The sequence below is a fragment of the Procambarus clarkii genome, chromosome 40 (assembly GCF_040958095.1).
Source record: "Procambarus clarkii isolate CNS0578487 chromosome 40, FALCON_Pclarkii_2.0, whole genome shotgun sequence".
Lineage (NCBI taxonomy): Eukaryota > Metazoa > Arthropoda > Malacostraca > Decapoda > Cambaridae > Procambarus > Procambarus clarkii.
This window is the reverse complement of record NC_091189.1, coordinates 30,556,556-30,674,055: the sequence shown is the minus strand read 5'-3', so window position 1 is coordinate 30,674,055 and position 117,500 is coordinate 30,556,556. Positions and strand designations below refer to the sequence as shown.

The 117,500-nt window shown below is 45.3% G+C and overlaps 1 protein-coding gene across 3 annotated transcripts; it reads left to right on the top strand.

Annotated features, from left to right (window-relative positions):
* The first annotated feature begins 52,985 nt into the window (after positions 1–52,985).
* LOC123757992 (distal membrane-arm assembly complex protein 2) lies at positions 52,986–110,845 on the top strand. Of its 3 annotated transcripts, XM_045742076.2 has the most exons (7): positions 53,002–53,142; positions 59,043–59,165; positions 64,102–64,284; positions 64,561–64,731; positions 81,584–81,804; positions 95,934–96,108; positions 110,600–110,845. In XM_045742076.2, exons 3-7 carry the CDS (start codon positions 64,130–64,132, stop codon positions 110,739–110,741), a joined length of 864 nt encoding a protein of 287 aa, XP_045598032.1. In that variant the 5' UTR covers positions 53,002–53,142; positions 59,043–59,165; positions 64,102–64,129; the 3' UTR covers positions 110,742–110,845. The 3 variants fall into 3 exon arrangements, with proteins under 3 accessions (XP_069195038.1, XP_045598033.1, XP_045598032.1); XM_069338937.1 differs by lacking the exon at positions 59,043–59,165 and having other exon boundaries at positions 52,986–53,142; positions 95,943–96,108; XM_045742077.2 differs by lacking the exon at positions 59,043–59,165 and having other exon boundaries at positions 52,986–53,142.
* Positions 110,846–117,500: the final 6,655 nt, after the last annotated feature.

Sequence of the window (117,500 nt, the reverse complement as noted above, 5' to 3'; positions counted from 1 at the left end):
GGCTTAGCGTCCCCGCGGCCCGGTCCTTGACCAGGCCTCCTTTTTGTTACACATCCCCAGGAAGCAGCCCGTACCAGCTGTCTAACTCCCAGGTACCTATTTACTGCTAGGTTACAGGGGCATCAGGGTGAAAGAAACTGCCCATTTATTTCCGCCTCCACAGGAGATCGAACCCGGAACCTCGGGACTACGAATCCAAAGCGCTGTCCACTCAGCTGTCAGGCCTCCCGACAGCTCTTTACAGGGAGTAAATCATTTACCATCTCACACTGCACAATCGTGTAAAATTACCAAAACATTGTTTTGTAACAAATCCTGCCTAACTTGCTAACGTTTTTAAAATAGGTAACCAACTACACCAATGAAGGGCATCCAGTACATGTAGTGTACTCGAATTACTAAATAGTTTTGGACAAGGAACCACACTCAAAACTGGTACATAAAACTGAATGCACATGAAATAACCAAAACACTAGAATGGATAAAGCAATGGTTAAAACAAAGAGCAAAGGATCGTCCTAATGAAATGACACTTCCCAGTTGGAAATTAATCCAACTGGGAACATTCTGAGGGAGCACTGCAAGGTTGTCTGTTGGGGCCAATGTTGTGAGTAGAGTACCTCAAGGTGCCATCTTGGGACCAACCCTTTTTCTTAAATACATCAAACACGCGAGAAAATCACAAATCACAACAAATCTGTGGATAACAAAGAGCTAAGGAGTGTCAAGCAAAAAAGATAATGAAGAAAAATGCAAAATCTTGAATATAGGGCAGAACTATAAACATAAGTACCAAGGAGTTATTATCCACCAGTCATTTAAAGTTTCTCAGCAAGTAAAAGCTACAGTATAAAAAAAACACTAATCATACCTTGGGAGTAATCAAATGAACCTTTGACCTCGAGGAAAAGAAAGCGGGTATCCGCTATACAGGTATCTGGCGTGCCTTCATCTATACCACTGTATCTGAGCAAGACGACTTGGCCTTCAAAAAGATGTATCTACTTTAGAAAACGTGAATGAAGCGCGTCAAAAATCGCCCCAAAACTGGGACAACTCGTACTATGAAAGGTTGAGAGCTTCGGGACAAACACTACATACAAGACCAGGCTAATCTCATCGAGACCTTTAAAATGCAGAACAATCTGAAGATATTATAAACCCAGACCACTTTAAAAGGTCCAATGTAACTAGCACAAGGGGCAACAACTTCAAGCTCAATAATCCACAATGTAGGACAAAACGCAGATTTTTTTTCCAGTGGAACCACCTACCCGGCAAAGTCATAGATGGCGAGACACGATGGTCACGATACATCAGCTGCCGAGCTCTGTACGTGACAGCAGCAGCAGCACTTACACTCCTCGTCACAAATACTAGCTGCTTATGGGTAAAACTGAGAGCTACCATTTAAAAAGTTGGTTTTCACACCATGTATGCCTTTATACTTTTATAGTACAAAAAGGCTATGGCATACGGGTAACATGGAATAATGTGGAAATTAATATTAATGATATAAATGTGTTGGGGGGGGGGGGAGCATGGGAAAATGAGGAAAGTCTGGGTAGATTTTTTATAACAATTACGGAAACTACACAAGTCTTATTGGCCCCATACATGGCACCTATCGCATCCACCCAAACTCGTTCATGTATATAACCTACGCTCGAAATAATAAACTATTCCCATGTCTATCATATTATCCGCTAATCAACCAACCCGTCCTCTTAAAAAGAACGTCACTTTTGGCTGGTATGCGCGCTATGGCCATATTTGGACGTAATTTGAAATGAAATCGACTCACAAAAGTGACGTTCTGTTCCGTTTTCTATTTGAGTCGTCCGGCGTACGCGCAGAGGTTATAAGAGGACACTTTAAATTAACGTTTTTCATAACGTTTTGAAACTTTATGAGAATTTCCTGCCCACTTAACCTATCAGAGGACCCTTAACTTACTGTTGAACAAAAAAATCCCAAATTTATTTTCATTTTTTTTTCAATTACAAATTACGTCCAAATTCGGCCATACGGCCAAAAGCGACGTTCTTTTAAAGAGGCCAGGTTGAATCAACAACCCCGTTTCCAAACCATTATTTACCCAGGTTTTTCCTAAATCTAAACTTATCCAATTTACATCACTGTTTCGTGTTGATATATTTAATAACTTATATTTAATAACTTATATTTAATACCTTTTGAGAGGAATATTAATATCGATAAAATAAAATGCGAAACAATGGAAATAAATTGGACAAGTTTATATTTAGGAAACACCAGGGTTACTGGTTTACAAGTATTTGTGGAATAGTCAGTGGGGGAGGGGAAAGCCTAGGTGGAGGGGGGGGGGAGGGAATGTGGAAGGAAAGCCTGGGGAAAATCTTGTGAAGAGGGGTGTTGGTAGGGAAGGCGGAGAATGGTAGAGGCTGGTACAGCACAGTATGGATGCGTTCTTTAGCACACTGTACATGTGTTCGGCCTATTGGCCATAAATGGTAGACATGGCACGAACACATCCATTACCCTGTTAAGGTTGGCTTTGTTGTTGACGCTGTAACACGCAGATGTCATTCTCTTTACATCTTTGATGGTATATAATGAGGAAACATGGGAGGATTGACTGGTTCTCAAACATTAACAGCTAGCTCGTGTTGGCCCACCAGTAATTAGGGACCTGGTTCTTTACTAATATACTGGTCGTGTCCCAGGGAAACTAGTAGGGCAAGCTTACCATGAGATATGCGAACTACGTAAAAAGCGCTAACAAATATTAAAGGAAAAAGTATAATACTAACGCTCATACCATTGATCATGCTAGCTACCGTCTGCCCTCGCTCTATCCTCAAACTAAAAAAAAAAATCTTACTCTCCTCCTCTCCCCACTTGACCAATCACCTGAGGTAACTTTCCTCACCCAAGCCGGGAAATGAGCAATGGGAAAGGAAAGCTCTCATTTGATAACATGTGCTAGGAGTCGCTTACTCCCGTACTCTATCACTTGTGCAAGAGACCACTGGCCTATACAAGGCAGCTTCTATTTATATCTAATGCCCAAAAGTACGTGTGTGTAACCGTTAATATTGCAAGGAAGGCTCGAGGGACGTGGTGGACAGAGGACAAGTGGCCTGGGGCGGACAGCTGGGACTGACATGTACCCACCCTAGCTAGCACCGTTACCACCACCCGTGCTCCGCCACACACCACCACATTCCACACCCACCTGCACAATTCTCACCTGTTCACACCACAACCATGCCCATCTGAGTCACTACCACCACCAATACACCCACCTACCCCCCCCCCCCGACAATCCCAACCCCGAAGCCCTTGGCAGCTTCCAACCTACATCAACCGCCTATAACACTACCAACCATTCGCACCACCACCACGTAACTCCAGGGACTAATATAAACCATCACCATAAGAAAAAGGTGACCCGGTAAGCACAAAGTGAGGAATGACGTTATCCTTGACCTGCCGTCAGCAGCACTGGAGAAAAACAGGTACGCTTACTCAAGTGACATTAAGAACACATGCACGAGGAGGAGGTGCGGACCAACCTCCATCCACGCACCAAAATACATATCAAACACCGGCCTACCAGAAGAAACATAAAGGAGAAAGCGTTAAGAATTATAAGGAGAAAGTGTCAAGCCACTGTGATTATAACACATGGAAGAAATACGAGGACCGAGCTGGGATATGAGGACGGGATGATGAAAGGTCCCCAACTACTCCGGCCATTGGGGAATCCTACCTTATAAGATGCAAGGTACCAAACCGGAAAGACTATTTAGCACAGTCAAGCCTACCATAAAAGGCAACAGGAATGCTGCAAAACAAGATGATTTTTTTATAGGGGAGAAAACAATTGGTTAAGGTGTTGTAGGATGTGTGGGATCTGCCAGGTGTGCTCGGCGACACCTGGAGAGTAGGCTCTATGATGGAACAAATATAGAGCCTCTACGTCACTGCTACTCTATAAATAACACAAACCATACCGGCCACCACCATAACAAGATCATTTTGTGTTAAAAGTGTGCACGAGTGACGTCATTATTGCGTCATAATATTCAGACCGGTACAGGTATTATACCCTGCTGCATCCGGCTTGACTCTCCAGTAGAAAACCAATATTCGAAAGTGGTTGTAAATAAATTGCTCGCCTACAATCCCAGACAAAACTATTAATCCACTAAACAGGTTACTGGATTACGACTATCACCATGCATCAAACTACTATTACGTGACCGTGCTTGTTGATCTCGTATGACAAATTAAATGCCTCCATGGATAATACCACATTTCAACTCTTTTTATTAACATACAAAAGTGAGTTCTTCCATTTAGTCTCGCAAATCTCTCTACTTTCTCAAAATGTCTTTCACAGGTTGTGGATTCCAAGATGGTATTGCGTCTCTTAGAACTGATCCGACAAAGGTCCTATAAATTGTTTTGAAATATTCTATATTTAATGTGTAACTTGGATAAACTTAGATTTAGTTGTGACCTGGGTACATACCGGTTGGGAAACAGGCATGCTTGTAGAACAGATTACAGGGTAACATGAGACACGGAGATCATTGGAGTGTTTCAAGTGTAAGTTAGGTAAGTAGTATATGAATCAGTTTGGGTGGAAATTAATACTAGTTGGGTCGTATGGGCCAATGTAGCTTCTGTAGTTTGCTTCATTATTTCAAAGTTTGCCAGCTTCCCATACAGTATACAATGATGTTTTCGTGCTTTGCTTTCGTGCCTCTAATGTAATTAATTTACTATAATGTTATGAAAACTTAAATTATAAATTTACAACCATTCATGAATAAAGCCGTTTGGTTTGATTACACTACCCCCGCTATCCTCCATATGTGGGCTTCCCGTCTTTTGTTCTGTAATATGGCAAAACCCTCTCCAAATTTGTCTTCACACTTCCATAATCTCCTGGAGCAGTCTTTCAGGTCTCCCGCCTTTTTCCTATCTTCATTACCTTACACTTATTATAATAATTACAGAGATTGCACAAGACGAAGCTCAGACGCATTCACCAGTTTTAACAGTTATATTCAAATCAGGAATTTTATCAAATATAAATCAATATTATTATATATTACCATATTGTGCATATTCAGGCACAGGTTAGGTTAAGTGTTTAGGTTCTGCTGGCGATTATTTGTGGTACGCGGGTGAAGCATTTACAGCGTTGTGGTTCTAACAAGTCGTCAGCGAAGCACTTGTTCCAGAAGTGTTCGAAGGTAATCAGTTGTGAGTCGCGTGTAAGCCATTTTTCACTCAAGAGGGTTTGTAGGGTGCATGGAATGGACTTTGGGACTTTGGAAGACGGCCTGCGAAATATACATAAACCAAAATTCATTCATAAATATGCCTAACCTACGCTCGGAACACTCCAGCTATATCTGGACCATTATTTAGCCTGTTCTCAAGAACAAAAGCTAAATGCTTGTTAATCCAGTCACCAACCCCCTGGTTATGAACGAATGACTACTGCAACCTGTCATCGGGCCACGCTCGTTAAAGCGGCGGACACATCCCCCCATGGCGCATTCATGAATTTTAACACTATTACAAATTGGATTGTTCTCGTATATAATATTATATATTAAATTTCTATGTAAAGTTAGACGTAGCTTAGGTAAGTCGTGTGTTTAGGTTCTGTTGGCGATTATTTGTATTTGAAGTACCTGGGTGAAGAATTTAGAGTGTTGTGGTTGGAAGAGATGTGGTAAGCGAACCACTGGGCGAGAAGTGATCGGTACGTCATCGGTTGTCAGCCGTGTGTAAAAGATTCATTCATAAACCGGGGGTCTCATGGCTGGATTAAAGAGTATCTGGCCTTTGTTGAGGATGGGCTGCACAACCTATTACATTCAAACAGTTTTCGAACCTCGTGCTTCGTTGACGACCCATGATGGAATTGCAACACTATAAAAGCTTCACCCACGCACTTCAAATATAAATAATCGCCAACAGAACCAAAACACCAACGTCTAATTACGTTAAAATGAATGACTGCGTCATGGGTGCCGGCCGCAGCCTTAGCTAGCCTGGCCTGAGGAGGGATTTCTATTACGTCATCCGGAATGGTGTTCCATAGATCAGCCCCACACTCCGTTATTACCTGTCTCGGTGGTGTTATCTTGAGGTTATCTTGAGATGATTTCGGGGCTTTTTAGTGTCCCCGCGGCCCGGTCCTCGACTAGGCCTCCACCCCCAGAAAGCAGCCCGTGACAGCTAACTTACACCCAGGTACCTATTTTACAGATAGGTAACAGGGGCATAGGGTGAAAGAAACTCTGCCCATTGTTTTTCGCCGGCGCCCGGGATCGAACCCGGAACCACAGGATCACAAGCCCAGCGTGCTGTCCGCTCGGCCGACCGGCTCCCTAAACCCGGCTCCCGGATCTGCGTCGTCTGCACACCAGCACCTACTCTTCCTCACCGGTAGCCCGGATTATTCACACGTATTAGTCATAATAATACAGTAGCTCGGATTATTCATAATCAACCCGTATCTTCACCAAATATGTTGCATTTTGTACCGAATCTTCTACTCCGTAAAAAATACACCGTATTAATACCAACTAAGCACCGTAATATTGAAGTTTTCTATGCCTCGGCCTCGATAGTTATGGGAGTTGTTTGGGTTGGTGTTGACCAGACCACACACTAGAAGTTGAAGGGACGACGACGTTTCGGTCCGTCCTGGACCATTCTCAAGTATCGACTTGAGAATGGTCCAGGACGGACCGAAACGTCGTCGTCCCTTCAACTTCTAGTGTGTGGTCTGGTCAACATACTTCAGCCACGTTATTGTGACTCATCGCCTGCATTTGGATAGGCATGTTTCACATCATGCAGAACGGTTGCACTCTTTTCTGTGGCAAATCAAGAGAATGAAAGGTAAATAAGGAACAACAGACACTAATGCCACGAATACTCCGGTTTTGTACCTGTTCTATTATAACTGAACTGCCGTATTCTGATGTTCCAATTCTTTGTTGAATCTGGTCTTAAGAGCTGTGGATAAAGGTGGCCTCCACACTCACCGCATCCCCGTATTGTCATCCCGAATGATGACGACCCTCGTGAATAGTGCGTAACGTGGACAGTCCTATATATAGCCACCCCTGGCTTGGAGCTTGTCTTAATTACTACCTCATGTTCCTCTAGTCTTGCTCAATTCCACGTCTCGAAACAACAATCAACAACTGATGCAAACTGGAGGACTTTTGAGTCAGGAAAGACCTGGGTTAATACAGGTTTCGAGACACTGTTTTTAATTTGTGGTCAGATTATCGGGTAATATAATAGATGTGAAGATCGCTAGTGCGCTTCAAGCACAAGATATTATAGGATATTATATATAATGAATTAAGCCAACAGGAGTTGCCTCCTACTAGCCACACGCCGCCTGAAGTTTCCTTTAGTATGTTATCTTTAGTCCGTTTCTCTAAACTTTGCCTTACTAAACTAAAAAAGGTACCTGGGAGTTAAACAGTTTTTACGGGCTGCTTCCTGGGGGTGGGGAGGGGGGGAAGGGGGGAGGGGAGGAAGGGAGGCATTGGTGAAGGGAAGTTTAGAAGTGGGAAATACAGTGAGAGGTATGAAAGCAGGCGGGCTGTCCGCCTTGCTGACATGATGTGTGGGTGTTGGCAGCTAAGCTAAGCTTGCTCTCTCTCGTCAGGGAGCTGTGAGTGTGTGAGAGGTTCTTCACATGTGTTTCACCATATATGGATGTCCATAGATGAATACTGTGTAGCATTCATATATACACACCCCCTGATGTTTCCACACATGTTCTGTTTTAAGGCTATTTATTGTTTATTGATTTATACATACATACATATATATATATGTATATATATATATATATACATACATACATGTCGTACCTAGTAGCCAGAACGCACTTCTCAGCCTACTATGCAAGGCCCGATTTGCCTAATAAGCCAAGTTTTCATGAATTAATTGTTTTTCGACTACCTAACCTACCTAACCTAACTTTTTCGGCTACCTAACCTAACCTATAAAGATAGGTTAGGTTAGGTTAGGTAGGGTTGGTTAGGTTCGGTCAAATATCTACGTTAATTTTAACTCCAATAAAGAAAAATTGACCTCATACATAATGAAAAGGGTAGATTTATCATTTCATAAGAAAAAAATTAGAGAATATATATTAATTTATGAAAACTTGGCTTATTAGGCAAATCGGGCCTTGAATAGTAGGCCAAAAAGTGCGTTCTGGCTACTAGGTACGACATATATATATATTATATATATATATGTCGTACCTAATAGCCAGAACGCACTTCTCAGCCTACTATTCAAGGCCCGATTTGCCTAATAAGCCAAGTTTTCATGAATTAATGTTTTTTCGTCTACCTAACCTACCTAACCTAACCTAGCTTTTTTTGGCTACCTAACCTAACCTTACCTATAAATATAGGTTAGGTTAGGTTAGGTAGGGTTGGTTAGGTTCGGTCATATATCTACGTTAATTTTAACTCCAATAAAAAAAAATTGACCTCATACATAGAGAAAAGGGTTGCTTTATCATTTCATAAGAAAAAAATTATAGTAAATATATTAATTCAGGAAAACTTGGCTTATTAGGCAAATCGGGCCTTGAATAGTAGGCTGAGAAGTGAGTTCTGGCTACTAGGTACGACATATATATATATATATATATATATATATATATATATATATATATATATATATATATATATATATATATATATATATTACACACACATTCTATATATATATGCGAATAAGCCTGAATGGTCCTCAGGCATATATGCAACTGAAAACTCCACACCCCAGAAGTGACTCGAACCCATACTGCCAGGTGCTGCACTATGCAACTGGTGTACAGGAGATCTTAACCACTCGACCATCACGACCGTGCAAAAGATGGTGGTAGCCGAGGCTATTTGCCCATCATCCCGACGGCACTCTGATGGTAATCTCGGGCATAGTATTTTATCATAGTATTTTTATCAAATGTCAACTACCATTTTAAGCCGTCATTGCAATCAATCTTAGCTACCTATGTGCTTTAATATACTGTACCTACAATTTTCTCTCATCTTTTTTTTTCTCATTTCATGTAATCTGTTATCATTTTTTTGTCTATAAATTTTGCAAGTATTTACCTCCTTAAAATTTTTAGATTAAGGACCTGCCCGAAACGCTGCGCGTGCTAGTGGCTTTACAAGACTGTAATTACCATATTTGTATCCTCACATTCCTTATGTACATTCTTGTATATGCATAAATAAATAAAAATAAATAAATAAATAAATCCTCATTTTCTCGGGTCACGTGAGCAACACAAATGCAAACAACCCCGAATGGTCCCCCAGGCATATATGCCTGGGGATCATTCAAGCTTGTCTTTGCATGTTAGTTTTCTTTAAGATGTGTAGTGGTACTGGGGGATACTCTAGATGCGGCCAAACTAGAGCCTTATATAGGTGTATCTGAGTGTTCGTACCGAGGCTTCGGAATCTCCTCAGTTTCTCTAAGGCTCCTTTGGCTTTGTTTAGTCGGTCCCTTACGTGAATTTTTATCCCCGTTTTGTTGATCATGAGTCCCAGTATTCTGCCTACCTCCGCATATTGCATCTGGCGGTTGTCAAGGATGATGGGGTCTGGGTTTCTTTTTGCAATGTGTATTATCTGGAACTTTTGTATGTTTGTGCTGATTTTCCCGTTCCTCAAAGTTGTTTATGGATTCAATTGGCGCCTTGGTCTTGTCGGCTAGTAACACCAAGGAGTGTGGTAGTGACCCCCCCCCCTCCCCCTCCTCCAGAGTAAGGTGGTGGGGACCCTGACCTTGGCCTCAGGGCGCGACACTATTGTGCTTTACCACCCCTCCCACCCCTCCCTCCCTCCCTAAGTAACTCATCCCCTCAAATCCCCCTCACATAACATTCCCCTTCATACTACAATTAGAAAAAGTTACATATCTCCGAATATAAATTAATTGGTTTTCGTCGTATAGACCTATACGAATGCCGTGTAGTCCTATTTAGTATAGTTTAGGGCCTGTCACATAGGCCTATAACCAGTATTAGGATATTAGCACTAGGATATTTATAGTGGATATTACCATAATATTGGGTATTAAATTATACAAGCACAATAATGAATGACGTCACTTGTCAGCTTGTACACCTGACAAGCACACTTTCCCAGCTATTATTGCGTGACAATTTAACACTAAAAATAAGTTATTCTTATTCTAAAAGTAAGTTGATATAAGAGAAGATTATGGAAGAGCGCAGAACACTGTACGCGAGGTAGGCAGTGTAAACACGTGTGAATGAAGGGTGAGCACCTACCATAGTAAGCTGGGAGGTGTAGGGTGCTAGCAGTATTGAGAGTGAAGGCGTCACCTTAGTACTAGGGTCCTCCACACCATATGGATCACCCTCTCCTGCCTCCCCACACCTGTTGCTCGCCTCTCAACACAAGTTATCGTCTCCTACACACTTGGCCACACACTACACACTTATTAACAATCTACCCCTTTTTAAGGATTGTTCCACTTAAGTTTTCAATAATGGTCAACAGACTTCGGGGCAAAATTTACAAATTCGCCGAATACACTATTTTAGGCCCCCTTTGGGGAACATGTGCAACAGTGAGAGCGGGAGGTTCAGTTCTCTTCCCGATATTGTTCTCAAGCGGCCGGCTGGGTAATCCAAACAGTACTTCCATACATAATACAACGAAATCCAGAGGAAAAATGTGGCGTTAAGTAGATGACAAGCACTTGGTTGGTCTGTCAGCGCGTGGCGGTGCGTGTGTGCGTTCGTTCAACCCTTAGACGTCAGCAGGGCAGGATGCCGGGGAAAACGTGTCGTACAGCATCTAGACACACTCTTTCACCCACCTCTTACACCGCTACTAAGACATTAATCTCAAACATGCGTAGATACAAAATTATGAATCACTAGGTTATGGAAAACATTTAAATTGTGAGAGACAAGGATGAGCCACTGTAACAGGAGATTACAGTAACACGCACATGACACACACTGCACCCCATCCCCGGGACAGACCCTGACGTCACCAGCACAGTATTACCGGCCAAGACGTGCACAAAAGCCTCCTCACGGAAAAACATGACGCAAACATTTGACGTCACGATTTTGTTTAACAAGCGACTTAGCGTGACTAGTACAAAGTAGTGGAAGTACTGTATCAACAATTAGTCGTGACAGTAAATACAAATATGTAGATGGAAACACAGCGAGAGGATCTGGGCAACAAGGTCCACCCAGAAGTGACTCACTCGCTCAGTACCCTCAACACAGGAGACACCCGCCCAAATGCATGCATGCACCACCGCCAGAAAACTCATTGTACACCTCAATAATACGACGGAGCTATACAACCTCCCCCATCCGCCCACACGCCCTATCCATGCACACACGCGCACCCACCCACATTCACCTACGCACACCCACACAGGTCGATGCTTTTGTCATCTAAATTTAGCTTTATCTAGATGTAACAAGTTAGTGAAGGGCACTAAACGTTATATATGTGATGACCACAAGAGACAGATGTACAGATATTTCAGTGCAGCTACCAACAGAGCCACCAAGGCCCACCCCAAGAAAAAGGGGTTTCCATTACATTCAGTGCTATGGCTGTATAATATATATATTAATATATATATATTAATATATTATATATATATTAATATATATATATATTATATATATATATAAATTATATAATTATAAACACCTTGTTGCCATACAAGAGTCAACGTGACAAATTAAGAATGTCATTACATTCTTTGTACATCAACTCTCCAACGAACAAACGCACACATTCAAGGCTACACACCGGCTCGTTAAAACACACACACAAGCACGGGTGTATACCAACACTAAGTTCAACAGGAAAGTATGATTAAAACGTGTGTAAATATAGCGAGAGGCCACGATCGCCACCCTGACTAGTACACCCACATACACAAGGAGTCACGCCCGCACCTCACAACACCACTCTCATTCACTTTGAAATGTTTTCAGTTACTTTTCCTCAACTCTGGTTTACACAACCTCATAATTATTTGGCTGCGTGCAACTGTAAGCATGCCATCTTGAGGTATCTTGAGATGATTTCGGGGCTTAGCGTCCCTGCGGCCCAGTCCTCGACCAGGCCTCCTTTTTGTTACACACCCCTAGGAAGCAGCCCGTAGCAGCTGTCTAACTCCCAGGTACCTATTTACTGCTAGGTAACAGGGTCATCAGGGTGAAAAACATTTTGCCCATTTGTCTCCGCCTCCCCCGGGGATCGAACCCGGAACCTAAGGACTACGAACCCGAAGCGCTGACCACTCAGCTGTCAGGACATACATGCACTCTACGTATAAATCGTAAAAAAAAAAAATGCTCATTTTTTTTCCATTCGTTAACTAGTAAGGTTAACGCACAAACAATTCAACCTATCATCTCATCTAATAGGCCGCATTTTTAACGGAATCGACCATTCCGTTACAATGCGACACATTAGCCAAAATTAAAGCACCCTAATAACATTTTATATGCAGTGGCCTCTATATACGTGGGTTGCTTGGGTTCCTACTTTTGGGTTAGGCAAAAAGCTGTATTTTGTTAGAGTGGAGAATCAAGAGAGAGGAAATAGCCGGAGCAGAGCCCCCAAGGCTCGGCCAGGACCAAGAAGACACGAGACGTGCACCTGAAAAAGGTCACTAAAATGTATTCGTGCATGTAGGCGCAAGGGTGTGCGCATGCGTTCTTAAGAATGCAAAAGCCATGCAGGAAGGTGTTCTAGTATGATCTCGCTACCGCGTGGCCTAACCATGAGCAGGAAATTCGAACCATCTGCCACAACCTCCGGGAGAAAGCAAACTCTCTTTCGCACGGGGCGCTCACGCACGCATGCACGCCCACACACACAATTATTTTATGAAGGAGTATTTAACAAGGGAGATGCATGCACAAGGGGGGGGCAGGTGGAAACTGAGTACCCAAATGAGCAACAGACATTAGAAAGAACTCTTCAGTGTCAGTAGTTTGTAAATGGAATGCACTAGGAAGTGATGTGGTGGTGGCAGACTCCATACACAGTTTTAAATGTAGATATGATAGAGCTCGAGCTAAGGAATCTGTACACCAGTTGATTGACAGTTGAGAGGCGGGACCAAACGATCAGAGCTCAACCTCCGCAAGCACACCTGAGTACACACACACACACACACACACACACACACACACACACACACACACACACACACACACACACACACACACACACACACACACACACACACACACGACCAAACCACTCGTCAGAAAAGGAAAACTCCGACGTCTCTGACCGTCCTGGACCATCATCAGATCATATAAAGGTGAATTGAATTTGATAATGGTCCAGCTCGGACCAAAGAAGGGTTAAGGGTATCAGGGTAAAAGGCAGAGTCATTACGACTATATAGCACTTGGAAGGGGTCAGGATAAGGATATGGGATGGGACGGGGAAAAGGAATGGTGGCCAAACACGTTGACTGTCGGACTGAACACTGACCTGCAGGAAGCGAAACCGTCGCTCTACCGTTCAGTCCAAGAGGTTGGACAAGAGCGGACCGAAATGTCGTAGACTCCATTTTTTTTTTGATGTGTGGATTGGTCATCCTATTTTCAGCCACGTTATTGTGACTACACGCTTTTTTAATTCGTGCGAGTAATACTTGACAAACCCCGTGTCAAGCTCACCAACAGACAAACGAGGTTGAGAAAATGCCTTATAGGTCTTGCAGGAACACTGTCAAGCCTAATGTAGGGGGATATTACGACCCACTTCCACTGTGGCTGGTGGTCACTCCCTACTGGGGGGGGGGGGGGGTCCGCACTCCACTCACCATGACAATCTCACTCCACGACCACCCCAATAACGTTAATGAAGTACACGATAAAGTAGTTGTCACATCCGCAAGAAAAATGACAGGTTGGATAACACATTTAAACTATTGGGACTGACTAAAATGCCTAAATCTGTATTCCCTTGAGCGCAGGCGGGAGATACATAATAATTTATACGTGGAAAATACTAGAGAGGCTGGTCCAAACCTGCACACAGAAATAACATCACATGAGACCAGGAGGCATGGGAGGATGTGCAGAATACCCCCGTTGAAGAGCAGAGGTGCAACAGGTACTCTGAGAGAGAACTATCAACATCAGAGGCCCGAGACTGTTCAATACGCTTCCACTACACATAAGGGGCATAACTGGCCGACCCCTCAGTGTTCAAGAGAGAACTGGATACACACAGAAATCACAGTAGCGTGATAGATATAAAATGAATAAATCCACAAGAGCCGTGATGAGGGTTCGAACTTGATAAACACCTCCAAAGGATACCTGGTCAACCAGGCTGATTCATACGTCAGGCTGCGAGCAGCCGCGTCCAACAGCCTGGTTAACCAGGCCAGCAACGACGAGGCCTGGTTGAGGACCGGGCCGCGAGGTTTCCAAGGCCCGAAATCATCTCGAGGTAAGGTACCCCCGCCGCCACACCTCCAGCATCCTTCCCCCACCCCTCCCGTCATCACCAATCAAAAAGATACTAATTGGGGATTGGTCAACAAAAAGATACAACAATTATGAGTACAGTATTAAAACAGTGGTGATTATATACAAGTGTGAGCTGCCTGGCATGGGTCAATAGCCTTCTGCAGTTTCCTTGTCTTATGGTGTCCCGGCCCGTGCTGACAACCGCAGCGTAGTTCAAAGACAAGAACCACATAATCAAGGCAAAAGCTTTATACAGAAATGCTTGAACAGTCAACCGTGTGCTAACTGTGTAAATTATCCCATCACTAACTGACATTCCACCGACTTGTATACGGTGGAATGTAGTTAGTCCAGAATATCATACCAGGTTAACTAGTATGATATTCTGGACAATTCTCGGGTGAGGTGTGGCGCGGCGCAGGTAGGCCCGCCCACATGTTGGCGCCCCCCCCCCCTACCACCATCCTCCAGCGGCCGCTGCTCCTCCCCCTGCTCCCTCCCGCATGGCTGGGGATGCCCTCCCTACCACTGCAACCCGTTCTCGCACTTGCTTATGGTCAATATTGGCTTATTTAATAAGTGCATGTGACATACTAATTGATTGGGAATGTTTTAGTTTACCTTGAAAAGCTTCATAGAAAACACCGATCTCACCTAACCTTCTTAGTATGTTAAGATAAGCATCTTATTGCTTCTTAATTACAATTATTGCTTAACCTATACCGTTGATAGGTTAAGTAATAATTGTAAATAAGAAGCAATAAGATGTTTATCTTAACATACTAAGGTTAGGTGAGGTCGGTGTTTTCTATGAAGCTTTTCAAGGTAAACTAAAATATTCACAATCAATTAGTATGTCACATATGCACTTATTAAATAAGCTAATATTGACTGTAAGCAAGTGCGAGAACGGGTTGACCACACACACGGGCATACACGAACGCGCACACGCGTGGGCACAGTGTAGGTATAGTTCCATTGTAGAGTTCCACGCCAATTGTCTGTCATTCCTCCATTTGCGTAAGCGATTCCAGTGGTCGACCAGCAAGGGCTGTAGAGTTACGGTACATCACATTACGAGGCTCTCTTTCTGCTGGGCAGTGAGAGTCCGCCTCTCGTTTTTAAATTATATATATTTTTTAATATTTGTCTACGACCATCCACTTTGAGTGGTAGGTCGAGCACTATATGCTTCTCGTTGGCTGGGCGTTAGAGTCCTGATGGTACAAGGGTGATGGTTGAACACTGTTCCTTGATTCCAGCCTCACATGCCAGCTCTTTAAAATTTGCTTACGGATCAAAGGGTTTGCGAGGTGTGAGAAATTGGAGAAGACATGTCATGGCTGACATTTATTTATCCCCACTGTCACCACCAGTTGTGCTTCATTCACCTGCCTGGAGAACTACTGGGCTCTCATCCACCTCTCACATGTCAAATTCGACAAGGAATCCAAGCATTAGCATAGTTAAAAATATAATGCAAAAAGTACAAAGCTAGCAAGCTTTACTCGTATAGCTGGTACATAAAGAGCTATACCTCACTCCCCCCCCCCCTTGACACGTGATAAACAAGTACAAGGAAACCGTACGGATGTTCCTAACCACGCACGGTTCAACTGGCCTCACACCAAGATGATTCACAAGAACACTGCAGGAGGTGAAGCCCCGCAAGGTACACCACTGCCCCAGGTGTGGTGTTGGTAATGAAGCGGTGAGGCCAGTGTACCCACTACCCCTTCCCCAGCGGGCCACACCACTGCCCCAGGTGTGGTGTTGGTAATGAAGCGGTGAGGCCAGTGTACCCACTACCCCTTCCCCAGCGGGCCACACCACTGCCCCAGGTGTGGTGTTGGTAATGAAGCGGTGAGGCCAGTGTACCCACTACCCCTTCCCCAGCGGGCCACACCACTGCCCCAGGTGTGGTGTTGGTAATGAAGCGGTGAGGCCAGTGTACCCACTACCCCTTCCCCAGCGGGCCACACCACTGCCCCAGGTGTGGTGTTGGTAATGAAGCGGTGAGGCCAGTGTACCCACTACCCCTTCCCCAGCAGGCCACACCCGACCTTGACACTCGGCCACGCTCGGCCACCACACTTTCTCCACAACACATCCGCCTCTCACTAACTTTCCTCCTCAAATTATATAGTTGACAAAACAATTATTTGTTCACAGCTAGTTGCAAACGAACGCGTCAGTATTTACCGACTTAACAAAATACACAATATAATCTATAGTGTATTGTATAATGTAATGTGTAAACCCATTGTACGGGGTTTACAGCAAACGCACGGCTGTCACGCGCTTTAAGGTAAACACAAGGTTGTCTTGCTTCTTGGTTTATCTGTGGTCTTATTCGCAGACATGTGGGCCTTGCCAGACCCTTGCCAGAACACACAATATGTGGGCCATATTCGCAGACAACTCGCATGTCTATCTGTGGTCTTAAATATATATACTTATCTGTGGACAGATTATTAATAATGTGATGGGTAAACACGGGGTGACGTGAGGAGTCAAGCCAAGCAGCCAGTACTGTGGAGGTATGGTAGAACTGTCATATGCTGCATCTAAGCTTTTCTCCTCACTTGTACCTCTTCATCCACTATACCTCTCCCACGCCACAAAAATAAAAGCTGCACCATGGTATACTACTGCGTGTATTCACCATGATTGTTTTGCAGGACCGAGCGTAAGCGCTAAGCCCTGCCTTTCCAACAGTTCCTACTTCAATAAATGTTTTAGTCTTTTTCCTGATCATAGTACAGAGTACAGGTCCGCATATGCCTCACGACTAGCCGGTGACAGCTGACTGGTCAAACAGTGCACACTTGGTGTGTATTTAACCAAGCCTTTAATGTCATTCACTTGGACCATCATCTTGAGGTTATCTTGAGATGATTCCGGGCTTAACGTCCCCGCGGCTCGGTCCTCGACCAGACCTCCTTTTTGTTATACACACCCCAAGGAAGCAGCCCGTAGCAGCTGTAACTCTCGGGTACCTATTTACTGCTAGATGAACAAGTCATCAGGGTGATAGAATCTCTGCCCATTTGTTTCCGCCTCCACCGGGTATCGAACCTTAGGACTACGAATCCCGAGCTGTCCACTCGGCTGTCAGGTCCATTCTAGTATCATCTTTGATTCGAATTCGAGCCTCAAAAGTAAGAGACCTTAGATGCTTATATTAAGCATTCAATCGTTTCTGGAAATACATTAAAATTTACGTGTGCATACATAGATGCCGGCAGACCGTGTATGACTTTCAGGCGGACACACGGAGCCATGAAGCATAAGCATGAGACGCATGACTCGTTTGCTTCCCCGAAGACTTAGTGAGAGTCCACCCAGAATGGGAAAGTTCACCCCGAATAGGATAGTCCACACTGCCTACTATTGAAATTGAAATAAGTTTATTGAGGTAAAATACACACAAAGGGATGAGGTAGCCCAAGCTCTCACCTCGTTCAGTACATCGTGCTAATACTGTACATACATATACACACATCACAAACATTTTACCAAACATTCCGAGATAAACATATACATTTCCTATTGCCTACTACAACTTCCTGTAGGACGTGCCGAGACAACCAGGTTGTGGTGGACCTGCGGGCCGTTCAAGCAACAAAAAGTCTTTAAGACCAAGATGTCACAGATGACCCCCACAAGACTATAGTCATCCTTTCGGGAGTGGGTCCCGTTTGCGTATCTTTGGCCAATTTCTACTGACCCCTCCAAACGACAGACAGGCCAACAGCTTAATAATAATAACTATTACGAGTCAGAACTATAAACCAAATCTCAAGCAGCCGGCATTACCACAAGACTAGCCAGTGGGTCACAAAGAGCCAGACCTCACTTCCACACGGTCACAGACATAAGTACTGATAGGCAAAGAGCCAGGGGGGTGGGGGGGGGGGAGGTTTATGGTCAAACCGTTCACAAGACGATTAGATTAAGCTCATTTTCTGTTGGGTAAAATTGTATATGGAGTTAGCTTAGGTAAGGAAAAAAAAAGATTGCGACCCCATCAACTACCTGAACCCGGTATGTTTACCACAAGAAAACGGAAGGTCCATGACATCCTCTGTTGCCTTAGTGCAACATTTAAGCCTAAATCATAAACTATACAATACTGTCCACTAAGTTCAGTAAAAAAAAAAAAAAAAAAACATTAAACCGAAGAAATGCTCACAAAACTTCAACATGTACAAGAGATTCACTGTAAACAATTAGACGATAAAATAAGAGAAACTAATAAGATTGGCCACAACGGCACCCCTGCCACATGGACCGAGACCAGTCCCACAGTCCAGAGGAATGTCTGGACGCTGCAGCGCGCTCTCACCACGCCTCGCGGGAGGGCGAGAGCGCCCCGCGCGCTAGCACCACGCCTCGCGGGAGGGCGAGAGCGCCCCGCGCGCTAGCACCACGCCTCGCGGGAGGGCGAGAGCGCCCCGCGCGCTAGCACCACGCCTCGCGGGAGGGCGAGAGCGCCCCGCGCGCTAGCACCACGCCTCGCGGGAGGGCGAGAGCGCCCCGCGCGCTAGCACCACGCCTCGCGGGAGGGCGAGAGCGCCCCGCGCGCTAGCACCACGCCTCGCGGGAGGGCGAGAGCGCCCCGCGCGCTAGCACCACGCCTCGCGGGAGGGCGAGAGCGCCCCGCGCGCTAGCACCACGCCTCGCGGGAGGGCGAGAGCGCCCCGCGCGCTAGCACCACGCCTCGCGGGAGGGCGAGAGCGCCCCGCGCGCTAGCACCACGCCTCGCGGGAGGGCGAGAGCGCCCCGCGCGCTAGCACCACGCCTCGCGGGAGGGCGAGAGCGCCCCGCGCGCTAGCACCACGCCTCGCGGGAGGGCGAGAGCGCCCCGCGCGCTAGCACCACGCCTCGCGGGAGGGCGAGAGCGCCCCGCGCGCTAGCACCACGCCTCGCGGGAGGGCGAGAGCGCCCCGCGCGCTAGCACCACGCCTCGCGGGAGGGCGAGAGCGCCCCGCGCGCTAGCACCACGCCTCGCGGGAGGGCGAGAGCGCCCCGCGCGCTAGCACCACGCCTCGCGGGAGGGCGAGAGCGCCCCGCGCGCTAGCACCACGCCTCGCGGGAGGGCGAGAGCGCCCCGCGCGCTAGCACCACGCCTCGCGGGAGGGCGAGAGCGCCCCGCGCGCTAGCACCACGCCTCGCGGGAGGGCGAGAGCGCCCCGCGCGCTAGCACCACGCCTCGCGGGAGGGCGAGAGCGCCCCGCGCGCTAGCACCACGCCTCGCGGGAGGGCAGATACAATGTTAGGGATGGGTATAGTGCAGGGTGTTGTCCCGTTTTGAGTACTGCTCAGTACTCACTTCCCCCTTCAGAGCAGGAGAGATTGCTGAAATAGAAAGAATACAGAGAACATATACGGCACGCATAGACGCAATAAAGCACCTAAATTATTGGGATCGTCTCAAAGCCCTCCAAATGTACCCACTAGAAAGAAGACGAGAGAGATCAAATAATATACACTTGGAAGATACTGGAGGGCCAAGTACCAAATCTACACAGTAAAATAACAACGTACTGGAGTGAACGATATGGAAGAAAATGTAGAATAGAACCAGTGAAGAGCAGAGGTGCCATAGGCACAATCAGAGAACACTGTATAAACATCAGAGGTCCGCGGTTGTTCAACGTCCTCCCAGCAAGTATAAGAAATATTGCCGGAACAACCGTGGACATTTTCAAAAGGAAACTAGATTTATTCCTCCAAGGAGTACCGGACCAACCGGGCTGTGGTGGGTATGTGGGCCTGCTGGCCGCTCCAAGCAACAGCCTGGTGGACCAAACTCTCACAAGTCAAGCCTGGCCTCGGGCCGGGCTTGGGGAGTAGAAGAACTCCCAGAACCCCATCAACCAGGTATCAACCAGGGTAACAAGGTGATGAGGTGGGTGGAGGGTGGGTGGTGGGTAAGGTGAAGGATAGGGTGAGGGGTGGTGAGTAAGGTGAAGGATAGGGTGAGGGGTGGTGGGTAAGGTGAAGGATAGGGTGAGGGGGTGGTGAGTAAGGTGAAGGATAGGGTGAGGGGTGGTGAGTAAGGTGAAGGATAGGGTGAGGGGGGAGGGGGTACAGAATGACCACCTGGAGGTGCCTGGGGCGAGGATTCAGCCTACCGCTAAGACGCCCTCACCTCCCACCACCGCTCACTTCACCACCCACGTCAACATTTACATTCCATTATAACATAGGCATGAGGTTAAAGAGGAAGAGTCTACACGTCTACTCCACTCATGAACCTACAATTTCTGTAAAGTTCTTAATGGCCAACATTACTTACACCTGCATGAAAAATATGCAGACTTAACATAAAAATATGAAATTATAAAACAATTTGTCTTGGACAACTATTTACCAAGGCAATTTATACAACTACAGGTAAATGGCGATAACAATGACACTAACACAATAGCTCAACTACATGATTTTTCCATTATAAATATGCATACGAGCCAAGTAGCACTAATTGCCTACCAGAATATCAATATACGTTTCGTACTGTATACAAGCTGATTTCACAATAGCGTGATATATCAAATGAACAAATCCACAAGGGCCATGATAAGGGTTCGAACTTACGCCCGGGATGATCCCAGATGCTACCTTAGTCGACTGCACCACAACATGAACAAAAAAAATTGCAACCGGGAGTTCTACTGACCTCACTCGAATCCTGCAGCCTCTCCGAGACAGAAACCAGGGTTTAACACAATTCCCCCCCCCCCATGCACTCGGGCTCTATCGACAAACTGTTCTACCTCTTCGCCCTTACTTCAATACACACGTATTGATATATCATGCTATTGTGACTTCTGTGTGCATTAAAGGAAGGGCGAAGAGGTAGAACAGCTTGTTGATAGAGCCCGAGTGCATGGGGGGGGGGAATAGAGTAAAACCCTGGTTTCTGTCTCGGAGAGGCTGCAGGATTCGAGTGAGGTCAGTAGAACTCCTGGTTGCAATTCTTTTGACCATGCCGTGGCCTAGTCGACTAAGGCAGCGTCTGGGATCATCCCGGGCGTAAGTTCGAACACTCATCACGGCCCTTGTGGATTTGTTGTTTTGTACTGTACCTGAAGCATCAGCTGATTGCATCAGGACAAATCGTGAGGGGGCGGGGGAGTCTTTGACAAGCCACTGGCTTCCTATCCTCACCGAGGCCACTTGAGTGTTTAGTGGCCCTGGAGTCTTTGACAAGCCACTGGCTTCCTATCCTCACCGAGGCCACTTGAGTGTTTAGTGGCCCTTAAGTATATCCAAGCATTCAGCATTCTTTAAGGTAAATGCAGCTGCAACAAATGACCTTAATTTACTGTTGTTAGCACTCATGTACTGTATTATTGTCAGTTACAGCCCCACTCCCGTGCCAGTTAAGTCCACTACGGGCTCACCATAGCCCATGCTACTTGGACCTTTTTATTTAAGAGTAGTTGAATCTAAAACAAGTCATTACTGTTGCTTTCCATTTACTGTATCATAAAACTTACAGGACAGGTTCGGTTTGATTGAGGTGCAAGTTGAATGACACAATGTGCTTTCCTGCCACTATCCCCACTATACCTTAGGCTGGTTTGCACATTCATGCAAGTGGAGTGAAACTTTTTTTTTTTTTTTTTTTTGAAGCCTCAAAGGTTAAAGCATGCTTTTTAGCTGTAATTAAACCTGGCATTTCTTCTATAGCCCCCTGTGGCAAGTCAATAGTAGCATCAGGGTAGTCTGTTGCTCTGATCATATTCATTGGTCTCTGCAAACATTAACACGAAGCAATTAACTCCAATTCAACAACCTACGCTGGTCAAATTAGTTAATGGAAGCACATACATCGACTGGAGAAAATTTGGGCTCGTAGAATAATGCTAGTTACTGTATGTGCAAGTTGCCTTGGTACTGAATTACTTTCAACCTGTTGAAATTACTTTGTTCCCATTGATAGAGATAGGAATCCTTTAACACCAAGTTATTCAGAATATAAATAAACCTTATTTGTACTAACCTGTAGCCTACGGGAAGCCAGATATAATTGGAGTGTAGTTTACTAATGCACTTTGAATAGATTACACAGAAGACAGTAGGTCAAATTGATTGTAGTATTAAATATTCAAAATCTTTAAAACTACAGTACTGTATATGAACAATAAATTTTAACGTGTGAATATTTCCTTTACAAACCCATACCTTAAATTCCTTCATTGATTCTGTGTGTTTGTATATTTTAAAATTCTTAAATTTCATAAATAGTCAATGAAATTTAATCCAACTGTATAATAAATACAGTAATCTAGTATATACTTTAGTTTCCTACCCTGGAGAAGACAAGAAATAGTGGGCTTCCTAGTGAACTTTTTTTTTTTTTTAATATGTATGACATTAAAATCCTTTAAATTTGTCCCTCTTTCAAATGAGATGGCACAGTATATGTCCTTGGCTCACAACCAAGGACCTTTGGTTCAATCAGAAAGGCGAGACAAACAGCCGGACATTTTTCCTGTCATCTAATCCCTCTTTTCACCTAGCAGTAAATAGGTACCCTCGAGTTAGGCAACTTGTTAACTGAATTCTAGGGAAGGTTAGTATTTGACCTAAGAAGACTTTGATAAGCCTAAATATAAGTTTTTTTTATACCTGATAACAAGAATTATATTTTTGTGCAATGAATATATCCTGTGTACATAGTGTACACAAGATACAATACAGTGTACATAGAATCTATCACTAAAATTTTTATTTAATTAATATTTTAATTCTACCAATGTGGCTGAACGACACCACACAAGCTTAGATATGGCACTGGCTTACCTGGTTGATACCTGGTTGATGGGGTTCTGGGAGTTCTTCTCCCCAAGCCCGCTGAGCACTTTAATAGTACTCTACCAAGCTCAGATTTCATTATTTATGTTAAAACAATCTGAACTAGAAAGCAACAAATGCACCAATGTTGATTTTATTTAAAAGCCTTTCTTTGATGTCATAGCTTTCTGCCATAAAGCATATTACACATGCACACAGTGTAAACAATCCCACCTTATTGGGCTCCCTCATTCCATCCACTTTCAGACTCCAATTCTTAAAACAATATATCTGCTACCATTTCACTCACTATTTGTACGACTTTAGTTCTAAATGCCACAAAAAGTGTTCAGTACAATGTATTGACGGATTGTTTTATACTATTGCAAGCTCAGGATTTTAAATATAAAGCACCTATAGTGTACTAAGTACTGTACTAAAATAATAACATTCCATCGGATCTTTATGCAGAATTATTGAGTGGCTACTGCCCTGGAATAGTCATTTGTCCACTGTAATAAATGACTACTTCAGTAGCAGGTGACAGCTAAGAATAATTCCTAGAAAGATGATCAGAGTAAAAACATCATCTCACAAAGCCTTGCATTCTTTTCTTTAGTCACGCAATTTGTGTGTGACTGTTAAAGAAACGTTTATTTAAACCTACGCAGTACAGTAAAACATTTAATCACCCTAATCACCGTTTCCAGCTACAGTACAATGGATCCTTGGTTTACGAATTTAATTCGTTCCAAGAGATGGTTCGTACCCCGAAAACTCTGTAAACCGAAACAAATTTTCCCATAAGAAATAATGTAAATTGAATTTTCCCATAAGAAATAATGTAAATTGAATTACAGTGGAACCCTTGGCTGACGAATGCCCCTCTTTACAAATTTTTCGGTATACGAGGTCAATTTCCTCATAAAATTTGACTCGGTATTCAAGGTACGCCTCTGATTTCGAGTTTATTGATACATGTATAGGTCGACGAGCGTGTTGGTTCTGTTGGCCGTGGGGCGAGGCAACCTCAGTTTACCAGTGTATCCCACCTAGTGACGACCACGCTTGAATTCTTTGTGAAAAATTTGATGGTTTTCTGCTTTTTTGGTTTCTGAAAATCAAAGTTATTATATAATCATACCATGTGTCCCAAGAAAGTCAGTGGTAAAATTCAGCCTAAGAAAATAGTTGCGAGTAGAGGCAGTAGAGGATGTCCCTTCTTCATTAAAAAAAAGTGTGCATGCAGTATGGGAAGAACTGCAAAGTTTTGCGGAAAACACTCATCCAGATAAAGCTGTTGCAGGCCATTGCATTAGCCATTTTAATGACAATGTGATGTTTCACTACAGACAAGTGTCAAAATGTAGGGAAAACAAGTGTCTATAGACAGATTCTTAGTGTGACAAGCAAGCAGTGAGCCACAACCTGGTCCTAGCGATATGCCTGCAAAACGTAGGAGAGTGTGCACCCCAAAAATGTCATCAGCAATGCCTGATGTTATAATGGCAATGTATAGTGGTAGAATAAAGACTAACACCTCTTCTCCTCCTCCTCTTTACCGTCTTCCATATGCAAACAATACAATACCTTTATTGAGGACTCGTGTTGGCGTATGGAACACAGTGAGGAGAAGGGAAGGGGGAGGAGGAGAGGTGTTAGTGTTTGGAAGGATAGTTACTTCCATTATAACATCAGGCACTGATGACATTTCTGAGGTACTCACTCATTTTGCAGGCATACCACTAGGACCTGATTGTGGCTTACTGCTTGCTTGTCTTACTAAGAATCTGTCTAAAGACACTAGTTTTCTTTACGATTCACCACTTGTCAGTAGCGAGACATCACACTGTCATTAATTAAAAGGGTTAATGCAATAAACTGCTACAGCTTTATCTGGGGAAGTTTTTTTTTTCCACCAAATGTTGCTGTCCTTCCCAGCCTACACATTTTTTTTTAACGAGGAAGGGACATCCTCTACTACCTCTACTCACAACTATTTTCTTAGGTTGAACTTTACTACTTACTTTCTTGGGACCCATGGCATGATATATAATAAGAACTTTTAACCCTTAAGTTGCGCAACACATCATATGATGGGTTGAGTGACTTGCTATAAAATGAGCACCCCTTCATATGATGTATTGGAGTACTACGCAAGATTCATACGGCCCGCAGATACACAGGGTTCACCTCACCATCAGGGCACTTGTAAACAGACGCCATTTAAAAAAAAAAAATTGTGAGCCAAATTCCCGGGTGTGAGGGCCTCAATATTGAGCGAGCCACCAAGCCTGACGCACGCAGCATGAGCTCACAGCACTGCTGTTCAGCTTGTGACCACAGCATCGTCTAAAAATGCCACAATATACATGTTCATGCTATTATTTAGCGATATTATTACAGAAGACCTCTGACTGTGATAAAAATGACCAGGATTCTGATAATAGCAGGATTGTTGTGATAATTAGTGCTGTAGTGGGAGGAGTAATCTTGGTGGGGAGGGAGGTAGCATTGTCTGCTGACTGTGTGTGACCACCTTTTACTGTCTGGACTCACTATACCAGCTTAGTTGTTCGCTATGGTAAACAAAACATGCAGATACTTATATATAATGTTTGTATATACAATAAAAGCAAAAACAGTATGGTGGGAGGAGAATGGTGGCGAGTCAGGTGAGGTGAGGGAGGGAGCGAGTGGCAGCCATTGGCTGTTACTGCTATTCAGCATACCAACTTAGTGGTTCGTTATGGTGAACACGAATGTAGATACTTATATATAACGTCTGTATATAGTGAATAAAAGCAAAAACAGTATGGTGGGAGGAGAATGTGGGCAAGTGAGGTGTTGAGGGAGTGAGTGGCAGCGAGTGGCTGGCTGGTGTGTGGCGGTCACTCCTCGTTGCTTTTTGACTCATAATACCAACTTAGTGGTTCGATATGGTGAACAAAACACACATACTTATATATAACCTGTGTATATAGTGTAATAACCGGCGAAGTATTTGTTCACTGTTTGATGAACATAATTGAATCAACAATATGCACATCATATTTTTGAGTACAGTGATGATTCACTCATTTTATTACATATCACACTACACACTATTGAATAATATTACAGCAAAAAAACTAAAAAAAAAAAAAAATCAATTGGAGACATTGAAATAATTAGGTAATTATCTGTTTGTGGCCACTCCTCCCTGACAGCTTGGAGCAACAGACCGTCTGGGACGCACGCTGAGTCAGCGCCTGTTTTTTTTGCCAGACTTCCCCGCCCTATAGCGGGCAATATATGCCACTTACGATTTTTTGTATTATTTTTCCCATGATCAGAGAACACAAATTAACAGGTTTAGAAGAATTTTTTTTGGGTATGTGCCTGTGGGTGACAAATGCTAATTAGCCCTGAGCAACACAAGGGTTAAGTTCAGAAACCAAAAAAGCAGAAAAACAATTAAATTCTTCACAAAGAATTCATGCGTGATCGTCACTAGGCAGGATACACTGGTAAAGTGAGGGTGCCTTGCCCCGTGCCCAGCAGAACCCACGCACTCATCGATCTAAACATGTATCGACAAACTCGAAATCCAAGGCAAACCTCGTACACCGAGTCAAATTTTACGAGGAAATTGACCTCGCATACCAAAAAAATTGTAAAGAGGCAATCATAAACCAAGATTCCACTGTATCTCCTTTAAGCTTATTTGATAATGGGCTACTAACATAAATATCCATATACTCAAGTCTTGTGAGGCACTGATGGAGGAAAGATCACCCATTGGGCCATTATATTTGTAAAACAAAATCTGAAGTGGTTTTTGAATAGGCATGTTAAGCATGACTGAGAGCAAAGACAGGGAATGACCTGTCAACTGTTAGTTAAATCTAGTTCTCACCAGAAAGGATAAAGAATATTTATTACCTTTCCCAAACAAGATAGTGTTCATGGTCCATAGAAGATTAAATACATCATTCAAAACGATAAGGAGACTAGCCAGGAAAATAAGGCCGAAACTTAAAAATACCAGCATTGAATATCATGAAATACCTCTTTCTGGTGGGTCTTTGGTCACTCCTTGGTGCTTGCTACCTGGCAAGCTCTACCCAATTCAATCCATATGAAGCCCGTGAGTCACATTAGCCTACCAGGACCAGAGGTCAAAATCTGCCCCCATTGAAGGAGCACAAAGAGGGAGGGTGGGAGGAAAGGAATTATCAGAGCAAAGCACCAAGCTATTATGACTATACTGTATACCACTTGGAAGGTGTCGGCACAGTGGAACCTTGAGTGACAAGTGCCTCAATCTACGAGCATTTCGAATAATGAGTGCGCCACTCGGCAAAAATTTGTCTCGACTGACGAGCTTTCGTTTGATTAACGAGAAAAGCACATGGTGCTTCCTAACGTTCCCGCTGGTTCTCGCAAATTCTTGGACACCTCCGACGATGCAAATAACTTTTTGTTGTTTTAATGATGCTAATGATGATGGGATGTAAAGGGGGTGACTACTGTAATGTTGCAAAGCATTGATATTTGTTATTTAGAAAAATTAGGAAAAAAATTGAAAACATTTGAAAAAAGAACAAATGTCAAAAATGTTCGTTCAGTTAATGTCAGGTAGGCTGCTCCATTTGGAGAAAAAAAAAAAAAATGAAAGAATTTGAAAGACAAATGTCAAAGGATCGTTCAGTGTATTTCAGGTAGCCTGCTCCATTATTTAAAATATCGAATATCATATTGATGTTTTTCAGTGGTAGAATGGATTAATTTTCTTTCCATTATTTTAAATGGGGAAATTCGTTTTGAAAGACGAGCGTTTCACATGACGAGCTAGGTGCCGGAACGGATTAAATTCGTTAATCGAGGTTCCAATGTATAAGGATTTGTGATGGGACAGGGGAAAAGGAATGGTGCCCAACCATTTGGACTGTCGGGTATTGAACGCCATCCTGCACGAAGCGAGATAGTCGCTCTACAGTTCAGCCCAAGTGGTTGGATGGTAGGAGGAGATTGTAGCCTAAGGAGCAGGAGCTTGCAGCTTCCCCTAACCAAGAAAAGAACACCAGAAAGGTGGGCAAAACAAAACAAAACATACAAACAGCATGGTAAACAATGCATAGGAAACACAAGTGAAGAACCCCCCACCCCGAGACACATGACCCACCTGGTTATGAACCAGTTCTCTCAATAGTTCCTCCAGCATACCACTAGGGAAAAGTACACCATCCTCCTCTCTAGCCTTCATACCTCAGTCATTTAGTCAGGAAGACAGAAAAACCAAAGCACCTGAATAGGGAAGAAAGCATTACAAGAAGCCAACAAGGACTTGCCAAAAATGAAGCACTTCATTACAGTCAACAATGGTTTTCTGGAAGGGCTCCTATTAGCAGCTCCTTGCTATGTTACCAACAAGAAATACAATACAGGAACACCCCAGGGGCGGAGAGCAACAGACAGTATTCCTCAGGAGAGGGGGAGTAAGTTATGAGTACACTGCCCAAAGCCACAAGACCAGACCAAACTAAGCAGAACATCCCCCCCCACATATGCACCTCTTGTGGCACAGAAGTAATGGTGAACAGTCACAACCTGCCTTAAGTGATGCATCCCCAGCCAAACAAACCAACCATCAATTACTAAAGGGCGCCACCAGAAACCAGCCATCTCATTCTTAGCCAGAAAGAAAGAAGGGGGCCGAAAGCAAAGAAACAACTCCCCATAATCAAAAGAACAAAGCCCCATGCTTCCAAAGAGCATGAAGCTCTTCAACCCAACAACTGAAAGCAAGAAAACCGAGGAAGAGAAACCAAAACCGTATTCAAAGACCAAGAAGGACCAAACTGTCAATGATCAGGAAGTGAAAAAATGGCCGAGCTAACTTGTAAAACAAAGCCAATGACGAGACGCTGAACGCCAACAATAATGGCTCTGCCAAAGTCGAACAATAAAAGGCGAGTGTTTAATATGAGACGCCTACCAATAAAGAACACAAAATGGAAGGATCAAAGGAACAGAAACCAAGGACAAGTAATGAAGAGAAAGACAAAAAAGAAAAAAAATTGAAGGGACAACAAGAAACTTCATTGTTACAGCAACGAAAACTGCAGGCGAGACTCCAAAAGGTTGGCCACCTGCAAAGAGTGGTATACAAGTCAAAAACTCTAAACATGTAGATCAGCAGGGAGTCCTAAACCACTGAGGGTTATCTCCTGAAAGAGGCAAAGCTGCAGAAAACAACCCGATTTGGACAGCAGTTCCAAAGGGTTGGAAACCATGGTTAGGCCAGCCAAAAGGGACCCAACATAAGAATCCTGCTGGAGGACAGTTATTATTATGGAGAATTATTATTGACAAAATAATTTTCCTGGAATATTTAACATAATATTGTGTGTACAAACAAAATTTAACAATTAGACAGCTTAATATGATGTAATGTACATCCAGTTGCAACACCCCATAGTAGGAAAACAGCATGTCAAGAATTTGGGAATAATGATGTCCGATGTTCTAACGTTTAGGGAGCATAACCAAGCAAATATTGCGTCTGCCAGAAAAATGATAGGATGGATTTCGAGAACCTTCAAATCCAGGGACCCCATCACAATGGTTGTACTCTTCAAGTCACTTGCACTGTCCCGTCTCGAGTACTGCTCAGTACTCGCTTCCCCCTTCAGAGCAGGAGAGAGATATAAAGCACCTAAATTATTGGGATCACCTCAAAGCTCTCCAAATGTACTCACTAGAAAAGAGATGAGAGAGATACCAAATAATATACACACGGAAAATACTGGAGGGCCAGGTCCCAAATCTACACAGTAAAATAACAACGTACTGGAGTGAACGATATAGAAGAAAATGCAGAATAGAACCAGTGAAGAGCAGAGGTGCCAAAGGCACAATCAGAAAACACTGTATAAACATCAGAGGTCTGCAGTTGTTCAACGTCCTCCCAGCGACTATAAGAAATATTGCCGGAACAACCGTGGACATCTTCAAGAGAAAACTAGACTGTTTTCTAAAAAGTTCCAGACCAACTGGGCTGTGGTGGATATGTGGGCCACTCCAAGCAACAGCCTGGTGGACCAAACTCACAAGTCAAGCCTGGCCTCTGTCCAGGCTTGGCGAGTAGAACTCCCAGAACTCCATCAAGCAACTATCAAGCAGATAACAATATAATGTCGGTGTTATCACAATACTATACATAACAATCACCTCCACCCTCCCTATATGCACACACATTCTACTCAATACCCTCCCTTTCTATTATAAAAGCCTACTGTATATGTATATATTTGTGCAAATCTTACACAATATAGAGTAGGTTGTGGCAAATTTTTCCGAGAAGTAAATTACAAATATGTACAGTACTGGGTATATACATACTAGTAAAATAGTAGAAAAAAACAACTGAACCTGATTGACAATATACAGTTTAACAACACTCACTCATTGACTATGTACTTAACTCAAGACTACATTCTTTATTTTGCTTTTATTTTTACAATGCTAATAGCTTTTAGGACAATTTCCCTCCTCCCCCCCAAACAGAAATATCTGTATACATAAAACTACTAAATTACTTTATGAAACCACACCATTTTTCTACTTAAAATCTTTGATGCTCTCATTCAATTCATAGTCATAATGTTAATTGCCTCAATACCTGTGTAAGTACTGAGGTAATTAACAAGGGATGCAAGAAATGGGCAACAAACAGAGCTCCAATCACAACAGGGAAAGCTAAAAAAAAATTATGCACAACCGCCACAGGACAGCACAGACCTCTATCTGGGAGATCAAAGACCTCTCCGAGACAACACGGGAAAGGCAAATACAACTACCTTTGCAAAATGGCAGGGATAATGTAATTGAATAGGCAGCAACCAGAGAAGAAAGGCTAGGAAGAAGAAACAAAAATGGCCCATTAATGCAATGCACCTCAAAGGATGCCAATTCTAAAAGATGCCTGCTACCCTACTGACATGTGGTAAAGAATCTTCATGCATGAAAATCTTAAAAAAATGTCACTAGTAGCATTCCATAAAGCTTGGCACTACTTCTAGTAATGTTCATTGTCCACATAAATAATCTATCTGAGGGTTACACAACTATATGAAAATGTTTATGGATGATGCTAAAAAAACAAAAAAAACAAACTTAGATAACTCTTCAAAATAACCTAGACAAAACATGCACACGAGGCATCGATAGCAATTGTTATTTCAATGTATAAAAATGCAACAGACTAATGGACTTCTGAATTAGTGAAAACAGTCACATTCATCCTTATACCATATGATAAAAACTATTGCAAAAGTTAGAATCTAGGGGGTGGTTCCGAATAGTAAACTGCCACCAGTGGCCCACATCAAGGCATAGTAAGAGGAGTTTACACGGGAAGTGCCAATTTAAAAAAAAATAAAATCCACAACATGCATGTGATGTAATTAGAATAAAGTATGCATTAGGTCTGAGTGACATCCATATCTCAAAATACTACAACTAAATTTGACTGTGCAAAAACGTGCAACAAAATTGGTCCGGACTTGAAACAAGAGTTATGAAGAAAGGCTGGAGGCATTAAATATGGTTTGATTTCCCATACTCTGGGACAGGATGCCTGTCAGGCTTGGCTTATTGAGGTCCCCCTAGACCTTCCCCAGGATGCAACCCACAACAGTTGTTTAACTCCTGGGAATCTATTTACTGCTAAGTGAACAGTAACATCAGATGAAAGGAAATGTGTCACACTGTCTCTTTCCAGCCCAGGATCAAACCTAGGCTGCTTTGTTAAGAGCTAAGAATAGTACAGTACACACAAGATAGCCTGTCCTCCAAACAAAAACCCAAAGTCCATTTCATGCACCCGTCAAACCCCATTTGTGAATGAAAACTGCTTACACACGACTCAACTGATGAAGCCCGAACACTTTCGTAACAAGTGCTTTGCTGACGATTTTTGTTCGAACCACAAGGCTGTAAATGCTTCACCCATGTACTACATATACAAATAATCGCCAACAGAACCTAAACACTTAACCTAACTAGTGCCTAAATATGCACAATATGCTAATACAGTATATAATATTATTAATTTATATTTGAGAAAAGTTCTGTTTTGAATGAACAGAATGTTAAAATTGATGAATGTGTCTTTGGAGTCGACCGGTGGATAGAATGGACTTGGTCCAAGGACAGGTTGCATAAGAAAAGAGGCAGTATGATCACTACACACACACAATCTTGACAAGAATCAACAAAACTGACAATAATAAAATTGTAACCGTTATTCAAGAACATGAGAACAAACATTCAAGCAAAAAACAAAGATGCCAAAGCAAGGATACAAAAGATCTCTTGAACAGTAGTAGATGGATTAAATAACCTTAATGAAAGGTTTGTAAATGCCAAACCCATCAGAAACCTTAAAGTGTCTCACAATTAGATTGTAGGAAAGTACACCATGCATGTAGCTCTTCTGCAATTAGGTATACTTTGGTAACAACACACTGTAGTATATAATACAGTAGGCTCCTGATGGATGTAACTGGTAGTTAGGTATGATAAAGATTTTAAATAACTGGCTAGACTATACAGTAAATTATCTAAATTCATAATCTCCCTAATGAAATGAACACCGATACCCAGGAATATGTACAAAAATCTTTATCCGTTTACACCACCATATACCAAATGAATGTCTTATTTTTGGTGAGATTAGGAGGCGTCATGTTTAGCAATTAGCATAAATATGAGCATGAATTCTATAAAACTAAATTGCTGAAGGCCTATATTTTTACACACGTGTATTCAAGCTGTTGTGTACAGGATGGTCCATTAGCCCAAATGTTGTCATCACACTAACAATGCTACCAAAGATATCTTGCAGAACAAAGACATAAGCTCTTATGATGCCAAGACAGTGTTCGGAGTCCACACAGATACTAAGGATACTTTAAGGGGGCTGGGAACGAAAACACGTTGGACCCGATATTCATGAGCTAATCAGAGACATTACAATCTCAGACCACAAGCTCATTGAAGTGCAAACTAACATTAATATCAGTAGTAGGTCCAAGAGAAACATCAAGCGAGAAGGGTTATTCAGTAAATTCAATTTTAATAATAAAAGGAAAGACTGGGAGAAGATAAACAAGGAACTTACAAACATTCAGTGGGAATCTGTTCTAAGTACAGTAATAAAAATTCTACACAAGAAATAGAAAAACTGACTTTTGAAGCATATGAAGTCTGTCTGAAACATGTTCCGTTGAGGAAAGCCAGAAAGAGGTCCAATGTAGAAAGAGAACGCAGACAACACTACAAAAGAAGAAAAAATAACTGAAATGCTTAAGCGGATACGACTTTCTATACAAGGAAGGAATAATTTAAACAAGGAGATTGAAGAAATCGAACAGAGACTAAAGCATTCATATCAGATTGAAGAAAGACAACTATAACAGAAAGCAATTCACAAAATAAAGAAAAACCAAAAATATTTCTTCACGCAAGCGAAATCTAAAGCAAAAACCACTGCCAGTATTGGACCTATTCGTACTAGTGAAAATTCATACACTGAGGATGATAAAGAAATCAATGAAATTCTGAAAGCGCCAGTAGCACAGGCACTAAGTATAGCATGGAAGAACTTGAACGTAGGGTAAATACTAGATGTGCTTAAAGCAGCAGATACAGCCCCTATACACAAGGAAGGTAGCAAAGCATTGGCAAAGAATTATAAACCAGTTGCACTAACGGCCCACATAATAAAAGTACAGTACTTGAGAGTGATCAGGAGTCGGGTCACTAGTTTCATGGAAACTAATGACCTTCACAATCCAGGCCAACATCGATTTTGAGCGGGAAGATCGTGCTTCTCACAGCTAGTTGACCAGTATGACAAAATCACCGAGGCATTAGAAGAAAACAATGTAGATGTGGTATACGTGGATTTGGAAAAGGCATTCAATAAATGTGACCATGGAGTGATAGCACAAAAAATGAGGTCACTGGGAATAACTGGTAAAGTACGATGGTGGATACTCAGTTTTCTGTCGAACAGAACACAGTAACAATCACCCATATAAAATTGAGTCCAAGAGCAGTTAAAAGCTCTATACCTCACGGGTACAGTCCTCACACCACTGCTTTTCCTTATTCTCATATCAAATATAGACTCAAATACAAGGCACAGCTTCGTATCCTTTGCAGATGACAAAATTCAGCATGAAAACTACCACTGCTACATTGAAAAACTACCACTGCTACATTGAAAAACTACAATCAGATATTAGAGTAACAAGTTTTCAACTGAGCAGCAGAAAATAACATGTTTAACAGTGATAAATTCCAGGTACTCGGGTACGGTAAAAATGCAAACCTTAAAATAATGACCTTGGTCATTGGTTTAAGGGTACATACAGGGTACAAAACACAATCAAATCTACCCATTGTAGGAAAACAGCATGAAAGGATTTGGGAATAATGATGTCTGACGACCTAACGTTTAGGGAGCATAATCAAGCAAATACTGTATTATGTCAGCCAGAAAAATGATAGGATGGATTACGAGAACTTTCAAATCCAGGGATCCCATCACAATGGTTGTACTCTTCAAATCCCTTGAACAATCTCTCTTGCTCTTAAGGAGAGCAAGATAGATTGCTGAAATAGAGGGAGTAGAGAACATACTGTAACCCCGCGATTATCCGGGATTCGAACATCCGAAAAACGCCCTTATACGGCCAAAATCGTGAATGGATAAAGTTATCACAATATCCGGCCAAAATAGCCACAGGGACTGGATTAAAGCAGGTTTTCTGCAGAAATTACACTATCCGGTCAGTCCCCCAGATAATCGTGCCTTTGTCAGTATATGAAAACATGAGGCAGGCCATACGGTATTAATCCCGTCTGCCCGAGACTCGAGGCGCATGGTGTAGGTGGGGGTGGGGTGGGTGGGTGGTGTTGGGAGGGTGGGAGGGGTGCGTCAGGAGGGACTACCTGGGTACAGGAATTACCATTAATTTTAGAACAATTAATCATAGCCAAAAACAAATAAAATAACTACTAGTAATTATGTAATAACAAATAAATGTTTCCAAAAAGCATTGTGCACAGGCTGAAGTTTCCTTAAAAAATATTGTGAATTTTTTTCCTCCTGGCGGCCTACGTAACGCTATGGCTGCCCCAAGTGGACCTGTCCAACACTGGTCAACCCATGTGCGTCCGTCCCTCGTGTTATACACAGTGCTGCGCCATTAGTGAAATATTTTTTTAAATAACTTTCTTAATTTTCATAGTAATTTTGAACATTTTTGGCCAAGAATATGTCTGGTAGCAGCATCAATCGTTCTGGAAGTGTTAAGAGGAAGAAGATTGTCCTAGCAATTAAAGACAAGTTACGTGTTGTTCAAACAGTGAGGCGTCACAGGCAGCCAAGCGCCTTCAACAAGTGAGGCGCCACAGGCAAGCCAAGCGCCTTCAACAAGTGAGGCATTATAGGCAAGCCAAGCGCTTTTAACAAGTGAGGCGCCACAGGCAAGCCAAGCGCTTTCAACAAGTGAGGCGCCACAGGCAAGCCAAGCGCTTTCAACAAGTGAGGCGCCACAGGCAAGCCAAGCGCTTTCAACAAGTGAGGCGCAAGCGCCTTTAACAAGTGAGGCGTCACAGGCCATGCGCCTTCAACAAGTGAGGGCATGCAAGCGCTTCAACAAGTGAGGTGCAAGCAAGCACCTTCAACAAGTGAGGCCTCACAGGCAACCCAAATGCCCTCAACCAGTGAGGCTTCAGCAGCTGGCAGTCAAAACTAACTTTGCTTAATGAACTGTACTGAACTGTACTGTAATGAATTTTAAGTGTTAATTTTAGTGTTGTGTTAGTATAGGTTACGTAAATTGTTAAGAATTTTTAACTTCAAGATGTGTGGCATCAATCAAGAAGACGAACACCAACAAGGTAAGTTGAGGTTTCTAGTTGAATATTTAATAATTGTATGTGGCAAGGCAATTCAAATTATGTTGTTTGTAGTATAAAAATAGTTGGAAATGGTCACTTTTGGACTCGTAGGTGAAAAAGTACCATTATCCGAAAAATGTGATAATCCGGCTGGGGGCCCTTCCCATATAGTCCGGATGATCGAGTGGAGACAGTATATGGCCTACATAGAAGTGATAAAGCACCTAAATTATTGGGATTGTCTCAAAGCTCTCCAAATGTACTCATTAGAAAGGAGACAAGAAAGATATCAAATAATATACACGTGGAAAATACTGGAGGGCCAGGTACCAAATCTGCACAGTACAATAACAACATACTGGAGTGAACGACATGGGAGAAAATGCAGAATAGTACAAGTTATAAGCAGGGGTGCTATAGGCACAATCAGAGAACACTGTATAAACATCAGAGGTCCGCGGTTGCTCATCCTACCAGCAAGTATAGGCTGAGCAACCGTGGACCTCTGATGTTTATACAATTGTAGAGTAGAAGGGGAGTAGAACTCCCAGAGTTCATCAAGCAAAGAGACTGATTTCTCAACCTTCCTCAAACACACTCAAACTCTACATGTAAATGCTCCAGTTTTAATAATGGTTCAATATCATAATATGAACAGGAAAAAATATATATTTTAAAAATTTCACAATTTCAAATTAAGCTGACAAATTTAATTAATATTTCACCAATTTTTATTTTAATTATGGTCTTAGAATGGCACGAAATGTTCATTTTCCTCAATTTAAAATAGTTTGAGAGTATAGTTACTGTAAAAAAAAAAAAAAAAAAAGTCACTGGTCTTCAAAAGTGTTCAAAATTTAGATGCAAAAATTTGTAACGTCCAAAGTCATAGGTTTATGAATAAACGCAATTGAAAAAACCTTGGAACCAAGAACTTTGCACATATGTAAATATGATGAGACTTGCTCAGAAACTGTATTTAACAGCTTGTCTCATAGTTGAAAATCCGGTTCATGGAGAAAAATGAAGGTAAACTTCGACAATAAATATAGTTGTTCGAATTTATGTCATCTTGTAAGTTTTAATAAATACTGCTTGGCATCCGTACTCGAATATGTGAAAGTTGTCAATATGTGTTGAAATAAAGTAAAGAAAAATAATCCTCTAAAAAGAAAAATACAGTACTGTATAGGGATAAGGATAATGGGTTAATACGTATACTTTAAAGTGATAAGGCCCACATCTGGTCCCCATTCTTCAATACAACCTAAAGAGACAAAGAATAGCTTGAAATCTGTAAATATTTTGTAGAACAAAAAACAAAACCAAAAAAAAGTCAGTTTCTGCCACCTGTAACTGATTAACTTTACCAATTTTGTTCACCTTTCACATACAGTGATGGGTATGCATTCCCCAAGATGTAGAAGCTACAACAAAATAGCTTCCCCCCCCCCCCCAAAAAAAAATTGTTGGACATTGGTGAAACTTACATATTTTTGGCATTGGGCAATGTATTTATGTGGTATATAACAAAATAAAGCATAACATACATACTCATTATTTGTGTTACAGTATTATGTATAACTCAGTAATGTTAGAAAGGCACCAGCTGCATATCCACTTTGTGAACCCTACTTACTACTGTGTGTCTGACAGATGCTTGCATCTCTATCACTGCATTATCCCTCAATTCCAGTTAATAGCTGTCCTCATAATCGGATTTTTTTTTTTTAATATTCATATACAATCCATTTCTTAACACATTGGGATGAAATTTTCATGACGCTGTTGCCAAATAATTGGAGATTTGTACAGGTACTGTATAACATTTTCAAGTAATTTTCAGTAAATTGGAATATGTTTGAACTCCCGGCCCCCTTACTTAATAACAGAAGGGTGAGACTCGTGTTCATAAAGCATTAAGAGCCCAAACCTGTGCTGGTACTGTATTAAAATTCTGAAAACATGCCCTTGCCTTGTATAGTGACTTGTGAGCCTCTTGTTGAATCACTGGTGATATAAAGGATTATCAATGTGTATATATATTTGTGTAAATGATTGTATATATATGTATACTATATATGTATATATATGTATACTATATATGTACATGTATATATAAATATATGTACTTGTATATATAACATTAATAATTGTGTAACCAGCATCAAAAGATTATTTGCTTAGCTAGAGGATCTAGGGGGGGGGGGTTCAGTTCCTGAACCGATTATGGTGCCTCTAACCCTTTCCACCACCGCCCATGGGATGGGTATGGGGTGCATAATAATGAAAAATTGAAATTCATGCACACCATGTATAAAACACATTTTATCTCTTATTTTCATGACGTTTGGTTCAGTTAGATTAGAAAAGGGTGCATTGGGTTGTGTTAGTTTAAACTGAACTAGGATAGGCAAGTTTTTTTTTGTAGAGGAATAGTGATGACAAGCCAAACTTCTCAAATCTTAGACCCAACTTTCACAAAGGGTCTTTCAACCAATACCGAAAACATTATTTGTCTCAAAGTATTGATGTCTTCAGCCATAGACTTTAAATTTTAAAAACCTACCTAATCTTACTCAACTCAACCTAACCTAATGATATGCAGTACAGTGTAATCACCCCTGTCAATTTATAGTTTTATGTTGATATACAATTTTGCTACAATGTACCTTTTCATCTTACCTGGTATGTTTAGATTAAGGACCTGCCCGAAATGCTACGAGTGTTAGTGGCCTCACAAGAATGTAAAAATACCAATATTATGTACTGTAATCTCTCAAACCCTTGTACTGTACCTTCTTATAAGTAAATAAATGGTTTTGACAATTAGGAAATGAGCTTTGTTAAAAGTAATGTGTACACTTTGACTCGCATTTTAATTTTAAAATGGATTTAAAAAAACCTACGTAACCCAAGGAGACTAACCAAATGCAATCGAGTCTAGCACAGTCAAATTCAACCTAATGATACAGTATACATCTTGGACACTGAAAAAGAGCCTTGTCAAACTGTCTCACACAGTTTGTCCATACTATGGAGGAAACCACATTTAATGTGCCCGCCAAGGGAGACATTTCATAGTGTAGGCAGGACTGTGCCCCGATTGGCAGACGGCGGCCGCTCACAGCCTTCCTGTGCAGGTCTGGAGAGGGTCAAAAGGGCCACAGAGATGAACTGCACATGGCCCAGCGCAGAGGAAGCTCACCCGGCACCACTTGTACTTAGGATATGTACTACAAGGTCTATTGACGAGGCCTTGCCATCCTCTACCCTACCTTTCCTAAGAAGCCTAGACTTGCTTCACCTGCCTTCCCCGACGACTACAGCTCAAGGTGAACTATTATAGTTAGTATTATATCACCCCATTGTCATACCACGTGGCGACCACCTTCACAATACCCACATGCATGGCAATTATTAATCTCCCAATGCAATGCTTGCAAGTTGGCAGGGCATGGTTTTAAGTCACTTTAGCAAAGTTATTATTTAGCTGTAAAGCTAAATATGGAAGGGGTATAATGACATGGTATACATGGTTCCAAATCTGAACACAAACGGCATCACATGAGACCAATAGGCATGGCAGGATGTGCAAAATACACCTGTTGAAATGCAGAGGTGCAATAGGTACGCTGAGGGAGAACTATCAACATCAAGGGCCCGAGACTTTTCAACTCCCGCTACACGTAAGGAACATAATTGGCTGGCCGCTCGCAGTGTTCAAGAGAATTCGACAAACTCCTCCAAAGACTACCTGATCAATCAGGCTGTGATTCGTACGCCAGGATGCTAGCAGTCGCGTCCAACAGCCTGGTTTACTAGACGATCAACCAAAAGACCTGGCCGGAGACCGAGCCCGAGCCGCAGGGCCATTGATCCCCGGAAGCTACGCAAGGTAAAGGCTTTTTGAACATGACATATTTTCCAATTTTAAAATCTGTATATTATTAATAAGCTGGGCTAGGTTAGGTTTGTTTTAAAAATCTGTTAAGAGAAGACTTGTGTACATGACCTATATTCATATGGAAGGAGGCGAGGTCCCTTCTCTTTAAGTGATCATAAAAATTATAATTCCTATATAGAATAAAACACAACCACACTAATTTTTGTGCACAAATTTCAATTATAATAAAATAACTGTTGAAACTAAACATTGCCCGGTGAGTGACAACTACAGCTCAATACAACATACAGCAAGACAATAGAGTGCCACAAGCTTCCCATGTGGCCAGAAGCATGGTGCCACACGCCCTTGGGTGACAACCTCGCCAGAATAATGTTCAGGCAACAAAAATGGCTGTCAACCTGACACAGGAAACAAAACCAACTCTCATGGTACATTATGTACTTTTTGCTAATTATTTAATACAGTATTCATTTCTGCTACATCATTCATGCTATTAAAAAAAAAATTATTGAATATACACAAGAGCACGTATACTAAAAAAAAAAAAATACAGGTGTAGTTAACATACTGCTGCTTTAATGACAGAATTAGGATATGAGAGTAGAAAGTAATAGAATTATAGGATTATATGAGTGTAGGCGTGAGGGAGGAGTGAGGTGGTGAGGGAGGAGGAGTGCCAGTGAGTGTCAGCTGAGCGGCGGCCCTCCCACCACTAATGTCAGCCGGCGTCCCTCCCCCCCCCCTCATCTCTCACTTCACCTCCACACCATTAACTATCACTTCTCAAGACACTTACCTGGCGGCTGGTGAAAAAATGCAGAAAATGGTTTACCAGGATGATACCGACTGGGCGGCGTCACGTACTGCTGTTTCTTCTGGTTGTGACTCTGCATCTCAATTTCAGAGGAGGACTAGAGTCCCCATAGAGATGACCCTACGATTAGGGAGATTTTTTACAATTATCTCCGTGTAATTCCACCAGAGACCACATAAGCACCCGTTGACGCACTAGTCACTGCACTAAGTATATCCCGTGGCACTACGAGCTGGTCCTGCGGCCGATGGCCTGCGATATTATAGCAAATTCTCGACAATGGCTACCTTGAGCGGCAGAGCTTGGAGCTGCCAGCGGTTGTTGAATGTTTCCCACACCGCCTCACCCGCCAAGTTCAAAATACACAACTACCGTCACGCTGTAATATCCCCGCGGGTTTCTCTTACAGGTTTGGCAAGAAGGTGTGTGTGCGGTCCAGACAGAGTGCGAACCTCAGCGCATGCCTCATCCATATAATGATACGCCTTGGTGTGGAAATGTGTAAAGCAGAGCAAGATGACAGCTTGCAGTCGACATAGGCGCAGCTCCCGCCATCTATGGATCACTTTACCAACCCGCCCGGGCGCTGCTGCCAAGCCTAATAATTTTCTATATCATTATCTCATATGCATTTATCTATACATTCATTACCCTTATTTTACATACATCATTCATTTATATATCAGCGAGTGATGGCTGTAGTTAAACGCAGTTTGTAAGTCGAATATTGTGATATGGATAAACTACGCAGGCCAGGGCATTAACCTTTTATTGATTATATTTAGTGATATTGATTAACAAAAGCAGATGTACTCAGTATACCTGGGTACAAATTAGTGTCACGTGTTATCTTGAGAAGTAAACAAGGCACTATATTACTGAGGCGGCACATATATATGTATGTATGTATGTATGTATGTATGTATGTATGTATGTATGTATGTATGTATGTATGTATGTATGTATGTATGTATGTATGTATGTATGTATGTATGTGTGTGTGTGTGTATGTATGTGCTCACCTATTTGTGCTTGCAGGATCGAGCATCAGCTCCTTTACCTCGCTTTTCCATCAGATGGTTGTCGAATGCAATAACTCCTGACATGTCCCTGTCATATCGATACTTTTAAAATTATGAGTGGATTTTTCTTACCCTAAAATGAAACCTTCTAACATCTCTATGGCTCATCTGAGGCTCAAGATTCCATCAATGTCCCCTTGTACTGCTGGTGTTCATTGTGAACATTTCCTCTTTTTCCACTCGGCATGTCAATCCCATAAGTATTTTATATGTCTCTACTATGTCCCTCTCTCTCTCTTCTTTTCTATTGTTGTTATGTTTATTTATTTATTTATTTATTTATTTATTTATTCACAAGAAGTTACATTTATTTATTTTATTTATATTTTATTTACAAAAAGATACATTTATTTATTTGATATATATATATATATATATATATATATATATATATATATATATATATATATATATATATATATATATATATGTCGTACCTAGTAGCCAGAATGCACTTCTCAGCCTACTATGCAAGGCCCGATTTGCCTAATAAGCCAAGTTTTCCTGAAGTAATATATTTTCTCTAATTTTTTTCTTATGAAATGATAAAGCTACCCATTTCATTACATATGAGTTCTATTTTTTTTATTGGAGTAAAAATTAACGTAGATATATGACCAAACCTAACCAACCCTACCTAACCTAACCTAACCTAACCTATCTTTATAGGTTAGGTTAGGTTAGGTAGCAGAAAAAGTTAGGTTAGGTTAGGTTAGGTAGTCGAAAAACAATTAATTCATGAAAACTTGGCTTATTAGGCAAATTGGGCCTTGCATAGTAGGCTGAGAAGTGCGTTCTGGCTACTAAGTACGACATATATATATATATATATATATATATATATATATATATATATATATATATATATATATACACAAAAAGGTACATTGGGTTTATGAGAGTACATTTCATTGACGTTTTTACATTCTTGTAAAGCCACAAACACGCATAGCGTTTCGAGGAGGTTCTTAATATAACAGATAATTTTAAGTAGGTAATTTCTAGCAAAGTTGAGAAATGTTAGCAGGTACATTGTAAGAAAACTTAACGAAGATTAGTTGGTACATTACAGTAAAATTTGAGGATTATCAACAAGTACATTGTAGCATAATTTGAGGATTATTTATAAGTATTTATTTTTTATAAGTATATAAGTATATTTATAAGTAAAATCCCTTAAATCCTCTTTGACTATTGGAGCCATCTATAGATTTCCCAATACTAACATAGATTCATTCTCAGACAACCTAAGGAATCTTATTATAAACAACAATCTCAACAAAAACCACATCATTCTGGGAGGAGACTTTAATATTGACCTGGGTCAACAAAATTGCTCTCAAGTTGACTATTTCCTTAACAGCATGAACTCCTGTATGCTAATCCCCACAATCACCAAACCTACCCGAGTCACTCAAACATCAGCCACTACCTTGGATAACTTATGGACTAACATAACAGCTCCCCTTGTATCTGGTATAATCTACGACAGAACAACTGACCACTATCCTACCTTTCTCATAGCGAACATGGACATAACACCACCAAAAAGCAAGAAACTTTCATTTAGGTTACACAGTGAATCAGCTTTAGGCAATCTTACAAATGCACTTCACAATATTAACTGGGATTCTGAATTCAATAATACCCAGGATATAAATTCATTAGCAAACATGTTCCTCTCCAAAACTCTAAGCCCCTACAACCTTCATTGTCCCCTTCTTACCAAGCAAATAACTGCCAAAAGATTAAACAATCCATGGCTTACAAGTGGCATTCTCAACTCAATCAACAAGAAACATGAATATGAAAAGAAACTTAGGATTGGCCTAGTTTCAAAGGAAGTAGCTAAAAGGTACTCATCAATGCTTACCAGTATCATAAGAAAGGCAAAACTTGCATATTATGTGAATAGATTCAATGAAGCAAAAGACAACATGAAAAGCACATGGAAAACCATCTCTAGTATCCTAGGAACTAAGCAACACTCACATAACCAAATAAAACTCTACAAGGATGGGGATATACCGTCAACTGATTTAGAAATGGCAAATGAATTTAATAGCTTCTTTTCATCGGTTGGTGCTAATCTTGCCAGTAAAATCCCACAGACTCAGACACATATTAACACATATCTCTCAGGCAGCTATCCAAACTATCTTCTTTCACCAGTCGGCCCGGCAGATGTTGTGTCCATTATACACTCTCTAAAAACCAAGGCAGGGAACACCAGTGAAATTCCGTCCATTGTATACAAGAGCGCCTCCCATGCCCTTGCCCCACCCACAGAACTACTGTTCAACAAATCTATAGTGTCACACCTTCCCTGATATCCTAAAAAAAAAGCAAGAGTAACGCCAGTCCATAAAGGAGGCAATCCGGCGGACATAAACAATTATAGACCAATATCAAATCTACCCATTCTATCAAAAATATTTGAAAAAATTATTTACAAACAGCTCTATTCCTACCTCGTAAAATTCGAAATACTCAGCCCCTGCCAGTTTGGCTTCCGGTCCCAAAAGAGCACCAGGGATGCAATCATTAGTCTCCTTGACGTAATCTACTCAGCCCTTGACAAAAATGAGTTTCCGATTGGACTCTTAATTGACCTAAGAAAAGCCTTTGATACTGTTAATCACAACTACCTCTTACTTAAACTCCAGCATTATGGAATCCGAGGCCTTGCCCATGACTACATCCGATCCTATCTTAGTGACAGACACCAATGTGTAATCATCAATGATACAACTTCTTCCACTCTACCAATTACCATTGGAGTGCCACAGGGCAGCATCTTAGGCCCTCTTCTATTTCTTATATATATCAGTAATCTGCCTAATGTCTCTAATATTCTCAAACCTATCTTGTTTGCTGACGATACTACCCTTATCTATTCAGACCCCAACCCACTTACACTAAATAATGTTGTGAATAATGAATTAAAAAAAGTCCACTTATGGATGTCAACTAACAAACTAACATTAAACATAGAAAAGACTTACTACATCTTATTTGGAAGCAAATCATCAAATGCAATTCAGCTACAGATAGACAACATTAACATCTGTAATAAAAATGATGGCAAGTTTCTTGGCCTATTCCTAGACAAGAGACTCAACTTCAGCACCCACATTCAACACATAACTAAGAAAGTCTCTAAGACAGTTGGTATATTCTCTAAAATAAGATATTATCTTCCTAACTCTGCTCTCCTCTCACTATATTATGCACTAATCTACCCCTATCTTAATTATGGTATCTGTGCATGGGGGTCTACCACTGCAAACCACCTTAAGCCCATCATCACCCAGCAAAAATCTGCTATCAGAATAATAACTAACTCTGCTTTCAGACAACACTCAGCTCCCTTGTTTAAATCCCTAAACTTGCTAAATATTAACTCCCTCCACACATTCTCTTGTGTCAACTACATTTACAAAGCCCTGTTCTTAAATGCAAACCATGCTCTGAAACTCTCCCTGGACAGATGTAATAGGACCCATTATCACCACACCAGAAATAAATATATCTTTGATATCCCCAGGGTCAAACTTAATCTGTGTAAACACTCTATGCAAATTAAGGGACCTAGTCTATGGAACTCACTCCCTAGTGAATTGAAAAGCTGTCAAACTTTTGCCTTATTTAAAAGCAAAACCAAAAGTACCTAATTTCATCTTCTTAGTTTCCTACACTGAGCTTTAAATTTGCTCTGTATCTAGTGTTACCCAATCTCCCAATCTTTATGTACCCAATCTCCCAATCTTTATGTACCCAATCCGAACATCTTTACCATTGTGATCATCACTGTCTTCTTATATGTGCTATCAATGTGCTGTATGGTGTCTATTAATCTTGTTTAAATTACCAATCAAGCCGTCAATGTAATCAATCAGAGCTCCCGTCCCTCTCAATTCTTGGACGAGTCTTGTTGCAAACTTCTGAACCTTTTCGAATTTCCTATTGTGTTTCTTTAGATAGGGGAGGCATACTCCAAAAGTGGTCTCACGTAGGCGGTGTATGGCGATCTAAATGAATGCCTCCTTATTCAGGTTCCTAAATGATCTTATGTTCTAACTTTTACTAGTGTAGGGTATGTTGCTGCCCTTATTCTATTTATATAATCCACCGGAGTTAGGTTTGATGTTATGTCCACTCCCAGGTCTTTTTCTCTAGTCGTCATAGGGAGATAGTTCCCCTTCATCGTTCAAGTACGTTTATTGAGAATAGGAAGTACATCTCAAAAGGATAGAATAGCTTAGGCTATTTCTACCCTCTTTCATATAAGGTCCCTCAAAGGGCTCACAAATTCATACAGTACACAATTATGAATCATATTTTACATTTTACATTTCAATGGTAATCACATGGCATACTGTGAGATCTCAGTATGAGATCTCACAGTATCTTAAGTCAAGGCGGAGTGACCGGCGGTCATAGGTCAGCAGGGTTGACAGGTCTACTATTTCTCAAAGTTCAATTATCCATTTTTGGGGGATCGGGAACAGCATTGCCGTTAGATGTTTGTGTAATTTAATTTCAGTAAAATAATTCAACCAGTCTGGATCAATTCAGTACAAACAGAGGTTAATTGTTATAACTTAACCTTGCTAAAGTAACTGGGTAAGCGATGAGGAACAATACAATGTTCTGGGCGAGATCAGACGAGGACAGATCAGTGTGGTCACGGAAGCAGCTGGGAGAGGTCAAACATCTTACCTCTCCCCGAGACCAGCCCAACATCTTTAGCTGGTAAAACATAGAGGTATAGTTGCTATGGTTATGTATAGAAATAGTCTCATTTGCCATTCAGGTCAAGTAGGGAGTGTTAAAGTGACAGGGAGTGAACATATTTAGATTTTGTTTTAGTTTTCTTTTAATAAAATAAGTAATAATTTGCATTTTTATTGTTTCCATTTGGTTATGTGTATACTTGTCCTGGTCACGTGGTCCACACGAGGCAGAGTTGTATTGGGCGCCGATTCTAACATCGAATCGGAATTATCATTACCGTGTAATTTATTTCACACTCTTAAGTTTCCACGGTCATCGAGTGGGGATCAAGCCCCAAGGTTGATTAATTAGCGTGATCGATCCAGACCTCGATCATTGCTCTGTGTTACTGGTCTGGTGGTGGCAGCGTAGAGGCGACTCTAGGGTTTTGCTCAGAGCCTAGGTCACGTCATACTGGGTGTAGAATCCTAAGTCGGTCAATCGTCTTAGGACCACGTGGCGTGGAGTTGGCTTTGGTAAACGTTTTGGAGTCCCTTGGTAGAGAATAAAAAGTAAGAATACGGGTAGGGAGGTTAAAGAAGGAAGATAAGTAGTGAGAGAAACCCTAACCCGTGTTACAATGGTGGCAGCGGTGGGACAGCGGCGGCATTTTGTAATCTACACAGACCATCGAGCATTAACACACATATTTAAAAAGCGAACGAAATGCCCACGAATGTCACGCTGGTCTCACGAACTTTCGGCCCACTCGTTCCAGATTTTGTACAAGCCTGGTCCAGCACATGTTGTGCCAGACACGCTAAGTAGAAATATAGCGGCAGTTCAGATTAATGAAAATATTGAAACCATTCCATCAGATAAAATGAGAGAATACCAGATGAACGAGCCGAGATGGAAAGAGATTATTGAGTATTTAGAGGGAGGAAAATACCCGAAAAAGAAAAAGAATTTACCTATTCATGATTTTGAGATGAAACAGGGCGTCCTGTATTATGTTAATAGCCAGAATGATAGGGCAGTATTTCAGCTAGTTATTCCGGACGCGTTGCGGTCATCAGCGTTAAAGCTTGCGCATGCTTCAAAAATTGCAGGGCATCCGGGGATCTTTAAAACGCACTTAAAAGCAAAGTCTCTATTTTATTTTCCAGGATTATTTTCTGAGGTAATCAATTTCGTGAAGTCGTGCCCTCGTTGCCAGAGGAGGAAAGGTACCCTTAAGGTACAAGCCCCACTTCAGGAATTTCCTGAAATTCGTGAACCGTTAGATCGTGTGGGGGCCGATCTGATTGATTTACACCACAGTCATGCGGGTAACAGATACGTGTTGGTGCTAGTTGACCATCTGTCTAGATACACTACACTAGTTGCATTACCTCAGAAGGATTCTCGTACGGTTGCAGATGCGTTCTTGCGTAGGTTCGTTACTGTATTCGGACCTCCTAAAGTTTTAGTCTCTGACCGGGGTCAAGAATTCAATGGGAATATATTTAGAGAAGTTTGTAAGATTTTAGAGACAACTTCGGCTTTTACAACAGCCTACCACCCACAAGCAAACGGAATGACGGAACGGACTAATCGTTCAGTCAAGGATATGCTTGCAATCCTTGCTGAACATGATGCAAACACCTGGGATGAACACCTACCCTATGTTCAGTTCGCCTTGAATACTGCCATCCACCAATCAATTAACACCCAACCACTTCATTTATTTACTGGTAATTCATGCAATTTCCCCTCAGGTCTGCTTAACAGACATAATGTTGCATACGGGGAGGACTATCCTTCAGAGGTCCTTGGAAAAATGAGAAATGCATGGAATATTGCAGCCGAAGCGTCCAAGAAGGCACGGACTCGGTATGCTCATTTTTATGACAAGAAAGTGCGCCCTCTTGAGTTGAAGGAAGGAAGCCTCGTATTGAGAGTGAATGAGGCTGCGCCCGCCAATCAGAGCAGGAAACTAGCTCCGAGGTGGCGAGGACCATATAGAGTAATTAAAAGGGCGGGGCCGGTTAATCTTGTTATAAAAGGAGTGTTCGAGGACCAGGTGGAAAGGACAATTCATGTGAATAAATTGAAACAATATCATGCTAGAGAGGAATTAGAACTGCCTTCAGCGGGTCTAGTTCCTGACTCAGCAGTGCTGACTCATGGCTTCACCGACGAGTCAGAAGATGAGGATGACCCTCTGTCATCGCTCATCAGTAGTCAGGTGCAGTCTCGCCACCCTATGGTGACGAGATCTCGCGCTATACAGTAAAGTAACTTCCCTAGTTAGTATAATTTAGTATTCATTAGATTTTCCTGTAAAGGCAATGAGGTGTACTATCTCTATACTTAACTCAGGTAGCAGCTTTTACCGTGCTCTGGGGTTCCACCTCCACCAAACCCAGAGTATATCTATGCTTCCGCTGTGTTGTGTCTGTCTGTTCCCAGGTCTGATTGGTACACCGACCCAGTTGTTCCAGCCACACGTGAACCCTTGTCTGTAAAGACCGAGGGGGGAGGCACGTTACACAAAGCCCTTCCCCCCACCAGACCCAGTAACCCATACATCAGTTACTTTGGGGATGAGTGACTGTCCAAGAGTCACCCGGCCGACGCCTCACGTCACTAACGAGGTTGTCAGGGCCAGCGAGCTGTCCACATTATAGCAGTCACCGGAGGTGCCATACAACGCCGGGGTAGCTGTCTCGAGATCACCACTACCCACCTGCTGCGTCATCAAGACTGCAGCCATTCCAGCAGTGTTGGAGGAGAGGTCAAGAAATGGAAGCACGTAGCAGTACTCAAGAATTTCGCCGGAAGATTAATGATTACGTCATCTGAAGTAACAAGAAAGCGGAAGTAAGGCGGTCACAGGTGGAAGGCACGGTTTCCCTACAGAGTACCGGGACTCGCCAATAGAAGGTCGCAAAATTGTCTCCTTTGGGCCTAAAGTCGGCGGTACGAGGGTATACACAGTTGGTGTTTACGGCCTAGTAACCTGGTGACATCAAGAAACGCCTGAGATGACGTGAGCAATGATGGAAGACGAGATTCACCTGTTCTGCAAACAAGCAACCCGCCTCTACGACCTTCTAACATCACTCCTGCTAAGAGACACCGTTGGTACATCCAGTCCGGCTCTGCTGTGGTCATCTGCGACGTCAAGTTTAACATCAAGACTGCCGTGTGAACTGTGATTGATATGAAGGCGTGTGGACTGTCGAGAGCAAGATTAATGGCCGAAGTAACAGTATTCTACAGCTGTCACTTGGCACTCCGCTCTACTACACTCTGTCGTCATTCAGGAGTACTGGATGGGAGTACAAGAGGACCAGGTATTGATGTCTACACATGAGAAGAAGCAAGATCGACACCGTCATCGTCAGCGACTACATTCAGCATCCAGCAGCATCGATTTTTTTTTTCGATTACTCAATATGAACAATGGATACAAACAACAAAGTGGCTCTGAACATCTGTGTAAAGAACATCTGGACACTTTTGTTTAAATGTTGAAAAACAGAGTTAGAATTACAATATTTTTTTAAATGTTGAAAAACAGATTTAAAATAATAATTCTGGTATAATATATGAAAATTTAACTCTATAAATTGGTCAGTAATCAAAATCGAAGCCCCTGTGTAATTGTCTCAGCCCAGAACAAACGGTTATGGAAAATTATGTTGTGCTATTTTTTGCAGAATGTTTGAACACAGGAGAGGCGGACCAATATAAACATTGACACTTCTAGTGAGTGAGAACACTTGGCTGTACAGTCAGCTGAAACCTGTGATATAGTATAGGAATTTTTTTTTATTTTTAGATACATGTAATAAACATTAGGTGTGTTCCTTAACATGTCAAGGTTGACATTGATGGGGAGTGGGTAGTACACGGATGTGAGCTTGATAGTTCCGTAGTACGCTCCCGGATGACTGAAAGTTCAGTCTGAAGTTATAACTTTAATGTTTGTTTGAGCACGGTGTGGCCGGCTCTAGAGGACACATGGACTTGGCTAGTGAAGAGCCAAGAGAGTTTAATAGCTAGTCTTTGATGATAGAGTAGGGCCATGTTATTTAGCTAGGTCAGTAAGGATAGGATGTATGTTTCCTGATGTTAGAGGATTGCTGTCAGTTGACAGCTGAGAAATTTATGAATTTAAACATGTTGATGTTGGACGTATGACGCTACAGCTTCAACACAGAGCAAGCAGCAGACTACGACCTCATCCAGCTACAACGCTCTCCCACATAGAGCTCCACGACTCCGGCCTCACTCAGCTCTCTCCTCTGCTCCAGGCTTCGTCTCAACGTCTACGACACTGCTGTATCCAGGACTACTAAATAAATATGAAACTCACTAAACACTATGTATCTGATCAACCCAACAACGTAACATAATCGTACGTTACAGATTTGATTTGAAATCTGTACAAAGCGGGAGCCGGTCGGCCGAGCGGACAGCACACTGGACTTGTGATCCTGTGGTCCTGGGTTCGATCCCAGGCGCCGGCGAGAAACAATGGGCAGAGTTTCTTTCACCCTATGCCCCTGTTACCTAGCAGTAAATAGGTACCTGGGAGTTAGTCAGCTGTCACGGGCTGCTTCCTGGGGGTGCAGGCCTGGTCAAGGACCGGGCCGCGGGGCCACTAAAAAAAAAAGGCCCCGAAATCAACTCAAGATAACCTCAAGATAACACTCTATGCAAATAAAAGGGCCCATTCTTTGAAACTCACTCCTTAATGAATTACAAAATTGTCCAACCCATGCCTTGTTCAAAAGTAAAATAAGAAAATACCTAATTTCATCCTCATATAGTTTCCTACCTTGTGCTTCACACTCACACTGTATCTTGTACTACCCACTTCCCCAATATTAGTATTTAAGACTAATTAAGTACCAGTGTCATCACCTGTCAATTTATATTGTTGATACAATGTATCAACCTTGCTACAATGTATCTTTTCATCTTACCATGTACAATGTACCTTGTCATCTTACCTAATATGTTAGATTAAGGACCTGCCCAAAACGCTATGCGTGTTAGTGGCTTTGCAAGAGTGCAAAATTATTGCTTTAATGTAATCTTACCAACCCATTGAACCTTGTTATAAATAAAATATTATTATTTATTTTCCTGAGACTCTTGTATCCATGAAAAATGAACTATCCACTAATGAAGGCAGTGTTCAATCCAGTGTGGTGGAACATTTTGACGGAGAGGCTCAGGAAAAAAGGTATACAAAAGTAGTGGATAGTTAATTTTCCTGAGACTCTTCCATCCTTGTCCAAACCACTTGGACTGGACGGTAGAGCGACGGTCTTGCTTCATGAAGGTCGGCATTCAATCCCTGACCATCCAAGTGGTTGAGCACCATTCCTTTCCGCCCGTCCCATCCCAAATCCTTATCCTGACCCCTTCCAAGGGCTATATAGTCGTCATGGCTTAGCGCTTTCCCCTGATAACTCCCTCCATCTTACATCCGTGAAACTTTATTCTTTTCCTTACTTTCTTCCTCTTCCGTTTCATTCCTCACTTCACTTTCCACTACACCTCATTTGCTTGCCATGGCTATTTTTTCTAGAGATTCAATTAAATCTTCTTGTCCAACTTTTTGAGGTATTCAAAGATCTTTGTACCGACCACAGACTCCACAACGCTGCCCCGCACCTCATCACCACGAGGTACACTTTTTCGGCTTCGTTTCCTACTGCCTTTCTCCGAAATGTTGGTCACAGAGGCTATCGTTGTCTTACCACGCTTTCTTCCTTGTTCCTGCTGTCCGATCCTTTGGCATAGCCATGCCCTAATCCAGCTTAATATAGCACCCCCAATACCGTTAGCCTCTATCTTTTTAATCTATCTTACATGTGGCTCCGTCAACATTTCTGACATGTTGAGTTGGTCAAATTTACTATCAACCAACCACGTTGATTTATTTCTTGCATCCGATGATGAGGTAAAGTGTGTTATGATCATTAGTGTCTTCATGCCTCTCATCCATCCTCTTTAGGCTTATCAAGAACCTCATCGATGACCTTCAACCCAAGAGGAGCCACACAGACTTCCTGTCTCAGCCAGTGCGAATTAAAACAGGAGATCGAAGCCATAAGAGTTGAGTAAGCCGCCGCTAGTCTAGTGACGTCACTCGCCATCCGGATGCTCGCGCGAACGCTGCCAGCTGCTGATGTTTACAAACCTACAGCTGAGACCTCCTAGGTCGTCGCCCCACAATCAATAACAATAAATACCAATTTATCCAGTGAAAGTGAGTATAAGTTGTAGTGTGAACATAGTTATATTCCGGTAATTGTTCTAAGGAGCAAGATGTATTAAGGTCTTATTAATAGCATTAAAGGTCAACCAACATTCCCTTCGTTTCCTCTGATGATCAACGGCTCACTCTGCCAAACACCTCAGGAGCGTGCAAATGTTCTTGCTGACTATCTTAAATTGACCCTCAACACCTTTCCATTATGCCCAAGAACCCTCCCTCAGACAAGAAATTGACCGTGCCATAGCGCTGCCCGTACTCGGTGTCGACAGCCCCCCCCTCCCCGGGAGGTGGAAGGGGGAGCCCCAGACCTACCGCGCCTGCGATCCACACCCCAGTTCTTGAGGCTGATGCTATCGGCTCGGTTGTGTGCTCTGGCTCCGGTCTTTTTTGCGGCGCTGTGCCTTGCGTGTAGCTGCTGTTCTCCAGGGGTGCGAGAGCCAGGAGTTATTTCTCAGTACTCGGGCTGCATGTGCCTAGGGTTCCCTTCCCTAGGTGCCCAGTAAGTACTGCCCTTAAAGCTTGGGGTTCCCTTCCCTAGGTGCCCAGTAAGTACTGCCCTTAAAGCTTGGGGTTACCTTCCACAAGTTCCTCTCCCTGGGGTTCAGCTTTAGACAGTTTGTTTGGTAGTTTTGGGCGCCGGTTAGCAGTACCCTGCCTGTGTTTACCTGAGCGCGAGTCCTCTTCAAGTAAATGCTCAGAACCCTGGGAATCCCCTAGGGGACACATGGGTCCGATGGATGTTACCCCAGGGTCCCCCCTCACTTTGTGCGAGTTTGAGGGTTGTTCGGTCCCCTTGTCTCAGGGCGACCCTCACGGTTTTTGCCTCCGTCATGCAGCCTGTTGGGTCGGTGACACTTTTGACCCTGAGTCCTGTGAGTACTGTTGCTTGCTGGTGACTCAATTTACCCAGTCTATAGATGATGATCTTCAGGTACAGGCTGCACAAGAGTAGCATTCTAGGTTTCGGTTGTTGCAACGCGCTAGGTTGGTTGTTCATCCGGATGCCCCGCGGCTACCTCGTTTTGCTTATAGGGACCCGGACATGGGGGTGGGGGTCGCTTCGACCCTGGTTCAGTCCGCACCTCCTGGTCCTTCCCCTCCCGTTGTGCGTTCTGGTCCCCCTGCTTCTGGCCCTGAAACATCTGAGGGTTTCGGAGTCGGGGCAGGGGTTAGTTGGTCTTGAGACTTGGGCAGCCTTGGGGGATGCCCCTTCCGGTGTGGCGACGGAGGCATTCGAGACTCATGCCCCGGCCGAAGCCTCTGGGTCTGACCAGTGGGCCTCTTTCTATCCGGCTTCTATGGCTGCGCCGGCCTTGTCTAGTGGGGTCGGTGCTTGGGGGAAGGACTCGGCCCCGGGTCCTGCTGGAGAGGACTCTGGGGCTGGGTAGGGACTGACTTGGGGGCCTTGGGCCCCGCTGGACACTGCCTGGGTTTTTGTACCCTCTGAGCGGGGTTTACTGTTGCAAGGAGTGGGGTTTTCTTTTCCCCCCTCTGTGTACGAATTGGATTTGGTGTCTGCCCCTCCCCTGGTTCGGTTCCGTGTTCCCCCGGGTGCTTCGGTTCTGTCTTTCCGGAGGTTTTTGGCTTATCGCATCCAATCTGCTGCGGTGCGGGTGGCCCTTGTGGCGAACCTCCTGCGTGACCCAGATTATGCCTCGGCAATGGATCCCTCAACTTTCAGGTTTGGGACTTCTTTTCCTTTCTGGCTCCGTTACGAGGTTCCGGAATCGTCCTGGCTGGCGGACTGTCCTGTCTTTGCCTCGGAGGCTTATCACTCCTTCTCCCACACGCTTGAGTGGCGGGAGGCTTCGACGGTGCTTCAGGTTTTCCTGGGGGCCACCTTGAGCACCTCAATGAGTGCTTGTTTGCTCCTGCCCTTCCCCGGGATGTTGATGTCGTTCAGCTCCATGTGCAGGTTCCCCTCCTTTCGGCGGCGCAGGTGGCGGAGGACTTGCGTGCTCGGGGCCTTTTGGTTGCGGCCTTGCACTTCTTTTCCCTCCTGAAGCTGTCTTCTGACTGGCTCACAGAGGATGTGGAGGCGCTTGGGGCTGTTCCGGGGTCTGGCGCCTTGGCCTCGGCGGCTCGCTCGTCGGCTGCCATGCTGAAGCTTTTCGCGCTGATCTTGTGAGATGCGGTGGCTCTGTTTTATGCCTCCCGGCTTGCGTGTTGGCAGGTGGTGCTTGCCTCCTCTGTGGAATCCGCTTGGGCCTTGGTTCTTAGGCTTTCTTCCCCTTTTTTTCCTCTCTTGTTTGAGGCTTCAGCCGTAGCACAGTTTATTCAGGCTGCTTCGGCTTCATGCCGTCCTATGTCGGACTTGCTAGTTCTCTGGGGGTCCCATGGTGGGCCTTCCCGGAAGGGTCGTGCCAAGACTCGGGGTTCCTCTCGTCGTGGTAGGCCACTGGTGTAAGGTTCTGATTCGGCGCCTCCTTCGGACCCTCCTTCGTCTGGTCGGCGCGGTGTTCGCTCTGTGCGAGGTTCTGGGTCTCGTAAGGGGCGCTAGCCCTTTCGCGGTTCGCCCTATTGACGGGGCGAGGGAGGGGAGGCTTGTGCTGTTCGCTCACGCCTGGTCCCACGATTTGTGGGCGTTTCGGGTCGTTTCGCACGGCCGCCGGTGGCGTTGGGTGGCTCCTTCCCCTGCGAGCGGCTCAGGGCTGGCAGGGCAGGCTTCTTCCCCTGCGCTCTGTCAGGTCATTTTGGAGTGGGTTCGCTTGGGGTTACCTTCCACAAGTTCCTCTCCCTGGGGTTCAGCTTTAGACAGTTTGTTTGGTAGTTTTGGGCATGGTCGAAACGACGACGCCCCTCAGATGGGTTTCCCGTCTGTTTCCAGTCCCGTGCGCGGACCTGCGGTTCATTCTGGACTTGTCCCATCTGAACCCCTGGGTTCATTGCTCCTCCTTTCGGATGACCACACAGTCCCAGGTTCGACTCTATTGGAGCCGGGCGCTTGGATGGTGTCCCTGGATCTCCGGAACGCTTATTGGCACGTCCCGATTCATCCGGGGTTCAGGGACTGGCTCGGTTTTGTTGTGGGGCCTCGTGCTTACCGCTTTCGTTGTCTTCCATTCGGTTTGAACCTGGCACCTCGCGTTTTCATGCGCCTCACGCGGGTCGTGGTGACCCGTCTGCGTCTGTTAGGTGTTCGGATGTTGGCCTACCTCAACGACTGGCTGGTTTGGGCTCCCGATCAGTCCGCTTGTCTGCTAGCCAGGGATCTGGTTCTTTCTCAGCTCACCAGGTTTGGGCTCTTGGTGAACTGGAGGAAGTCCCATCTGGTTCCCTCCCAGGTTCGGACCTGGCTGGGCCTTGTGTGGGACTCTTGGACCGCTTCCTTGTCCGAGAGTTTTTGATAGTTTAACAAAAATTACAAGGCACAATACAGCATATTGCTAGCACTGAAAAGAAGACAGCAGTGATCACAATGGTAAAGTTGTTTGGATTAAGTACATAAAGATTAGGAGATTGGGTAACACTAGATACAGACCAAATTTAAAGCAAAGTGTAGGAAACTATGAAGATGAAATTAGGTACTGTACTTTTTGTTTTTGTTTTTGAATGAGGCAAAAGTTTGACAGCTTTTCAATTCATTAGGGAGTGAGTAACATAGACTAGGTCCCTTTATTTGCATAGAGTGTTTACACAGATTAAGTTTGATTCTGGGGATATTAAAGAGATATTTATTTCTAGTGTGGTGATAACGGGTCCTATTACATCTGTCCAGGGAGAGTTTCCGAGCATGGATTATATGGCCCTTCATACAGAATAGGGAAGCAGCACATTGCTGTGTATACCTAATCATGTTAAAAAAATACATTGTTTGAGAGGAGTCTTGTAGAAACTATTAAGAGTTGTTGTAATATAATGTTTCCATGATTCAGTGCTTACCTCTTGTGAAAATCATGAAGTTATTGTTTAGTCAGGGTTTATTTGTTTTTTGCATTGAGGCATGTATTTTCTCCCCTGATTCCATGTATGACTAACCATCCTGTGAGATGGGAGTATTAGATGAACTTATAGCTAGTTTTTTATCTACACTGTGTAATCTTCCATATAGAATAGGGTAGCAGCACATTGCTATGTATAGCTAAGATTCTTAATACAAAAATATCAGTAATAAAAGTTTAAATTATAGTTTGTGTTATTACCAATATTATCCTTATTAAATCATGTTAACCATGGATCATTAAAATCTCATGTTGATATGTAATGCAGTAGTCATATTTCTTTTGAATCATTCGTTAAAGTGTGCATTATGTCTCAATTTTTCACTTCTTTGGATATACTGTACTGTATACAGTGGGGCCTCGACTTAAGATGGTAATCCGTTCCTAGAGACGGATCGTAAGTTGAAATATTGTAAGTCGAAGCGATTTTTCCCATAAGAAATAAAGGAAATTGAATTAATCCGTTCCCCACCCTCCAAAATATTAACTTACAAATACATTTTATACTGAATACAGTTTTGTTCTCTAACTACAATACAGTACATATATTTATCTTGTTGGAGGACTCTTGATGGTGTATGGAAGATGGTGATGAGGGGGGAGGAAGAGAGGTGTTACTGTTTGGAAGGGGAGTCCCATCCCATTATAACATCAGGCAGTGATAACTTTTCTGGGATACACTCTCTGGCATGATTTGCCTGCATACCACTAGGACCTGCTTGTGGCTCACTGCTTGTTTGTCTTACTAAGAATCTGTCTAAAAACACTTGTTTTTCCCTATGTTTTACACTTGTCTGTAGTAAGACATCACATTGTCATTTAAAAGGTCAATGCAACGGCCTGCTACAGCTTTATTTGGGTGAGTTTTTTCAACAAAACTTTGCAGTTACCCATACAGCACTTCACACATTTTCTTAATGAGGAAGGGACATCCTCTACTGCCTCAACTCACAACTATTTTCTTAGGTTGAACCTTACCACTGACTTTCTTGGGACCTATGGCATGATATAACCCTCATGGGGTTCAACCACTACAAACCACCTCAAGTCCATCATTACCCAGCAAAAATCTGCTATCAGAATAATAACAAATTCTGCTTTCAGACAACACTCAGCCCCCTTGTTTAACTCCCTAAACATGCTAAACATAATCTCACTCCACAAATTCTCTTGTGTCAACTACATTTACAAAACCCTGTTCTTAAATGCAAATCCTGCTCCGAAACTCTCCCTGGACAGATGTAATAGGACCCATTATCACCACACCAGAAATAAATATCTCTTTGATATCCCCAGAGTCAAACTTAATTTGTGTGAAAACACTATGCAAATAAAGGGACCGAGTCTATGGAACTCACTCCCTATTGAATTGAAAAGCTGTCCAACTTTTGCATCATTCAAAAACAATACTAAAAAGTACCTAATTTCATCTTCATAGTTTTTTACCTTTTGCTTTAAAACTGCACTGTATCTATTGCTACCCAATCTCCCAATCTTTATGTACCCAATCTGAACATCTTTATCATTGCGATCATTGCTGTCTTCTTATATGTACTGTCAATCTGCTGTATGGTGTCTATTAATCTTGTTTAAATTACCAATCAAGCTGTCAGTGTAATCAATCAGAGCTTTAATATACCAATGAGCTTTAATATACTTACTAATCTCTCTCATCTCATTTTTTTTTCTTGCAATGTATTTGTTATCATTTTATTAATTCTGATAGAATTTACCTACTTAAAATTATCTGTTAGATTAAGGACCTGCCAGAAACGCTGCGCGTACTAGTGGCTTTACAAGAGTGCAATTACTCTACTATGCTATGTATTCTCACAAACCCAATGTACCTTCTTGTATATAAATAAATAAATAAATAAATAAATAAATATATAATAATCAGTTTTATGTTCAAAAAGCAAAAAATCACCACAAAAACGTAATTTCTTTTAGGCGTGATCGTCACTAAGCGGGCAGCTCTAATTAACTGAGGCAGGTTGGTCCGCGTGACTAGGAACCACGCGCTCGGTCGACCCAAACGTATACCAACAAATATCGTTAGTCGACGATACTATCGTAAGTCGAGTTGGATTTTTCAATTAAATTTACATCGTAACTCGAAATTATCATAAGTCGGGGCAATCGTAAGTCAAGGTGTCACAGTACAAAAAGATAGGATAACAATAAACCAGTAATATTTCTTTCATTATATTTTTTATTTAAATAACTGCATCAATATTTTTACAGCTGACAGGATTTGTTTCTCACAGGTGCATTACAGTATTTGTTAAAAAATAATTAGGTTTATTGCTACACACAATGGTGCTACACAGCCTTCCCAGCTTGGTGCTTTCTTTTGATAATTACTTACTGATTGTTACACAGCCAAATTGTGTAACAGGAAGAGGTCTTGGACACAAATTTGTTCCATGCTAAATGTAGAGGAATCAGCTGAACATTCCTCAAATAAAATAGGCTGCCTCAGCTTATAAGGTAAATAAAATAAGCATTCCTCAAATAAGTAGCTGCCTCACCTCACTGCCTTACCGCTACATAGCCTTCCCGGCATGGTGCCTTCTTTTGATAATTACTGGTTTCACACACCCAAATTGTGTAACAGGAAGAGGTCTTGAACCCCTACTTCCCTCTCTCTTTTTTTAATAGTCCATATAGTCATAATTATAGGTTTAAGTATTCAATGAGAAGAGTTTTTGAAGTTTTTACCCTAACATCATTTGTGCAGGATATTTTTCTTTTATGTCTCACCCAGATTTAATTCAAAATAAAACCAAACAAAATAAATTAAAACTGTGTATGTATAGCTAAGGTACACCCTTACCGATTACTAGGTGAACAGGGGCATTTGGTGATAGGAAATGCTCCCATCTGGCAGGGCTCATAACCTTCTCTCATATTTCATGTTCACCAGTGTTTATTTACTTAATAACAAATATCTTGCTATTATAAAACTAATTCTACTATCATAAAAGACATATTTACTTCAAGTTTCAAGCAGAGAATGCATATACAGTATAACTAACATGAAGGACTCCTCTTCATGAGATTCCCCAACTAATAATTTTTTGTTTATATTAAAATCGATCCCAGTGTTATGTAGTAGAGAAAAATTGAGTTATATCCAGTTTACGTAAAGCTACGAGTGGTCGACAGCACACTTAGATGACGGACCAAACTTACGAAGGTTTTTCTTCTTAGTGTAGCTACCTGAATACCGACGTAGCCGCCACGAAGGCGCTAAGAAGAAAAACATTTGTAGCTAAGAAGAAAAACATTTGTAAGTACCTTCGTGAATCTGGCCCCAGAAAGGTAGGCACCCCGAAACACACCCCTATTCTAGTAAAACTATTGTAACCCAAGACCGAACAAGTGGACAGAACTCTCCAAACGAAAATTAGCAAACGAGCATGTTGTCATCATGTTGCCGCACCGCTGTCTGCACAACCCTCTCTTCCCAGGGAGGGGGAAGGGGGAGCCCTAAACCCACACACCGGCAACCTAACCTTCAGTTCTTGGCTGATGGAAGTCTGGTGCGGTTGTGCTTCTGGCTCCAGTTTTTCGTTACAGTTCTGTGCCTTGTGGTGTGGGCTGTCCCTTCCGGTGGTGCGTGAGCTGGGAGTGAGATTCCACAGTACCCAGGCTGCATGTGCCTAGATTTCCTTTCCCTAGGAGCCCTGTAAGTACTGCCCTTGGGGCTTGGGGCCTCCTTCCACAAGTCACCTCGGGATCTACCTCTGCTGTGCCATTTACTGCTCGGTATTTGGGAACCCTTGGGGTCAGCTGGTTTTTTTTCTTCCCCTTGTTTGTCTCTGGGTAGGGGGTAGCTTTCATCACTGGCAGGGGCATGGGGTACTGCACAGCTTGTTTTCACCAATAACAGCGGCCAGCTCTGTTCCGCCTGGGTACGTTGTCCTCTTGCTGGGTTATTCTTTTGTTTTTGTTTTCTGCCTGGTGGAGAGCTCTGCCTTTATGGTCCCCCTTTGCTGTTCTTGGGGTATTCTATTATATCTGTTTTGGTGGTGCTCCCCGTTTGGCCCCCGTAAGTGGACACGTCCCAGGAGTGCAGCTTTTAGAAATTTGTTTGGTAGACTTGGGTGCCGGTTTGCACTACCCTGCCTGGGCTTCCCTTAGCGTGATACCAAGGCTAAGGGCCCCTGGGAAACCCCATGGGGGCTTCGTGGTCCGATGGATGTGACCCCTGAGTCCCCACTCGCATCTTGCTAGTTTGAAGGTTGCTCTGTCCCCTTGTCTCAGGGTGACACTCACCGGTTTTGCCTCCGCCATGCTGCTTGTTGGGTCGGTGATTGTTTTGACCCGGAGTCGTGGGACGTGTGTTGACTGTACGTACTCCAATTCACCCAGGCTGCTGTGCCTGATATGTGGATGCGGGCGGCTGAGGCATTGCATGCTCAATTTAGGTTGGTTGCTACCCCTGATGCCCCGAAACTGCCCCATTTTGGTTATAGGGACCCGGACTTGGGGGTGTTAGTCACTTTGACTCTGGCTATGATTCTGTCTGCCCCTCCTAGTCCTTTCCCTTCTGTAGTTCATTCACCCCCCCTTTGTTTTGGGCTCCGAAGCCTCTGAGGGTTTCGGAATCAGGGTAGGATTAGTGTTGAGACTGTGGCGGTCTCGGGGGTGTCTCCTTCTGGGGTTGCAGTGGAGGCATTCGAACCTGGTTCTTCTGCTGGAGCTTCTGGGTCTGGCCAGTGGGCCCCCCTTCATTCCTGCTTTTTTGGCAGCTCCCGCCTTTTCTCTGGAGGTGGGAGGTTTGGAGGCCGGCTTGGCCCCGGGTCCTCAGGGCGAGGTTCCCGGGGTTGGCTTGGGGGCCTTGGGCCCCGTTGGACTCCGCCTGGGTTTTTCTGCCCTCTGAGCGGGGCTTGGTATTACAAGGAGAGGGGGGTTCTCTTTCGCTCCCTCCGCGTACAAATTGGATTTGGTGTCCACCCCTCCTCGGGTTCGGTTCTGTGATCCCGCAGGTTCTTCAGTTCCATCTTTCCAGAGGTTTCCGGCTTCCCGGGTCTCGTCTTCTGAGGTGTGGGAAGCCTTGGCGGCTTACCTCCTGCATGACTCAGATTATGCCTTCGTGATGGATCCACGTTCCTTCGTGTACGGCTCTTCTAGTTCGTACTGGGTTCGTTATGAAGTTCCGGAGTCATCCTGGTTGGCAGACTGTCCTCTGGTTCATTCTGGACTTGTCCCATCTGAACCCGTGGGTTTATTGCCCCTCCTTCCGGATGACTACTCTATCCCAGGTCAGTCTTCTGTTGGAGCCGGGCTCTTGGATGGTGTCCCTGGACCTCAAGGTTGCGTATTGGCACATCCCGGTTCATCCGAGGTTCAAGGACTGGCTCGGTTTTGTTGTGGGGTGTCAAGTTTACTACTTTCGTTGTCTTCCCTTTAGGTTTAATATGGCCTCTCGTTTTCACACACCTTACTCGGGTCGTGGTGTCCCGCCTGAGTTTGTTAGGTGTTCGGGTTCTGGCCTACTTCGACGACTGGCTGGTTTGGGCTCCCAGCCAGTCCGCGTGTCTGCTCACCAGGGATTTGGTTCTTTCCCAGCTCGCCGGGTTATTGTTCTTGGTGAACTGGAGGAAGTTCCATCTGGTTCCCTCTCAGGTTCGGTCTTGGCTGGGTCTGGTTTGGGACGCTCGCACTGCTTCTTTGTCTCTGCCTCCAGTGGCTCTGCTTCACCTGTGGTCCTGCCTTCGTCTGTTTCTGAGGGGTTCCCGGGTCACACGGCGGTTGCTCGAGAGTTTGTGCAAGAGCCTGAACTTTGCAACGATGGTCTACCCGCCGGGTCAGGTGTGGCTTCGTTGGCTGTTCTGGTTCCTAAGGGGACATCCCTTCTGCCTCTCTCGTGACCGTTGGGTTCAGCCTCTGGGGGCTTTGTGTCGTTTGCTGCATCAACAATTCAAAGTTTCAGAATACATGGTTTGCAAAGCTAGGAAGCTGAAAAAAGAACAGGGAATACTAACAATTCCTAAGAAAATGCAGGGCAAGTCAGTTCCTGAGGAAGTGAAGAAAAGGGTAGTACAGTTTTTTGAGGGTGAAGAATTTAGTCGAATGTGTTCCGGTAAGAATGGAAAGAAAAAAAGTCATGATCAGTGCACTAAGAAGATGGAGAATGATAATTGGAATTTTTCGATATTGCACCAAGGTATGTAATTTTCAGAGTCCTCTGGCTGAACTAGGAATTCAGATCCCAACCTAAATAAAAGTTACTCTTGTACAGAAAAATCTGCTCTATCCAATGGTGTCATTCAAAACCTAATTGGGAATGATACATATTGAGATATTTTGCCTTGAAAGTTGGCTAGTTTTGCACAAAATTTGTTTTTGGCCAACTTTCATGTGGGCCACCTCTGGACATATGGATACAATAGAGTTGCTATTGCATCACTGCATAATATTGTGCTTGTTATACATCGTTGCAAAAGATCATGGCATTTAGATCTTTTGTTAATGAGTAAGTAGTCTCCAAATTGGGGTCCAAATTTCTCACGACAAAAATTTGGCAGTGATTTTAGCATGGATTGGTAGCTGAATGGCTACCCCAAACATCGTAGGGTAGGACTAGTTGTCCTGGTATGCCAAATTTCACACCTCTCTGGGCACTAGACGTGATTTGATAAAGGGTCAAAGTTGGCCCTGTTTACGATATGTACGCATTAACGGGATGAGAGCCCATTGAACATGGACCTATTATTTAAGAACCAAAGCAGATTGAGCTCTAATATTTTGCACATTTTCATTTGGGGTCCTAGGGCTACCTTTATTACAAAATTTCATTAGATTTAGAAAGGGTTGAGTGTGAGGCCTTTGGTGAATTCACATGGAATGACCCATTTGCTGGTGGACAGGATGCACGTTTTTGATCACCCACAAGCTGAGTACAGTATATATTTACCTTAATGCACAAAATTGTTTTCCAGATAAGGTAGTTACAAAATGCAATTTATCTTTCTAAATAATGTCATGAACTATGTTTCAGAGTGTTTACTCAACATACAATTGGGGTGATGATGTGCCAATTTAAGCAAGGGCAAATTCTCAAGACAATTGGTTGGCTCAACTCTAGAAATATTTGGACATCTTTAACAGTGAATACAGACAAAAAAATATGGTACAGTCCAGACAAGAAAAGAAGAGAATCATGGAATGCACCAGAAGAAAGGTACTGAATATCACCAGAACACAATGTATTGTACTGCATATCAATCATTAGATGTCCTTACTTGACTATAAAGTTCAGTTTTTTGCTTTAGCTGAACAGTTTTGAACAACAACAACAACAATGTTTTGAACCTGTGTGAAACATTTGTATAACTTCCATTTATAAATTATTAAGTGATACCCTGTCACAAGAGCTAGTTTTTTCTTAGACATCTTAATACCATAATGATTGACATACTGTACTATGTTGATATATACTGTTAATAATATGTTGCAGAGAAATAATCCACAAGGATGAGTGGCAGGGCGTGTTTCATCATTTTATGCCCAAAAAAGGCATCAGTCCTGATGTAGTGCGTGCATTGCAAAAAGGCATTGATCTTCGTCCATCAGCAATTAAAAATTGGTTCAAAACTCAGAAACATAATTATAAAGTAATAGATCAGAGGTAAGCAATTCTGCATTTTTTTGCATGGGCGTATTTCATTGTGTGGATGTGTAGGTGCATTCTTTTACATGCCTAATGCCATGACAACTCTTACCTCTTTCACTACAATGCTTAACCTGCAAAATTACAAAAAAATAGGCATTATCTATGATATTTTACTTTTCTGTGGGGAGCCCCTATGGCTCCCCAGACTTACCGGACTGATATGTATGTATTAGACTGTGGCATCAGTCGCTCGGAGTTCTTAGCTACCGGGGACCACGAGCGAGACCCTGGCCCCCCTCAAAGAGGTACGAGGAGCAGTGACCCATGGAAACCCTCATGTATTTGGACGCATTCCATGTCTGCCATCGGGCTGGGGAGGAGTTAACTTGGGGGGGCTTGGGCCCCGTTTGAATCCTCTTGGGTGTTGTTACCCATGGTGCAAGGTTTGTTGTTACTGGGGTAGGGGTTTTCCTATCCCCTCTCCCTGTGCAAATTTGATATGAGTTCGGCTCCTCCCCGGGTTCGGTTCTAGGTTCCCTTAGTTTCTTCGGTTCCCTCTTTCCAGAGGTTTTTGGCTTCCAGCATCCCACATAGGGAGGTGAGGGAGACCATTGCAGCTTGCCTCCTGCGAGACCTGGATTAAGCCTCGATAATGGATCCTTCTTCTTTTGAGTTTGGCTTCTCTTTTCCTTACTGGGTACGTTACGAGGTGCTGAAGTCTTCCTGGCTGGCAGACTGCCCTTTCTTTTCGTTAGGGGCATGGCACGCGTTCTGTCAGACCCGCACACTTGAGTGGCGAAAGTTGACTATGGTCGTTCAGGGGGGGGGGGGGGGCGGCTCTGAGTTGGAGCACCTCAATGCGTGCTTGTTCGCCCATGCTTCCTCGCGATGTCGGCCAGGTACAGCTTTGCGTGCAGGTTCCTTCCCTTTCAGTGTCCATGGTGGCTGAGGATTTGCACACCCATGGGCATTTGACTTTGGTTTTGTGTTTCTTTTCCGTCTTGGAGCTGTCTTCCGACTGGCTCGAGGAGGATGTGGACGAGTCATTCTGGAGTGGGTATGCTTGGGCGTGGTCGAAACGATGGCATCCCTCAGGTGGGTGTCCTGCCTGTTTCTAGTTCTCAAACGGGACTGTGCAGATCTGCGGTTCATTCTGGACCTGTCCCATCTGAATCCCTGGGTCTTTTCCCCCTCCTTTCAGACGACTGCTCTGTCCTAGGTCCAGCTACTTTTGGAGCCGGGCACTTGGATGGTGTCCCTGGACCTCTGGGACGAATATTGGCATGTCCTGATTCATCCGGGGTTCAGGGACTGGCTCGGTTTTGTTTTGAGCGGCAGGGTTACAGCTTTCATTGCCTTCCATTCGGCTTAAATCTAGCGCCTATCGCATTTTTACATGCCTTATCCGGGTCGTGGTGACCCGTTTGCTTCTGTTAAGTGTTCAGGTTCTGGCTTACCTCGATGACTGACTGGTCTGGGCTTCCAGCTGGTCTGTGTATCTGCTCGCCAGGGATTTGGTTCTTTCCCAGCTCACCGGGTTCGGGTTCTTGGTGAACTGGAGGAAGTCCCATTTGGTTCCCTCTTAAATTTGGACTTGGCTGAGTCTTGTGTGGAACTCTCGGACTGCTTCCTTGTTTCTCCCTCCAGCAGCATTGCTGCGGCTGCAGTCCTGCCTTCGGCTGTTTTTGGATGGCACCCAGGTCATTCGTCAGTTGTTCGAGCAGCTGTGCAGGAGTGATCGGATCTGGCTGTTCTGGTTTCTTCGGGGACGTCCCTTCTGCCACTCTCGCGATCGCTGGGTTCAGACCCCGGGGGCCTTGCATCGGCTGCTGCATCGCCAGCTGTTTATTTAGGCTTTTTGGGGTTTAGTGCTGTGGTGCCTACCTGAGCCTTCACTCGATGTATTCGGATATGAGACATCTCTCAGCTTCATGCTCTCCTCCAGCGCAGGGGTGTCTGCTCTTTTGGTCCTGGTGGTCATTTTGTCCGTTTGCAGCCATCTCCTTCTTAGGCCTGGGGTGTATCATGGTTTGTGTCCGGTTGCAGCTCTTCACCATTACTTGCCTGCCACAGCCTCTGTGGAAGGGGACGTGCTTTGGGTTGACCGGGTTTCCCTTCTTCCCTGTTCCAGGGCGCAGGTCTCCCAGGTTGTCTTCAGGATTATTCGGTCCATCCAACATGTTGTCTATCCCCGTGCCCACGACGTTCACAAGTTCGCGGCTTTGGCTGCTGTTTTTGGTAACATGTCTTGCGCTGACATTCGGGCATGGGGATTTTGGAGGTCGAACAGGGTCCTGGCCACGCTGTTTTTCATTAATGTTCCTGGCCCTTCTCGGGGTTGTGTAGCCTTGGGTTGCAGGTTGCAGCCAGTTGTCTCGACTTCACATTGAGGAGCGAGTGGCGGGCGCCTCCCGGGTAAGTCCCTCTTTTCCTTTATCTTTGGTTATGTAGCTTTTGGGAAGCTGAAGGGGCTCTCCACAGAAAACCTGCTTTGAATGGAATGAAATGCCATTTTCTGGGTGAGACCCGGAGCCCCCCCCCCCCCCCCCCCCCGGCATCCCTCCCTCCCTCCCTCTGGTAGGCGTTTTTTTCGCGTTTTTGATATTCAGCTTTTAAACGGGTTGGGTAGCCAGTGCGGGAGGTTTGGGGTTCCCGCTTCCCCTTCCAGGGGAAGGGGGAGCTGCGCAGACAATGGTGTGGTGGTTGTGGTGTGCAAGCATGCTTGTTTGCTTGTTTTCTGATTGGGGAGTTCTGTCTGCTCGTTCAGTTTGCAATTTTTAACCAGCTCTAGTTTTTGGGATTCCTACCTTTCTGGATGCCTGACCTGGTAGATGGCAGACATAAACTGCTTCCAACTAAATAGGGGTGTCTATAGGCCATTGTTCCTCGTGCCTCTCTGAGGGGGGCCAGGTTCTGGCTCGTGGTCCCCAGTAGGCCAAAAATTCTATCGATTGACTGTTACCACAGTCTAATATATACAAATCAACCCGGTATAGTGCAGGAGAGCCTCTGGGTCTCACCCAGAAAATGGCGTTTCATTATATTCAACTCTATTTTTTTTTCCACAAAATAACTTTGTATTATATTACGGGAAAATAAGGTAATAATTCCCAATGTTTTATTGTACAATATTAGCAGTAAGTTTTAAGGAACATCTGGTCATAATTAGCCCTCTTGTCAATACAGTATTGACATGATGACAGTGAAGTAAAAAAACAACTACAGCAACACAATTATGTACTGTAAGTAGAAATATTGTGTGTATTATATTGGAACCCAAAGTCTATGTAGTGGAATCCCTTTCCTGGTTGGTTTGGAATACTAAGGCATGACTCATTCGATACTTGGTACTTGCTACAAGTGGCCTCTGCTTCCCAATAATAACTTTGGGTTGAGCATTGTGTAATCAGTTGCAGGCTACTGCATGTCTGCTTGAGTTTTTTTTGCTATTTTATGTGCAAAGAATCGGAAAAATATTTGGACAAGGTCTAGATCATATGATCATTTGATCATATTTATTTTTGTTTATTTTCTTTTCTAGCATTATTATATTTTGGTCCTCTAACTTAGCCCCTGTAGCTTAGTCATCTTAGTTCAGGTACTGGTCATGTTGCAGATGTCTTTATCTTTTCAAGTTTCTTTTCTGTGGGGAAACCCTGTCGGCTCCCTGGAGCTATTGGATTGATATTAGCTAATATTAGTACGGGATTTCAGTAATATGGAGTTGTCATGCCTACCGGGGACCACTAGCCAGAACATGGTCCCCCCCTCAGAGAGGCAAAGGGATCAAAACTCATGTATGAAAGTATTCATGTCTGCCATTGACCGGGGTTGAGTACCCAGAAAGGTAGGCACTTCAGGCACCGTCAGTTTGTCGACTGAAGCTATACGGGGTGGAAGTCTGCTCTGGTCTCAATTGCCTAATTGGCTTCACCCTGTTGGTGTTCCCTGCTGTGCATTGGCAGTGGCCAGAAGTTTGTACCAAGGGCTGCATGAGCTTAGGGAACTCACAGGGCCCTTCCCTTAGTGCCCTGTGAGTTCACCCCTTGGGGTTCAGAGTCCTCTTCTCTGGGTCCTTTGGGTCCCCATTGCCATAGAGGTAGCACCTACTTGGCTTTCAGCCTCGCCCTTGGGGTTAGCTTAAGTCTTGGTACTTTAGTTTGGCCCTGGGTAGAGAGTGGTTATTGCTGGTTGGGGGCACTTTGCTGCCCAGTTTGCATGATTGCGGCGGCCGTGACTCTGGTCTCCGAGTTGTGGGACTTCCTCGGGGTTCCTTTCCTACTTTTAGTTTTCTTTTGCCCGTTGGGAGACTGCCGGGGTTCCTATTAGGTGATTGGGTATCGGAGCAGGGTTTAGCTGGGGATGAGAGGGGCAGCTCAGGGGTTTTGATCCTGCCTGGGATTTGGGCGGGGTCTGCTGTTGCAAGGTTCGGGGTTTTCGTACCCCCCTTCCTTATACGAATTTGACATGGGGTCGGCTCCCCGCCGAGTTTGTTTCCGGGTTCCCTTGGGTTCCACGGTTGTGTCCTTCCTGAGGTTTTCTACCTCTCGAATGTCCTCTGTGGAGGTTCGGGAGCCCTTTACTGTATACCTTTGTTTTCGTTAGTGGCATGGCATACGTTTTCTTGTTCCTGCACGTTTGAGTGGTGGGAGCCCACTATGGTGTTGCAAGTGTACCTCATGGGTGCATTTGAGCATCTAAATGCGTGCTTGAACTCTTCTGTGCTTCCTCATGAGGTTGGTTTGCTCCAGTTGCATGTCCAGGTCCCTTCCCTTTCGGCTGCTTTGGCTGTGGAAGATCTTTGGACTTGCGGGCTTTTGGTCTCGGTCCTTCGCTTCTTTTCCCTTCTCGAGCTGTTATCAGACTGGCTTGTGGAGAATGTAGAGGCGTTGCCTGCCGGGTCGTCATCTGCCACATTAACTTCAGTGGCCTGGGCGTCTGCGGCGTTGCTTAAGCTGTTCGTGCCTCTCCTCCGGGAGGCTGTGTCCTTGTTTTATGCTTCTTGCCTCGCGTGTTAGTAGGCTGTTTTCACTCTCTGTAGATTCTGCTTACGCCCTGGCTCTTAGAATTTCATCTCTGTTTTGTCCTCAGTTGTTTGCGGACTTGGTTGTGTCTCAGTTTCTCTAAGCGGCTTCAGCTAGTTGCCGCCCTCTTTCGGATATGTTGGTTGTCTGGGGTGCGTGTGTTCTCGTGCTTCCCGAAAGGGTTGGGCCAAATTTTGTGTTAGGGCGTCAGGCTTACTGCTTTTGTTGCCATCCTTTTGAGCTGAATCTGGCACCTCACATTTTCACGCGTCTTACCCGTATTGTGGTGGCCCGTCTGCATCTTCTAGGTGTTCGGGTTACTGCCTACCTTGACGACTGATTGGTCTGGGCTCTCAGCCAGTCTATGTGTTTGCTTGCCAGGGGTTTGTTTCTTTCCTAGCTTGCCAGGTTCTGGTTCCTGATGAACTGGAGAAAGTTTCATCTGGTTCTGTCTCAGGTTGGGACTTAGCTGGGCCTTGTCTGGGATTCCTGAACAGCGTTCTTGTCTCTCCCTCAGGCAACATTGCTGTGACTGCAGTCTCGCCATCATCTGTTTCTGAAGGAGTCCCAGGTCACTCGGTGGTTGCTCGAACAGCTTTGTGGAAGTCTGAACTTCGCTGTGATCGTTTACCCGCTGGGTTGGGTTTGATTACGGCGTCTGTTCTGGTTCCTTCGGGGCTGTCCATTCCGCTGTTCTTGGGATCGCTGGGTTCAGCTTTCAGGAGCCTTGTGTTGGCTGCTGCGTCGCTGGCTTCTTCTTTGTGCTTTTCGGGGATTCGATTCCTTGGTGCCTTCCGGAGCCCTGCCTCAATGTGTTCACTGATGCCTTCTCTCTTGGCTGGGGTTTTGTAATCAGTGTTCACCAAGCTGGCCAGGGGCGGTGGTCTCTGTCCTTCGGTGGGCTCACAGTACGGTGTGGGAATTTGCTCGTGTGGCTTACACTGCGTTGGATTCAGCTCGCTCAGTGCTCTATGATCCGGCTCCATTCGGACTGCGCTCTGGTGGTTCATTGTCTGAACCGAGGGGAGGAGTCTCTGCAGTCAGTGGCTCTTTGGGGCTGGTTGCTTCAAGTGGCTCTTCTGCTGAGTTTTGTGTTTCGCTCTCCGTGCGGTTCATATCAGAAGTTTATCCAACATCCTGGCAGATGGCCTGTCAAGGTTCACTTGTTCAGTTGGCTCTGCCGGACGCTCATGCCCCCGGAGGTGGGCTTTTTTGCGTCAGGGTGGTTGAGGTGTCTCCCCGTCTATGTGGCACCCTTCCCCGACTGTGAGGCCGTCGCAGTAGATGCTTTTCGGCAGGACTAGTCGTGGTTGGATTACCTGTACCTCTTCCCCACCAATTTAGCTGTTGCTTCGGGTTCTTGCTCAGCTTGAGTCCTGTCGGGGGAGGGTTCTACTTCTGGCCCCATGGTGGCCGGCCAAGCCTTGGTTTCAGGCACTGCTTGCTCGGTGTCCAAACCCGGTGCGTTTTCCGCTTCTTATGCAGATCAGGCCAGTGAGGTACTTTGCTGGTTCGCTCTACTCTTCCGCATTTCGTATCTGGAGTTTCTGACGCGGGTATATCACCATTTGTATGATGACTGGGTGACTTCTCTAATGGTGTCCCATCTGCGATCTTTTTCTCGGCGGCAGTATGAAGTCTCTTGGTGGTCTTGCCATTTCCTTTCCCTGCGTAGGTTGTCTTCAATCTCGGATCATGCTGTATTGACTTTTCTCTCTAGGCTCTTTCAGGACAAGCATCTTATGCCAAATACTGTCGCCTCGTATCGTGAAGAGTTAGTGGAGCCGCTCCAGCTTGTATTCTGGGTGAATGTCACTTTGGCTCCATTTCGCAAGCTTTCTTGTACCTTTTTCCACCTCCAGCCTGCTCATGCACCGCCCGAGCCATCCTAGTCTTTGGACTGGGTGCTCTCCTTTCTGTCTTTCCCTTGCTTTGTGATGGCCCCTTCGGTCCAAGACTGTGTCCAGAAAGCTTTTTTCTTGTTGGCTTTGACTTCTGGGGGTCGGGTTGGGGAGCTTCATGCTCTCTTCCGGTGCAGAGGCTTTTGCTCTTTTGGTCCTGGTGGATGTTTTGTTCATTTGGAGCTGTCTCCTTTTCTGGGGAAGAACGAGACAGCAGGCTTCCAGAGGGGTCTGTGGGTTATTGATGCTTGGTTGGTCAGGTCAGGGGTGCATCATGTTTTGTGTCCAGTTGCGGCTTTACATTGTTATCTGGGCACCTCGGTTTCTGTGTCCGGGGACATTCTATGGGTTGACCTGGTTTCTCTTATTTCCAGTTCTAGGGCTCGGGTCTCTCAGGTTGTCCACAGGGTTATCAAGTCTAGCCAGCCTGTGATCTACCCTCGCGCTCATGATGTTCATAAGTTCGCAGCTTTGGCTGCTGTGTTTGGTAATATGTCTTGGGCTGACATTCAGGCACGGGGATTTTGGAGATCAAACAGGGTTTTGCCTGCCTGATATCTTGTTAATGTGCTGGGCCCTCAGCGGTCTTGTGTTGCCTTATCTCGGTGGTTGCAGACAGTTGTCTCGTCTACATTGAGTTGTGTGGTGCAGCTGCCTCCCAGGTAAGTCCCTATTTTTCTGCTCATTGGGTAGTTAGCTCCAGGGATCCGACTAGACTCTCCCACAGAAAACCAGCGTTGAATATAATGTAACAGCATTTTCTGGGTAGAGCCCCAAAAGCTACCTGGCAAGGTCAGTGGGTTTTGTTTCCATTTTTTATAAGCCTCCAAACTGACGGTCTGACTGCCAGCTCCATGGGCTGGGTCCTCCCTCTCCTCCTGACGGGGGTGGGGGGAAGGGGGTGTTTCAGTGCAAATGAGCAGCGTGTGGTATGATGACATGTTGCTTGTTAGCTTGTTTTTCTTTGGGGAAGTTTCTAGCCTCTGTTCGGTCTCGGGTTGCAATTTTTCTACCAGCAGGAGTCTGTTTTCAAGCGCTTACCTATTTGGATGCTGAATCCCAGTCGATGGCAGACATGATTATTTACATACATGAGAGTTTCATAGGCCATTGCTCCCTACTCCTCTCTGAGGGGACCATGTTCTGGCTAGTGGTCCCCAGGTAGGCATGATAACTCCATATGACTGAAGCCCCTTACTAATATTAGCTAATATCAGTCCATTAGCTCCAGTGAGCCTCCATGGGCTCTACCTACCAAGAAAATAGAGCTAGCTCTTATATAAATTCATCAATGTTTGTATCACACCTTGTATGTATGTACTTTACCTGAATAAACATTTGAATTTTGAATTTTGAATTTGAAAATGGTGTTTCATTACATTCAACGCTGTTTCCTGGAGGGAGCCCCTACGGCTCCCCAGAGCTATCCAGGCTGATATGGATATCCTAACTATTTTGCATCAGTCAATGTGGGTGGCGTTCTAGGCCTACCAGGGACCATGAGCCAGAACCTGGCCCCCTCACAGAGGCACGAGGAACAATGGCCCATAGAAATGCACATGTGATTTGGAGCATTCTATATCTGCCATCGACCGGGACAGGCACCCAGAAAGGTAAGCGCCACAAAACAAATCCCTATTCTGGTTAAAACAACAAAAATCGCCAACGAGTGGCCAGAACTCCCCAAAAGAAAAACGAGCAAACAAGCATGATGTCACACGAGCCGCGCCACATGTCTGCGCAGCTCCCCCCGTCCCCAGGAGGGAAAGGGGGAGCCCCAAACCTTCGCGCTGGCGATCCACACCTCAGTTCCTTGGCTGATGGGATCGTGCACAGTCGTGTGGCTCCAGCTCCAGTCTTCTTCAGTACTGTCATTGTTTTCAGTGCTGCTTTTCCGTTGGTCGTGCAAGCTGGGAGTATTATTCTCAGGTACTCGGGCTGCATGTGCTTAGGGTTACCTTCCCTGAGTGCCCTGTAAGTACCACCCTTGGGGCTTGGGGTTGCCTTCCACAAGTCACCTTGGGTCTACCTCTGTTGGCCTTTCGCTACTTGGCGTTTGGCCGCCCCGAGTGTGTGGGGGTTTTCCTCCCTTGTTTGCCTTGGGGTAAGTGGTAGTTATTGCAATGGTGGAGCGCCGGGTATTGCGTAGGTAGTTTTCACCTATAACAGCTGCCGGCTCTGTTCTTCTTCTTGCGAGATTTTTATTTTCTTTTTGTCTGGTGGGGGGGGGGGGGGGTCTGCCTTGTTTTCTCCTCTCCCCCTTATATTAAGGTCATTTGTGTGGTGGCACCCCCTGCTTCGCCCTCATGAGTGGACACGTCTCATGAGTTCAGCTTTTAGCAGTTTGCTTGATAGTTTTGGGGTGCCGGTTAGCAGTACCCTGCCTGGGATAAACCTTAGCAGACCCAGTCTAAGGGCCCTAGAAAACCCCGCGGGGACACTCGGGTTCAATGGACGAGATCCCTGTGTTTCCCCCCCCTCCCCTCGCTTTGTGCAGGTTTGAGGGTTGCTCTGTCCCCTTGTCTCAGGGCGACACTCCTTGTTTTTGACTCCGTCGTGCTGCCTGTTGTGTCGGTGACACATTCGACCCTGAGTCCTGCAAGTTTTGTTGCTTGTTTGTGGCTCCATTCACCCAGTCTGTTGATGACATTCCTCTGGTGCAGGCGGCTCGCGCATTGCTGGGTAGGTTATTGCAGTGCGCTGGTTTAGTTGCTTCCCCGGATGCCCTGAGACGACCCCGTTTTGCTTCTCAAGACCCGGGATTGGGGGGTTTTTGTCGCGTTGGCCTTGGTTCGGTCCACGCCCCCTCGTTCTTCCCATGCTTTGGTTCCTTCAGTCCCACTCCCCCCCCCTGCTTCCGGTTCCTAGGCATCTGAAGGCTTCGGGGTCGGGGCAGGGTTTCGAGGTTTGAGACTAAGGCAGTTTTGAGGGTTTCCCCATCCGGGGTTACGTTGGAGGCATTCGAGTCTGTTCCTCCAGCCAAAGCTCAGGGGTCTGACCAGTGGGCCTGCTCCCTTCCTGCTATATCAGCCACCCCGGCTTTTTCTTGTGGGGCCGGGACTTTGGAGGACAACTCGTCCTCGGGGCTCGACGTGGTGGTTCCCGGGGTTGGGGAGGGGCTGACTTGGGGGCTTGGGTCCCGTTGGACCCCGCCTGGGTTTTCCTACCTTCCGAGCGGGGCTTACTGTTACAAGGAGTGGGGTTTTCCTTTCCCCCCTCTGCGAAAGAGTTGACTTTGGGCATTGGCCCCTCCCTGGGTGCGATTCTGTGTGGCATTTTCTCCACTTCCCACTCTTCTCTAGAGCCTGTGTTCTGCATCATGCTGTGTTCGTTTTCTGTTGTCTCGGGTCCTGCAAGGCCATGGGTTTCAGATGCTTTTGGGTGCATTTTGGGTCGGCCTATGTCGGAGTTGTTGTTGCTCCGGGGGGCTCGTGGGGGCCTTCCCGGAAGGGTCGTGCCAGGGCTCGGGGGTCTTTTCGTCGGGGTAGGCCTTTGGTGCCAGATTCGGGGCTGGCAGCGCCTTCGGTTCTGGCTGTTGCTGGATGGAGTGGGCTCCGTCCTGTTCGCCACCTTGGTTCTCGTAAGGTGCGTTGGCCCTTTCGAGGTTCGCCCCATTGACGGGGCGATGGGGGGGGCGCGGCTCGCCCGGTTTACCCATGCCTGGTCCCACGATTCATGGGCTTTTAGGGTCATTTCACGCGGCCTGTGGTGGCGTTGGGTGGCTCTTCCTCCTTTGGGGGGTTCGGGGCTTGCGGGGCAGGCCTCTTCTCCTGCGCTCTGTCAGGTCATCTCGGAGTGGGTTCGCTTGGGTGTAGTCGAAACGACGTCGTCCCTCAGGTGGGTTTCCCGCCTGTTTCCGGTTCCGAAACGGGACTGCGCGGACCTCTGGTTCATTCTGGAAGTGTCCCGTCTGAACCCGTGGGTGTTGTGCCCCCTCCTTTCGGATGACTACGCTGTCCCAGGTCCGTCTTCTCTTGGAGAGGGGGGCTTGGATGGTGTCCCTGGTTCTCAAGGACGCGTATTGGCACGTCCCGGTTCATCCGGAGTTCAGGGACTGGCTCGGTTTTGTTGTGGGGCGTCAAGGTTACCGCTTTCGTTGTCTTCCCTTTGGGTTGAATCTGGCACCACGCAGCTCGGGTGCTGGCCTATCTCGACGACTGGCTGGTTTGGGCTCCCAGCCGGTCCCCGTGTCTGCTCGCCAGGGATTTGGTTCTTTCCCAGCTCGCCTAGCTCGGGTTCTTGGTGAACTGGAAGAAGTCCCACCTGGTTCCCTCTCAGGTTCGGTCTTGGCTGGGTCTGGTTTGGGACGCTCGGACTGCTTCCTTGTCTCTTCCTCCGGCAGCTCTCTTGCGCCTGCGGTCCCGCCTACGCCCATTTCTGAGGGGTTCCCGGGTCACAAGGAGGTTGCTCGAGAGTTTGTGCGGGAGCCTGAACTTTGCCATGATGGTCTACCCGCCGGGACGGGTGTGGTTTCGTCGGCTGTTCTGGTTCTTTCGGGGCCGGCCCTTCCGCCTCTCTCGCGATCGTTGGGTTTGACCTCCGGGGGCTTTGCGTCGGTTGCTGCGTCGCTGGCTTCCTCTTCGGGTTTTTCAGGGTTCGGTGCCTTGGCGCCTTCCCGTGCCCTCGCTCGATGTGTACACGGACGCGTCGTCTCTTGGCTGGGGTTTTGTGACCAGTGCTCACCAGGCCGGCCAGGGACGGTGGGTTCCGTCTTTCCGTTGGGCTCAAAGCACAGTGCGGGAGTTCGCGGCAGTGTGGATGTCGCTCCGGAGGATTCGAGTCGCTCGCGGATCGACGATCCGTCTCCATTTGGACTGCACCCTGGTGGTTCATTGTTTGAACCAAGGGGGTTCGATGCGATCCTTGGCTCTTTGGGGCTGGTTACTTTGGGTGACTCGTCTGCTGAGTTCTCGGGGTTTGGCTCTCCTGGTGGTTCATGTCCGGGGGGTGTCCAACGTCCTGGCGGTGTCCAACGTCCTGGCGGACGGCCTGTCTCGGTTCCGTCCCCTGTCCTCGGAGTGGATGATCGATGCCGACTCCTTCCGTTGGCTGTGCCGGATGTTCGGGACTCCGGACGTGGATCTCTTTGCGTCGGCGTGGTCGAGGCGTCTTCCAGTTTATGTGGCGCCTTTTCCCGACTGCGAAGCCGTTGGGGTCGACGCCTTCCGGCTGGACTGGGCGAGGTGGGATTACCTGTACCTCTTTCCCCCAGTTCCGCAGTTGCTCCAGGTCCTGACTCGCTTGGAGACTTACCAGGGTCGCGTGGTCCTTCTGGCCCCTTGGTGGCTGGCCCAGCCTTGGTTTCAGGCGCTGCTTGCTCGGTGTCCGTACCCGAGGGTCTTCCCGTGGCTCCGCCTCTTTCAGCAGATTGGTCCGGCCCTGTACGAGGCTGGTTCCATCTTCTCCTCGAGTCTTCGCGTCTGGTGTTTTTGACTCGGGGTTATCATTCGTTGTATGGTGCGCAGGTGGCTTCGTTGTTGGTCTCCCACCTGCGTGCTTCGTCTCAGCGGCAGTATGAGGTTTCCTGGCGGTCCTTCCGGTTTTTCCTATCACTGCGTCGGTGTTCTTCGATCTCTGATAGGGTTGTTCTGTCCTTTCTCTCTTGGCTGTTTCAGGACCGTCATCTTATGCCGAATACTGTCGCTTCGTATCGTGCGGCGTTGGCAGAGCCGCTTCAGCTTGCTTTTGGGGTTGATGTTACTTCCGCCCCGTTTCGCAAGTTATCCAGGGCGTTGTTTCACCTCCGGCCTGCTCATGCGCCGCCTGAGCCGTCTTGGTCTTTGGACCGGGTGCTCTCGTTTCTCTCTCTGCCCCGGTTTGTGGTGGCCCCTTCCGTTCGGGATTGTTTTTCCAAGGCTCTTTTTCCTGTTGGCATTAGCCTCGGGGGGTCGGGTTGGCGAGCTTCATGCTCTCCTCCGGCGCCAGGGTTTCTGCTCTTTCGGTCCTGGTGGTCGTTTTGTTCGTTTGCAGCCATCTCCTTCTTTTCTGGCGAAGAATGAGTCGGCTGCATTCCGGAGGGGGCCGTGGGTTGTTGATGCTTGGTTGGTCAGGCCGGGGGTGCATCATGTGTTGTGTCCGGTTGCGGCTCTCCACTGTTATTTGCGCACCACGGCTTCTGTTGCCGGGGATGCGCTCTGGGTTGATCTGGTTTCCCTTCTTCCCTGTTCCCGGGCTCGGGTCTCTCAGGTTGTCCGCAGGGTTATTAAGTGTAGCCAGCCTGCATTTTTTCCCCGGGCCCACGACGTTCGTAAATTTGCTGCTTTGGCGGCTGTCTTTGGCAATATGTCTTGGGTGGACATTCGGGCCCGGGGTTTTTGGAGATCGAACAGTGTCCTGGCCGCTCGCTACCTGGTGAATGTTCCTGGGCCTCGTCGGGCCTGCGTTGCTTTGGGTCGACGGTTGCAGCCAGTTGTCTCGCCTTCGCGTTGAGGAGTGAGGACGGACCGCCGCCCGGGTAAGTCCCTGTTTTTCCTTATCTTTGGGTAGTTAGCTTCGGGGAGCCGACGAGGCTCCCCCCAGAAATCCAGTGTTGAATGTAATGAAACGCCATTTTCTGTTTGGGTCCCGGAGGCTCCCCGGCATCCCTCCCTCCCTCCAGTCGGTGGTGTTTTTCGCGTTTTTGACATCCAGCCTAAGAACTAATGGTTGGGTCGCCGACGGTGGGGTCTGGGGCTTCCCCCTTCCCCCTCCCGGGGAGGAGGGGGTTTGCGCAGATGGCGGCGCGGCGACATGATGACGTCATGAGGGCTAATTTTCGTTTGGGGAGTTCTATCCATCTGTTCGGTCTTCGGTCGCAATAGTTTACCAGAATAGGGGTTTGTTTTGGGGCGCCTACCTTTCTGGGTGCCTGTCCCGGTCGATGGCAGACATAGAATGCTCCCAATCATAAGGGGGGTCTCTATAGGCCATTGCTCCTCGAGCCTCTCTAGAGGGGGCCAGGTTCTGGCTCGTGGTCCCCGGTAGGCAAGAACTCCATGCATTGACTGATGCCAGAAAGTTATACATATCCATTCAGCATGGATAGCTCCGGGGAGCCTCCGGGACTCACCCAGAAAATGGCGTTTCATTACATTCAACGCTGGATTTTTTAAACTTGATTTGTTTCTTAAATTTTGGATGGATGGAGGGAGAAAGGGGATGGATGGAGAGAGAGAGGGAGGGAGGGAGGGAGGGAGGGAGGGAGGGAGGGGGGGATGGAGAGAGAGAGGGGGGGATGGAGAGATGGAGGGATGGATGGGGAGAGAGGGGGATGGAGAGCGAGGGATGGAGAGAGGGAGAGAGGGATGGAGAGAGTGAGGGAGGGATGTAGAGAGGGAGGGAGGGATGGAGAGAGCGAGGGAGGGCTGGAGAGAGGGAGGGAGGGAGAGAGGGCTGGAGGGAGAGAGGGCTGGAGAGGGAGGGAGGGAGGGCTGGAGAGGGAGGGAGGGCTGGAGAGAGGGAGGGAGAGAGGGAAGGAGGGAGGGAGAGAGGGAAGGAGGGAGGGAGGGATGGAGAGACGGAGGGAGGGAGGGATGGAGAGATGGAGGGAGGGAGGGAGGGATGGAGAGAGGGAGGGATGGAGAGAGGGAAGGAGAGGGAAGGAGGGAGGGATGGAGGGAGGGAGGGATGGAGAGAGCAAGGAGCAAGGGAGGGAGGGAGGGAGGGATGAAACACGCATGGTGCCGTGTGTACAGGGATTAGACCCGTCCACTCGCGCTGGAGTTGTTCCAATAACATACAGTAATTTCTCAAAGAGCAGATGTCTATCATATTACAGTATATTTTCGGTTTTATTTAGTTTAGTTTAATTAGGATAGTAAAAAGCTATTAAAACACTGGTTTTAGAAATTATTTATTAATATGAAACTTTCAAAAGTCATGGGTGACTGAACTATGACAACACAGACGAAAGTGAGTGAAACCTCACTGTAAAGTGAGGTTTATAGTACAGTATTTTCTTATCTGTCCACACTCACTCATCTTGTTTCATCACAGAAAATGTCTATAAGAAGATTTTACCACATGTAGCTAGGTAATCACGCGTCATCCTTTAAATTAATGTACAAAGATACGTGTGCCCCAAATCAGTGAACGAAAATCATGGAAACTCAGTTGTTCACTTGTGTGGATCACTCTGCCTGGTGTTTGGTTGGACCATTCTGGCTGGTGTTTGGTTCATATGGTTCACTTGTGTGGTCCACTTGTGTGATCCAGCTTGTCTTATGAAGGAATTATTAATTGTAATCTGTGATTGAATGAGAAAGTTTTCCACCACTCTGAACTCTGTCCCAAAATCGTAAGCGTGTGGACCACTTGTGTGTGGTCCACTTGTGTGGTCCACTTGTGTGATACAACTTGTCATATGAGAGAATTATTAATTGTAATCTGTGATAGAATGGGAAAGTTTTCCACCAGTCTGTGAACTCTGTCTGGACATCGTAAGCAAATCCGAATATCCCCCGCTTCGGCCAACCATTGTTCGTCGAACCGGGTGAGTAAATCCGGCCTGAAAAGTGTGCGAACTAGCCTGAGATTCGTTGAATCGGGGTACGTTGAATCGAGGTTGTACTGTATTAGTAAAAACCTTCCATCAGAGTATAATGATGTATTGTAAATACTGTACATAAATATTGTAATGAAAAAATGTCTAACTAACTGACATTATAATTATAAGGTGTGCAGGTTAGATGTAATTGTTAATGTAAAAATTTATTTTGAAGTCTGATTAACACTTTGGCTGCCCCAGCCCGCCAGCCCTCAACTAGGCCCAGTTGGTCCCAGTGTTTCACGGGAGCGCGCGGTAGTTCTGAAAAGTGTATACTCTCTTCAACTTTGTCACCTCAATTCTCGTCCAGGGTTTTTCAATTTGGTATCATTGTGTTCACAATAGAATTCTCTACACGACTAAAGACTTATAAACTCCAAAAGCCTGGCGTACCATCCACAACAAACAGAGAAAGTGAGTGTGCGTGTTACCCGGGAGCGCATAAGAGCGATAAAATGTGTACACTCCTTTCACGTTTGTCACCTCAATTCCCGTCCTAGGTCTTTCGTTTTGGTAACATTGTGTTCGCAATAAAATTCCCTACAGGAGTATATGCAAATATAAAGTCCAAAAGCCAGGCATACCACCCACAGCAAACAGAGAAAGTGACGGAGCATAATCCCAGTGAGCGCTAATAAAATGGTATACTGTTTTCAACTTTGTTACCTCAATTCTGGTCCTAGGTCTTTTTTGATTTTGTCTTACATTGATTTTGGTATCAATGTATCCGCAATGAAATTCCCTACAAGAGTATATGCATATAATATCCAAAACCATTGTGCGCCCCTCCCGAAGCCGCCGCCAATCTGCTGCCGAAAATGACGCAATGCTGAGTCGTTCCCGGGATCGCGTCTACTAAAAAAATGACGCAATGCTGCGTTGTTCCCGGACGAATGTGTTAAGACATTTTATGCTCTCTGTAATCATTTTTGTGCTACTGCTCACAGAATGAGTATGGGGTGCACAATAAACTAGCCACTACATGGGGGTAACAATAAAAAATCTGGTACAGTAGCAGTATGAGTTAGTGACTAGGCAGCTAACTAGCAGTAAGCAGAGCAGCATTATTTGGGGGTCTCTTTGAAGCTGAGTATTTCTTGAAGGAGGTTTAATAAATGAGATGAATAAACATTTTAGAGATCTTTCCCATTTGAATATAGATACTGTAGTGTATTTTTAGTCTCCTTTTCCTATTAATGGTCTATTGGTAAAATTTTGAACAAATTTATTCTGCATGAGGAGTGATATTGAAGTGACTTGGCTGACATCTTGCTGTATTCTGAGATACCATGACCTAGGAATACCTCTCTTGAAGGTTACAGTCACAATATATCTGATTATATAATTTTTACATCCATGACTGAAACTGTTCACACCATCAAACTTTTATATACAGCTATTGATAAATCTTTCCACAGTATAAGTCGTGAACGGATTGCTGTGCTTGGATTTGATTTAGCAGCTGCACACTTCTTGGTGCACCGAGAAGGCAAGGTTCGTTTTCAAGGCTCGGAAGTCTGGACTCAGCAGGATGAAAATGGGGATTATGAACTGGCTAGTCATTATTCCCCAAATGTTTTTGTCGAGGCAATTGATGCAACTGGAGTGGACCTCAAGTATGAAGGACTAGAGTCCATGTGTAAGTAAAATTTGATATATTAAAACTTAGTTTAGGTAAAACTAGAATACTGTACTGTACAATAAATCTAGAATACAATAAATCTTTGCAAATATCATTAATGTACAGTATGAAAAAATAGGTCCTGGAATTGACCTTTGTGGTATTCTAATATTAAAGATTTGAATTGTTGAGATAACATTACTGAGGGATACAAATTGCCTTCTGTATTTTAACACTTTGGCGTACCCCGCTCGCCACCCCTCAACTGTGCGATTTGGGTCCCATGGTTTCACGGGAGCGCGCGTAAATTCTGAAAAGTGTATACTCTCTTCAACTTTGTCACCTTAATTCTCGTCCTACGAGATTAAATTTGGTATCATTGTGTTCGCAATAGAATTCTCTACAGCACTAAATGCATATAAACTCCAAAAGCCCAGCTAATTACTGTCTCCACTCGATCATCCGGACTATATGGGAAGGACCCCCAGCCGGATTATCACATTTTTCGGATAATGGTACTTTTTCACCTACGAGTCCAAAAGTGACCATTTCCAACTATTTTTATACTACAAACAACATAATTTGAATTGCCTTGCCACATACAATTATTAAATATTCAACTAGAAACCTCAACTTACCTTGTTGGTGTTCGTCTTCTTGATTGATGCCACACATCTTGAAGTTAAAAATTCTTAACAATTTACGTAACCTATACTAACACAACACTAAAATTAACACTTAAAATTACTGTACAGTTCATTAAGCTAAGTTAGTTTTGACTGCCAGCTGCTGAAGCCTCACTGGTTGAGGGCATTTGGGTTGCCTGTGAGGCCTCACTTGTTGAAGGTGCTTGCTTGCACCTCACTTGTTGAAGCGCTTGCATGCCCTCACTTGTTGAAGGCGCTTGGCTTGCCTGTGACGCCTCACTTGTTAAAGGCGCTTGCTTGCGCCTCACTTGTTGAAAGCGCTTGGCTTGCCTGTGGCGCCTCACTTGTTGAAAGCGCTTGGTTTGCCTATAATGCCTCACTTGTTGAAGGAGCTTGGCTTGCCTGTGGCGCCTCACTTGTTGAAGGCGCTTGGCTGCCTGTGACGCCTCACTGTTTGAACAACACGTAACTTGTCTTTAATTGCTAGGACAATCTTCTTCCTCTTAACACTTCCAGAATGATTGATGCTGCTGCCAGACATATTCTTGGCAAAAAATGTTCAAAATTACTATGAAAATTAAGAAAGTTATTTAAAAAAATATTTCACTAATGGCGCAACACTGTGAGGCCGCACTGGTTGAGGTGTATAACTGTGACTTGTCTTTTATTGTTAGGACAACTTTCTTCCTCTTAACACCTCCAGAACGATTGATGCTGCTACCAGACATAGTCTTGGCCAAAAATGTTCAAAGTTACTATGAAAATAAAAAAGTTATTTAAAAAAATATTTCACTAATGGCGCAGCACTGTGTATAACACGAGGGACGGACGCACATGGGTTGACCAGTGTTGGACAGGTCCACTTGGGGCAGCCATAGCGTTACGTAGGCTGCCAGGAGGAAAAAAATTCACAATATTTTTGAAGGAAACTTCAGCCTGTGCACAATGCTTTTAGGAAACTTATTTATTTGTTATTACATAATTACTAGTAGTTATTTTATTTGTTTTTGGCTATGATTAATTGTTCTAAAATTAATGGTAATTCCTGTACCCAGGTAGTCCCTCCTGACGCACCCCTCCCACCCTCCCAACACCACCCACCCACCCCACCCCCACCTACACCATGCGCCTCGAGTCTCGGGCAGACGGGATTAATACCGTATGGCCCGCCTCATGTTTTCATATACGGACAAAGGCACGATTATCCGGGGGACTGACCGGATAGTGTAATTTCTGCAGAAAACCTGCTTTAATCCGGTCCCTGTGGCTATTTTGGCCGGATATTGTGATAACTTTATCCGTTCACGATTTTGGCCGTATAAGGTCGTTTTTCGGATGTTCGAATCCCGGATAATCGCGGGGTTACAGTACCCGCAGCAAACAGAGAAAGTGCGAACGAGTTACCCAGGAGCGTGCAAACGCGATAAAATGTTTTCACTATTTTCACTCTGGTCACCTCAATTTTCGTCCTAGGTCTTTCATTTTGGTCTCAATGGGTTTGCAATAGAATTCTCTAGAGGAACATTAGCATATAAAATAAAAAACCTGGTCCACGCTCCAACCGCCGACGAGTTGAAGACGGGCCACGCATTAGCTGCGAGTGAGCGCTCAGACGCCTTCCAGCTACACTCCCAATTCCCGCCCTTTTCAAGCCTTTCTTTCGCAATTTTCTTCCTGTAAGGGCCTTGTTCATGATCACTATCCATCGTGGAGTAAGCGTAGATAGTTTCTAAAGCCGCAGTAAGAAATATAGCCACGGAAAATAGCCGAAATGTTCACACGTTTGAGATGCGAGGGGAGGCGACACCGGTCACAACAGTGGAGCGAAAACAATGGGCCGACGGCATGTGCCGAGCCGCCTGCGGGCCACGAGGCACAACAAAGAAAATGGGAAGACATCAGCGCGCATTTTAAAACCAGTCCCCAAAAAATCGGATAAAAACCTGATTTTTGGCGATTATTTAAAGTGGATGACGCAATGCTGCGTCATGCCCGTCATTACCGACAGTAAACGGATGACGCAATGCTGCGTCATGCCCGGGCGAAAGTGTTAAGTATCTCTCAAGCCAGTTAAGGACACTGTTTTTAATACATAAAGTATTGAGCTTAAGTGACAGTATTGCATAACCACATAGGTTACAGCTGAGATTTTGTTGTCAAAACCATTCAAAACCTTCTTACAGAATTTCATTACTGATGCTTCTATATCACTTCTTTTCTGCATGGATCCCTTTTGTCTCCCTGAAGCTATCCATACTGATATAGTGCTATATTAGTTCCTCAGAGAGGTTCAGAGAGCAATGGCTTATGAACACTTTACATTTAATGAATCTCATATTTTGCCATCTACCGGGAAAAGCACCCAGAAAGGTAAATGAATCAAAATAGACCACTGTCTGGTTGAAAACTGCAAGATAGAGATTCAAAAGAACTCCCACCAGAAAGAAAACAAACAAGCAACACATTGTCCAATTGGTCCCCCGTTCATTAGCACTACCCCTCCAGGGGAGGGGGGGGGGAAAGCTGGCCCGGCAAATCAGTTCTTGACCGATGTGCTCTGGGGTCGGACATCGACTCGGGCCACGATTTCTCAAATGGATTTTTGCCTTGATGGCTGTTCCTACCTTTGTGTAATTACCTAAGTGTGATTACAGGATGAGTGCTACACTCGTGGTGTTCCGTCTTCCTCTTTGTCATATAATGCTTGAAACTACTGATAGTTTTGGCCTCCACCACCACCTCACTTAGCTTGTTCCAACCATCTACCACTTTGTCTGCAAAAGAAAACTTTTTAATATTTCAGAAAGTCGGGGTGTCAGGGCGAGGTTTAGCTCGGGACGAGGCTCGGGTGACTCTGAGGGACTGCCTTTACCATTGCGGGTGCGGAGTGGTTGAACCCCGCTTTCTCACTGAGGCTTCTGAGTCGACCCAGCAGACTCCCTTCCTCGAAACCTTTTCCTTGGACTCCGCCTTTCTGCTACCTGGTATCTGCATGTTTCCTGGCTATGAATTCCACCAGCTCATTTGTGTTCCCTTCTCATTCTTTTCCATTGCCTGCTTGCAGATAAACCCCTCACCATCTGTAGTATCTTGCCTTCCTCAACATGTGCCTTGGTCTGACCCTCTACCTTATCTCCACTATACTCAAAACACAAAGATGCAGGGGTTGTCATCTAGAGGCACCTTATGCTCTTATCTAAACATCTGACTTATTTTGGGTAAACAGCCAGTCTAGTATTACTTGTGGATCCTTTTCTTATCTGGTAATTGGTTCTGTGATATGTGGCCTGAAGAAGTGTTTGTCTGTTGTGTCCATCAGCTTTACTCTCCCTGTCTTGTCTTTTCCATGAGTGTAAGTGTGTATAAGGCATAGAAATGATCATATTGAGTGATCGGGTGCTTAGCTGAGTGACCTCTGGCTGGTCTCCCTATGCTTTGGTTGGTCCCCTGATAAGCGCTGCCTACTATGTGCTAATGTATTTCAAAAGTTTCATCATGAAAATGCAAATACAGTAGAATGGTTAAAATTAAGGAAGTGATTTTTGGAAACTCTGAGATTGGATGATGCGTTATAGGATCACTAGAACGTCTACAGGAAATTACCGATGATGCTTAACCCTTAGACCGCGCAAAACATATACTGTACAGACGATGGGAGTAAGTTTACCGAAACTGCGCAATACATATATAGACGATTGAGGCTCTAGTGCAAGATTTTAAATGCCCCACGAGGGATAGGGGCAGCTATAGTCCAGCCACGACCGATAGTTACCAGATACCACCTAGAAAAAAAATCGTGGGCAACATTCCCGGGTGTGAGAGCCTCAGTACTGAGTGAGCTACCAAGGCTGAAGCACGCAGCATGAGCTCACAGCATCGCTGTTTAGCTTGTGACCGCAGCATCGCCTAAAAATGTCAAAATATATGTGTACATGCTATTATTTAGTGGTGATAGTATTACAGAAGACCCCTGACTGTGATAAAACTGACCAGGATTCTGATAATAGCAGGATTGTTGTTATATTTAGTGCTGTGCTCCATGGTGGGAGGAGTGATGCTGAGGGAGGGAGGGAGGTGGCGTCATCTTCTGACTCTGCATGGCCACCTTTTATTGACTGGACTTACCATACCAGCTTAGTGGTTCGCTATGGTGAACATAAATGTAGATACTTATATATAATGTGTGTATAGAGTGTAATAACAGCAATAGGAGTATGTTGGGAGCCACCATTTTGGTGAGGGAGGTGCATCGTCTGCATGACATATCATGTTGTTTACTGATGGCCACTATGGTCTTTGGGCACCATACCAACTTATTTGTACAGGTATGGTGAATAAAACATGTAGATACTTATATATAATGTGTATATATAGTGTAATAACACCACAAACAGTATTGTTGGAGGAGAAATATTAGTGTGTCTGGCCTTGAACCAGCGAGGGCGGCAGCCGTCAGCTGTGTGTGTGTGTAGCTACGTCTCTTAGCGCCTGAACTCACCATACAAGCTTAGATGTACAGTTATGGTGAACAAAACATGTAGATACTTATATATAACGTCTGTGTATAGTGAATAAAAGCTAAAACAGTATGGTGGGAGGAGTATATTGGCATGTGAGGGAGGGAGGGCAGCCAGTGGGTGACTGGCTGGTGAGTGCTGGCCACTCTTCGTTGCTTTTTGACTCACAATACCAACTTAGTGGTTCGTTATGGTGAACAAAACATGCAGCTACTTATATATAACCAGTGTATTTTGTGTAATAACTGTAAAACTACATGTTTATTGTTTTATGAACATAATAATTGAATCATTAATATGCACACCATAATTTTGAGTACAGCGATGGTTCACACATTTTATTATATCAAAATATCACAATACATACTTGAATAATATTACTGCAAAAACAAAGAAAAATCAATCAGAGACATTGAATAATTAGGTAATAATATCTTTGTGGCAACTCCCGCCCGACAGCTGGGGAAGAGTAGACCTCGTCTGGCGCCTGCTCTGTCAACGCCTCTTTTTCTGGGGGGAGCCCAGTCAGCTCCCCGGAGCTATCCATGGCTGATATGGATACCCTAACTATTTTTCATCAGGCGATGTGGGTGGAGTTCTAGGCCTACCGGCGACCACGAGCCAGAACCTGGCCCCCTCAGAAAGGCACGGGGAGCAATGGCCCATAGAAATGCACATGTGATTTGGAGCATTCTATATCTGCCATCGACTGGGACAGGCACCCAGAAAGGTAAGCGCCACAAAACAAACCCCTATTCTGGTTAACAACAAAAATCGACAAACGAGTGGACAGAACTCCCCCAGGAAAACGAACTAACAAGCATGACATCACACGAGCCGCGCCGCATGTCTGCGCAGCTCCCCCCTCCCCGGGAGGGGGAAGGGGGAGCCCCAGACCCCCACGCCGGCGATCCCCGCCTCAGTTCCACGGCTGATGGGATCATGCACGGTCGTGTGGCTCCAACTCCGGTCTTGTCTCAGTGCTGTGACTTGTTTGCAGTGCTGCTCTTACGGTGGTCGTGTGAGCTGGGAGTAGTATTCTCAGGTACTTTGGCTGCATGTGCTTAGGGTCACCTTCCCTGAGTGCCCTGTAAGTACCGCCCTTGGGGCTTGGGGTTGCCTTCCACAAGTCGCCTTGGGTCTACCTCTGTTGGCTTTTCGCTGCTTGGCGTTTCGCCGCCCCGAGGGTATGGGGGTTTTTCCTCCCTTGTTTTCCTTGGGGTAAGTGGTAGTTATAGCACTGGTGGGGCGCAGGGTACTGCGTAGCTAGTTTTCACCTATGACAGCGGCCAGCTCTGTTCCCTCTGGGTACGTTGTCCACTTGTGTGGTTTTTCTTTTATATTTGTTTTTGCCTGGTAGGGAGATCTGCCTTGTGTTCCCCCCCCCTTCCTTATATTAGGTTCGTTTGTGTGGTGGCACCCCCTGCTTCGCCCTCGCGAGTGGACTTGTCCCGTGGGTTCGTCTTTAGCAGTTTACTTGGTAGCTTGGGGCACCGGTTAGCAGTACCCTGCCTGGGATAACCCTTAGCAGACCCAGTCTAGGGGCCCTGGGAAACCCCCCGGGGGCTCTCAGGTCCGTTAGTGGAGACCCTCGCGTCCCCTCTCGGTTTGTGCGAGTTGAGGGTTGCTCTGTCCCTTTGTCTCAGGGTGACTCTCCTTGTTTTTGCCTCCGTCATGCTGCCTGTTGGGTCGGTGACACATTCGACCCTGAGTTCTGCGAGCTTTGTTGCTTGTTCGTGACTCCATTCACCTAGTCTGCTGATGAATTCCCATGGGTGCAGGCAGCTCGCGCGTTGCAGGGTAGGATGTTGCAACGCGCTCAGGTTTGTCGCTTCCCCGGATGCCCTGATGCTGCCCCGCTTGTGTAGGGACCCAGACTTGGGTGTTTTGGTCGCTTCGGCCTTGGTTCTTCCACGCTCCCCCTCCTGCTTCCGTCCCCTATGCATCTGCAGGCTTCGGGGTCGGGGCGGGGTTAGAGGTTCTGAGACTTGGGCAGTTTCGGGGTTGCCCTGTCCGGGGTAGCTGCGGAGGCATTCGAGTCTGTTCCTCCAGCCGATGCTCCGGGGTCTGACCAGTGGGCCCCTTCTCTTTTAGCTCTCTCGGCTGCCCCGGCTTTTTCTTGTGGGGCCGGGGCTTTGGAGGTCGACTCAGCCCTGGGGCCTGGTGTAGAGGCTCCTGGGGTTGGGGAGGAGCGGCTTGGGGGCCATGGGCTCCATTGCGCCCTGCCTGAATTTCTGTCCTTCTGAGCGGGGCTTACTGATGCGAGGAGTGGGGTTTTCTTTCCCCCTCTGCGTATGATTTGGGCTTGGGTTCTGCTCCTCCCCGGGTTCGGTTCCGTGTCCCTGTGGTTTCTTCGGTTCCATCTTCCGGAGGTTTTCGGCTAACCGCATCTCTTCGCCTGCGGTGCGGTTGGCCTTTGCGGCTTACCTTCTGCGTGTCCCGGAGTTTGCCTCCATACTGGTTCCTTCTGTTCTGGACAGGTTGAGCTCTTTGTAGCCGTTTGGGCTCCTTGTAGCCGTTTGGGCTCTTTTGTACACGTTTGGGCTCCTTTGTCGCCGTTTGCGCTCCTTGTGGCAGTTTGGGCTACTGTCGCCAGTTGGGCTGCTTGTCGCCGGTTCGGCTACCTCTCGCCTTGTTGGGCTCCTTGTAGCCGGTTGGGCTACCTCTCGCCTTGTTGGGCTACTTCTCGCCTTGTTGGGCTACTTCTCGCCTTGTTGGGCTACTTCTCGCCTTGTTGGGCTACTTCTCGCCTTGTTGGGCTACTTCTCGCCTTGTTGGGCTACTTCTCGCCTTGTTGGGCTACTTCTCGCCTTGTTGGGCTACTTCTCGCCTTGTTGGGCTACTTCTCGCCTTGTTGGGCTACTTCTCGCCTTGTTGGGCTACTTCTCGCCTGGTTGGGCTACTTCTCGCCTGGTTGGGCTACTTTTTGCCTGGTTGGGCTACTTCTCGCCTGGTTGGGCTACTTCTCGCCGGGTTGGGCTCCTTCTCGCCTGGTTGGGCTCCTTCTCGCCTGGTTGGGCTCCTTCTCGCCTGGTTGGGCTCCTTCTCGCCTGGTTGGGCTCCTTCTCGCCTGGTTGGGCTCCTTCTCGCCTGGTTGGGCTCCTTCTCGCCTGGTTGGGCTCCTTCTCGCCTGGTTGGGCTCCTTCTCGCCTGGTTGGGCTCCTTCTCGCCTGGTTGGGCTCCTTCTCGCCTGGTTGGGCTCCTTCTCGCCTGGTTGGGCTCCTTCTCGCCTGGTTGGGCTCCTTCTCGCCTGGTTGGGCTCCTTCTTGCCTGGTTGGGCTCCTTCTCGCCTGGTTGGGCTCCTTCTCGCCTGGTTGGGCTCCTTCTCGCCTGGTTGGGCTCCTTCTCGCCTGGTTGGGCTCCTTCTCGCCTGGTTGGGCTCCTTCTCGCCTGGTTGGGCTCCTTCTCGCCTGGTTGGGCTCCTTCTCGCCTGGTTGGGCTCCTTCTCGCCTGGTTGGGCTCCTTCTCGCCTGGTTGGGCTCCTTCTCGCCTGGTTGGGCTACTTCTCGCCTGGTTGGGCTACTTCTCGCCTGGTTGGGCTACTTCTCGCCTGGTTGGGCTACTTCTCGCCTGGTTGGGCTCCTTCTCGCCTGGTTGGGCTCCTTCTCGCCTGGTTGGGCTCCTTCTCGCCTGGTTGGGCTCCTTCTCGCCTGGTTGGGCTCCTTCTCGCCTGGTTGGGCTCCTTCTCGCCTGGTTGGGCTCCTTCTCGCCTGGTTGGGCTCCTTCTCGCCTGGTTGGGCTCCTTCTCGCCTGGTTGGGCTCCTTCTCGCCTGGTTGGGCTACTTCTCGCCTGGTTGGGCTACTTCTCGCCTTGTTGGGCTACTTTCGCGTCCTGCGCATGCGCCATGGGAGTTTGTTTTGGTTCCGGGCGGTGTGCACACGTGTTCTGCATCCATTTTCTCTCGGGAAGGCTTCGCCTCTCGCTCTTTTCTTAATCCAATCTGTGCCCCGTTGCTTTGGGGGTGTTCTGGGGTGCCGCTGTGGGGAAGTCACAAGGTTTTTCCCTGCATTCTAGGGTGGGGAGCCTCCTTCGCCGCTCCCCTCCTCTCCAGCATGGGCGCCCTGGCCGCCTCCGGCAGATACGGACTCGAAAGCTTGCGTCATGGCCCTTCAGCGCCTATGTTCTGCAGGTGCGTTGGTGCGGTTTGGCGTCTCCTTCGTCCTGACGCTGTTTTTGTTTTTGGGAGTAGGAATGGGTGTACATACGTACTTGAGAACGTGGACCGTATCACCCGAGGTGCCTACTGCAGGGCTATTAGCCCATACTGGGCAGCTCTTGTTCTCTCCACCTGATTCCTTCCTCGGTTCACGGGTGTCTGCGGGTGGCCTCTTGGCCCTACCGAGGCGACTCCTGCCTGTACTCCTCTTGCCCCTCTCCTATGCTTGTCTAACCTTGCTAGAGTTCGGGGCCCCGCCTCCACCTTGTTCCGCAGTGCAACGGTGGGGGTTCCTGTTTGGTAGTACGTTTTCCTGTGTCGGAGGTTTTGTGTTCGCCTCCTTGTGCTTGCAGGTTGGGTTCTGGCTCTTTGGTTCTGCCTCTCCCCTGTCGTTTGCCTGTCGGGCGGATTCTGTGCTTCTTGGGCGCTCTCGTCTCTGCTCTTGGGGCTGTGTATGGGGTCAGCCCATGTTGGGCTGCCTAATGTGTTCCTTTGTTTGCCTGTTACACTGCACACGTTTCTTCCACCGTCCTTGGCTCAGTTGGGTGCTTGGTTTCCGCCTGTGTCCCCTTGTGTGCCACTCGTGTACGATTTATCTATCTTCTGTCGCTTCCTCGGGGAGTGTAGTGACATTTTGCTGCGGCTTTGGTACTGCAGCTGCATGTCGGGGTTGGTTGTGGCGTTATGTCCGGCCCTTCCGTGTTCCCTCTGGGGCTCTCCTTCCTTGCCGGTCTTGCTGTACCGGGCCTGGTTTTTCCATGTTCCTTGGATTCTCGGTCTTGTCCTCGCCTCATTGTGATGGCTGGGGATGTGCTTGGGGTCTTCGTCTCGCCCCTCACCTATCCTCCGGTTTCGGTTCAAGTTCCAGAGCCTAGTGGGCTCCCTTCTTTCGTGTTTTTCACGGCTGCCCCGGGGTTTTTCTTGACACTGGGGCTTTGAAGGGACAGCTCGGCCCCGGGGCCTGCAGGGTGGATTCCCGGGGCTGGGGTTGGGGCTAACGTGAGGGGCCTCAGGCCCCGTTGGTCCCCGCCGGGGTGTTTCTACCCCCCTGGGCGGGGCTTGCAGTTTTGTGGTGTGGGGTTTTTCCGTTCCCCTCTCCGCATGTGCTTTGTGGGCGTCGGCTTTGTGGGCGTCGGCCCCTCCCTGGGCTCGGTTTCCTTGTCCATTGTGCCCGTTGTTTCCGTCCTGTCGGTGGGTGCTTTTCTATAGTCTTTGCCCCTTTTTCTCCGGGACGGGCCTTCTCCGTCATGTCCCCATCTTCTTGGGGTTTCTGCATGACTTTTGGGCTCGGGTGTGACGGGGTTTTTGTGCCTTCGTCCTTTGTGTCTGCTTCTTTTTGTTCTCGAAGGTTCGGGACGGTTTTGCTCCTTCCCGTTTTCTGGTACGTCTGTCGTCATTCGGTTGAGCTTCCCTCCGGTCCTTTCTAGGGCTTGTGGGTCCTCTTCCCGGCAGCTTCTGGGTGTTTGGCCTTCTTGTTCTTTTGTGCTAATCTCTTCTCTTCGCGCTGTCTCGGCGCTACTCGTTTTCCCGGGGGCGATTTTGCTCCTCTTAATGAGTCTTTTCGCTCCTGCCCTTCTGCGGGATGTTGGTGCTGGGCGGCTCCTTATGCAGGTTCCTTCCCTGTCAGCTGCACTTGTGGCGGTGGACTTGCACGCTTGTGGCATTTTCGTTTTGGTTCTGCATTTTTCTTTTCCCTTCTGGGGCTGTCATAGGATTGGCTTGTGGAGGTTGTAGAGGCGCTTGGGGCCGTTCCTGGGTCTGGCACCTTGGTTTCTGCTGCTAGCTTTCGGTATCGATATTCCTTCTGCGCCGTTTCGTAGGCTGTATCGTGCGTTGTTTCACCTCCGGCCTGCTTATGCACTGCCTGTGTCGTGGTGGTCTTTGGACAGGGTGCTCTCCTGTTTTTCTTCTCCTTGGTGGTTGTGGCTCCTTGGGGTCAGGTTTGCTTTGCCTCGGCTTTATTTTTATGTTGGCATTGGCCTCTGGGGGTCGTGTGGCAGAGCTTCATGCTCTTCTCAGGCGCAATGGTTTTTGGCTCCTATGGTCGTGGTCATAGGTTTCTTCATCTGCGGCCGTTCTCCCTTTTTTCTGGCGAATGATGTGCCTGCTGCTTTCCGGAGGGGTCCTTGGGTTGTTGTCTCGTCTTCGTGTTGAGGAGTGGTTCACCGACCGCCTCCCGGGTCTGTCCCCTTGTTTTCTTAGGTAGTCTTTGGTGAAGTAGCTCCGGGGAGCCATAGGGGCTCCCCCCAGAAAACCAGCGTTGAATGTAATGAAATGCCATTTTCTGGGTGAGTCCCAGAGGCTCCCCGGGACCCTCCCGCCCTCTGGTCGGCGGGTTTTTTCGCGGTTTTGATATCCAGCCTCAGAACTGGGGGTCTGGGGCTCCCCCTTCCCCCTCCCGGGGAGGGGGGAGCTGCGCAGACATGCGGCGCGGCTCGTGTGACGTGATGCTTGTTAGTTCGTTTTCCTGGGAGAGTTCTGTCCACTCGTTTGTCGATTTTTGTTGTTAACCAGAATAGGGGTTTGTTTTGTGGCGCTTACCTTTCTGGGTGCCTGTCCTGGTTGATGTCAGATATAGAATGCTCCAAATCACATGTGCATTTCTATAGGCCATTGCTCCCCGTGCCTCTCTGAGGGGGCCAGGTTCTGGCTCGTGGTCCCCGGTAGGCCTAGAACTCCACCCACATCGCCTGATGCAAATAAGTTAGGGTATCCATATCAGCCATGGATAGCTCCGGGGAGCCTCCGGGACTCACCCAGAAAATGGCGTTTCATTACATTCAACGCTGGTTTTTTGGCCAGACTTCCCCGTCCTATTGCGTCCAAAATATGCCACCAACGATTTATTTTTTATTTTTTCTGTGATCAGGGATCAGAGCCATTAAACACACTAAAGGTTGATAACCCAAATGAATTTTTCATGGATACGATACCAACATCAAATCATATATCAGACGTCACCCTATCCCCACTGGATTTTGAAGAAGCCATAAACAGTATGCCTATGCACTCTGCACCAGGCCCGGATTCTTGAAACTCCATATTCATAAAGAACTGTAAAAAACCACTATCGCAGGCCCTCCACATTCTGTGGAGACAAAGCCTAGATACTGGCATTATTCCTGATATACTAAAAACAGCAGAGATAGCACCACTTCATAAAGGAGGAAATAAGGCAGAGGCAAAAAATTACAGACCGATAGCACTAACATCGCACATCATAAAAATTTTTGAGAGAGTGCTAAGAAGTAAAATCACAAAATACATGGAATCGCAGCAACTCCATAACCCCGGACAACATGGTTTCAGAACAGGGCGCTCTTGCCTGTCGCAGTTGCTGGACCACTATGATATGGCATTAGATGCTATGGAAGACAAACATAACGCGGATGTAATTTACACAGATTTCGCAAAAGCTTTTGATAAATGTGACCATGGTGTTATTGCACATAAAATGCGTTCAAAAGGAATTACCGGAAAAATAGGCAGATGGATCTACAATTTCCTGACCAACAGAACCCAATGTGTAATAGTCAACAAAATAAAATCCAGCCCATCAACCGTGAAGAGCTCAGTCCCCCAGGGTACTGTGCTTGCTCCAGTACTTTTTCTCATCCTCATTTCGGACATAGACAAGAACACAACCTATAGCACTGTATCATCCTTTGCAGATGACACTAGGATCTTCATGAGAGTAGGCAACATAGAGGACACGGCAAACCTCCAGTCAAATGTAGGTCAGGTCGTTCTATGGGCTACAGAAAATAATATGGTGTTTAACGAAGATAAGTTCCAGCTCATGCGCTATGGAAAAAATGAAAATATAAAAACGGAAACCACGTACAAAACTCAGGCAAATCATAACATAGAACGAAAAGGCAATGTAAAAGATCTGGGTGTACTCATGTCGGAAGACCTTACCTTTAAAGAACACAATAAAGTAGCCGTCACAACTGCAAGAAAAATGACAGGTTGGATAACAAGAACTTTTCACACTAGAGATGCTATACCGATGATGATACTTTTCAAAACGCTTGTGCTCTCTAGAGTAGAGTACTGCTGCACAATGACAGCACCTTTCAAAGCTGGAGAAATTGCTGACCTGGAGAGCGTGCAGAGATCCTTTAATGCTAGAATCCACTCAGTAAAACATCTAAACTATTGGGACCGACTAAAGAGCCTAAAACTGTACTCCCTTGAGCGCAGGCGGGAGAGGTACATAATAATTTACACGTGAAAAATATTAGAGGGGCTGGTCCCAAACCTGCACACAGAAATAACATCACATGAGACCAGAAGACATGGCAGGATGTGCAGAATACCCCCGTTGAAAAACAGAGGTGCAACTGGTACTCTTGAGAGAGAACTCTATCAACATCAGAGGTCCGAGACTGTTCAACACGCTTCCACTACACATAAGGGGCATAACTGGCCGACCCCTCACAGTGTTCAAGAGAGAACTGGATAAGCACCTCCAAAGGATACCTGATCAACCAGGCTGTGACTCATACGTCAGGCTGCGAGCAGCCGCGTCCAACAGCCTGGTTGATCAGTCCGGCAACCAGGAGGCCTGGTCGACGACCGGGCCGCGGGGACGCTAAGCCCCGGAAGCACCTCAAGGTAACCCCAAGGTAAGGTAAGGGAACACAAATGAACACTTACAAGACAAAAGAATGTTTTGGATTTTTTTTTTGTTGCGCCTGTGGATGTTGAAGGCCAAAAGGCCCTTAGCGGCCTAAGGGTTAAACACATTGAAATGCTAATATGTCAATATAATTATGTGCTGATGAAAATGTGGGAAAAATAAGATTTACTGATTACTTCAGGTTTTACAGGTACTCTTAATCACTTGAAGTGGCTAAGTGTTGCCGGGTGCCCAAGCATTGATGACTGGTGCATTGACCGGATCTGTTGCCAGTATTCCAACACTCTTGAGTACCTTGACATCAGTAACTGTATCAGAGTGACTGAACTTGGTATTTCAGCCTTAGCGCGACTGAGGTAAGTTGTTGATTTATATCTGGTGTTTTACTCGTGATGTTTTAACTTGATGTATAATAGTTCTCGTTGCCAGGGACAGTCTTCTTGTCCTTAGACTTGGACTCACCCTAGGCTAATTACTAACCTTCTACAGAATGCTACAATCAACAGTTGCTTAATTCCTGCTATTTAATTATAATTGTTAGGTGAACAGAAACATCAGGTGAAAGGAAATATAGCTATCCCTCTATCCTGCCCGGAGATTGAACCTGAGTCCCTTGATTGTGAGCTAAGGATGTAGTCTACTGTCCTATAAGACCCTAAGCAAGGGGTAATTCATGTCCTTTATGTGTATTGTCTGTGTGTTTTAAATACTACGTGAAATAGTTTGGCAAGGGTGTAATAAAATCACTCATTTCTTTTGTGTATGATGTGAGGTGTTGGGAGAATAGATTGAATTCGGAATGAAAATATCACGGAGCAATGCTAAGTGCAAAAGTTAATAAACAGCAATATTGAGAACACATTGCATTTGTGCAATACGATGAATGTTTTTTGTTCACCACCAATCAAATATAAATTGTACTGTACTTGAATGGCTTGGGTATGTTAACACTTTCGCGCTCTCCGCAAAGGTCGCTCAGCCAACCGAATGTGCGCGCTGCGTTTTTATCGCTTAAGCGTAAAAACAAAAATGTGTATACTCTTTTTACTCTTCTGACCTTAGTTCTCATGCTACGTATTTCATTTTGGTACCAACGTGTTCGCAATAAAATTCTCTAGAAGAACATCAGTAAAATAAGTCACGAAACATATAGGGATACCAGCACCAAATAAATAACTACGTAGATGACTCGCCGTGAGCGCCCATCAGCAACAAAATGTTTTTACTCTTGGGATTGTAATCACCTCCACACTTGTTCTACAGCGTTAATTTTGGTATAAATGGACTCGCAATGAAATTCCCAACACGGTGATATGAATATAAGCGTAGAATAATGATGCAGCCCGCCCGCAAGAGTGTGGGAAGTGGTGAAATTGTTACCCGGTATCGGTGACGGGACGACGCACGGCGCTTTGAAAGTTTATACTTATTTCACTCTCATGACATTAATTTTCTATGTACGTCATTCATTTTTATGTCAATGTGTTCGCAATAGAATGTTCTATGTGCCCATAGGTAAAAAATTTCAACAAAGCGTAAGTTAGAATAGCGACAAATATAAAACAACGCTGGAACATATCAGTGAGCGTCAAACACACACGAAATATTTTTACTTTTGTTATGTTTGTCAAGTTTATACTTGTTGCACACAGTTATTTTTGGTTGTATATTGTTCGGAATAAAATTCCCTAAACAGACATATGCATATAATACATGATATGGGGGAAGAATTACCAGTATAAACGGCTAAAGTCACCCACCTGCAACCCGTTTGGGACAAAATACCATTTGATCGAAGTTATCCACACCTTTCATGAACTTATTGTACCATGCAGCCTAGTGGTGAGAAAGAGAGCCTCATAGCGCGCAGTTTGAAACAAACCCAAAGTAAATCGGATAAAAATTGAATTTTATACAAATATTTTAAAAGTAGACATAACTTTATGTCCACTATGCGTTTACGTTAGACGAAACCGAACGCGCCGGCGCGTCCAGATAGCGCGAAAGTGTTAAATGTGTGAATGGATGGTAGACTGGCAAAAAGAGTATTTATGTAAATTTGAGGGTAGGAGGAAGAGAGGAGGACTGATACATAGATAAAATATGCATGAGTGTAATTACCCAAGTAATTACCGAAGTGTAGTTACAGGATGAGAGCTACGCTCGTGGTGTCCCATCTTCCCAGTACTCTTTGTCATACAACACTTTGAAACTACATACTGTACTAATGGTTTTGGCCTCCACCACTTTCTCACCTAACTCGATCCAACTGTCTACTACTCTGATGTGAAAGTGAATTTTCTTATAATTCTTCAACTTTGTTTAGTTACCAGTAGTTTAAATCTACGAACTCTTGTTCCTTGAAGTTCCAGGTCTCGGGAATTCTTCCCTATCAATTTTGTTGATTCCCGTTACTATTTTGTACATAGTGCTCATATCGCCTCTTTTTTTTTTTCTGTCTAGTTTTGACAAATTTAATGCCTCTGACCTCTCCTCATAGCTCTTGTCCTTCAGTTCTGGGAGCCATTTAGTTGCATGGCTTTGCACCTTTTCCAGTTTGTTGATGTGCGTCTTAAGATTTGGACACCACACAACTGCTGCATATTCCAGCTTTCGTCTGACAAAAGTCGTGAACAATTTTTTTACTATTTCACCATCCATGTATTAAAAGCAATTCTGAAATTGGAAAGTGTAGCATAGGCTCCTCACGCGATGTTCTTTATGTGGTCCTCAGGTGATGGTTTTCTATCTAGAATCACCCCTAAATCTCTTTATCAGAATTTTTTAAGGATATTCTGGGGGGGGGAGTCCCTACGGCTCCCTACGGCTCTCTACGGCTCCCTACGGCTCCCTACGGCTCCCTACGGCTCCCTACGGCTCCCTGGAGCTATCGAGGCTGATATACTAATGTCTGACTTTGGCATCAGTTATGTGTATGGAGTTCTTCTACCGGGGACCACAAGCCAGAACCTGGCCCCCTCAGAAGAGGCACGAGGAGCAATGGCCTATAGAAACCCCCGTGTGGTTGGAAGCATTCTGTCTGCCATCGACTGGATCAGGCACCCAGAAAGGTAAGCGTCCCAAAACAAACCCCTATTCTGGTGAAAATTGCTACGAAAAGCTGAACAAGGGGATAGAACTGCCCAAACAGAAACGAGCAGAGTAGTATGATATCACACATCGCTGCGCTGCTGACTGCGCCGCTCCCCCCTCCCCGAGAGGGGGAAGGGGGAGCCCCAGACTCCCACACCGGCAATTCACCTCTCAGTTCTGAGGCTGATGCTAGAGGCAGAGGTCGTGTGCTCTGGCTCCATTGATTGTTCCAGCACTGTCTTGTGTGTGATGGCTGTCTTCCAGGGGTGTGTGAGCCAGGAGTTATTCTACAGTACTCGGGTTGCATGCGCCTAGGGCTCCCTTCCCTAGGTGCCCTGTAAGTACTGCCCTTGGGGCTTGGGGCAGTACTCCTTCCACAAGTTCCTTGGGTCCTGCCTCTGCTGGGCTGTTTTACTGCTCAGTTTTTCGGCCGCCCTTTGGGTGCTTGGGTGTTTTGTCTCCCTTGTTTACCTTAGGATAAGAGGCAGTTTGCACTGGGAACGGCCGCATGGTACTGCGCAGCCTATTTTCACCATTCGTAGTGGCTGGCTCTGTTCCTTTTGGGTACGCTGTTCTCTTGCGGGGTTTTATTTTTGTTGTGTTGCCTGGTGGGGGGGAGGGGGGGTCTGCTTGGTTGTTGTCCCCAATTGTACCTGTCTGAGTACAGTTATCTCTTCAGGTGGTACCCCTCTGCTAGGTCCCCATGAGTGTACACGTCCCTGGGGCTCAACTGTAGAGTGTTGCTTGTTGTAGTCTTGGGTGCCGGTTAGCTATACTCTGCCTGGGATTCCCTGAGCGTGAGTTCCGTCTCAGGACTCTGGGAAACCCCACAGGGGTGCGCGGGTCCAATGGATGTGGCCCCTGAGTCCCCCCCTCGATTTGTGCGAGTTTCAGGGTTGCTTGGTCCCCTTGTCTCAGGGTGACTCACTGTTTTTGCCTCCGTTATGCTGCCTGTTTCGACCCGAGTCCTGCAAGTTTTGTTGCTTGCTGGTGACTCAGTTTACCCAATCTAATGATGATTTTCTGTGGGTGCAGGCGGCGCAGGCATTGCATGTGAGCCTTAGGTTGTTGCAGCGCGCTAGGTTGGTTGCTCACCCGAATGCCCTGAGGCTGCCCTGTTTTGCCTATAGAGGCCCAGACTTGGGGGTGATGGTCACTTCGACCTTGGTTCCGTCTGCGCACCCTCGTCCTTCCCGTGCTGTGGTTCATTTTGGGCCCTCCTCCCCCTCTGCTTCTGGCCCCGAAACGTCTGAGGGTTTTGGAGTTGGGACAGGGTTTAGATGGTCTTGAGACTCGGGCAGTCTCGGGGAATGCCCCTTCCGGTGTGGCGACAGAGGCATTAGAGTCTGATCTCCCTGCTGAAGCCTCTGGGTCTGACCACTGGACCCCCTTCCATCCGGCTTTCACGTTTACATTGGCCTTTTGTTTTGAGGCCGGTGCTTTGGGTGATGACTCAACCCTGGGGTGGGGAAAGGGCAGACTTTGGAGCCTTGGGCCCCGCTGGACCCTGCCTGGGTTTTTCTGCCCTCTGAGTGGGGCTTGCTGTTACAAAGAGTAGGGTTTTCTTTCCCCCCTCTGGGTACAAATTGTATTTGGTGTCTGCCCCTCCCAGGGTTCGGTTCCATGTCCCCCCCCCCCCCCCCCCCGGGTGCATCGATTCAATTTTCCAGAGGTTCTCGGCTTCCCGCATCCAACCTCCCGTTGTGCGGGCGGCCCTTACGACTTACCTCCTGCGTGTCCTGGAGTATGCCTTTGTTATGGATCCATCTTTGTTCAGGTTTGGGTCTTCGTTCCCCTACTGGGTCCATTACGAGGTTCCGGAGTTGTCCTGGCTGGCAGACTGTCCTGTGTTTGCTTTGGAGACTTGGCATATCTTCTGTCTTTCCCGTACGCTTGAGTGGCACGAGGCTTCGACGGTGGTTCAGGTTTTCCTGTGGGGGGGGGGGGGGCGAGTTTGAACACCTCAATGAGTGCTTGTTTGCCCCTGTTCTTCCTTGGGATGTTGGCGGTGTGCAGCTCTATGTGCAGGTTCTGTCCCCTTCGGATGCGCAGGTTGCCGAGGACTTGCGAGCTCGTGGCCTCTTGGTTTCGCCCTTGCGTTTCTTTTCCCTCCTGGAGAAAAGAAGCTATATAGTCGCAATGGCTTGGCGCTTTCCTCCTGATAATTCCCTTCCCTTCCCTCCTGGAGCTGTCTTCGTACTGGCTTGTGAAGATGTGAGAACGCTGGGGGCCATTCCTGGGGTCCGGTGCCTTGAGCACGGCAGCTCGCTCGTTGTCTGCCTGTTGAAGCTGTTTGCGCCGATCCTGCAGGATGCGGTTTCGCTGTTTTATGCTTTCCGGCTCGCGTGTCGGCAGGCGGTGCTTGCCTCCTCTTTGGAATCTGCCTTGGCCCTGGCTCTTAGGATGTCTTCGCCATTTTGTCCCCTGCTGTTTGCTGACTCGACAGTGGTGCAGTATTTGCAGGCTGCCTCTGCTAGTTGTAGTCCTATGTCCTACTTGTTGGTTCTCCGGGGCCCCGAGTGGGGCCTTCCCAGAGGGGTCGTGCCAGGGCTCGGGGTTCCGCTCGTCGGGGTAGGCCACTGGTGCCAGTTTTTGTACTGGCCCTGCCTTTGGACTTGCCTTCGTCTGGTCGGTGTGGTGTTCTCTCTGTGCGAGGCTTGAGTTCTCGTAAGGGGCGCCGGCCCTTTCACGGTTTTCCCCATTTCCCCGCACAGTCCCGTTTCGGGACTGTGCGGACCTGTGGTTCATTCTGGAGTTGTCCAGTCTGAACCCCTGGGTTCATTGCCCCTACTTCTGGATGACAACACTGTCCCAGGTTCGGTTCCTGTTGGTGTCGGGCGCTTGGATGGTGTCCCTGGACTTCCGGAATGCTTATTGGCACATTCGATTCATCCGGGGTTCATTCTGGGACTGGACTGGGTTCATTCTGGGACTGGCTAGGTTTTGTTGTGGGGAGCCAGTGTTACTATTTACGTTGTCTCCCCTTCGGGTTGAACCTGGCTCCTCACGTGTTCACATGCATTACCCGGGTCATGGTGGCCCGTCTGCGTCTTTTAGGTGTTCGGGTGTTGGCCTACCTTGACAACTGGCTGGTTTGGGCTCCCAGCCGGTCTTCTTGTCTGCTAGCCAGGGATTTGGTTCTTTCCCAGCTCGCAAGGTTCAGGTTCTTGGTGAACTGGAGGAAGTCCCATCTGGTTCCCTCCCAAGTTCGGACCTGTTTGGGTCTTGTGTGGGACTCTCGGACCGCTTCCTTGTTAATTTCTCTGGAATTTCTCCTTCGGCTGTGGTCCCGCATGTGTGTGTTTCTGGAGGGGGGGCGGGGGCTCCCGGGTCACCCGGTAGTTGCTCGAGGGTCTGTGCGGGAGCCTGAACTTTGCGATGATGGTCTACCTGCCAGGTTGGGTTTGGCTTCATCAGCTGTTCTGGTTCCTTCGGGGACGTCCCTTCCGCCTCTCTCGTGATCTCTGAATTCGGCCCCCGGGGTCCCTTGCGTCGGCTACTGTGTCGCCGGCTTCCTCTTCGGGTTTTTCAGTGTTCAGTTTCTTGGCACCTACTCGAGCCCTCGCTCGATATGTTCACAGATGCGTCGTTTCTTGGCTGGGACTTTGTGACCAGTGCTCACCAGGTCGGTCAAGGGCGGTGGGGTCCGACCTTCCATCGGGTCCATAGCATGGTACAGGAGTTCGCAGTGGTGTGGTTTGCTCTTTGGAGGATTCGGGTCGCCCGCAGATTGACAATCCGGCTCCATATGGACTGCTCCTCAGTGGTTCATTGCCCGAACTGATGGGGTTTGATGCGGTCCTTGGTAGCTTGGCGCTGGTCGCTTCAAGTGACTCGTCTGCTGAGTTCTCGGGGTTTGGCTCTCCTGGCGGTTCACGTTCAGGGTGTGTCCGTCATCTTGGCGGACGGCCTGTCTCGCTTCGTTCTCCCTGTCCACGGAATGGACGGTCAACGCCGACTCCTTTTGTTGGCTCTGCCAGACGTTTGGGCGCCCAGAAAGTGGACCTCGTCGCGTCGGCGTGGTCGCGGCGACTTCTGCTGTATGTGGCGCCCTTCCTTGACTGTGAGGCCTTTCAGCAGGGCTGGTCGAGGTGGGGGTTCGTGTACCTCTTTTCCCCCAGTTCCGCTCTTGCTCGAGGTCCTGACTTGTTTGGAGACTTACCAGGGAAAAGTTGTTCTCTTGTGTTTGGGTCTCGACTTCGGGTTGAGGAGTGAGCAGCGACCACCTCCCGGGTAAGTCCCTCTGTTTTTCCTCTGTGGGTAGTTAGCTTCGGGGAGCCATAGGGCTCCCCCCCAGAAAACCAGCATTGAAGGTAATGAAACGCCATTTTCTGGGCGAGACCCGAAGGCTCCCCGGCAACCCTCCCTCCCCACGGTCGGCGTTTTTTTCGCATGTTTTGATGTCCAGCCTCAGAACTGAGAGGTGGATTGCTGGCACGAGGGTCTGGGGCTCCCCCTCCCCACTCATGGGGAGGGGGGGGGGGGAGCTGCGCAGATAGCGGTGCGGCGACATGTGATGTCATACTCGTTTGCCCGTTTCTGTTTGGGGAGTGCTATGCCTTGTTCAGCTTTTCGTAGCAATTTTCACCAGAATAGGGGTTTGTTTTGGGATGCTTACCTTTCTGGGTGCCTGACCCGGTTGATTGCAGACATAGAATGCTTCAAACCACAAGGGGATTTCTATAGGCCATTGCTCCTTGTGCCTCTTCTGAGGGGGCCAGGTTCTGGCTTGTGGTCCCCGGTAGGCCCACAGAACTCCATACACATGACAGATGCCAAAGTCTGGCATTAGCATATCAGCCTGGATAGCTCCGGGGAGCCTCCGGGGTCTCACCCAGAAAATTGCGTTTCATTACATTCAACGTTGGTTTTTTGCATAATTTGTAAGTTGTGTGTGATCTGTGTTCTCCTATTGCAAATTTCATAACATGGCATTTATTCACATTAAATTCCATTGGCAAATGGCACTCCAGACACTTATTTTGTCCAGGTCTTCTGGAAGGGCGCGACAGTTGTCCAAGTTTCCAAGTTTCTTATCTACTTTTCACCATATTTTTTATGGTGTGTGGTAGTGCTTGTTTTCACTGCATGATACTATGTAGTGAAATGTTGACCAGACCACACACTAGAAGGTGAAGGAACGATGACGTTTTGGTCCATCCTGGACCATTATCAAGTCGATTGTGAATCAATCGACTTGATAATGGTCCAGGACAGACCGAAACGTCATCGTCCCTTCACCTAATGTGTGGTCTGGTCAACATACATCAGCCACGTTATTGTGACTCGTTGCCTACATATGTAGTGAAAATTATATAATGAATGAATGAGTGATAGTTTTTCCATTTCAATATATATAAATTTCTTTCACAATATTATTTGTTTTTTTCTGGACTGGTAATTATAATGGATGTATAGATGATACAGTATTCTCAACTTTACTTTTGTCTCCACAAAATACGTCTACAGTACATTATTTGCTAACACTTTCTTGACACATCTACTGATAGCAAGCCTGAAAAAATGAAAACGGCTTTATTTTCTTTTTGTATTGCTTGTACAGTATGTTTCATGCTGTACCAGTTGCATTTTCTTCATGAATACCCCAATTGATGTTTTCATGGGGTTAGGTGATAACATAAGAATTAAGGAAACTGCAGAAGGTGTATTGGGTCACATGATGCAGATCTTATTTATATCCACTCAGACTCACTCTTATATTTGGTCTAACTTGTGCTTGAGACAATTCAAAAATATTATGTTACCTGGCAGAGTAAAAATGAGAGTACTGTACATGTACAGTTAAAAATACCCAAAAAGTACATTAATCTATTCACAATACCTTCACATTAACAAGCATCACATTGAATTAACACCATCACTCTTCTGCAAAGCATCTACTAATTTTCCATCTTAACCTGATTCTTTCCAAATTTATTCCCCTTCAGTTTGTAGCAGTTACATTAGAGATAATGCACTTGCTCCATATTTTCCCAGAATCTCTATTGTAACTACTAAAAGGTTCCCAGTGATCCTCATAATCACTCATAGTACCTGCAGTCATAATGACTAATTATTAGTGATATCTATAACAAATTCCCAAGGTTTCTACAAATTGCTTAAGACAGCCAAAACTAACCAGCAGGTTGTTTCCCATCAGACCAAATTGTGATCAGCCTGCCAAGTGAGGAGCAAACTAGATCCAACATGAGGTCATGTAGATGCAGATAAAAGATGACTGAAGGCATAGCATCGCCATTCTAATTCCAATTCTCATACCAGACACTACAAGCAACACTACGGAGGAAACTTACTCCTGGCTTCATCTGAGCTCTGTGCTTTTGCCCTCATTCCAACACTACTGTCTCGCCCCTCGTTCTTGCTCTCCACCCCTGGCCTCTTTTTGAGCTCTCTGCTCTCAGCTTCATTCGAGATCTTCTCTCCAAGCTTTGCACAAGCTCTTTGCTTCCGGCCACCTTCAGCACTATGTCCTACCTGACTCTGCCAGCAGCATGTAACGAGTATCCTCATCTCAACCTATCACAACATGGTTGTACCATTTCTAGCATTCAACTGCTGTAACTAAACTACAGTACAGTATATTCAGTAAACATGAAAAATCCCATATGCTCTGAATAGTGTCGGCCAAAATCACATACATTACAGGTTTTTGTGTGCTGTTCCTGTTCAGTTCCTTCTTCACATGCTCACCATGCCTATTCATTTTATGGGTCTTTGTTGGCTCCAAACAATCCAAATACACTCTTCAGTCTTTCAATTTACTGTACTAACTTTTTATACCATTTTGCAATCTTATTCTTTCCTCACAACACCACAAATATTAATCAAATTGTTCATTTCTAGTTGGTGTTAATATGAGTAATAGGTAATTTAATTAAATGTATATCAGATCTGTGGTATGAGTAAAAGGGATTAAGAAATTAAATAAAGAGTGGAATTGTGAGAAGCACAATACACTTACATGGCATGGACATGTTAACAGAATGCCTGAGAATTATTTAACAAAAGCGGTGGTCAAGGATGACACAAGGGAATCATACAGTAGAAGCAGATGATCAATGTCTTGGGAGAGGAGAATGGATTATTCTTATTCACTAATTATATTTTACTTCTTATTTAATTACCAGTAATATTAGAGTGAGGTGTGAAATTACAGTAACTCTTAAATAACTCGGCTAATTAATCCTTAGACCACACAATACATATATAGATGATTTGAGTAACAAAACTGGAACTGCGCAATACATTAATAGCTGTTTTCGTGTCTAGCGCTATAATTGAAACGCCCCGCGTGGGATAGTGGTAGTCATCGGCGAGCCACATCCGACCATAAACAAATGCCACCTGGAAAAAAAATCCAGCGTAGGCCGCCTTTGTGTACAGGTCTCAGTTACCCAGCGGACACCATGGCGAGCGCATCAAGTTCCAACGACCGACCCCGCTCAACGAGGTGTTCATCGTGACCTCTGACTAAGGATGAAATTAATAAGAATTTATTCCCAGATGGTGATGATTCTGATATTGGCGACTCAGACATTGATAATGACTACACACAGCGCTCAGATGTGGATACGACCGACAATGAGTGTGAACATGCTGGCTCCACAAGGGCTAGGCCTAGCATCTCGCCCATGCCTCCTCGCCCCTCACTCAACCCCACTTCGTGCCAGACCACACAGTTCATGTGCTACCTTGCACATGAACTCGACTCGTCTTGTTTTGGTTGACGAGTCTGAGGACGGTGGATCATTTTCCGGTTTTAGTGACTTAGAATCGGAAGATAGTGTCATTGCTGCTAGTGCCGGTGGAGTGTGTGGTGTTGCCAAGCGACAATTTGTCGCGTCAGCAGCATCTGGCCCAGCTATGCGGCACCGCATGGGACCACATGGGGACACTGATGAACAAAGACCCTCAACATCAGGTAATTTTCCGTCACCGTCTCTGCCCGCCCCTACTGTTGCTAGACCTGCTTTAGCTCCTGGTCCACGGTTTCCTCGCCGTGGTGCCGCTAGTGCCTCTCGAAAGACAGCAGGTGTTTTTGTGTGGAGTGATGGGACAGATTTGGTTCCACAAATTCCTGTCTTTGATAATTCAGATGTTGGGATTACAGACCTTTTCCCTGATACAGGTCCCGATATGTGTGAAATGGACTACTTTACCGCATATTTTGATGAGCCGCTCATGGAATATACAGTGGGGCCTCGATATACGATGGTAATCCGTTCCCAGAGAAGTATCGTAAGTCAAAATATCGTAAGTCGAAGCAATTTTTCCCATAAGAAATAAAGGGAATTGAATTAATCCATTCCCCACCCTCCAAAATATTAACTTACAAATACATTTTATACTGAATACAATTCTTTTCTCTAACTACAATACAGTACATATGTTTATCTTACCTTTATGGAGGACTTTTGATGGCGTATGGAAGATGGTGATGAGGGGGGAGGAGGAGAGTTGTTACTGTTTGGAAGGGGAGTCCCCTTCCATTATAACATCAGGCAGTGATGACTTTTCTGGGATACACTTTCTGACATGTTTTGCCTGCATACCACTAGGACCCGCTTGCGGCTCACTGCTTGCTTGTCTTACTAAGAATCTGTCTAAAGACACTTGTTTTTCCCTACTTTTTAACACTTCTCTGTAGTAAGACATCACATTGTCATTTAAAGGTCAATGCAACGGCCTGCTACAGCTTTATCTGGGTGAGTTTTTCAACAAAACTTTGCAGTTCTTCCCATACTTCACACATTTTTTTAATGAGAAAGGGACATCCTCTATTGCCTCTACTCACAACTATTTTCTTAGATTGAACCTTACCACTGACTTTCTGCGACCCATGGCGTGATATATAATACTCAGTTTTATGTTCAAAAATAAAAAAATCACCACAAAAATGGAATTTCTTATAGGCGTGATCGTCACTAAGCGGGCAGCTCCAGTAAACTGAGGCAGGTCGGCCTGCATGACCCGGAACCACGCGCTCGGTTGACCCAAACGTGTACCAACAAATGTCGTTAGTCGATGACACTATAGTAAGTCGAGTCGCATTTTTTCGATCAAATTTACATCGTAACTTGAAATTATCGTAAGTCGGGGCAATTGTAAGTCGAGGTGTCACTGTATTGTTTAGGAAACGAACAAATATGCGGCTGATCTCATTGATGAGGAGGAGTTATCCGATACCAGCACTAGCCACAGCACGCTGCCATTGTTTCCTCCATGTAAGAATCTTCAAACACTTCTTGTGTTCCTTTACAAAATAAACTTGTGGAAAATTATTCATTTACAGGACCAGGATTCTGATAATAGCAGGATTGTGGGGAGAATTAGCAATATGCGTAGTATGGTGGGAGGAGTAATCTTGGTAAGGAGGGAGGGAGAGGTGGTGTCATCTGCTGACTCTGTGTGGCAACCTCTTATTGTCTGGACTCACCATACCAGCTTAGTGGTTTGCTATGGTGAACACAAAAGTAGATGCATACTTATATATAATGTGTGTGTGTATATAGTGTAATAACAGCAAAATGAGTATGTTGGGAGGAGCAATTTTGGTGAGGGAGGTAGTGTCTGCTGGCTGGGTGTGGCAGCCCACTCTTGTTGTTTGGACTCACCATACCAACTTAGTGGTTCGCTATGGTGAACAAAACATGCAGATACTTATATATAACATGTGTATATAGTGTAATAATGGCAAAAGGAGTGTGTTGGGAGGATTCATTTTGGCAACCCGTTCTCGCACTTGCTTGCAGTCAATATTGGCTTATTTAATAAGTGCATATGTGACATACTAATTGATTGTGAATATTTTAGTTTACCTTCACAATTTTCTTCTTCAGTTTTAGTTCAAGATAAACTAAAATATTCACAATCAATTAGTATGTCACATATGCACTTATTAAATAAGCCAATATAGACAGAGGGCAAGTGCGAGAACGGATTGCATTTTGGTGAGGGAGGAAGTGAGGCTGTTGTCTGCTAGCTGCTGTGTCACTTGTCATGCAGTTTTTTTTGTGGCCACTATACTGTTTGGAGATCATACCAGCTTAGTTGTAAAGTTATGGTGAACAAAAATGTAGATACTTATATATATTGTGACGGGTCTCACAGCTATACTGAACCAAGGTGGTATGGCTCTCTATCACACAAATAAACAAAAATGCTGCTATTGGCCCTTGCAATCGCAGGTAAAAATAGGTGAAAATCATCAAATAAATAATTAAAACAATTTACTGATATATTAATGAACAAAAATGGCACCTGAGAACACTTGGCAATCATACCCTTCAAAGGTGAACAAAATAATATTAAAATTAATAAGTCTGCAACAAGTACAATGAACAGAATAAATGAGTAAATACTGGTGGTGCTGAAGACAACTACTATATCATCACATCATCCAGCACATGACTTAGGCTGAGGGCAGACGACATTACAGGAGGCTAAGGTGATCCAAGAGCACTAAGAGAGAGAGAGACTGGCTTCCTAGGGAGGTGGTGCCTTTTATATAGTCTAGTGGTGATGACGTCACAGCCAGTGTCTACACAAGGTGGTAACAAGCGCCGAGAGCAAACTGCTAGTTTGTGGCTGGCGGCACCTTTGTGTTGAGGCTGCACCACTGCTAGTTGAAGGCGGCTAACTGCTTGTTTGTGAGGCAAACTACCAGCTAGTTAAGGCGCCCAGCTTGCCTCCGAGTCGTACCAGGCCGTGCCAGGCCCTGGGGGGGAAGCGGGTACAGAGAGGTGGCAGGACTGATGACTCATCTTGGCTGGTGTAGAGGTGAACTTCCAGTACAGAGCCATTGAGGGTAAGTGGAAAAGGCAGTTCCACTGCTGTCCAGGGGATTCACGTGACACTATATATAACGTGTGTATATAGTGCAATAAGAGCACAAACAGTATTGTGGAAGGAGGAATGTTGGCAAGTAAGGTGCTGCTGGCTGGTGTGGGGCAGCTACTCTTGTTGTTTGGACTCACCATACCAACTTAGTGGTTTGCTATAGTGAACAAAGCATGCAGATACTTATATATAATGTGTGTATATAGTGTAATACAGTACTGTAACAGCAAAACTATTTGTTTGTTTTATGAACATAATTGAATCACTAATATGCACACCATACTTTTGAGTATAGTGATGTTCACACATTTTATTATATAAATATATTACACTACACACTATTGAATAATATTACTGAAAAAAAGGAAAAAAATCAGAGACATGAAATAATTAGGCAATAGTATCTTTGTGGCAACCCCCTCTTGACAGCGCGGGTGGAGGAGACCGGCGAGGGACACTTACTATGTCAGCGCCTCATGTTTGCCAGAATTCCTTGGCCCTATTGCGGCCAAAATATGTTGCCTACAATTTTATTATTATTTTTCCTGTGATCAGAAACCACATTTAACAATCTTAGAAGAACAAAAATTTTATTTTTATTTTTTTGTTTCTTGTGGTTGGCGGTGTTGCAGGCTATAATCACAAGTGCTGCCCAGGGGTTAAAGGTGATGATATGTATTAAATTGGATGTGATTTAAGTTGCAGTAAGATTAAAGCTATTTAATGATGAGAGATATGATGAGATTAAAATAGATAAAATGGGATCAGAGAGTACTTATTGCAAACCGAAGTATAGATGAGAGTTATGAAAATGGTAAGTTCACTTACATATTCGTGAATTGTGCTAATTCTTAAATCTATAAATTTAACCATAATGTTATATTTTTCTTTCAGAAACCTCAAGCATCTACATCTTAATGGGTTAGATGATGTGAATAACATAAAGTTGCTCTGTTTGCTCCTTGAAGATGTGATTCCTAATATTCAGATTGAGGGTATCCAGTATTTGGACCCAAAGTTACTGCAGAACACATGATTTAATTCAAATTTTAGAAGTATAAATTGTAAAAGTATTAATTGTAAATATGAATAATATTTAAATTATTATAGTCTGATTTAATTAAAAGTTTTCCATTAAAATGCTTTGATTTCATCATTTATAGAAATATTTTTGTTTACAGAAAAGATCAAAGCTGAGTTAACAGTACAGTTTTACAGATGTCTTTCTCAAAATGTTCCTCAAATACTTTGATTTGTTGATCTTATTACTGAAGAAAATATAACGGGTAATCAGGTTAACTGTGAGAATGGTCCGGATGTGGTAGTGAAGAGCTACAACACTTGTAAATACAATATAGTTATGGTGGGATTGACCTTGGGTCCAGCTAGTGTGCTATTTTTGCTTGGATCCAATACTTTGAAACAACAAAGGTCATAAATTGAAGAAAGGTTCCCATTCTGATTTGAAACATTTCAGTTTTTAGGGGTTTAAGTGCTATCATGTATGGATCAATAGGCCTTTTACAATGTCCTATATTCTTTTGTTCTAATATAACATAATAGATGTAGGATTGTTGGATCGTTTACAGCATAGGTTAAACTTAAATATGAACAAGTTTGGGTGGCTTTAAATAGAATCAGCCTTTTATCGGTTAATAGGCCTTCTGGCTTCTGTCACTTATTTTATTCTTATGTTTTCATGGTTGTAAGAGCCTCATTGAATCTGTACTGAATAAGTAATGACTAAAAATGACTTACTATTAGCAGTTGTGCAGTGTTACTGGAGTGCTGCTCCAGCACCTCTGCAAGTGGATGATGGAAGGGGAAGGGAACCATCAGGAGAAAACACCAAGCCATTAGGACTCTATAGCACTTGGAATGGATCAGAATAAGGATTTGGAATGGGATGGGGAAAGAATGGTGCCCAACCACTTGGCCGGTCGGGGATTGAATGGTGACCTGCATGAAGCGAGACCATCGCTCTACTGTCCATCCCAAGTGGATGATGGAATGGGGGAAAGGGAGAGAGGATGAGGGGAAAGGGAGATGATGGCTTGTGGGTAATGGTTGATCGTGGCAGGAAAAAATACCATTACTGTACATCACTAATAAGTTAATAATGTTATGATCTTTCTTGTTTTCTGTGGGGAGCCCCTTCAGTTGCTTGGAGCTATCGGGCTAATATGTGATATATTAGACTAGGGCATTAGTCAATGGAGCTCAGCCTACTGGAGGACCATGAGCCAGAACCTAGCCCCCTCAGAGAGGCACAGGGAGCAATGGTCCCCTAGAAAACTTCCCTGTGGTTGGGGTTTTTCCTAATCTGCTGTTGACCAGGGTTAGACACCCAGAAAGGTAGGCATAACAAAAACTCCACATGGTAAGAAAATTGCAACCGAAAACCGAACAGAGAGGCAGAATTCTCCCAAATCCCAAGGAAACAAGCCAACAAGCAAATGTTACACCTCGCCGCTTGTCCGCACAGCCCTTCCATCCTCGAGAGGGGAAGGGGGGAGCCATGGACTCTCCGAGTTGCCTACTCCAGTTCATTGGCTAATGCCATTTGGGACAGTCGTCAACTCTGGCCTTGATTTCCTGACAGTGTCTTGCCTTAGTGGTTTTCTCTGCTGACTTGTGGTGTGGTGGCCAGGTGTACTTAGTGTGCTGGGGCTGCATGCGCTTAGGGCGGCCTTCCCAAAGTGCCCTATGAGTACTACCCGTAGGTGCTTGTCTCTCCTCCTCTTCCCTTGTGCCTTCGGGACGCCATTTCTGTAGGGGCTTTTGCTGCTCAGCATTTACCCCGCCCTTGGGGCCAGCTGGGGTTTCCTGGCCCTTGTTAGGAAGTGGTATTGTTGCTGGTTGGGGCATCAAGGTGTTGCACAACCAGCTTACCTATGCAGCGGCTGGTTCCTGTTTCCTCTGGGGATGTTGTACTTTTGTGGGGATTTTCTTGTATTTTTGTTCTTTGCCTGGTGGGGGGTCTGCCTTGTGTGGCTATAGGCGAGGCCCTATCGTTTGTCATCGTGTTCTTCCTTTGTCCATGTGTTGCTTGCTGGTGGGCTGTAGACAATTTAAAATTATCAGCTTATACTGATTGCAGACCTGCAATACCATTATGTCAATATCTCGAGGGTTTTCAATTACTGTATTAACACTCTTACCTTCAGATGTTCTTTCACCAGCACAGCTACTCCTTCCCCCTTCCTAGTTTTCCTGTCATGTCTCCAAACTGAGTAGCCTCTTGGGAATACGACATCATTTAAAATATTTTCTTCAAGTTTTGTCTCTGTTAATGCTACAATATCTGGGACCTTGAGCTGAATTATATCCTTCAACTCTAATACTTTCGATCTCACTCTATCTATGTTGGTATATATTATTTTCAAGAACATGTTTCCCTTCCCTGTGGGCCGGGGCAGGCGGGGCCGGCCGGCCGAGCAGACAGCACACTGGACACATGATCCTGTGGTCCTGGGGTTCGATCCCGGGCGCCGGCAAGAAACAATGGGCAGAGTTTCTTTCACGCTATGCCCCTGTTACCTAACAGTAAAATAGGTACCTGGGTATTAGTCAGCTGTCAGAGGCTGCTTCCTGGGGTGGAGGCCTGGTCGAGGACCGGGCCGCTGGGACACTAAAAGCCCCGAAATCATCTCAAGACAACCTCAAGATAACCCTATGCCCCTGTTACCTAGCAGTAACTAGGTACCTGGGAGTTAATCAGCTGTCATGGGCTGCTTCCTGGGGGTGGAGGTCTGGTCGAGGACCGGGCCGCGGGGACACTAAAGCCCCGAAATCGACTCAAGATAACCTCCCTTTGTTCTTTACACCCCCTTCCTTTAATGATTTGTTGCTTTGTCTTATGTGCCATTTCACTAGCTTCCCAGTCCCTGACACTTTGTAGAAGAAAGAATTCTTTTCTTCTTCATTTCTATCCACGTTTAAACATTTCGCTTCAATGAGGGGTTCATTTTCAGCTTTGCTGTGTCCTCCTTTGAGAGGTCTTGTCATATTGACCAACATTTGCCATCCTCATCACACTGCAATTTTCTGGCATTTCTAAGCACTTCTGTCATATATTTCACTCCATTAAACGTCACCCATAGGGGCGGTTCTTGTCTTTTTCATATTTTCCTATCCTCCTAAAATCACTGACATATTCCTTTGAATTTAGGCCTTCTCCTAATCCTACTATTTTTTCTATGATTTTTGTCTCTTCTGCTGCTCTGTCCACCCTAGATGAAATTTCCTTTTATAAACATCCAAAAATTATTATGGACTTGTTTCTATCTGCAGTGTTTTGTACTACTGTAGTTTACTGTTGGTAACCAGTTCTTTCCTAATTGCTTGCCTAATATCCGCTTCTTGTTTGTCATTTCTGGTTTTGACTTTCAAACACACTTCCTTAATCGTCTCATTTTCATTTACAACTTGTGCATACATCTCCTTTATTCTTCTTTATACTTTTCTAGTTTTTTATTAACCTCCTCTATGTGAGTTGTCAATGAAGTTTCCAGTTACAGATCCTTACCTAACTCTATGTTAGCCCTCAGGGTCCCTTAGAGTTGTTAATCATATGAGTCTATTTTCTTGTTTATTTCTTAAAAGTCACCACACTTCACTTTCCATACCTCATTTTCTTTCACTAGTTCCTTGATTTGTTCTTCCTGATTTGTTACCTTGTCCGTTAATGCAATAATAATCTTACCTTGCTGAAGAATACTTTCTTTTAGAGTGCAAAGCTAGCTCCTGAGTGCTCCATTGTCCTCTTCTAATTTAAGTACTTTTTCTTCATACTTCTTTTGCATATCCTCAGTTATCTCTAACCTGCAAGAACACCTTTCCTTATATCTTGTGATGAGAATCCTTTGAAACAATCATTTGTTGATTATATTCTGTTGTGTGATTGCATGGCTGCTCTTTTGACTGGATTTAGCTTAAGGTTCAAAATGTACTTATTTTTATTAGTAATTTTGCTGAGTTCGTGGATACCCTCACTTTTTCTTGTTGACAGGTGGTACAGAGTGTGGTGAGTGCACACAATTTTATACAATACTATAAATCAACACACTATAATGCACCAGTACAAATTTCGTGCATTGAGGCAGCCACTTTGAGCAATGCCCTGGCTTTGGTGGTTTGGTCTCTTAGTTGTTTATCTTGCCTGCTAGTTCACAATATGTTGCTGATGGTGCTAGGTCAGTTCTTTTTCTTAGCAAATGAATGAAAAAACTGTTTCCCTTTAATGGTTGAGATTAGTTTTCAGAGTTTTATTTTGTTTAATTCAGTACTTATCCAAAACAATTCTTGGAGGGAGTTTGGGTGACTTGGGGCCTTTCATTAATTTAGGAACTGTCACTTCAGCACTGAAATGATCTTTAACCCTTAAACTGTGCATGGCGTATATATACGACAGGACCCGATGGCATCAGGAGTTAAATTTTTCAAACTGTTCTAACGCTTTCAAATTTTTTGTGCATAATCTACTGGGCAAGCAATCCAACTTTGTCTAAATGATCATCATCGTAACTTGAGAAAAACAAGAAAAATAAAAATAATTATAAAATTTAATGTTGAAAATTTCAGATTTTCAAATCTGCTGCAAAAATATTAAATATCACCAATTGTTCATTAAGTGTTGTTATACTCTCAGAATAGTATATGATCTCCATTTTAATAGATTTAGAATATAGATTTTCAGTTTAGTTTACTGTAAAAAAAATTGTCAATATGGCATTTGAAATATGCACCAAATTCAGACAACAAAATTTATTACACAAAACATTTAGAGTTTATGGAAAATCCATTCTAATAGGATTGTAGAACAGACAACAGTGCACACTATATGTAAAAATGGTGGTAATCGGTCAGAAAATGGATTTTTTTGCAGCTGACTCAATGTTGAAACTCTAGTTTTAGAGATAATTGAAGTTGAAGTTATTGACAATGTATAAGGAAGTTCTAATTCATTAATTTACTTGTATCTTTTAATAAATATTGTTTGGCATTTGTACTCGAATATGTGAAAGTTGTAGGTCAATATGTGTTGAAAAGTAGTCAAGAAAAAATAACCCCCCCAAAAACAAAATACTGTCTCCACTCGCTAATCTGGACTATATGGGAAGGACCCCCAGCTGGATTATCACGTTTTCCGGATAACGTATATTTTCACCTCCGAGTCCAAAAGTGACCATTTCCAACTATTTTTATACCACAAACAACATAATTTGAAGTGCCTTGCCACATATAATTATAAAATATTCAACTAGAAACCTCAACTTACCTTGCTGTTGTTTGTCTTCTTGATTGATGCCACAAATCTTGAAGTTAAGAATTCTTGACAATTTACGTAACCTATACTAACACAACACTAAAATTAACACTTAAAATTACTGTGTAGTTCATTAAGCAGTTAGTTTTGAATGCCAGCTGCTGAATCCTCACTGGTTGAAGGCACTTGGCTTGCCTGTGATGCCTCACTGGTTGAAGGCGCTTGGCTTGCTTGTGACGTCTCACTGTTTGAAGTCGCTTGGCTGGTTGAAGGCGCTTGGCTTGAACACCTAAGGTGCTTAATGAACACCTAAATTATTGGGATCGTCTCAAAGCTCTCCAAATGTACTCCCTAGAAAGGAGACGAGAGAGATACCAAATAATATACACATGGAAAATACTGGAGGGTCAGGTCACAAATCTACACAGTAAAATAACAACGTACTGGAGTGAACGGTATGGAAGAAAATGCAAGATTGAACCAGTGAAGAGCAGAGGTGCCATAGGCACAATCAGAGAGCACTGTATAAACATCAGAGGTCCGCGGTTGTTCAACGTCCTCCCAGCGACTATAAGAAATATTCCCGGAACAACCGTGGACATCTTCAAGAGAAAACTGGACGGTTTTCTAAGAGAAGTTCCGGATCAGCCGGGCTGTGGTGGGTACGTGGCCCTGCGGGTCGCTCCAAGCAACAGCCTGGTGGACCAAACTCTCACAAGTCGAGCCTGGCCTCTGGCCGGGCTTGGGGAGTAGAAGAACTCCCAGAACCCCATCAACCAGGTATCAACCAGGCTTGCCTGTGACACCTCACTGGTTGAAGGTGCTTGGCTTGCCTGTGACGCCTCACTGGTTGAAAGCGCTTGGCTTGCCTGTGACGCCTCACTGGTTGAAAGCGCTTGGCTTGCCTGTGATGCCTCACTGGTTGAAGATGCTTGGCTTACCTGTGACGCCTCACTGGTTGAAGACGCGTGGATTGCTTTTCTTATCATATAAGAATCAAGTTTAGCTTGCTTTCTGTGTCGAACGGCCACTTTCACAAAGTTGTATAACACATAACTTGTCTTTAATTGTTAGGGTAACCTTCTTCCTCTTAACACCTCCTGAAGGATTGATGATGCTACCAGACATAGTCTTGGTCAAAAATGTTCAGTTACTATGAAAACAAAAATGTTATTTAAAAAAATATTTCACTAATGGCACGGCACTATGGTATAACGCGAGGGACGGGAGCACATGGGCTGTTTGGCTTGACCAGGCCTGGACTGGTCCACTTGGGGGCAGACATGTTACGTATGCCGCCAAGCAGAAAAAAACTCACAATATTTTTGAAGCAAACTTCAGCTTGTGCAAATTGTTTTTAGGAAAATTGTATATTTGTTATTACATAATTATTTCTTTTATTTTTGACCGTGATGAATTGTTCTAAAATTAATGGTAATTCCTGTACTGTAGTGTATAGGCCCCTCCACATCCCCTTATCCCCCAGGCTATCCCCCAGGCGGTCCCTCCCAATGCTCCCCTCTTCCC

Coding starts and splice junctions, on each gene's coding strand:
- LOC123757992 (XM_045742077.2), top strand. CDS start 64,130: ATGATGTGCCAATTTAAGCAAGGGCAAATTCTCAAGACAATTGGTTGG. Junction 81,805..95,933: donor TGAAGGACTAGAGTCCATGT/GTAAGTAAAATT, acceptor TGATTACTTCAG/GTTTTACAGGTACTCTTAAT. Junction 96,109..110,599: donor TCAGCCTTAGCGCGACTGAG/GTAAGTTGTTGA, acceptor TTTTTCTTTCAG/AAACCTCAAGCATCTACATC.